We start from the raw sequence: 144,179 nt of genomic DNA, 5'->3' as shown, positions 1-144,179 counted from the left end.
TTGGCACCAAGAAAAGAAAGAAAAGAAAGAAAAGAAAGAAAAGAAAGAAAAGAAAGAAAAGAAAGAAAAGAAAAGAAAAGAAAGAAAGAAAGAAAGAAAGAAAGAAAGAAAGAAAGAAAGAAAATATTAATTGTACCATCCAAGCCTTATGGTGGGGTTAAACCGGTTGCAATAGAGCTTTTTTTAAGGATATTAATAGCTTAGATAATGGTAATCAGGTTATGCGGGGAGAGAAGGAGTGGGCTTGGGTCTCAAGGAATTATTGATGGAAATTTATAAAAATTGTGACTTTTCAAAATCAATCGATCAGTATCGGAAGGAGGGGAGGGGATGGGGTGGTTGTATCTTGATATGATATATTTAACAATTATTAATCTTTCAGACTTTAGCATCTTATAACTATATATTAAGTAAGATATTTTCTGTTAGATTATAATTTTGATAAATGCTATAGTTTTAATAAAGATATTAAAATATAACTTTTGGCACTATAACTTGGTAAAAATATTACCAACTAAAATTTTAAACTCAAATTATACAATTTTGATTTAAAATGAATTTATAATTATTTTAAAAATGATTATAAAAAAATATTTTTGAATGATCTTAATTCGAAATACAATAATCGATAAAAGATTTCATTAGTTACATTTTTTTTAAATTTAAAATTTGAAGTTTATTTAAGAATTTTAAAAATTTTATTTTTATAAATTTATCATCTATGCAGGTTTTAAACCATTGCAAGGCTCGTGAAATTTTGAGAATTAATCAGAGTTGGACAGTACCACGAATACTTGTATCTAAGATACATGATGCAAAATCCGTTTGTATCTTGTATTCAGAATCTTTTTGACATTTCTAATAAGATACTAGTATCTGTATCTATGATCCTTTATTCTGAAGAGAATCTTGTATCTTGTATCTTTTTCATTTTCATTTTATTGACAAAAAGATAAAATTTTAGATATCACAGATGATTATTTTTCTTTTGGTGAAACAAATGTTGCTGAGATCAATAATACAAATAACATTTAGCTGGATGTTTTAAGTTATATTAAAGAAAGTCAAAATACATTATAAATACTTAAATTAAATATCATCCTTCCATTAAGGAAATTATATATATATATATATATAATACTCCAATACCTTTATCATTTCCAATTGAAAGGTTAATTAGTTTTGGAATAATGTTAAGTACTATGCCGAAACGGCAAAGGTCTAATGATAAATTATTTGAAAAATTTGATTATCTAATAAAATAATGAATGTACTTTAAATACTCTTTTGCAAATCAATATTTCTACTCCAATTAAAAATACTAGTCTCCCTTAAGAATAGGCTAATACTATTATTAAAATGCTTGATTATTATAATTAACTCATCATTAAATGCAGGCGCGTACGCAGGAATTTGGTCTGGGGGGGGATAATAAATTTTTTTGAGAAATATTATTGTTTTTTAAAAATATCAAGCATAAATTTATTAGGACTAATAACTATTCCTAATACACAATTTTAAATTAATGTGAATTATAAAAATTATATGTAAAGAATCACTTAAATGGCCCAAAATAGAAATTTGAATTTTTTGAGCCTTTACACAAAAAGTTTCTTAGGAATAATTGCATTTTGTATGTTATACATTTACAATGTAAAATCCAATCTTCGTTGTGATTGAGCTAATTTTTCAATTATCTCACCCTTGCTTGTCGTCAAATGCCTATGAATATTCAAAAATTCCAAACCTTTCAATCTACTTTCACATGTTGTACTTCTTGGTATGTTTTTCAGAGACCTGCAGGCCCGGCTCCTGGGCCGGACAATATTTTAATTTTTTTAAGGCCGGGCCCAAAATTTTTTTAAAAAACACCCGGGCCGGACCTAAATTTTTTTAAAAAAACACCCAAGCCGGGATGTATTTTTTAAAACAGCCTATATTTGAAATCGTTATTATTAGCTATAAAAATCAAAAATAAATATAATTTATTTTTAAAAAATTCAGGCCGGGCCTGAAAATTTTATTTAAAAAAAAGCCGGAAAAAGCCAAGCGGCCTAAAAATTTTTTTAAAAATAGCGTAAAAAATATTTAAAAAAATCCGGGCCGTGCCCTGCAAATGGTATTTCTGCAGGCCTCTGTTATTCTTCTTAAAAAAGAGAGTGTTCTCTCATTAGTTTACTAATGGAAATGTGTTTGAAATAATGCAGAGCATCCATAGCATTTTTTGGGACTATATCAACTATAGTTAATCTTATAAACATAGTTAATCAGCTAGTAAGGCATCATAAGATACTTTAACATCTTCATAATAAAAATCTAACAAATATTTTTTTTTTCTATCATCATCTGAAAAAGGTTGGGAAGGCTTTTGTGGAAGTAATATTTGCAGATGTAAGTGCTGCATGATATATTAAATATCTGCATCTAAGATAAACTCTTCTACTGATCCTATATTAGTGTTTTAACGATGAGCTTGCCTTGCTGTCGAGGGAGACAAATATTAAACACGTATAGCTCTGCTTTTGACTCAACAATAAAATATAAAATATGAAATTCTTCATCAACATTAGCCCTAATTTCCTTGAGTTCTGATAAAATGCTCTCCGCTATTCTCATCTTCTTAATAAAATCATTGTCATGTTTTTGAAAAATACTTAAAATAGTTGTATAATTAAATAATACATTCTAATGAATTTGGAATAAGCATTGAATCCAATAATTTTCTTGCTTCTGAGGAAATATTTCTTTCAGGCCATTGTAATATTTCAGTAATAGCAAATAATTGGCTCTTCTAACTCCTTAATAGCTGTTAGTGCTTGATGGAAGAGGCTCTATCTCGTTGGACAAGGTTGCAATTTCTTTTTCCCTGTTGGACCAGAAGTTTCAGAAATAATTATTATTTGACTAGAAATTTGAAAATGGTAGATAAATATTACGCCACTAAAAATTTGAAAATAATAAGTAAATATTACGCCGGAAAACTTGAAATCGAAATTAATTGATAAAATAACTTATCGTGCCACTGAAACAAGTAACTCTTTCACAAATAACACATATTATGCCTTTAAACTATTGAAATCCTTTACCTCTTTCAAGAAGAATCATTATTTTAAACTCAGGCAGGTAAACAGAATGATTACAGATCCTGAAGATCTGGATTTCTCACCATGGGAATGAAATTTCCTCATCAAATAACTTATCATCATTCTTAGTTTCAACGTCTTCCTTGTACAGCCCAACTCAATTATCTTACAATTCCCCTCATTACGACCAACTTCCTACTACCACGAAGTTAGGGCCTCCCAAATCAATACAACCGCATAGTAACGTGACCCATTCCGCGTCAAACACACAACTTTCTTCCACTGTATTAAGTAAAAACATTGATAGACTGCTCCCCCCCCCCAATCAAAAGTTAAATAGTAAGTAAAAAAAATAAAAAATCACAAGGCTTGCGGACAAGGTAAGATACATAGTGAGTATGTGAAAACGGATCCTATGATATGAGGGGAGATTCTCCTAACAATCAATATCAATATATGGAAGGAAGGGACTTTCCTAGTGATTGGCTTACAGCCATCCTGATCAACTTCCAGAACAAATAATCCCAAATTTCTTGAAGACTGAAGGGGAATTTCATTAAATTCCATAGTGTATTTGTAAATGTTATCTTAAATAGACTAAGGCCGTTGGTGGAAAGATTTTGTTGACTCACTAGTTTCGTCAGGAAGAACCAAAACTCAAGCATGAAGAGTTTGTTCATAGAAGGAACAAAGGTCTAGACATATATTATCGAAATCCGAGGCTTAGGCAATATTTTTCTGGCTAAAATATTAAGTTAGCCTTTTTTAAAAATCAGCTCAAAACGAGTCGTTTAACAAAACTATTTTTTAGTTACATGTAATAATGCGTTAACAAAAAATATATTTTAACTTAATATAAAAGGATATATAAAAAATGTCTATTTTTATTTTTAAAAACTGAAGCAAAAAATAAACAATAATATGTTAGAATCTCAGGGTTCAGGAAAAATATAAATCACTTTTTCCAATATTTTAGTAGTTTCAATTAAATATAATTATCCTGGATTTTCATTGGATTTGTCCATAAACATATTTATCACAGCATTTTAATAATATCCCCAAAATAAGTTTATAATTTAAATTAATTTGATATTTAATAAGAAAATAAGAAAAAATAGTAATTTATATATTATAAAATCTAATTTTTCAAAATTAACCCAAAATTTTACCATTAGTGATATTTGTTCATTGCTCTAAAATAAGAGCGACATAAATTTTCTTTTCATATACAGATTACTGTCACCTGGAACTGACATATACCCCTCGCTTGGGATTATAACTGTGTAGATTTGATTCTTTACGACAAACTCCATCTTGATAGCTGAAAACACAAAGAATTTATAATGTTAATTTCTTATGATTTTGGAAATGGGGAAATTTCTTTTATTAAAAATATTAATTTTGAAACGAAATTCGAAATAAAAAAAACTATAATTTTTTAAAAATAAATATTTAATCCTCACGCTTGGAAAAAATATGCGATCAAGTATTCCATAGGCTCCTTGTTTTTTTTAATGTTAACATTCAAAAATGTGTTATAAAATTAATATAATTTAGGCCTAAATTAGAATTCATTATAAAAATGCGGTTCCTTAATATTAACAATGAATCATTTTAAAACCGTTTTAAATTATAAGTACCAAAACATAATTTTGAAAAAATTATATTTAACCTCCATAATATAATCAATATTCATATAAAGTTGCATTTTATTTAATTTGTATTCTTATAAATTTTATTCGGTTTAAATATGAAAATTAAAGTTAAAATACAATCAATTTAAAAATTATTGTGATTATATAAAAATAATTTAAGATGATATAATTGTTTATAATAGAGAAAAAATTTCTAAAAAATATAATAATGAACATATTAAAAAGACATATCAATATCAATTATTCTGATCGACATTTTTGTGAAATAAAAGTTATTTGTATTCTTAATATTTATTTATCGGGTTGGGCTTCAGGTTGAACACATCTGGCCCTACCCGAGCCGAGAAAGCTTCGGACCGTCTACGCAGATCTCTAACCTTGAATTCATAGTGGCGCGATTGCGATCGCGATTTAACAGCTGATTGATTTTTAAAATCTGTTTATTAGATCAATTTTTATTTATTAATATTAATTTTATCTTTATTTCAAATTTTAATAATAATCTAAGAAATAATGATTTTAATAAAAAATAATTGATCTCATAAACAGATTTTAAAAATCAATCAGCTGTTAAATCGCGATCGCAATCGCGCCACTATGAATTCAAGATAAGCGGGAAGAATTGTATTAGTCAAAGTCTGTGTGACCCGCACGATTCCTGGAGGGTGATGATGGTAAAGACGTCATCGATCCTTGGGACAGCCGTCGAGCCAACCTGGGGCGAACTAGTATCATGATCGGCTTCTAAGGGCAAGTCTTTAGGGGAAAACCGATGATACACGAAACTTCTTCCCTTATGCGATTGGCGTTTAAGGATGTCCAGAAAGAAAGGAAGGGTTGTTTATGAACCACTTCTGGACTCCAGAGTCTTCGGATATCATCGAGACTATGTCTGATATGAACTGAGGCAGCAGAGGCGTCGTTGGGAAATGAAGGCTTACTTATGTGTTGTTGATACTCATCCAGCTGAACGCTTACCAGGAGGCTGGCGCTTCCTTATGGACTTTACGAAAAAAGGCCGGGTTTTTCGAAAGGACCAATCGACCTCATGTTGGTAGGAGGCATCATTTCGGGTCGTAGACTAGTTCCAGTGGATAGTCATAACACCAGGGTATGGTCGCATTCCGTAATTGCATCGCATATGACCATGTCAGCATTCTCATGATGCGCTTGACTGCCTATGTGCTTGAGAACATGCCTGTCCAAAGGTCGTAAGTCATTTTCATAGTTTCTGTAATTTAAAGACTTCTTTGGCCAGGGAGAGTGTAAACACGAACTTCGGATGGCTAGTGACAAATTGGGCACGAGGAGTAAAGGTGCTGCCCGTTTCGACGCTAGAACGATGGTTATCAAAGATGTAGTTTTCAGACTCCGAGTCGGAAGGAGGTTAATCGGCTTATGGCCCTGAAGTTGGACCTATGCTTGCGAAGAGTATGAGAGGTCGAGGCACAAATTTCTTATGGGGAATGAGACACGATAGAAGCGGCGGGTCCAAAATTTTTTATTATATATATTTTTTAAATACTATTATCAAAATATTTTTATAATTTATAAAATAAAACTCTAAAATATTCATAATTTTTCTCATTATATTTTTTTCATATAAAGGTACGTTTATAAAAATTATTTGCAAATTATTATAAATTTTTTAATCATATTTTTATAATAATTTTTAAATAACATTAGAATATTCAAGATTGTATTTATTAAAGTAAAAATAAAAGTCTAACGGCTTTGAATCTTGGATTAGGAGGTTTGCTACAAATTTAAAAGTTATGAAAGAACCCTATTTTGCATTCTATTTACTTTTTTACATTTCTAAAGCTTTTATCGCATTCAAAACATCTTAGACTTTTGGCAACTGAGATTATCTGAGAAAATTCTCCTTTAGAAACAAAGAAATCTATGGCAAAAAAAGGAAATTGGGGGATTAAGATAACCGATTTGTAAAGACATAATCTTATAAATTTATATAATTCCCATATGGGTGGTGTTGATCTGTGCGATAATATAGTCTCAACATATAAAATAAATATATAAAAAAAATTGTGCTGGCTTTTTTAGAATTTTTATTGATGTAAAAATGCTAAATTCGTGTGGTTATGGAATTGAGTTAATCTTATAAAAATCAATTTACACTTCGGCAGGAAATAACTGACATAAGAACTACCCTAGCATATGAAAAAAGGGGTGGAGGTATAGACCCCCCTTATATAATTTATTGGAGCAACTGAATTTTTTTTTATATATTTAACAACGATTACTGATTCAAAAGAGGTCGATATAAATTTAGAAATACATGTAATTTACCAATGCATATTGATTATTTTACAAAATTTCATAAAATATAAAATATTCAATATTGTATATAATAAAATATCAATTTGAAAAAAATCAAGAATTTTTATCGGTTAAACCATCGGCATAACCTATCTTAGTAAAGAAGAAAGAAGTAATTAGAAATGATGAAAAAGTTTGCTGGATATATTGTAGTAATCTATTAAAATCAAATATTAAAATGGCATTCCAATCATCACTTATTTCTATGAATTTAAAATAAATTTTATGGAAATTTATTTGAAAGTGGAATATGAAATAATTATTTATTTTGCATTTAGATAGGTAAAATTTTTCTGAAAAAAAAAATCTTTAATTAAAAAAATAAAAAATTATAAGAGTGAATAAGTTTAAAACAAACAATTTGAAAATAAATGTATTTATTCAAATAATCTAGTTTTTTAAAAAATTTAAATTTTGAGAACCTCACAGAATAAAATAACATATATTTAAATAAAATTGTAAAAATTTATATTTAACAATAACATTTCACTCCATTTTATTTATTTAAATAGAGTAGAATTCTTTGAAAATAAAATTAATTTGGGCAAATGGGTTAAATAAACATCTACAAACGACCTTTTAACTGAAACAAACAAGATATTCAAAATAAAAATTTGATAAATTTTAATAATTTATATTTTGCTTCAATTAACGATTTTAAAAGAAATCTGGCATATTGCCAACTTGTTACTTAAAATAAGATTGATTCAATTAAAATGTTTAATAAATTTTAGGCCCGGTTAATCATAACTCCATTAAATTTATATCACTGGCAAATTAATTAAACTTGGTGAGTTGCTAAAGTTAGTATTTCGAATGTTAAATAATCCCAATACTCCTGTTTTAAGAATCGAAGGATTAGGTAACTCCACAATGTCTTCCAATTGAACTGATAATTTTTTTGTTTTAGCAATAAATATGTCGGTTCTAAATATAATTAAAAACTTTTAGAGATTGAGTGAGGTATAAAATATCAATGTTTTTTAGAAAGTTCATCCAATTCTATTAACACAGTCTAAAGTTATGCACATTCAAATTTGGACAAACAAAATTCGAACTTTCCTACACGTAAAATTATTAAACTTTAAAATTGGAAAAATCATAATATACATCGACAAAATTTTAGTCAAATGTTGTTCTAGCAATCGATTGGCTGTAACTTGTTTTTTTTCTCATTAAAACTGCAACGTAAAGTGGCTACTGTAAATTTCAACGCGAACCATATGATGTGAACAAATCTTTGTGGGAATTTTCGTAGAAGTTATTTGGTACGTACCAGATGGGCAATCTTATTTGAATCGGAGTTAGGTTCTGAATTGCCTAGCTCTTTATGAATTATCCGATGTACTGATGTTTGCAAAAATACCAATTTCTCGAGATTCTTGTAGAATTGTTCTGTGAGTGCCCGATCGGTCTTCTTGGCTCAATACGATTGTTTCAATAGAATCAACATTTTCCATAGTACCAGCTGTGCGTGGTCTATCATCACTGAACTTTTTTTTCCGCTGATATGATTGCATAAATTTTTGCAATTGATCGATTCAAAGCTTAGAGAATAAATAAATAAATAAAGAAAAATGAATTTTATATGTTGAAATCGATTTCGAGCTCAAGTTGTTGGTTATCACTTTGCCCACCGAGGCTCTAATATCTCACTAACACTTTATAGTTATACATATTTTTCATAAAGAAATTGGTCGGATTGGGATGATATTCATGCGAAGAAATGAAATCGATTGAAGATGTCTACTAACAGAAAAATGGTAAGAATCATAACCTAAGATTAATTAAAAATATTGAAGAAAATGATAAAATTGATAATAATCAGAACAAGACTATGCCATGGACATTCAATATTATATGGATTCATTTTCTACTATTTTATATAAAATTGTTTTTAATAAACATATTTGTATATTTGACCATATTTGATTGGTCAAATATCGGTGAATTAATCAAATCTTATTTGACCTGAATACTCAACCCTACAATTTTCTTAGTACAAGCTGTGTGGAGTCTACCACCTATATAAACAATGATTATTAGTTTTTAAAATTGGAGGAGCTTACTTTAAAAAAGATAATCTATAAATTACCAAAATAAAAAGAAATATTTTAAAATTTACTATGCAAAACCGAAATTTGGGAAAAAAAATTAATATTACTATCTAAAGACCCCAAGATAATTTACTTTCAGGTCTTGATCATATCCGATAAAAAAATTACGAGCTTTTAAAATATGGAAGATCTTTTTTTTTTAGAATATAATTATTAGTTGCCTTACTATGACCTTTAGTGGCCATGGAAAATAAAATTCACCCTCTCCTTTTAAAAATCCAATATACCTTAAGTCCTAAGTAAATCTCAAATTAAAACTAGCAGATAAAAATTAACAAAAAAACTAAATAAATCAATGTAAGAATAGTAAAATTGGTAGCCCTAAAATTGTCTAATTTTAGCAACTTCTGACTTAGTTTTGAAATGGCTCGATTTAAGTCAATTTTTAAAAACGGCTACTCAACATTTTACCCAGAATAATATTGCCTAACCATCGATCGAGATTTCGCTAACAGATGTCGAACCTTTGTGCCATCTATAAGCAAAAACTTCGAGATTGCGTAATATTTATCAAGATAAAAATAATGAGCCAGAGTTTTTAAAAATCGGCTCAAATAGAACTGTTTAAACCGTCAACTTGTTTTCCGCATTTCACGGACTTAACAAATTTGAGGGTTATAAAATATTTGATGTTATACAAAGTTGATTCATTGCATCATTTTTCTAGTTTAAAGTTGTTTGTTGAAAATTCGATTCAAAATAGGTAAAATTGGCAAATATTTACCCATAAAATATTTGATTTAATGGTCTAATTAAATTTCCTCATTTCATTTTTTAACAGAAAAACCTTATTTGAAATTACAATTTAAAAAAAAAAATTAAAATATAATATGAATTTTTTGATTTGCATAGTACTTCTATTATTACCTATGGTCTTGTTGGGAGAGAATAAACTTGGTGAATTTTATTAAGCCTTATAAAATATATTTAAATTTGAAAAACAAAAAAAATATCAATTATTAATAAAGGAATCGATGCTATGAAACAGAAACTGAATTCTAATTTTAAAAGCATGGGATGTTCTAGTCAAGAAAATTTTGGTATATTTATATTTTTATGTTTAAATTTTTTCATTCCTTAGCGAAGGGAGATAACCTTAACCCTAACCCTGACTTAAAATTCAATAAATTTACGTAAACAAATTTTTCTACTCGTTATAATAAAAATAATAAAGAATATTGCCCAAAATACATAAATTTTCCGCCCATACTAATATTTTCTTTTTTTTGCAAAATAGAAAAAATATTTATTTATATAAAGAATTTTTTGTTACACACTATATATATAAATTAATGGTTTTACAAAATTCCTTCTATTTGTCCACGTACACTTATTAACTATCAAATAAAATTAAATATGCTTAATCAAACACTTACTATATAAAAATATATTCAGACAATTTTTCCTTCAATTTACCATTTCTAAAAATAATTCCTCTGAAATATTAAACCCTTTAATGAGTTATGAAAAAGAAAATATGTCCATTTTAATTAAAAAATTATATATCTTAAAATAAAAATACATAGGAGGGGGGAGGGGGAGGTTAGATTTATAGAGAGAAATTTTAAAAAAATATATTCTCATTATTATTCCATAAGAGGATTAAATTTTATAAAGATATATATTTTTACTTTTTTCAAAATTTTTCTTTAACTAGCATGTATTTCTTTATTTGCCTAATAATCTATTGAATTAAGTCGGCCTTTGGAAAATTATAAAAATGTTATTAATTGGAAATATTTTTATAAATTGTCAAATTTAAAATTTAATACCATATATATTAAACTGCCTTTAGAGTTAATATTTTGAAAATTTTCTTTAACACTATATTCCCATTCTTCCCTATTAATTTAATTCTGACTACAAAATTGATACTTGTATTTAAAACACAGAGAGAGTAGAATACTGATTATATAAATATTATTTTTTAAGGATTATCTATCTTTTATTCTTTATTTATAGTGTCTTTAGAAGGTAAATTATATAAATAATTTTAAATCTTTAAGAAATAAATTTTATCATATTCTGCTGATATAATAATATTGCAACGCGATAATTATATATCCTATTTTTTTAAAGTTTTGTTAGAATTTTGAAATAAGATTATATCATATACTAACTTTAACTTCAATATAAAAAGACACATGAAATCTAGTAAATGGAAAATAATTATGTGAAAAAAACGCAAAAATTTTCTCGAAAATATATCCCCCAGAAAAAAATTTCCTAGGTTACCCTGTGAAAAAGTTCCCTTTCAATAAATTCTATGAAAGCGGGTAAGATTGTGAAAGAATAATTGTAATTTAGTTAAAATAATACTAAAAAATTGGCTTAAAATACTCTGGATAACTCAAAATATTTAGTTGTTAGTCTTTCCCATAAATTTTCTTTCTGATAGAAGCCAAGTAATATTTATGATAAACCTATTTAAAAGTGAAAATTAATAATAATGTTATAAGAAAAAAAATTAAGAAATAAACAGAAAATATATATGATATAAGAAATTATATAGAAGTATTTATGAAATTGCTGATATACATATTAAACAGACATAATATAAAATAGCATGAGAGAATTATCAAACTCTATTCTGTTAGATAATCAATCTATCTTGCTTAAAATAGCCAGATTTTCTTAATTTAAATGAAAATAGAATAATGATGGGTAAAAAAAAGTGGTACAATGTTTATTTAACTTAGTTAAAAATTGACAAAAAGCATTCTTTATATTTATTTAATCGTGATATTTATTATATTTTGAATGCAACTATAGAAATTTTATTATGAGAAAGTTAATATAACTCATTCAGAAAAATCATTTTAGAAAATATTATGTTAATAAATTAGCTGAGATCATATTTCCGGTTAAATCAATATTGTAAAATTTCAATTATATAAAATTAAAATTCCCTTAATTGAATTCCACTTTACCATCCTGTACGATATATTTTTCATTTGATAATTAAATTTTTATATATTAAGTTTAATTACAAATATTAACACTCGCAGAAATTAGGAGAGGGAGGGTTTATATTATATTATTAAGGAGCTAAGATATTTGCAAAAGGTATATGAAATTTAAATAAGTACTTAATCAATTTATTGAAATAGGACCAAATAGAAATAATTTAATAAAGTTAGATCTGCATTTTAATCTCATAAGTTCTATATTTATACAAAACTATATAATAGCAATGTTGATCGTCACTATTAATTGCTTAAATATTACTCTTGTTTTATATTTAACATAAAAAGTAAAACAATTTTTTTTATTCTTAAAAAAAAAGATGAAGGCAATAGAGTTTATTTGCGTTCTTTCTACTATCTCAACTGTAAAAAGGGTATCAAAAAGTTGGTTTTCCCGATATATGGTAATATTAAATTTTACACTTTTGAGATAATAATTAAGAAAATTGACGAAACTATACAAAAGTTTTATTTAAATCGTTTTTATTATTTTTCTTAAACAAGACAAATATTAAATTCTTTTCTAAGGCATTTTTTTTTTCATTTTAATTGTTTGGGGATGAGAAATAAAATTTGAACAATTTATCTATTTATTTAATAATTTTTTCTGGCAAATATAATTTCTCAAACGTCTTTTTTTTTGCTTTTTACTATAAATTGACAAATAACAAAATTTATACTGTTAATTTTTTATTATTTTATTTATATTATATAACAAATGGGGAATTTTAATTAAAAATATAAATTTTGAAATGAAATTTAAAGTAAAAAAAAACAACTACTTTTCTTCTTTAAATAAAAATTTAATCCCCAGCTTGGAAAAAAATATGCGAGCAAGCATTCCACAGGATTTTTTGTAAAAAAAATTTAACAATTGTAATTACTAAGAATCCTCCATGTTTTTATTTTTTAAATTTTAATATTCAAAAATGTGTCATTAAATTATTATAATTTAGAGTTAAATTTGATTCATTATAAAAAATGCAGGTCCTTAATAATAGCAATAATATTTTCTGAATCAATTGAAAACCGTTTAAAATTTATAAGTACCATCAAAACATAATTTAGAAATTTTAAATCAGAGCTATTACGCTTTACTTAAAATAAAAAATTACAAATAAACATAAAAAACGGTTTGACTTAACTAAATACTTAGTAGTGTTGTTAAAACGCCGCGAGTCGCAACCCCGACCCAAAGCTCGGGTCGTTTTATTCGACTCCGACTCAATGTTTGGGTCGTTTTTTTCGACTTCGACCCGAGTTCAAGCCGAAAAAAACGACTTTGACCCAAAATATGGGTCGTTTTTTTCGACTTCGACCCAAGTCCAAGCCGAAAAAAACGACCTCGACCCAAAATATGGGTCGTTTTTTACGACTCCGACTCAAAATTTGGGTTGTATTTTTCGACTCAAACTTGAAATTTGGGTCGTATTTTTCCACTCAAACTTGAAGTTTGGGTCGTATTTTTCGACTCAAACTTGAAGTTTGGGTCATATTTTTCGACTCCAACTTGAAGTTTGGGTCGTATTTTTCCACTCAAACTTGAAGTTTGGGTCGTATTTTTCGACTCAAACTAGAAGTTTGGGTCGTATTTTTCGACTCCAACTTGAAGTTTAGATCGTATTTTTCAACTCCAACTCAAAGTTTGGGTCGTTTTTCTGACTCAGACTCAAACATCGGGTCGTTTTATTCAATCCGACCCAAAATATGGATCGTTTTTTTTAAAGACGCCTTAAAGTTAGGGTTGCTTTTTTTCACCTAACCAAATATCTAGATCATTTTTTTCGACCAAAAGTCAAATAACATTTAGTAGATATTATATTATAGGCGGGAAAGTTTCTTAAAGCTTCTTTAAATTATAACGCTCTGGATTAACTATTCCATCATAGTTATTTTTTAAAATTTTTAATTAAAGATGTACCATAGAAAAGAGCCATTTGTTATGATGGTTATTTTTGAACTTTTTTAAATGAAATAGATAAAAATATATATTGTAGACATGTTAAATCAAAATTTCAGTGAAGATGTACCATAGATAAGTGACAATTGTCATAATCGCCATTTTTGAACTTTTTTGAGTTTTTTTAAAGCAAATTGCTAAAAATATATATTCTGAACATGTTATTAAAAATTCAGTGAGGGTGTATCATAGATAGGTGACAATTGTCATAATCGTTATTTTTGAACTTTTTTCAATTTTTTTAAAGGAAATAGCTAAAAATATATATTCTAAACATGTTAAATTAAAAATTCAGTGAGGATGTATCATAGATAGGTGACAATTGTCATAATCGCTATTTTTGAACTTTTTCAAATTTTTTTAAAGGAAATAGCTAAAAATATATTCTAAACATGTTAAATTTAAAATTCAGTGAGGATGTATCATAGATAGGTGACAATTGTCATAATCGTTATTTTTGAACTTTTTTCAATTTTTTTAAAGGAAATAGCTAAAAATATATATTCTAAACATGTTAAATTTAAAATTCAGTGAGGATGTATCATAGATAGGTGACAATTGTCATAATTGTTATTTTTGAACTTTTTTTAATTTTTTTAAAGGAAATAGCTAAAAATATATATTCTAAACATGTTAAATTTAAAATTCAGTGAGGATGTATCATAGATAGGTGACAATTGTCATAATCTTTATTTTTGAACTTTTTTCAATTTTTTTAAAGGAATTAGCTAAAAATATATATTCTAAACATGTTAAATTAAAAATTCAGTGAGGATGTATCATAGATAGGTGACAATTGTCATAATCGTTATTTTTGAACTTTTTCCAATTTTTTTAAAGGAAATAGCTAAAAATATATATTCTAAACATGTTAAATTTAAAATTCAGTGAGGATGTATCATAGATAGGTGACAATTGTCATAATCGCTATTTTTGAACTTTTTTCAATTTTTTTAAAGGAAATAGCTAAAAATATATATTCTAAACATGTTAAATTTAAAATTCAGTAAGGATGTATCATAGATAGGTGACAATTGTCATAATCGCTATTTTTGAACTTTTTTCAATTTTTTAAAGCAAATAGCTAAAGAAATATATCCTAAACATGTTAAATTAAAATTTCAGTGAGGATGTATCATAAATAAGGGACAAAAAATGGTTATTATATATACGAGTAGTTAGGTACATAATAATTTTTAAGTGATAAAATGAGATGCTAATATATTTCTTGTAATTTTAATTTATAATAAAATTCTTAAATATGTTATTTTCATAGACTGGGTTAGAAAATCAACTATCACATAAACTCCTATGTTTTATTCATATTATATTTTTAAGTTTGAGGATATTAAAATATTTCCTCTTTGAAGTTACTAGTTAGGATAAAATTTACTTGGCACATCTAACAATGATATTTATACCTTGTTTTTTTTTTCGAGAATAAATTTTATGCGATATCTCATGAAGGAAATTACATATCATTGTACAGAGAATTAACTATGTATATATTATCTGCACCCATATCTTTTATATCAATCTCTATCGATGACATTATAAATTATATTGGAAACTAGATTGTGTAGATTTCTAAATATTAATTTAAAATAAGATGCTAGAATTAATTATAGATTTATCTTAATAATTTGTATATGCATTTATTATTTAAAATCTCTCGTTTTAACCCTATTTAGCAAGAAAAATATTGACTAATCCTGAAAATTGGACAACTTTTATTAATAAAATTTATGTTACTCTAATTTAATTTGGCTACCCTCAAAAATAATAAAAAAAATTTGGAAAGTTAAAAAAAATGATTATTAATCATATCCCTATCCCTAACAATGAAGAAAAAAAAAATCTCAACAAATTTGCCGTCTAGCTGGCACCACGCCAAGTAAAATAAAATATCTTTTTTAATTTTAGAATTTAAATAGTCACTTCACTTCCATATGGAATTTTTAAACTAATAAAACAATAAATTTTTTTTATAAGTATTTGCGATTCCGGATGCATTTTTTTAATATATTTTTAAATATAATTTAGTAATTTAGGCGAGCCATATTTTTCAAAAATGTAGTGTTAAGTCGAGTTTTTTTAAGTCGTACTGTAATTCTGAGCGTTTTCCGTACTTTTGCATGATGGCTAAAGATTTTTTGTCGCAGCAAAGTACATACGTTGAGAGCGAGCGTGTCTTCTCAAGAGGGGTGGACACCGTAACAAAGAAAAGAAATCGCATGGCCTCCGAAACACTTAAACAGTGTTTATGTTTAAATTCATGGGATATCAATATCATGAATAATAAATTTTATATATAATTTTTATATCTATATATATTGTTAAATTAAATTTTTTGTACATTAATAAATATATATAATTTAAATAAAAATATTTAAACTATAAATGTATCAAATATTTAAGATGTTTTGAGCTTAGTATTCTTGTTTCAGGCTGTTGTTTTTTATGAATACTGGAGAATATTAGTGTTTTAATATTATTTGACTTTAAATTGATAACTAAAATAGTTTTTGATATTAAGATATAGAATTTTGAACACTTGAGAAAAATTACACATTAAAATTGATACTGGGATTAACTTTGAACCATGTTATAAAGCGCTTACTTTTTTTCAGGCGTTAATTATTCACTATTTTATTATGAAGAATATTATGAGAGCAATTTTTCTCATAGATTATATAAAGGTATAGATATCTATTATCAATTTCAGGATTAGTCAATATTTTTCTTGCTAAATAGGCTTAAAACGAGAGATTTTAAATAATAAATGCATATACAAATTATTAAGATATATCTATAATTAATTCTAGCATCTTAATCTTTTAAATTAATATTTAGAAATCTACACAATCTAGTTTCCAATATAATTTAAAATGTCATCGATAGAGATTGATAAAAAAGATATGGGTGCAGATAATATATACAAAGTTATTTCTCTGTACAATGATATGTAATTTCCTTCATGAGATATCGCATAAAATTTATTCTCGAAAAAAAAAACAAGTATAAATATCATTGTAAGATGTGCCAAGTAAATTTTATCCTAACTAGTAACTTCAAAGAGGAAATATTTTTATATCCTCAAACTTAAAAATATAATATGAATAAAACATAGATGAGTTTATGTGATAGTTGATTTTCTAACCCAGTCTATGACAATAACATATTTAAGAATTTTATTATAAATTAAAATTACAAGAAATATATTAGCATCTCATTTTATCACTTAAAGATTATTATGTACCTAACTACTCGTATATATAATAACCATTTTTTGTCCCTTATCTGTGATACATCCTCACTGATATTTTAAATTTAACATGTTTAGAATATATATTTTTAGCTATTTCCTTTAAAAAAATTAAAAAAAGTTCAAAAATAACGATTATGACAATTGTCACCTATCTATGATACATCCTCACTGAATTTTAAATTTAACATGTTTAGAATATATATTTTTAGCTATTTCCTTTAAAAAAATTGAAAAAAGTTCAAAAATAACGATTATGACAATTGTCACCTATCTATGATACATCCTCACTGAATTTTAAATTTAACATGTTTAGAATATATATTTTTAGCTATTTCCTTTAAAAAAATTAAAAAAAGTTCAAAAATAACAATTATGACAATTGTCATCTATCTATGATACATCCTCACTGAATTTTAAATTTAACATGTTTAGAATATATATTTTTAGCTATTTCCTTTAAAAAAATTGAAAAAAGTTCAAAAATAACGATTATGACAATTGTCACCTATCTATGATACATCCTCACTGAATTTTTAATTTAACATGTTCAGAATATATATTTTTAGCAATTTGCTTTAAAAAAACTCAAAAAAGTTCAAAAATGGCGATTATGACAATTGTCACTTATCTATGGTACATCACTGAAATTTTGATTTAACATGTCTACAATATATATTTTTATCTATTTCATTTAAAAAAGTTCAAAAATAACCATCATAACAAATGGCTCTTTTCTATGGTACATCTTTACTTAAAAATTTTAAAAAATAACTATGATGGAATAGTTAATCCAGAGCGTTATAATTTAAAGAAGCTTTAAGAAACTTTCCCGCCTATAATATTAATATCTACTAAATGTTATTTGACTTTTGGTCGAAAAAAATGATCTAGATATTTGGTTAGGTGAAAAAAGCAACCCTAACTTTAAGGCGTCTTTAAAAAAAACGATCCATATTTTGGGTCGGATTGAATAAAATGACCCGATGTTTGAGTCTGAGTCAGAAAAATGACCCAAACTTTGAGTTGGAGTCGAAAAATACGATCTAAACTTCAAGTTGGAGTCGAAAAATACGACCCAAACTTCTAGTTTGAGTCGAAAAATACGACCCAAACTTCAAGTTGGAGTCGAAAAATACGACCCTAACTTCAAGTTTGAGTCGAAAAATACGACCGAAACTTCAAGTTTGAGTCGAAAAATACGACCCAAACTTCAAGTTTGAGTCGAAAAATACGACCCAAATTTCAAGTTTGAGTCGAAAAATACAACCCAAATTTTGAGTCGGAGTTGTAAAAAACGACCCATATTTTGGGTCGAGGTCGTTTTTTTCGGCTTGGACTTGGGTCGGAGTCGAAAAAAACGACCCATATTTTGGGTCGAAGTCGTTTTTTTCGGCTTGAACTCGGGTCGAAGTCGTAAAAAACGACCAAAACTTTGAGTTGGAGTCGAAAAAAACGACCCAAAATTTGGGTGAGCTCTGTTCGAGCCGACTCGGCTAAGCCGATTAACAACACTAATACTTAGGTAAACTGCAAATGCTTAGGTAAATTTTTTTTATTTACTCTATTAATTAAGTTGAGATGCATTTTCATATGATATAAACAAGTTACAAAAATTTACTAAATAATAAAGTAATATAAATTAATAGTTATTTTTCATCCATTCTATTAATAGAAGGTTAAAATAGATATATTTAAAATAATTAAAATGTGAAAATATAACTCTAATATTCAATCCCGAAGTTGGCATATCTCAACCTTTGGAAGTGATGGGGAAAAACTTATGAGAAGAAGATCAAAACTTCAATGAGGCCATAAAGTTAGAGCCAATATGAAGAAGTATAAATTAGATAAAAGAGATAGCATGAATAACATAAAATGGAGAGAGATATTGAAGGAGCTTACCATCAGAAAAGGTGAAAGCTAAAAAAAAAGAAATAAAAAATATTAAAATTACTTCTTGAATTGAACTTTAATCCATTTATTTACAGCTGTTTTTAGTATTAGAGCTAATATGAAATTAAGCTCAAAATATATATTAATCAGTTAAAAACCATTTAAAAGTTCAACCTATTTCCAAAATACGCTAACTTAACTCGGAACAAATTTGACAATAAATATTAAGGATTGAAAAATAATTTTTCCTATACCACTTGCACCTAAACTTCAGAGTTTATAACAAGCTCACTCTCAATTGAAACTACTAACAACACATTATCTTGGAAATAAAAATACAACACTCATATGCACTATACATAACTAATTATTCTGATTTCATCTACAACAAAACTCTTTTATACCTACATGCCAGCAAATAACCCAACTCCAATGTTTTTGTCTTAGACTCAAAGTAACAAACTTCTTATGTATTAAAATCTTCTCATCATTAGCATGAAAGGATTCTGCGCAACCTGTCACAAACTTATTAACATAAAAAAGATGACCATTATACAAACATGACCCCCAAGCCCTCCCTTGATGAGGTTTTAATACACTTTGCACAAAATTAATAGAACCCCAAATCAATACCAAAACACATACAAGTAAATAACAAATGACTAGAAGAATTTATCTTTATTAAAAAAATACCAACAATAAAACACATCCCATCTAGTGTTAATTACCAGATCACTGATCATCTTACAAAATTATTTGAAAATATTAACAAAGATTTGTCAAATTTAAATCATTGGAATAATCTCTTCACATTCCCTTTCAAATGTCTCTCAATCCCAAAAGATAACAATCTATTTCACTAACCTAATAAATTCAAAAATTTGGAAAATTCAACACTATTAGAATACGTTAAAAATTCCAATAATTCTATAATGAATGTTTCAGTAACCTGCAACAAAACATCCAAAAAAATAAATGAAGGCGACATATGTGGTGCACAAAAATTAATCTCTTCACAAACAAAACTCGCCCTATCTAACAACGAGACCCTTGACAACCTAAAATTATTTCATCCACGTGCCTCTTATACTGGCTTACCAAACCCACCAACCGTTCAATATCCCCCAATTCATAATCTCAAACCAAGATATTCACGATACTATAAGTGAATTAAATAAATTTTCAGCAGCAGCAGGCCCGGATTAGATCTTTTCTTACTTCCAAACATTTTTAAAATCTCATAATTCCAATAAATTTTTTAACTCACTTACCACCTTCCTTAATAATATAATTACTAAAGATATTCCCACATTAGCTCATCAAATTATATTTGGAGCTAACTTGATTGCTTTGAAAAACAAATCGCAATAGGTTCATTTTTCAAACGCCATATAGCTAAAATTATTGCAAAAAAAAATTCGATACTCATTATCTGCTTGGCAAATACCAATTAGGATGCGGAACTAAAGTAGGCATCTACCGATAAACTCCGTTTTAGGCAAAATCGATTTTAAAAATGCCTTCATTACAATTTATCCTCGGCACTCGAATCCTTTTACGATAATTTCCCACAATACTCGCGCTTCGTAGACATCTGCTATAACAATAGCACTCCCTTCATTTTTAATGGTTGCGTTATATTTTCAGAAGAGGGAATACAACAGGGCTACTACAACGGCCCTATTCTTTTCTGCTTAGCTATACACAATATTATTAAAGATCTTATATTTGATTTTGACCTAGATCTTAACCCTTGGTAACTCGATGATGGCACCCTTTGCGGCAATCCACATCAAATTAGCAAAACCCTTAACCACTTAGAAAGAGAATGCTCTAAAATTATTTTAGAGTTAAACAAAACTAAAACTGAAATATCCTTCCTCAACCCCGAGATTCCATTAGATTTATTTAAAGATTACACTATTATCGAAAAAATGATATCCAACTTATGGGCTCCTTATTACTTAATAATAATATATCCAAAGTAATTATCGATAAAATTTTTTCTGAGATGCAAAACTTGGAAAAGTTCATTAACCATATTCCATCAAACCAGCTCTTTTACTTATTAAAAAAGTGTTTATATCTTCCTAAAATATCGCATCTCTTCCACTAATCCTCCTCATTCACCTCCTCCAAATTTTTCATTCAACACAATATTCGCTTAAGGACCTTTATAGAAAGGATCCTCAACCTTTCATTATCAAACTTGCACCTAGCCCAATTACCCGCTAAACTAGGTGGTATCAACTTGATCCCCTTAGAACTACTTTCCATATCTCTATTAATATCAAATCGCCTAGCTCAATTCTACGATCTCATCATTCATAACTCCCAATGATGATCTTTTAAAAGTAGCAATCGAACGATGGAATCAATTCACCTCAGATGGTTTTGCATTTCAAACCGAAATTTCCAACAAATCTATTATCGAAGCCCTAAAAAAGAAACTACAAAAATAGCCTCAGCCCTACCGATATTAACGACATACAAATTACAATCCAACAATAAATATGGTGGGCATAGCTCGAAGCATTTCCAAGCCAAACCTTAAATAATCTCTTAATCAACGAACAATTGAGAGTTACTTTAGGATTTAAACTTGGATGCTCACTGAATTGTATTGGAAAATAAAGTGATTTATTTAATGTAATAAAATATATTTATTTTTCCATTTTATCTATCATAATAAATTGTAGCTTAAAAGCAAATCAAAATCAATTTATATTTATATTAATGCATTACAGTTCTCCTCACTATAAATTGAAATCATTTGATAATGTAATGGGGGTTTTGAAACTCTTTTTTTAAGACTGTATTTCCAATGTGTTCTGGTCCAAATCCTCAGTCATTGTTATGGGTATTTCCTTTATTGTACATAAGCATCCCTCAGTTGGTCGGTATTTTACAATACCCACAGACTCAACATCACACAATATCGCACCTTTCCGTTGAACCACTGTCCCTTCATGCCATCCCGCAGTCCTTTCGTTTTCTACCCAAACCTTTTGCTTCTCTGCAAATTAACGGGGCTCAACGTAACTATCTTTATAATATTTTTGTTTTCATAATTCGTCTTCGGTCCTTTCCCTCGTAGATAATTTCCATTGATCTAACATCGTCCTGAGCGGCCTTCCATATATCATTTCGGCAAGGGATTTACCGGTAGTGCATTTGGAGTATTTCGGTGAGTAATTAAAGCATTCGCTAAATTTAACTTGTCCGGATTCCCACCTCTCCTACCAGCATAGAAACGCGTCTTTATCGTATGCATATAATGCTCAGCCCAACCATTCGATTTGGGGCTATAAGGGGCCGTTCTAAAATGTTTTATATTGTTTCTAAAAAGATACGTTTTGAATTCAGATCCAGTAAACTGAGTATCGCTATCTGAGACAATGTAACGAGGTAAACCAAATCTAGCGAAATAATTATGCAGATTATTTATTACACTCGTCGAATTTTTATTTTTTTTCTCTTTAGCTTTCACCTTTTCTGGTGGTAAGCTCCTTCAATATCTCTCGCTACTTTATGTTATTCATACTATCTCTTTTAACTAATTTATACTTCTTCATATTGGCTCTAACTTTATGGCCCCATTGAAGTTTTGGCCTTCCTCTTTTACCTTTGCCCATCACTTCCAAACTCTCTTATTTCCTATGTAGTTCATAGGCTCTCTCATTGGGTGCCCATACCATCTAAGTCTGTTCACCATTATCTTAGTCTTAATAGGCAGTACCTTTAAACTTTCTAGTAATCTTGTACTTTGCACCTTATCCTTTCTTGATACCCCAGCAATCATCCTCAGAATTCTCATCTCCATAGTTTGTAGACTTCTCTCGTCTGATTCTTTAATTGGCCAATTTCCGAACTATATAGAATAGTTGGTTGTACTATGGAACTGTAAATTTTTCCCTTCAATCTGTGTGGGATTCTTTTGTCAAAGAGCACTCCAGATAAAGATCTCCACTTTAACAACCCTTGATTAATTTTACTCTTTATTTCTTGCTCTATTGTGCCGTTTGTTTGTATAGTGGAGCCCAAATATTTGCAGCAATTGCTGATATATTCCATTCATTTATATCAATGATCTCTGTTTCATCTTCACCTATCACCATATACTCCGTCTTTTCTCTATTTACTTTTAGTCCATGCTTTTCTAGGATATTTATCCAACTCACTAATCTTTCTTTCATTTCATCCTTGGATTCGGCAAGTGTTACAATATCATCTGCAAATATCATATTCTACGGAACTGTTTGTTTGTGGTATAGACTGTGCTAATGCATCTATTACTGTTATGAAGAGAAGTGGGCTGAGAGCTGACCCTTGATGTACTTTCTCGGCTATTGTAAAGCCTGCTGAAGTGCCAGTTGTGCTACGGACTATTGTTGTATAACCCATATACATATCCTGTATTATTCTTATATATTTTTCGGGAACCTTTTTGTGGCGTAGCGCCCACCAGATAAGTTTTCTTGGGATTTTATCGAAGGCCTTTTGTAGATTGAGAAAGACCATGTTTAGCCTTTTGTTCTTTTCCCTGTATTTTTCACTCATTTGCCTAATTGCGTGGATTGCATCTGTTGATCTAGGCATAAAGCCAAACTGAGTCTCCCCTATTTCGGTTATGTCTCTTAACTTTTTTTAATGATTTTTTCGTAAAGTTTAAGACAGTGTGACATTAGTTTTATGCCCCCGTAATTTTGACAATTGTGTGGATCCCCTTTATTCTTGAAGATAGGAACTAGATAGTTCTGCCTCCATTTTTGAGGAATCTCTTCATTTCCCAGTATTTTAATGTGTATTCCATCATTTCCTAGTGCTTTAAGGCTTTCTTTTGGAATATCATCTGTACCCCTAGCTTTGTTGTTTTTCATATGCTTGAGACATGTGATTATAAGGTTTTGACATGGGGAGTGTTCATCTAGATATAGTATGTGGGGATTAAAGTTGAGAAGCTTCTGAAAATATTCTTTCCATCTATTCATTTTTTCTTTTTCCTTTATTATTAATTTCCCATCTTTATTTTTGATTACTTTCGGAGTTCCGTTTATATCCCTAGAATTCTTTTCTAGCTGTTTAGCTAATCTGTATATAGTTATTTGGAAAGTAAAATTTTTTAATTTTAATTAAATTACAGTGCCTATATAAGGAATAATAAATTTTTTTTTATTTTATTTTGTTCAACAATATTTTTTACTTTGAAAAATGAGTTCTATATTATATAGATAATCCTGAATGTTAAGTGATTTATTTAATGTAATAAAATATATTTATATGTTTTTCTATTTTGTCTATTATAATAATTTGTAGCTTAAAAGCAAATTAACAAAATCAATTTATATTATTAATACATTACACTCACTTACACAACCACATTCTTGCCACTAATGTAACTTACCCGTACATCCCCCCGTAGTTAAGATTGCCATCTCCGTCATAAACCAATCAACAAAATTATCCATAACGCATTTAATAAGGCAAAAATTCCCAACATCCTCGAACCAACTAACCTTTCCTTACAGGATGGCCTCACAACGGTTTAACATGCACCCCCTGGTCCAATGGCAAATCCCTTATTTGGGACGCAACCTGCATCTCTTTCTTTCCTTCCTCAATTAATTCTAACCCTCTAACTACCGGGAAAAATAAAAAAATTAATAAATATTCAAAACTAAATAATTTTATATTTCAGCCAATTGTCATATCAACTAACGGAAATTTTTCCCAGTCTGCATACCTTTTTTTAAAAATTTTATCGCGGAAAATTTTTAATATAACAAACGAAAACCGCGAATTCATATTTCTTAAACAGAAACTTCAACTTGAAATTTTTATACTTGTTTTTTTAGGAACATACTCATTAAATTAAGCTCTACTTAGAGCCTTCTATACTTATATATATATTTATTTTTATTTAGTAATTTTATATATTTTTATATAGTTTGTCATATTTAGCATATTTTTTTTTTTTTAAAAATAGAGAATATAGAAAATATTTTTATCTAAGAATTTGCTTTATATTGGCATTTGTAGATTGCCTAGGCATTTGCATTTTAGTAATTTTTAGGATAATGTTTTCACGTATTTATAATGATATTAATCTTAAACTTATGTGTTTACCCCAGAACGTATCTTATTGCAAGGATTTTTTAAGGATTTCATCTTTATTTGGGCAATCATTCTTGTTTACCAAATATATGCCCATCCTTTCTCTCATAATAAAATTGTTGAGATCCTAATAATTTTTTAAGTGATTTTGAAATTAAGTGATTATAAATAACAAGGTAGAGGGAGTTTACAATTTTATATTATAAGAAATATATAAAAATATCTGTTTATATTTTTACACATTTATTCTGTAGGTAAAAATGGAATCAAATACACTTTAATTCTCAATCCATTTAAAAGATATATCTCGAGAAGTAAACTAAAATATATTTTTATTTCAATATTTAAAAAATTATTAAAAGTCATTATAATTTAACCAAAAATTATAAACCATTTATACTAATTGGTAAAAAAAAATGCCAGAGAATATTAATATTAATCATTTTATGCTGGCTATTCTCAAAATTATTATAAGTTAAAATCTAAGGGCAAAGTGTTCTAATTGGAGTTTGGAATAGAAACCAGAATTGGAAACCCTTTGAATCGGAACAAATAGAGAAACCGAAGGCAGATTCCTAAATTCCCCTTAATATTTATAGAACCTGCTGGTAAGTAGGTATATTTTAAAATTTACATTAACCCGCCTTATAACAAGAGTGTGAATTAGTTAAAATATTGCTTTATTATATGGTGTTTTGAAAAATTTTGCAGAAACAGAGTTTGAAGTTCAAACCATAACTTGAAACCTTTGGAAAGGATACTATTTAAGTTTAAAATTACTTTTAATTTTTTTTATTTTCATCAATATTAAAATTACATAAATTTGTGTAAATAAAAAACTAGAAATAATCATAAAAGTTAAAATAAAAAATATGATTAAAAATAGTAAATGAATATTTAAAAATTGGAGGCATCTAAGAATTTATATTTGAGCCAGTTTTAAGTGATTGAACTGATAGAGATTTCCTGTAAAGTAATTTTTTACTTTATAGAACGAAGATGGATCATATTATATAATTTTTAAAATAAATAAAAAAAAACAAGATATATATTGTTAGAAACAGATAGTTTTATACCGGACAATTTTTTTATGAATCTTTTAAATCTGTTTTCATTCATTTTAATTTATACAATGGTGACTTTATTCATAATTCCTTTTATAATTTAGGATATCATTTATTTTATAATTATATTAATTATATGATATAGATATCATGACTTACTTATTCACTTTGCCAGACTTGGGGAAATATGTAGCTTGGAAGGTTCACCGTCACGAGAAAAAAATATTAGAGAGAAGTAATCGATATTTTTATAGTTATTTATACGTATTTAAAAAAAAAAAATAAAACTGAGAAAAATTACCTTGAAAAATTTAGATTTGTTTTGTTTAAAAGTTTTCTTTTTCTTTTGACAAATAAAATATCATTAAATTTTATTTTAACCCTATGAAAGTTATCTTAATAAAATCTAAAAGATTTTTCCTTTTTAATCCTATGGGTAAATTATTTTAAAGTATAGGTCATTATATTTCAAATAAATTTCTAGTTTATTTAAATTAGGAATAAATGATATTGGTGGTAGGCCATACGTATTTGACATAGTCGGGAGACCTACTGGTATATTATTCCAACTATTATATTCAAAAATTATTAGCATTTGCTATTAAATAATATAACATTGATATATCAAAATCAGCCGAGCAAATTAATGCACAAATGGACATTGAAGAAGTGCTAGGTTTATTTAAAATTTTCATTTATTTATGCATTCATTTATACATTAATGCATTCATTTATACATTCATGCATTCATTTATACATTCATGCATTCATTTATACATTCATGCATTCATTTATACATTCATGCATTCATTTATACATTCATGCATTCATTTATACATTCATGCATTCATTTATACATTCATGCATTCATTTATACATTCATGCATTCATTTATACATTCATGCATTCATTTATACATTCATGCATTCATTTATACATTCATGCATTCATTTATACATTCATGCATTCATTTATACATTCATGCATTCATTTATACATTCATGCATTCATTTATACATTCATGCATTCATTTATACATTCATGCATTCATTTATACATTCATGCATTCATTTATACATTCATGCATTCATTTATACATTCATGCATTCATTTATACATTCATGCATTCATTTATACATTCATGCATTCATTTATACATTCATGCATTCATTTATACATTCATGCATTCATTTATACATTCATGCATTCATTTATACATTCATGCATTCATTTATACATTCATGCATTCATTTATACATTCATGCATTCATTTATACATTCATGCATTCATTTATACATTCATGCATTCATTTATTAATTAATTCATTCCATTTCATTCAATTCAATTCCATTTTTCATTCAATTCCATTTAATCATTCACTCTTTCATTTATTAAATTTTTATTCCTTTTTAATTACAAGGAAATTTTGACGGAGAACAACTAATAGGTAACTTTAAATATATCTACATTATTCATCATGATTTTTATAATTGTTCTATTTATAGAATTCAATGCTATTATGGGTCAGTAAGATTTTTCTTTTAAATATTACTCTTCAAATTATTCCTTCTTTTATAATTTAATGCAATATTACTCTTTAAAGTTATTCCTTCTTTTATAATTTATAATGCAAAATTAATTCTTCATATTTTATTTGGACCTTTTGGGAAAATGAAAATATATTACGTAAAGGTTACAAAAATTTTATATGGGATATTTTGTTGGAAAAATTTAAAACTTAACAATTTAAAACTCATATATTAAGTCGGGGAGAAAATCATGAAAACAAATAAAATGTCTCTACACTTTCAATCTATACTAAAAAATTATATTTATATTATATTATTTTCCTTTTCTATTTTTATACATATAATAATAGATGATTTTGGCGCTAACAATCCTAATCGTATAATTTTATTTGATCTTAAATTGTATTCTCCTCTAATATATGCCATATTTAATTAACTAATCTAATAAATATATTAATTTTTTTCTGATTTTACTATTAGCTCAAGATTTATTAACAAGTATAATTTGTCTCTATTTTTATTAAAAAATATATGCACAGTTGTTAACCATGCAATAAAAAAATATTGAAATCGATATAAATTCTAAACAAGTCTTTCAATGCTCATATAAAGATAATAATTACAAAAATTGATTTTTATAGTTATCTTATAAGTTATTTTAATTTTTAATTTTTACTATTTATTTTTATATTAAACATGTCACATACATAAAATATATATAAAAAACACATATTATTTATGTATGTGCGAAGGTTAAATTAGGAAATTCGGAGCTTGTAACTTTTTAATAGACATAGTTTCACTTTGAACCGCTAAAGTTTACCTATTTTATTTTAAAATATAATTTTATAACATTTGTATTTTGTTTTTTTGAAATATATATCAATTTTAAAATTTTTATAATAAAATACGTTTTTGAGCTACCTCAAAATGAAAATATTAGTTACGATTTTAAAGTATGTTAAACATGTTAAAATATATTTTTAGAAGTTATTAGGCTAGTAAAATTAAAGGTATTCGGTCGGTTATTCCATATTTTATTATTGTAGAGAATGATACAAATTATTTGTCATTATATAATATTTTATATAACTGGTAATATAATATACCAATAAAACATTATATATGCAACAAAATATATCTCATTAGATATATAATAAATAGTTTAATTTTTAATAGTATGACAGATAATCAGGGTATATTAAGATTGAGAAAAAAAAAGTTTTAGATTAAAAAAGGTACGTATTAAAAATGTTTACATATAAAAAAGGTATCTATTGATATTCTGTAAATTCAGATAGACTCAGTATTTTCGTTATATGATTTTGAAAGATGATTCATAATAACCCTAATCTTCCCTATATATAATAATTAAAATACATATTATATATTACTATAGTAAACTTTTTTATTTGTCTAATAAATGATCATTTTCAAAATGACATATCTTCTACAATCAGTTAATATAATATGATGTTCGAATAAGTTAGATAAAGTAAATGTATTACATTTTATGATATTCAAAAAAATAGTAAAATATTCGTTTTGTGCAAAGATAATTTTCTAGGTTCAATAAAATAAAATTACATCCAACTAATTATTTTGTTTTCAGATTCAATCCATGGTTTTGTAGGCAAATTTATTTACAAGGCATAACAGCCGTAAATATTAATGATCTGCCTATATCCCTCACTTTCTGTGAAAATAATAGCATCTGGTGATACACCATAATTTATTCGCCATTTCGTTTTTTGTAGCCAAAAAAATAAAATTTTAAAAGGATCGGGATCATATTTAAAAAAATGTTTCGATCACGATCATTAATATAAGTCATGACCATAAATCCGGAAAAATTAACAAATTTAGAATCGAATCCAGGAACAGCACCGAACAATTTAGAGATTTCAAATATTATTAAGAAAATATAACCTCATTTTGAGGTATTATAATGATAGAATTAACATTTCCCTTGCTTTTTTAAAACCAAAACTCTGAAGAATTTAGAACATGATTTTAAATATTATTTACCAGGTCAATTTATAAGGGATGTAAGTTATATATTATATCTCAAAAGAGGGGCTGTTAATTATTTATTTTTATAATGAATCTAATAGTCGTCTTGTTTAAAATATAAATCTGATATAATTAAATTATTTTTAAATTTGCAGTACTTCATGCAGGTAATAAAGAAAATAATTTTGTTTTTATACTTAATTCATCAAGACAAGAATTCTAACTATTGTTATTACATTATTATTATAATAATATAAAAATAAATATTTTAAGATTCACTTATATCAGAAGGTAAGTCACACATAATTATATTTTTATATCTAAAATAAATATTTTGGAATGAAACAGTTTTAAAACCATATAATTACTAGAATTTCTTAAATAAACTTTAATTATTTTTAATTAAGCCATTCAAAATGCAACGGAAAATAGTGATTTTATAATTATATTTTGTTTTTAATATTAACTTATTTCTTTATATCAATTCCGTTGATGATTATATTTTAATCTCTGGTATTTTAAAAGCAAATATCAATTTAAAACTAGTGTTGTTAGGCTAGATTTGAGCCGATACTTTAAAAAATGCTAACTCAATAATTTAGGCAGAAAAATATTACCTAAGCCTCAAGATTTTGTGTCCACACCTTTGAACAAAATCTTTCGGTTTGCGTAATTTTTCTGGATAAAACATTGAGTTAGCTGTTTTTAAATATCGGCTCAAAACGAGCCGTTTAACTGAATTGTTTTTACTTCTTTAAAAGCAAATATTTGACAAATCAAAAGTATAAAAATTAAAAATGTTAAGAGTTCAATTTTTTGATATATTTTTTTTAAAAATAAATAGCTGAAGACTTAACGGATGATGATATTGTTTATATAAAATGTTATAGATCAGTAAGAAATAAATTTAAAAAAAGGGTAAGTAATTAATTTCACCTGGTCTATTCAAACTATAAATTAAAGAAATTTTTGTTGAATTTAATAAATATTTGGGCTTCTAATTATATAATTTTATGGATTAATTATTGTTAATACTAAATAATATTTTATATTTAGCCTCATCTTCTTTAGGCTAAAAAATATACTTACCTTAGATTTAAAATTTATTTTACTTATCATTTATTGCAATAACTTAATTTTGTCACTAACTATCAGATTTTCCTAATACTCCGAAGGATGTGCTCTCATCAACTATACCCCCACCATCACCTAAAGGTTTATAAAAAATTTTAATGTCAATTTTTTTTAAAAATAATCATAGATATTTAAATGACATCTCATCCACCCAGTTACTCTATTGGCTTTTAGCTGTTTTTTAGGTAAGCTGCTTTATTGGATGATATTATCCTCAGACATTTTATCAAAACTTAAATCCTGTGAAAATTTTTTTTCCATTGAGTTAAAAATAAGAAAAGGAAATTCCCCAATATCATTTTTCAACGAATTTTGTTGTTTCCTGTCCCAAAATTCTCTTCCACATAATTTTCGATTGAAGGAATTTTATATTTTAAATTACATGATAAATTTGATAATGCAGATTTTGAAATGTAAATTTTAATTTCAAAATTATATCAATGATTATAATTTTAAAAGTAATCATAAAATTATTAATAAATTAAAGTAATTTTTATAGTGTATTTATTATTTTAAAATTGAAAGTATCCAAATGGGCGCTACTTAACTATTGTTTAAAAATGAGTGTACTTCTGATCTCTATATTTTTTTAAAAAAAGTATCGTGTCATAGCAAGCTACTTAAAAAAGTCGCGCCGCTACCAAGAAAACTCTGGTTGCGCTCAGATTTATAGAAATGTATCTAAAAGGTTCATCTTTACTACCAAAATTACATTATATTGAGATTAAAGATGATATCCATTCCATTACATTAAGTTGAGAATATAAATGATATTAATCAATTTACAATTAGCTCGAAAGCAATTTATTTTTTATTAAAGTCCTTTAAATTACTTATTGAAAAATGAGAAATAGTCCCTGACTTTTAAATATTATAAAATTAAATGGCTAGATAAAAGTAAAACGTAATATATATGAAGACTGTAAACACTTTATTAGAAGCAAGAAATGGGTAATTAATTTTGAAAATACTTCAAGATAATATAGAGTTGCCTCATTTTGAAATGATTGCTATGGAAATGGTAGATAACTGATCTATGGCAAATTCATTAATAACTTTATTAACAGGAACCTCAGAATATAATTGGGCAAAATTAACAATTTTATTAAATGATAAATACATTGTATTTTATTCTGCACATGAAATAAAGTCAATTAATATAGGTAGTAAATGTGTTAAAAACAAATCTAATTTGTAAAACTACCAAAAAACAGATTTGCCTTATCTAATGTGCCGGTCCTATCCAGAAATTTTTTATTGGGGGTGGGGGATAATATTTTTTTAAGATTAATGCCATATTTGGTAAAGATTCAAAAGTGTAAATGTAATTTTTTTTATATCAAATAATTTTATTTTTTTTGAAAAACATAACAATAAAGTCGACAAGAAAGATGAATTATATTCAAATTTACAAAAATTGGGATGTTCTATTGAAAAAAATATTGGTATATTTATAAATTGATGGTTGTCTTAAAAAAATTTTTTTTTAGTCCACATACCAATTTTAAATAACAAATCAAGTAAAATATTTTATCAAAATGAGTTTTATGAATAATAAAAAGTTTTTTATTTCACACTATATTTTATATAAAAAACCAATAATTATCACTTATTCAAAAACTCTAAACGTATATAGAGGAGATCAGGGTTGTAATGAGCCGTATAAGATAAACCCTAATAAAATAATATAAAAATATTCTATTTTGTTTTATAATTAGGATTATATTAAAAAAATATAATTTTTATTTTTTAACGTGCAATTATTTCTATATTTATTTAAGATTATCTTTTTGAGAACCGATCAGTCATACCGAAGGAAAGTTAATCCTTTGCATGTGGTTGTTGCAGAAACTGAAAATTGTTTGCCCTAAATTATAAGATATTTATGGTGGAAAAAATATTTAATTTAGATTTGTGAAAAATTTTAAAAACTTAATAATACACTTACAAACCATGTTATCCAATTAAATATTTTTTTTAAAGCCGCATATGCATTTCTAGTATGGTTTTTGTCAAAAAGAAATTAGCCCATAGACAAGTCCTGGACTATTTTATCTTAAAATTCTAAATCGCTATACCAAATAAATAAGGATTTTTAATTTAAAAAAAATAAAAGATATTATTTATAAGAAAGTTCAAGATTTTTACCATAACCACAGTATATTCCCATTCTCCATTATTAATCCTTTATAATTTGACTATTAAAAATGATTCATGTATTTAAAATATTATTGGATCGACTTATTCAATAGAAAACACCCTATCACCTACTCATTATTCATCAGGTACAATTTGTTTATAATAATTATGTACTATTAAAAATATATAAAATTATCCCTTTTTTTAATGAAAATAAAATTTCCGATACTATAATAACAATATTGTAACAAGTTTATAGTAGATTCGATATTCGATAATTTTAACATTAAGTGAATATACATATTAGAGATCGGCAAAGCCTGGTTCTTTTGCCCATTAAGAATATTTGCAAAAGTTTCTTGGCCCGGTCCCTTAAGAAATTAAATAATCCTTTTTTTAGTCTATAAAATTTATCCAATTATTCTAGGAATTAACAGATTTATTCCCAAAACAAAAAGGGTATCATTTCAATTGGAACACAGTGTATAAACAAAATTGGAGGAGTTTACTTTAAAAAATGTAATCTATAAATTACTAAAAAAAAAGGCAAATATTTTAAAATTTACTATGTAAAACAGAAATTGGGGGGAAAATTAATATACTATTATATAGATCTCATTTTAAGCTCAGAATAATTTTTCTAAATTTTGAGGAAAATCACTAAACTTGGATTGAGTTTGTTCCCACCCTTAATGATCCCACTGCACCTAATTTTTTTTCTCTAATTCACGAAGGAGATGATAAATTACAAAGATATGTTTAAATGGAGGGAATTAATTAAAAAAAGTATAATTGAATCTATGAGAGCAAGAAGTTATTTGATTACTATTAAAAATTCGCAACTAAAATTATTAACAAAAATAATTTCGGGCTCTATTAAAACAAATTTAAGTAATTTCTAATATAATATGAAATTAATTTCATTTAATCTAATTATATTAAAAATAATTAACAAGAAATAAGCCAATAATATTTATTTTGCAAGTTCTATTTATTTTTTAATCTTGAGAGTACTTTTATAGTAAGCTATGCTCAACAGCATTTTTGAGTTTAATATAATAAAAATGAATAAATGTTTTGTTATTACAATGAATACCTAAGAAGTAATTTATATACCTGCAAATCATATTTGTTTTATAAAATAATAATTTTCAATATTTGAAAATTTGAAATTAGAGAATAAGATACTATAAACTACTCTTAAATACCATAAAGTAAAAAATTTATTTATGAAAAAAAGATGTAGACAAAAAGGTTCACTTACAGCCTTACTACTTTCTCAAATGTGCCAAAGGGATCAAAAAGTTGGTCTTTCCGATAAAAGGTAATAAAACAATTATAAAAAAGATAGTGAAAATATATTATTAAGACTAAGACAATACCAAAGGGTTCTCGCGTAGTTATAAATTAAATGAATATTTTTTTAAATATATTAGATATCCACTAAAACTTTAAAATAAAGAAATTATTTAGAATACGATAAAAAATATGTAAGCAAATGCTCGAAATAACGCTAGATTTATAGCTCCCTATCTTTTGATATTAGGCGCTCTAACGCTCAAATGCTAGAACACACTAATATGGCCATAGCCTAAAATATTAGTGTTTTTAAAAAATAGAAAGCTTATTAATTAAAAGTGATTTTTTGGTGCCGAATAATCATAATAAATTATTTTTTCAAATGAGTTTAGTCATAGGTATTTATTTATCAGATCTATCCCAATAATATATAATTGTCTAAAGTTTTATGATTTATTTAAGAAAGATTAGAAATTTCAATCTCGCATCGTCTGGTGTTCTTTACTCTTAAACTCGTCTTAATATCGATCTTAAGCTCTTTCTCATTTTACACAAATAATTTATTCTAATGTAGAGGGGGCTGTGTTACATTTTTATATTATATATAATATATAAATACTTTTTTTTCACTAATATATATTTATTCTGTAGCAAAAAATGGGATGAACTTCACTTTAATCATCACCCCACTTAAAAGATATGCAAATAGAAGTAAAATATTAAAATCTTTGTTTAAATATTTGAAAATAAACTGTATGCTAATAAATTAAGAAATTTCTCTAAAGTATATTCAAAAATTAACATTTTGACCTAATAAATTATATGACATGGAAATACCACATTTTATGATAATATATAAACCACTAATATTTTTATTTTACATAAAAAATTCGAAATAAAATTGATAAATTTAGACATATTTAAAAAAAAATTCCAAGGCCCCACACGGCTCGGCCAGAATTTTTTAAAATAATATTAGGCCCGACCCCCTAAACCCGATATTTTTTTAAAAAATAGGTCCGGCCCTAGCCAATCCTACTTTCACAGATCTCTAATACAAAGCGGAAATAGGATATTTTAAAATTCTCAGAAAACGGAACTCCTTCTGACTTAACTAATTTGAATATATGTTTTTGGCACATCTGAATATATCTAATTAAACAAATGGTATATATTATATAAATGATGCTCAAATGCTTTTCCAGAGAAATTTGATTTTTCAAACTTAAAAAAATTAAAAAAATAGTAAATAAATGACTTAGATTTGGAAAATAACAATATACTTTGTGAGAGGCATTTTTAAATCTAATTTTTGTTATATATCCTACAAATTTATAGTCTTATTTTTAAATTATATACTAAGTTTAAACTTAAATTATATGTGTTGCATGTGCACTATTATAATTTATATTTAAAATTTAGTTAAATTTATTTTTATATCTCAAGGCAACAAAAAATATATATATTAATATATATTTTTATATCTCAAGGCAACAAAAAAAATATATATTAATATATATTTTCATTTCATTTTTGTACTTGTTTTTTTTTATTTTTAATATAATAACTTGTTTTTTTTTGGCTTTTTAAATAAGATATCGATTTACTATAACAATCATTCTAGATTAAATATTCAAGCCTTATAAATTTCATTTCATTAATATGAAACAAAGGCATAGCCAAGATTTTATTGAGGGAGGGAAGGGGCACTATTAGATTGGGTTTTTCCCCACATAAATTTTACTGGAGGTTTTAGGTTGACTTAGCTTTTGGCTATCTTAGAATTAAATAAAAATAATTCTGGGAAAAACATTCTTTCCGGAAATGGCCTAAGAGAGGAAATTAAATTTTTCTAGTACAATACAAAGCTTATTTATTATTCTTATCTAAATTATATTGCGTTTAGAGTTTTATAAAATCATTTGAAAGAAGAGTTATTATTTGTTTCAAGTTTTTTTTATAAAATGATAGATTAATTACTCTCCCTTATTTATTTTTAATTGACAAAGAGATAGAAGTATAAATAAAATATTTTGGATTTATTAATAATTAAAAAATTACACACACTAAGCTTTGTATAAATAATTCGCTATTCAATTATTCACAAACAAAGAGATAAGCAATGAGAAATTTCGATAATTTTCGCAAAATCAATAACAAATTATATAAAATAGAGAAATTTTTAAATATAATTCCGGTTCTTTTTTGGATATATACTTCTCCTTCTTCTTTGCTCAATAGCGATTTCCAGGTTTACCCAGTTAAGCAGTTTTCCCTCTCCATTTTTAACCGTCCTGAGTATTAATATTTGTAAGATTCATTTTTATCATATCCGCCACTTTCACCTTTATCCACGTCATCTTCGGCCTTCCTCGAGGTCTTGATTCTTCTACTAATCGAAGTACATCTCTGGGTATGTATTTTTTTTTAAAAACTATCATTATTAATATGGCGTTTTAAGTTAGTTAATATTCACATATATTAAATATTAATTAAAGAATAAATAAAATTGTGGAAAATATAGAAAATTGTAGAAACCAATTTTTAAGTTAGGTTTTCGCAGGCGAAAAAAAAATTCTCCAATATGAGCATTTTTTTAAAAAAAATAAAGTTCCGCCAATAAATTTCAAATAACATGTAACAGTAGGAACACTTGAGACATATCGACTCAACTATATATTAAACAAAGATTTCTAAATATGAGTTCGTAGACATAAGACACTTAAAATCAGGCATTTCCACTTATCCACTCAATTTAAGGCAAAGATGATCTAAAATAAAATTCTAATTTCATTACATTCATAATGCATATTTTATTCGTGACATTATTACCTATTAAGATTTAGGATTATAACTAACTGTTCATATATAACTAACTGTTCATATATAACTAACTGTTCATATATAACTAACTGTTCATATATAACTAACTGTTCATATATATTTTTATTTAAATATATTTATTATATGACAAACTAGGTAAAATAAAGACCATGACTTACTTATTCACTTTATCATACTCAAAAAAAGTGGTTTATTGGGAGGTTCACCATCACGGAAACAGAAATATTAAAGAGAAGTAGGTGTAGGTGTTATGAATATTTATTTATTTTTAAAGTATAGCCTCTAAAACTTGATCACCAGGATTTAGTGTTGTTAAGCGGCTCGATTTGAGTCGATTTTTAATACTGTCAATTCATCATTATAGCTAGAAAAATATTGTCTAAGCCTCGAGATTTAGTAAATAGATGCCTAAATTTTTGTGGCATCTATGAGCAAAAATCTTCAGGCGTGTGTAATGTTATTCTGGATAAAATACTGAGTTCGCGGTTTTTAAAAAATCGGCTCAAGTCTAGTCTTCTAACAACATTATAAGTATTACTTATTTATGGTCCTTTTGAAAAATTAAAAACTTTTTGAGAAAAAATTAATTAAAATTTTTTTCAAACAAAACTCTTGGAATTTATAAAAGTTTTTTTAAAAAAATATATACTTTGTTATAAATAATTTATATAAATTAACCTATTTCCTATATTAGAAATAAGACAACTTGCGGATAACTTACTTATAGGTGACATCATTAATAGCGACACTGGTATAAATTCTAATTAATAAAAATAATTAGTAGTATTTACCTATTATTAAAATATATAATATTGATTTATCATAATCAGGTGTGCAATTTGACCCGGAAATAGAGATAGAAGAATCATTAGGTGTTTTCTTTTCTTTCTTTTTTTAAAAATTTTTTTATTTGTTTTTTATTAGCCAATCTAGATGCAGAACAATTAGCAAGTAATGTTTATAAATTTATAGCCTACAACAAAATTTTATCATTATTCTATTTAATAGATTTAAACTCCTATTTGGGTAAATAAAATATTTTTTTAAAATAAAGAATTGTCTCTCCAAATCGATTATCTTTTATAATAGACACAGTTTTTATATCTTTATATTTTATTGGTATCTTCATATACTTTATATTTAAATTATGATCCAATGGCATCATCGTCGAAATCAATTTAATGAGTTTAATATTCTAAAACGCTCTGAATTCCTGTTGACCATTCTTATTATCAAAATCTATCCAATTCTTGCCAGAACTGCTACTCTAAACCGATAAACCTCCGATTAATACCATCATTAGAAGGCATTCAACATGGTGGCTTACTAGAACAAATTTTACATCAATCACTATGTTCATTTTTAAGTGATAGTATCAATCAATCAGGCAATATGCATAATAAATTTAAGATACAAAAAATTCTCAAAAATTCTTATAAGAATTAATACGATCCCCTGAACAGCAATGTTCAAAATAATCATAGAAAGAGTGTCATGGTTCATCGTTCATCTATAGGCCATAATATATATAAATGCATGAGACTCTATCACATTTCTCGGCATACCAATTTTTTCTATTGAAGAATCACTTTTTAATTCCCAACATTCTTTATATCCTATGATCAACAATTATTTTTTATTATCCTGCCATCCTTGATATAATGAGCATGGTGTAAATATATTTATAAAACGAAATATCAATCTTAAGTTAGAAAAATTATCTTGACTGCAGGCTACCCTACTTACTAAAGCGGGTAAAATTTGATCTACACTCACCTTCACTCTCCTTCAGCGCTTTTATATCTTATAAACTCCCGGATACTCTATTCCACGATGCCACTTACCTTTGGATTTTCCCAACATCCACACTGGGATTTATTCTTGATTGCCAACTTCGACGCATTTCTCAAATTGGAAAAATCTTTAGAAAAATTCCCTTTATTTTTTTAACTAACTTTGGAAACGGTTAATAATTTTTTGAAGCTATCCTTCCTGATTACTTACAGATAAGCTTTGCCCCGCCATAGAAATCAGATTTAATGCGATATGTTAATGCCGCCCATGTGTGCACTACATAAAACTTTTATTGACTCAAAAGGTCACCAATATCTGCATCGCAATTGTTGTAGAGACATATTTGTAAGACATACCAAATTACATTAATGCGATATCTCGAGCCTTAAAATCTGCTTTATAGCTACAATGCTAACTTTTGGCACTCCACTCACGTCCCAACCTCATTCAATGATTTAGGGATTGGTTTACATAAAAACTAGATGGATTTTGACAAAGTCCGCTATCAACATAAATCTTTTTTTATAAATATGTTATTTTTATTACTTTCAATATTTACAAATAATTGGTTGGAACATATGTGTAAATATATTTTTTTCATTATATCAATTTCATAATATCTAAATATAATTAAATTTATGGCTCAATACTGAATGCATTTTAATACATTTCTAACTTGCTTACCTTTTATTTAATACCCATACCAAATTTTTATTTATTAAAAACTTCCCCCCTCTTCCAAATAATATTAAACCTATTAAGACCAAGAGTGAATGCTACATTTCAATCAAAATATTTTTCATCTTTTGATTCTCTTATCCATAATTAATGATTTTCTTTACATTTTCGGGATTAAGGAAAAGGGTATTACGTCAATTCGGCGCGGAAAATTCGGCGCAGAGCTGCGACAATTCGGCGCGTATATAATACAAGCTGCAATTTATTATAAATTTATTAGCATAAAAAAAGGATGATTAAATAGAAGTCATTTTGAATGTTAGTCCTATTAATTATTTCTTTATTTTTTTTTACAAAAATCTCAATTTTATTTACTAAATGTGTAATATCAATAAAAAATTTAATAATATCAAAAAAATTAACAACCAATATTTATACCGATTTCTTTGGTCTATTTAAAAGCTTTTCACCGGTTTTATTTCTTAAATAGGTTTTTAACCTTTTAAAGTTGAAGAAGACCTTTCATTAGTGCAGATACTAATTGGTGGCTAAAACAATTAATAAAGTTTTGATATTAGGTAGGAAATCTAAAGTGTAATTACACATGGAAAGGGTCTGCAGAGCATTTTTAGGTCTCAAAGAATACTCTACTCTGTCAAGATTTACGAAAATCAGACATCACAAAGTAATTTAGCATATGAGCCTACTAAATCATCAACGTAAAACTCTGAGATTTTCCTTATATCCTCTTGTGTTTCAAGAGTAATCAACAATTTATACTCAACCGGCAAAAGAAAATCAAAGCTTTTTAAAATAAAATTATGACTAATAAATCTTTCCTTTAATTTAAATAAAAATGTATCAATAAGTAAAAGGAATAAAAATGTTTATTTTATAACAATCCTCAATAGTAGATGCATCAATATTTGATCATTTAGATTGTCTTAGAAATCACTTTCAGTTTAAAAATTTCAATCCCAAACATATTAGGAAACTCCTTTACTTTCTCAAATATTTCATGAAATTTTTAATCCGCATTCTTTCTGATATTTGTTAATATTTCAACAATGTCCTTCGCTCTATTCATAACATCTCTTAAATCCAAATAAATTTTTTGTAGCATTTTGCTAAAATCATATGTATAATTAAATTAAAATAATAAACACTTTGAATTGATATTAAAAATTGTGGCTTAATAATAGTCTGCAAAAGATTCTCAGCATCTGCTGAATCTTTTTCCTTGCTCAATATATAAAATTCCAGTCCTGCAAATACAAAATCATATAGTTCAATAAAGAGTTTCACCGACTCTTGTATTTCAATGAATTTAGTCGGACAAAATCTTTTTAGTTTCTTTTTTTTTGATTTTTTAAATCAATGTCATGATAAGCCACATCCTTGATAATTGGAATGTCAAATTTCTTATATTTAATGATACTGGAAATATATAATTTTATTTTCAATTAGTATATTTATAATTTCAATACCTATAATATAAATAAATAACAAAATTGCGCATTTATTCGTAGAACCGATTTGGGCATATTTTAAAAAACGGTCGATTAAGATCTTAGCCAAAATAATATGTAAGATTAGAGATAGAGATCCAAACCTTTATTTTTCTTTATTTCTTTCATTCTTCTTTGCGCAAAATCTCCAGGGTTACATAATATTGGCTACTAATCATATCAACATACCTTATAATATGGTAAATTGGTCCACCAAAGAAATCGGTATAAATATTGGTTTTTAATTTTTTTTGATATTATTAAATTTTTTTAATATTACACATTTAATAAATAAAATTGAGAAAAAAAATATAAAGAAATAATTAATAGGACTAACATTCAAAATAACTTCTATTTAATCAATTTTTTTTTCAGAGTTGTTAAACGCTACTTTTAAAAGTAGCGCGCTAACGCTATCGCTATTTGTTAAAAAAAAGTAGCACGCTACCGCTATCGCTATTTGTCAAAAAAAGTAGCTCGCTATTAGCTTTTTAAGCTACTTTTTATAAAAATAATTTACAAATAAATCTTTTATTTTTTGCTTATAACGTTATTGTTTAGTAAATATATAAAAATTAACATTTATAAATATTAAAATATAGTTAGTTTTGATTATAAAAAAATTTATGTAATAAAAATAAATATTTATGGTAATTTGTTGTATTTTAATAATAAAATCATTTCAATATTATCATCCCCAATAGAGCGACGATCAGAAAGTATAAGTTTTGTCTTACTAAATAATCTCTCGACACTAGCACTTGAGGGTAAGGTTATATACATATTTTTAATATAAGGTAGATTATCAATAATTTTATTTGCAAGTACATCGTATGTCTGGCATCCTATTATCATTTTGAGGGCTAATGCCACAGATCGTCTTTTTAAAGTCCTAGGGTCTAGCCAATAGCCTGTGATTCCCAAATAAGTTCAAAATTATTTAATCAGATCAATTTATAAATATAAATAAGTTTTTACCTTCTGTTATGTGTCCAAATATCTTCCGTGGTACATATATATGATATCTCTGATAACTCTACTATTAGAGGATCTTTCATCATTTTAAAGTTATCTTCTATTTTATTCATTAGTGTCTGGCGGCATAAAATTGATGTACCAGGGGATAGAGTTTTATCATCATGGTAAATGATGGATTATCAACTAAGGACATTGGCTAAACTGTATAAATTATAAAATCAACAATAACTTTATCAGCTAATTTCTGAGAAATATTGTCATTTGCATTATTAATTAATTTGGTGAATTGAATTAGTCTTTTTGGATTAGAGTCGCTTATACCGAAATTATTTAGATGTTTCTCCATTCTTAAAACTCACGAACAGTCTTATAAAATAAATATTATTAGAATGTAAAAATGACAATTTACCTCTAGGTGTTTCTTGAGTATAGCTACGGGATTGATTTGAGGAAATATTTTTTTTTTACATTTTAAACAAATAAATTTGAAACCAGTTTTGGTTATATATTTATTTTAAAAAAATTTTCAAATCTAGGGAATGGGAAATTTGAATTATAGCTATTAAGAACATTTTCTTCCCTGGTATCTTCCATTTCATTAATAATTGTCTGAATCACTTTCAACGATTTGAATATCCATAGGCGATGACATTTTAAATTATTAACACGTGATTTAGGTTTATAATACAAATGAAAATAATTACAAATTGAGATTATATTTCAATTTCAAAATTAAATAATAAATCATAAAAATTATAATTAATTATGATATAATATTTAAATTTTCATGTTTATACTTACTTTCATTATATTTTTTAAAAGTAGCAAAGTAGCGGCTACTTAGCTACTTTCAAAAAAAGTAGCTCGCTAAAAAATTAAATAATTACAAAAAAAGTAGCCGCTATTAGCTATAGCTACCAAAAAAGTTAGCGCGCTACTTTAACAACTCTGCTATTTTTATACTAATAAATTGAAGATGTATTAGATACATGCCAAATTGTCGCTGCGCCGAATTGACGTGGAACCAAGGAAAAGTTCAGGCTTAAACAACGTAAAAGGAAAAATAAAATTATTTATACCCCATAAAATCAGGAGAAAAATATATGATTAAACATAAAAAAGACTTCTAAACAAAATTCAATCTATACTCAGAAAATATATTTTAATGTATATTTTATATTTCTATTTTCATATTTGTATTAGATGATTTAGCTTTTATAGATACAGGTATAATGTTATTTGATCTTAGATTATATTTTTATTATGACATTTAATTAATTAAAATGTAAAAAAATATCATTTATAATTTTTGATCTTACTATTAACCAGGGATGCGAATACGGCAAAAATATTTTCCGGGTTCAGTTCGGGTTCGGTTTAAGTTAAAAAAATAAATGTTTGGTTCGGGTTTGGCACAGGGAAATATTTTTGAACCCTTAGTTCTGGGTTTAGCTCGGGTTTAAGAATTTTTGAATTGATAAAAAAAATCTATATTAAATCATAATTAAAAAATTAGACATAAATTTAGTATAAAAAATAAATTTTATATTTTATTTAGGCAAAATATAGTTAAAAATACAAAGCATGGGTCATGTATCAATTTTAAAAATTTTATTTAGACGTATTTCTTTAAATTAATCATATCCAATATAACAATTTTTACTTTGACTTGTTTACTTTTATTTTCCTAATTAATAATCTTTGAGAATAAGTTAAGAGTTAAAAACAAATGCCTGAATGAATTTTATTGCTTAAAATTTATTAACACTCCAATAGGAATCTTTAAGAATAAATTTAAAGTAATTTAAAAATGGCGAAAATGAATTAGGTTGTTTAAAATATATTAACACATCACTTAATTGGAAATTTGAAAATATTATAAAATCTCAATTATTTGTATTTACAATTATAAAAATATCTTAATATATGATTTTAAACAATACACTGAACCCGGTTAAACGCAAGTTCAAATGAAATTCTCGGTTTCAGCTCGGGTTCAGATTTTTTTCCAAAATCCCGGATATTCTTTACCGGGTTTGGGTTCGGTTCGTCCCTGCTATTAACAAAACAAATATTGCATTATTAAATTAACTTTATAAAATTATTATTAAATATATTTTTTATAATAAATTTTTAGTATTAATTAAGATAACAAATTTAGTTAAATATAAAAATCTTATTAATGTTTTCCTTTGCCTTTTCGGAAATTGGACCCAACTTAAATAAGTTGAATTTTTTTTTGCAGCCTTTAAATTAGGAAAATTAAACTTATAAACAAACAAAACAATAAAAAAAAATGATAAAATGATTTTTTCAAACTTTTAAGACTAAAATTGATATATTTTGATATTATTCTCTTTCAATTATAATTTTTGTAATAGGGGAAGATTTTATGGATCCAGCTGTATATTTGTTCTTGAATAACATTCTTTGTATTATATATAATTATTTGAAAGTTTTAAATATGACTTCCATTTATATTATTTATTCTGATGATCATAAATAAATAAATATAATTCTAACAAAATACTATTTGGTCCATTATTATTAAGTATTTCTAAAAGTAGCCTCGTGGAAATATTTTTCTCTTTTTTAATGCGTATAAACTCAAAAAACAAGGTAAAATTATTTAATACAAAATATAGATTTCTAACGATATTAGAAATATTATATAGGTGATACATCCTAATATCTATTATCTGAATATGGACTCAATTACGTTGACCTATAAACCAATTTAGACTAGAGTAATGTAAATTTAATAGAAGATGAAACACAACTTATTTTGAACTCGGATTCACATAAGTAGCTTTCCAGCTTTAATGATATTGCCTGAATATGAAGATTATATTAATATATATTAAAATCAATATCCTCAAGGAGTTTTATTAATTTAGAATTTATGAAATCAATAGTATATCATGATAATAGTTCTCCAGAAAAACATGTCAATAATTTAATATTCTATTATAAAATAGTTATATAACAACATTTACCTAGGAAATACAAATATTTTTTTTAGAATATATAGGTTAATAGTCATTAAGTACGTTTCTTTTGTTACGGAATGTTGATTTAATAAATAAACTAAAATTATGAGATATTTTATAAAAAAAAATAAGTCCTTCAATAGATTTTCTTGGTTGCGCAGTCATCTTAAAATATGACAATTAAAATCTCTTTCAAGAGAAAATTCAAATTACAACAAAATTAAATAAAATAGATTATTTTATTGGAAAGAGGTGCTGGTAAAATAATACGAGTAAATTGCACAATGGCGATCCAAAAATACACTCAAAATTTTGTCAATTATTTAAAATAATTATATAGTGAGGAGCACAAATAGCATAAACTGCATCCGAAAAATGGTGAACCCGCATATTATCGTTAATGTTACCATTATAAAATCTTATGCCATTACATGCTATTTTTATTTATTTTATCATGTTTTATTAATATTTTAAGATTTATAAACCCTGAATATAATGGGTTGACTTTAAAAACTTTTATAACTAAATATTGTGATAGGTATTCTACCCAAACGGTGGAAATAAATTATCTTCCATTATGTAGTTTAGCTGCTACGATTTTTACTGCTAAGACAAGGAAATCTCACATCTCAAATCAATCTAGAAAGATAAACTTTCCCCATCTTCAAATTAGTTTTCGAAAAAAACGAAGGAAATATCATAATTACAACATCTCTAAACATCGTCTGAGTGGAAATGCCAGGCATATAATTTGCGGGTTGTTAACGAGTAGTTAAAATGACAATTAAAATTTTAGCCAAAATAATATTATCTAAGCCAGGAGATTTTGTTGACTTATCACAAAATTATTTTGTCTAAAATTATTTTTTAATCGACCAAAATCGGAGTTTTTATAACAACCCTAGATGTGTACTCTTTGTCTTAATAAATGTTCAAAATTTTTTTAGCTGATTTTTTACCACATTAATTTATAAATAAAAAATTTAAAAAAATTAATATTATTTTTTATTGTTCTATTTAATAGATGTTGAATCCTATTTAAGTAAGTAAAACTTTTTTTTTCTAAATTTTGTGCTCTCCAAAGAAGGCTTACAAAAAAACGAATCGAATCGAAAATCGAATAACTTATTATTCATATTCGTATTTGATTAGAATCAAATATGTGCTATTCAAATTCAGGCGAATTGAATAATTTATTATTCATATTTATATAAATAATAAAATCATAATTCCACTTGCTCCAATATTCGATAAATCTTTCTAAAGCTTATAAAAAATTAATTATTTTTTATAAACAGATGTAGATGCTTTAAAATGGCACTTTTAAGGATTCTACTAAAATAAAAAACTACTAATTGTCATTAAGATATCAATTATTACAGAAAATAAACGAAATATAACCCAATGATTTCATAACTTTATCCAAATGGTCAAAAATACTCTATGACAGAAATAATATAATTATGCTACATCCAAATTTGGCAATAACCAGTTTTTAAACCATAAAGTCTTTCTAATAATTTCTTCCTTCAAAGACCTACTGTTCTTCATTATCATATTTGTCTCTACTGAGAATAACCGCTCACATAAAGCCTAAGATACCTGTATGAACAATATATCAGTTGTCATTTTTGATAACACTGGAAAACAATCCCCATGTAATTTCTCCACCATTCTAGCGGACTCCTATTAAGTGATTCTTAATTCATTTAGATATGTTTCAACCTGAGTTGATATTTTGTTTAAAAATTCTATCCATGTTTGACAATAAATAATAAAATATATTTACAATTTAAGCTTCTGAATTTACATAATTATGCGTGTCAATCACATCATAAAATATTAAAGGTCATGCAATAAGTAATTTAGGTAATATTCACAAAAATTAATGGTTAAAATTTTTAAAATAATAATAATAAATTAAACTATATAAATTACAAATTATATATGCAAATAAAATTAATATTAAAATATATCATAATTCAATTAATATTCATGAATATTAAAAACAAATTATTCCAATATAATAACAAAAATTAAATAAAAATATTTTGAGTCGAATATATTAAATCTAAAAACTTTATTCGAATATCGATTATTCATTAGTCATTAATGCCGGATTTTAAGTCTTGAAAATCAAAAAATGATTTACCGGTTATTAAGAAGGGGAAAAATGAATAAATAAATTAAATGATTAAGGTTTAAAAGGTTACTCGTCACTTTATACACTAAAAATTATATTTTAAACTCTTTTTCAATTTTTATACTTATAATAGATGAATTAGATAATCCTTCGGGTATAAATTTATCTTGAATTATATTCTATGTATAATGATATTTATAATGTAAAAATATTATCCAAAATATATGGCCTTAGGTGAAAAGGGTTTTTTTTATATAACAACTTTATAGAGTTTGTAATGATACATTTAAAATATGTTGAAAGCGATATAAATTCATGTTCATAATGTAATAAATATAATAGTTACACTAAAAGAATCTTCGGCTAGATTATTCAGCACTTGTAGCTTATTCTTCTTAGATGGGATTAGAAATTTAATCACGGATAATCTTTCATCCATCTCTAGTCTTATATTATAAAGAGTTTAATTTAACATTTTCCATAAATTCCTTGATTTCTCATAATTAATTTTTTTTTAATTGCCATTAAATAATATATTTCTTTCTTCTCTATATTTAAAATTGATAAACCTCGTCTCAATAGTAACTTGGGTGATTTATGATAAGATGCACTTAATTATTATAATTGTTAATATAATTGCATTGATAATATTTAATAACTTTAATGAAATCATTAATAACTTTAATGAAATCATTAATATATAATTAAATAAATTTCCAAAATTGAAAAAATATATTTATAGGTATTTTGAGAACATTTTTTTAAAAATACATTGAAAATGAAACCGTCTCCTTAAGCAAAGAAACTAATGGCAAGGTAGAGATCGATGTCATAAAAAACACAATCATTATCAAAATAAATAATACAAATCGTTAAAAAAAATAATGTGGCGATTCATTACTTTATCCTTCATTCCTTTTTTAATATTATTTTATCCTTTGTACCCATAGCATCAAATGTTAAATTAATCATATTATTCTTCTTTTCTGGCTCTTAGTCTCCCAAGCTTGTGGTTTCACTTATCATAAGTTTTTTCTGTTCTCATCCACTTTTAATCTCAGCATAGAGCTCTTTTCCTGAGCTCGCCGATATTGTAATTCCTTTTACTATCTGTCTCAAACTATTCATCGCCTCGTTAATTTATGAATTGTTCCTTGTTATTCTCTTCCTCATATTCAAGTAGTTCTAACATGTTCTGTCAAGTTTGAACTTATTCCTCACTTATCGGCACTTCTTTACTCATATCCTGATTGAGTTATCTTGAAAATCTTTATTTGTATTTATTGATATAATATCCATGTGTTGTCTCATAATTATTACTCAACTCTCGGACCATCATTATATTATTATTAATCTTTTTTCTTGCCCCTTTCAACCAGATAAAATCATATAATCTATTCAGTAAAGTTCACACAAAAATAAATTAAGAAATGCTATATTAATTGATTAACCTTTAAAAATAGTATATAATAATTGTAAAGCATTTATCCGCCATACTGATTATATTTATTTCCCCATTTCTATCTTAACTATTTTCTTTTATATCCTTTAAAAACTAACCAATTTTTTAAAATTTAGACATTAGGATCATCAAATAATCTTTCCCACCTGGAACCACATAACATTCTTTTTCCTTTTGTAACATTCCTACTCGTCTTCATTTTTCAATACTTAATATAATTTTAAATTTGATTCAGACAATTATTACTTTAATAATCTTGACCAATATTTCCATATATTATAAACACAATTTTCTATAACAAATTTACATAATTTTAATTTTTTTTACAATTATGAAATTGATATTCATTTAATAGTTTTCTAGTTTAAAATATATCAAATTAATTTTAATATAATATTTTTTATTAATTTACAGTAGCTCAGCAAGGTAAAATAGTCAACCAATTTTTATGATTTATGTTCCTATAAAAATAAATGACTCAAGTTTAACTTAAAAAGAATGAATAATTTGAATCTCGTTTTTATTTATAATACAGGTTATTAATTATTATCTAATACTATTAAATTTAATCTTTCGTTTTTTTAGATTTTCAAATATCGGAAGGTAAGTTACTTTATTCATAACATTACTTAATAGAGTATTAAAACTATATCTACAAGCATTTCATATAACATCATTACATTTTTTTTAAATTAACTATTAATTATTTTTATTTAAGCCATTCAAGATGCAGCTGGAGGAAGTAATTTTATTAATATTTTTCATTTTTAATATTAATTCAGTTCAATTAATATTTATATTAAATTTTTATCGGAAATTTTTCAAAGCTATAATATATAAAAGAGAAAAATATTTTTTATTATTAATTTTAACTCTTTCAACGATTTGAAATTTTTTAAAATTTCTTTTAGTTCAAATCAAAATATAAAAATATTGTGAATTTCTTTTAGCTCAAATCAATAAAAATATTGTGAATTTAAAGTACTATTTCTGAATTTTCTTAAATATAGCTGATGACGTAGACGGTATAATAATGTTTCTATATAAAAAAAATCATAAGTAATAAATTTATAAAGGGGGTAAATAAAACATTTCCATCTAACAGAAATGGAATATTCAATCTGATAAGAATTTAAAACAACCTTTTGTTGATTTCACTAAATAAATACACCTTTAATATCATATATTTCATATATTAATCATTATTCATTATAAACATTATTTTATATTTAGCCGTACCTGATTTAGGTATACAATTATTTTTTCCTTAATGCTGATTATCATTTAATGTGCTTATCAATTTTAATAACAAAACTTTATTACACTATCAGATTTTCCCATTTTATATTGTATTCATAAATTAAATATATTAATCTTTTGATAAATAAAAAACTTCATTTCTTAAATAATAAAAGCAATTACGGGAAAAAAATAAATTTAAAAAAAATTCTGCACGGTCGCCTTAAATGACCTTTTCATGGGCGAGAAATTTTTGCCCATTTTTAATGGGTTGAGCTTGACTGGAATTTGAAATGTTAGCTTTTAAAAATATTCCTGATCTCTTTATAATTTAAATAATAAACACATATACAGTAGAGTAAGATATGTAGATCTAGAGAAGAGGATTAATAAAATGGAGTGAATAAAACGTCATCTTTGTTTAATGATATTATAATAATAAATGTATTTTTTAAATGATATCTTTTCTTTATTATAAACTAAACCCAACTTTGATTCATAAGAAAACAGATTTTCAGTTTTCTATATTTATTCAAGTTTTTTGCAATCTTTTAACAATTTTTTAATATTCATTACATCTCAAAATCTCTTTTTGAATAAATCTTCTCTCCTTAAAATGCATATCTTGCTCTGTATTTATTTACAACATTTGAGTCAAAGATATAAATTAATTATCAATCCTCTATCTCTCGATTAAAATTAAGAAAATTAAATATAAATATTTTAATTTAATTTTATTTTATTAAAATTAAGTGGAAGAAGCAGGTATCAGAATAATAAAATGATTTCAATACAAAATAAGAGTTTCAAATTTATATTATTCAATAAAAGATTTTAAGAAAGTAATTTCATATTCGGAAATTCAAATAAATTATATTTTTTAATCTTTTTATGAAATAATTAGCTGACCAGGGTAAAAAATATCAAATTTATTTTATTGTGGTCCATTTTTTTTCAAAACTTAATAAATTTGAAAATATCAAACCAATCTCATATTCAAAATACTCAAAGAATAGAGTATTTGAATAGTTAATTTGTATTCTATAGAAATTATACTTTTTTAGAAAATTTAATTTGAAATAATAATTTTTTAAACAATATCTGATAGTTGATTCTTCAAGATTATAAGGATCTAAATATAAAATTTATTTTAATTTTTGCATTTTTATAAACTAGAAACTTGTTTTAATTTACTAATACTATTATAATCAGCAATAAATATATAAAGGTGGTTAAATAAATCATTTCCCTCTAACAGAAATGGAATATTCAATCTGATAAGAATTTAAATCAACCTTTTGTTGATTTCACTAAATTAATGCACTAATTATATAATTCATAAATTAATCATTATTCATTATAAACATTATTTTATTTTAAGTCGTACCTGATTTAGGTATATAACTATTTTTTCCTTATAGCTTATAATCAATTAATGTGCTAATCAATTTCAATAACAAAATTTTATTACACTCTGTAAGATTTTCCCACTCTATATTGTATTCTTAAATTAAATATACTAATCTTTTGGGCTGGGTTGGAATGATATCCTTATAATTTAAATAATAAACAGATGTACAAGGAGAAAGATATCTAGATCTAGGGAAGAGCAATACCTTCGATTAATAAAATGGAGTGAATAAAACGTCATATTTGTTTAATGACTATCTATTATAATAATAAATGTATTTTTTTAATCATATCTTTTCTTCATTATAAACTCTGCCCAACTTAGATTCATAGGAAAAAAATTTTTTCAGTTTCCTTTATTTATTCAAGTTTTTTGCAATCTTTTTGACAACTTTTTTATTATTCATCATATATCAAAATCACTTTTTGAATAAATCTTCCCATAAAATGCATATCTTGATCTGTTTCCATTTATAACATTTGAATCAAAGATATGAATTAATTATCAATCATCTATCTCTCAATTAAAATTAGAAATGATATAAATTAAATATAAATATATTAATATATATATTAATTAAATCTTATTAAAACTAATTGGGTTAGAATAATAAAATAATTTCAATACAAAAAGAATAAGAGTTTCAAATATATATTATTCAATTAAAGATTTTAAGAAAGTAATTTCACGGAACCTTAATTAGATTTTGATAATATCGTCTTCTATTTAAAATTCGAAATGCGAATATATTTTATATAATTTTTTTTTGATATTAAATTAAAATATAAAATACATGATAAAATAATTAAAACTTAAATTTATATAATTTATTTTTGAGATATTTTTATTTTAAATTTATTTCATATATTAATTTTGTGATCCGAGTTAGAGAAAAAAATCAAGATTTTATCTACTTCATTATATTTTATTAAAATTAGCAATTTTCATACTTAAAATGAAATTGAAAAAATAAACATATTTGAAGAAGATGAATAGAACTAAGAAGAGAATTCATTTAATTTTGATGTTTATAAGATATTTTCAGTAGAGTATCAATAAAGTCTCCATTTCAAAATATCTTTTAAAATTAACAATAAAGTAGAAGTACAATGAATTATGTTTGTTTAATAAAAACGAATCTCGTACTAATCATCAACATGCCTTTTAATTTTACAAATGTCTTTTATAATCATAGTAATTCATGATTTTTATTCTAAAAAATTGTCAGATTAAAAAGTGTTTTTTTTTAAATCTATTAATAGGATCTAATCGATAAAGTTTGCAACAATATTATGTTAGTTTGTTAATCTTAAAAGCCTATTTCATCTGTCAAAGTTAAAATAATAAGTCTGCCTTAGCCAGGATTAACTAAGTCTTTGTTTAACGTAAATAAATTAGTTCGAATTACGAAAAGATATTTATTATAAGATCGATTTTTAGAAATATTTCTTAAGTATCAGATAAGAAACTAAATTACGCAGAAAAAAATAATAATTTCTTATATATAAAATAAAACGTTCAAAAAAATATAAGAAACATTTAGAACTAGTCACTTAATTACTAAAAAATACTCTTTCTTATTATTATTTATTACAAGTTTTTGTATATGATCATAAATTTTTAAAAAAATTATTGTCCCATACCGGTTCCCCCTAAATATTCCTTAAACTGTGCTTTATTCTAAAAACAGAATTTTTAGTTTTATAAGATGAAATTGGGATAAAATTATTTATTAGAATATTATAACTCCTTGATTTTGACTGTATTTTTAAATGATAACTAATAGGTTTTTTCAATTTATAATATACATTTAACTCAAATGTATTATATCTTTTTTAATCTTTAATTTAATTATAGGTGACTTTTGATTTTGATTGTATTTAAATTTTGACAATTGAATTTTTCTTCAAATAATTTTTTTTTAACTTTTAAATATTTAATAATATTATAGATGATCAAGATAGTAAAATATATTATATTTTTATATATTAAAGATAATATTAGGAAAACCTATACAGAGGGAGGGGGTCAGAATTTCATTTTTACACCGCTACTCAAAATTATTGTGTTATCCCCCCCCCCACCCCAGACATTTTAACTTATAAATAGATTATAATATATAAAAAAAATAATAGGTGAATTTTTTTGGATCTAGAAGCAGATTTTTAGATATGCCACTATTAATCAGATAAATAGTATCGGCGATATTAAATTTAGGCAATAAATATAATTTTTAAATTTGTTAGAATTGGAAAAAACTACAATCCTTTCAACTTTTAAGATTAAATTATAAATTGAGGTATATATATTCTATACATTTATCCGACATACGGATGACTATTATAAAATATTTCCATAAAGATGATTATAAAAGTCGTAGCTTTAGTATGTTTCTTTAAAAATATTTTAATTTATTGTTAACATTCCAAATTCCTTATTTATTTATTTTTCGATTAAGATATTATATAAACATAGTCTAGCAAGAATTTTTTTAACAAGGAAAAAAGAAGTATTAGTTGATTGTTTCTCCCATAAATCTTATTGGAGATCTTTAGGTTCACTTATTGCATGCTTTTGGTGGTATATTTTTTTTAAAATAATTTTGGGTTTTAAGTGATTTTAAATCAGGATATTAAATATTTATCAGTATAAATTCAAACAATTAACCATTAATTTCCTCGTAAAATATGGAAATGATCAAATATGGATACTTAAATATAATCAAATTCAATTCAATTATATTTCTTTCTTTTTTTAAACTTTATTTGGTATAAAATAACACACTTAAATAAAAATCATAAATTATATAGAAAATTGATAGATTTATTTAAATTTTAATTTGTAAGGCATAGTTTTTTTTCAGGGTTCAATTATTATTTTCTTTCATATTTTTAATCAAAGTTTTAAATCTATTTCGGTTGTCTTTTTTTTTACTAAGATGTTTTATTTAGCAGGGTTATTTCTTTAAAATAGATCAGTCCTTTTCCCGGCTTGATGGTAAATTTGAGCTGTGTTTATAAATTTTATCTCATTCCACATATTTTGATCATTAAAGATATAATGAGTTGATTATCACCACTCTATATAAATCCTAGCTGTTTTATTACAATTAAAAAAAAAATTTTTCCTAAATTGTTCAACAACTAAAGTGATTTAGGAGGTCCATCTTAAATTAATTTTAGTAAATTTACAGACCCCAGACCTTTAATTTAGCAGGGCTTTTATTTTTTGTTTGATGTCGATGAATAGATTTTTTGGAATAAATTTTTTAAGATAATTTTTGGAAAAATTATAGTTAGATTTTTTGGAATAAATTTTTTAAAATAATTTTTGAAAAATTATAGCTATAGATAAATAAAAATATTATTATAAATAAATATTTGCTTGAGATAAAAAAAAAATAAAACCAAAATAATATTTAAATATTCCTTCAGATTTTACTTTTTTAAGTTAAATAAATAAAGTGGTAATATATGTCCAATTATTTTAAAGTGTTTTTATTTTTCGAGTAATTTTATTTATTTTTTCACACAGAGCATTTTTTTCTGATATCTAAACAGGAATGATTATAATAAAATCTTTCATTAAAAAAAATATATTGCTATTTTATAGTCGTGGTTAGGTTTTTAGTAGGTGTTTTATTAATATATTATAATTTATAAGTTAAGCTTCGCAATTAATTGTATTTATTTTTCATGATTGAAGTATTATAAAGAATAATTTTATTTGGTTTTATTATTTTGTACATGCCTCGGGATAAGACATGAGCGGATCATTTCCACTAAAACTTTGACTAAGTCGTTATAAATCACGAAATATTTATTAAACACTAAGAAAGTTAATGAATAATTGAATTGAGTATAAAAATATTTTAAAATAAGTGCCCGATTATTTAGAAATAAGGCCCACATCTTTCTTTCACCTATGAGCATAATCTACAGGCTTACTTAATATAAAAATATTGATCGGGGATTAATTGACCATTTAGAAAGTTTCAAAAAAAAATTTGCTAGTGCTCCCTCCTTTTCCCAGATTTTTTAACAAATTTTTATTTTTAAACTTAATTTTAATTATAAAAGAGATTTTAATAATAAAATATTAAAAATATCATGTTATTTATTTTGATCTTCCCTCAAGAAACATAATCCAGATATGTTTCCAATATGAGGATAAATATTATCGAGAAATGCAATAAAAATATTATTTTAAATGATTAGAAAGGAGGTTGAATGTGTCTAGAAGATTTTTAATTGTCTATAGATCCTTCTTTGAGATAAGTAAATTTTTTGGTATATGTCTTATAATTATTTTATCTATTTTTTATTCGGTGACCTTTTGTTTCTATTCAGGAGAATATTTATCCAACATTCATTATAGGGATGAGTATAAATATATTCAATAAATTATATTAGATATTGATATTGCAATTCCATTTCCATAATGTTTTAGAATAGATGATCCATATGATCTTTAAATATGTTAAACATTTTCATTTATTTGTTAACATTCGTAGTCCATCATTTATTTATCACGATTAAAATTTTAAATAAGCATTATTCGCAGTTGTTTTTTAAACTTGTCTCTCAAAAGACCTTCTTCTTTCTCAAAAAAAATAATAAAATTCGGTAAATTTTTTTACCATTGATTTTTGCATCATGAGCCTTTATTTAAGCAAACCTCTCCCCCACCCATGCTAAGCTAGGACGTATAAAGGGGCTAAAGGAGTAGTTCTTCTCTTATATTTTATTATGGTAATATGGTTAGATTTAACTGGGATATAATTAAAAATTAGAAATAATATGACACTTCGATTTTGATTGTATTTCAAATTTCAATTATTGAGTTTTTGTTAATTAATAATATATATTTACTTTAAATTTTAATTATTAAGTTTTTCTTAATTTATAATATATATTTACTTTAAATTTTAATTATTAGTTTTTCTTGATTAATAATATATACAAACAATTTTTTTTAAAACCTTCATATCTTTTATAAAATAATAGGTGACCAAAATAGTAAAATATATTATATTTTTATATATTGAAGAGATCATATTTATAAATTAGAGTATATTCTATATTAGTGAGTTTCGTCCATTGTCATTTTTTTTTATCTTAAGCACTTTTATCAGACATCCAGTGGATGAGCATCATAAAATATTTCCATAAAAATGATAAGATATGATGGTAATAGCATAATTTTATAAAAATCGTGGTGTATTAGCAGGTTTCTTATAAAATATTTTAATGTTATGGTTAAAATTATAAATTCCTTATTTATTTATTTCCCGATTAAGGTATTATATAAACATAGTCTAGCAAAAATATTCCTAAGATATGAAAAGAAATCATAGGTGAAATTTTCTACCAGAAATTATTGGTAATCTCTAGGCTCACTTATTGCGTGCTTTTGGCCGTACATTTAAAAAAATATTCATTTTGATGTTTAGCCGATTTTTAAAATTAAAATTTGGATTAGATATTTGTTTAAATAAAATTCAGTCAATTGATCAATATTTTATTCACAAAACATGAAAACAATCAAATATGGATAATAAATTATGTCAAATACAATTATATTCCTTTCTTATTACAATATTAATTTTATTTGGTTATTAAATAATAATAAACATATATAATTAAGATCTATAAGATTTTTATGGATTTATCTTAAAATATAATTTTGTTGTTTTGGTAGAGTTTTTTTTTTAGATTCAATTATTTTAATTTTAAAATAAATAATTTAAATAGATTTTGGTTTTTTTTAACCAAGATGTATGAATTTAGAAAGGCTATAATAACATTTAGCACATCTTTAAAAATGTGGTGAGCCAAGGTCCCTTCTATTATAATATAAATTTAAAACTATCTTATCCTATATTGTTCATGGGCTAAAATATTATGACTTATTTCTATTGGAGACATATCACAAATAATTTCTTGAACGACGAATGCTTATAAAGCTTTTTTGCATTTGAAAGTGTAGTACAATTTAGAGAAAGCCCATTATAAATTAATTGTAATTAATGTAAATAATTTAAAAGAAATATATAATCCCGGCTTGATAGTTAGCCTTGCAGGGCTTTGATTCAAGTTTGAAGATATCTGATTTTTTGTTTTGGATGTTTGAATGAATAGTTTTTTTAAAAAATTAAAATATTTGAATATAATTTTTTTTAAAATAAATATTTTTATGAAAAATTATAGCCATTACCGGTATAAAAATTATGATATATATTATTTAAATAAATATTTCCTGAGATAGTATATTGTTAAACGACTCAATTTATATCGATTTTTAAATAACGGGCTTAATAAGATTTTAGCCAAAATAATATTATCGAATTTTTAAGATATGGTAAATAGAGATCCAAACCTTTCTTATATGAGCAAAATCTCCAGGCTTACATAATATTATTTTGGTTGAATCTGGCAGTTGGGAACAATCCAAATTGGACTAATTTAACAGCTCTAGCATGGGATAAGAAAAAAATTAATATTTAATATCTTAGAAAACGAGATTTTTAATTGTCAGAAGTGTTATTTTCTAAAGTAATTTTATTTATTTTTTTTAACCACAACATTTTTGTCAGATGTCCAATAGGAGGGATCATAATCAAATTTTTCATTAAAAATAGATATTGCAAAAATTTAATGTTCAATTAAAGGTCGTTGTCAGGTTTTTAGTATAAGCTTTATTTTATTATAATATATTTTAATTTATTGTTAATATTCGAAATTAATTTTTAAACTTTATTCTCTAAAATTATAGATGACGAAAATAGTAATTAAATAAAATATTTAATATATTGTGTAAAGTAATAGGCAGTTGCATATTTAGAGGGATTTCAAAAGATTTGATCCCCCCTTCCTCTCCACTAAATTTTTAACAAATATTTTTCAAAAATATATAAATGAGTTTTCATTAATAAAATATTAAAAATAATGTGTTATTTATTGCTGCCTTCCCCTTCAAAACCCAATCCTAGATACGCTACTAATAATAGAATAAATAGTAACGAGACAATAAAAATGATCTTTAAAATTCTAAGAAAATAGATTTTTAATTGTCTAGAAGATTTTTTAATCGGCTGGTAGATATTTTTCTGCCTATGAGTTAAATTGATGGGTACAATATGTCCTGTGATTTTTTCCCAAATATTTTTATCCAATACAGGAGCATTTTTCTCCAACATCCATTAAAGGAATGAGTATAAATTTAAAAATTTTTCAATAAAATATACTAGATATTGATATTGCAATCGCATAAGTTTTTAGTGTAGATGAAAAGTTCTAATTTATTTGTTAACATTTCAAGTCCATCATTTATTTAGCACGATTCGAATTTTAATTAAGATTCTTAGATGTTATTTTTTTCATAATAAGAAAGTTAAAACTTGAGAAATATTTTGTCCGTTATGATTTTTGAATTATGCGCCTTTATTAAAACAAACCAATAAAAAATCATAAAATAATATTATATAAACTTCAAGAAAGTATTATAAAATAAATTAAACAAAGAGCAATGAATAATGGGATATATATAGTCCTTTTAATCACGTAGTGTTTTTTTTATTAGTTTCCTTTTCTTAGACCCAGAATGGTACATTTGTTTACGTCAAAAGTAAACTATGTTAAAGGATACTATGGGCTAACAAAAAAACTTAAAATTGTCATATATATATATGTTTTATATTTTGATATGAAATTCATGGTGATTCAGAGATTCTGAATTTTAAAAATCTTGATTCAACGATGATGCATTCAAGCATGTATAGAGCATCCACGCGGTAAATTTAAACCATTATGCCTAGAATTTTTGAAGTATTTTTAATTTATATAAACTTTTATATAAATTTTTATCTAAATTTAAAATAATACACAAAGGATTTTTCAAAAAATTGTCTAAATACGGTAGGTATTCTACACATTCTAAAATTCATTTTCGGTCAAATCAAATTTTTTAAATTTAAATAAACGATTTAAAATTGTGTGATTCCATATCAATGAATTCCATATAATACGACATATATAAGTAATCGTTGAGATAAATTGGAAATGTTTATTTGAACCTGTTTTATAATATGTTTGCTGCTCTCAATATCTATCAAAACTTAGATTTACGCTTGAGAACAAGATAATATTTGCACATGGTAAATCAGATAGGATGAAAGATACTTTAATTATTTAGAGATCAGCGTAAAAAAAGGTTATTGGTTTGTAAATCCTTGATCTAAGTTCTTGATGACTTGTCGATAAGGTAGACCTCAGTTATGAATAATTTAGTTACTAAATCATGTTTAGGTTTTAATAGGTCTTAAATAATTGTGATTTCATTTCCGTAATCAATTAAAGGAATTTCTTATCCACATTAGTACTTAACGAATATCATAATTTATAATTGTAATTCTTTTTAACTGGTGAGTGAAAATAATTTCGCCATTTTATACCCGAAAATTTTATTTCACTATTCCTGCAGTTTTTCAATGATGAATTGCACATTAATAAAAGCTAAGGTTATTAAAGCAGTAAAAGTCAAGATACCCATGTAGAAACAAATTAGATTGGTATATATTTTATATTTTAACTATTGAATTTCATCTTAATTTATAATATATATACATATATATATACTCAAATAAATTAATTTTTTATCATTTTTTTATAAAATTATAGCTGATGAATATAGTAAAGAAATTTCTTATTTAATATATAATAGAGGAGAGCAGATAAACTATTGTCTAAAACTTTAGTAATGTTGTTTTATTTTTGGAAATGCTACTTTGCCTTCTCAGCCACCTTCAACTTCTCGTGACATATAATTTTTGAAATGAAAAGAAACAAGGGAATTATTGCGCAAAGGACTTGTGAGTTTAGCGTATTTTATTTCAAAAAATGTTTAGAAATTCAAATTTAAGTGCGTAATAGCATTCCATAATATATAATATATGGGGGAAAATAAATATTTTACATCCAAAAGCATTTTTAAATGATAAAATGTGTTTTGAGAGGTCAAAATAAATATGTTTTTGCAAAATAAAAATTAGTAAATACAATTCTTTTAAAAAAAAATTTTTTAAACTTGAATAAGTCATATTTTATTAGTTTTATAGGAATTTTTATATGCAAATGGTAATATTATGTAGAGAATAAAAATATTAATTATCTTATAAGAGATTTTAAGTTGGGCAGTATCTTGTATCTTTTTTTAAATTTTGGAAAGTATCTTGTATCCAGTATCTAAGATACATATTATTTGAAAGTATTTGTATCTTAACCAACTTTGTATTCAAAAAGATAGAGATACTTTAAAAAAATTTATATTGTAAATAGTATTAAAATTTAAAATGATATTGTTTTAAGATTTAAATGAAAAATTTAATCAAAATTTAGATATTTTAAGATAATTTTTTATATATGACGTTGGTCGTCATATAGCAATTTGCTAACAATTAGAACTACCATATTTGAATCGTTTTATATCTGTCTATTTTAAAATTATGGAAGAAAAAAATAGAATAATATGTTTATCTTCATCTTCAGATGATTCTTCAACCAAAAATTATAACAATAAATTTAAACTGCCGGGGTGGCCTAATGGGTAAGATGTAGGCTTGGAAACACGAGTATGAGCAAGGACGCAGGTTCAATCCTGATAAGAACCATAAAAACTTTCAAGTTTTTCTTCGATGACTGATGTGTAAAGACATATGGTATGATGAATTTCGGAGCTTAGAGATGACACCCCGGTCACCGACATGCCTGGACAGCCTGGTGCTAAGGATACCTGTCCAATAAACAAAATGAAGGACACAAATGAAAATGGTCAAAGCAAAGAAGACAAGACTGGCAAGTTTGAATATTGGGACGCTTAAAGGTAAGACGAGAGAATTGGCATCAAAACAAGAGAAAAGTTGATATAGTGTGCATACAAGAGACGAAATGGAAAGGACAGAAAACTTTGATGATTGGAGATGGGTATAAATTGTACTATAATGGACTTGTTAGCAATAGGAACGGTGTCGGCATCATCCTCAGCCAAGACCTAACCTCTTCAGTAGTAGAAGTCAACAGGATCTCTGATAGACTAATGAAGATAAAACTCTGCATTGGTCAATCAATACTACACATCCTATCAGTATATGCTCCTCAAACGGGTTGCAAGGAAGAAGAGAAAGATGACTTTAGAGCTATCCTTGATGAAGCTGTAATGGAAATCCCTAAGGATGACCTAGTCATAATTGGTGGTGACTTAAATGCGCATGTGGGGAAAGCAAGAGATAGCTACAAAAGGCATCCAGTCATCTAATAACATATGAAAGTGGTACAAGGAAAACACACATAGATTACATGCTAATCTCTCGCAAAAGATTAAAAGATGTAATAGACTGCAAAGTCATCACAGGAGAAGATATCGCCGCGCAACACAAGCTACTAGTCATGGATTTACACATTTCAAATAAATCCACTCAAAATAAGATAAAACTGGAACCGACAGATGCCTTTGCAATCAATGCAAACATTGAAACAATAGATTCCTCACAAGTCAGTGAAAAAATGTGGACAGACCTTTTATCCAGATTAATAGACACTGCCAAATCAACACTAGGCTTGACAAGGGGAGGTAACAAATCATAATAAGAACTATGGTGGTGGAATGAAGAGGTACAAACCACTATACAAAAGCCCTTTATAAAATATGGTACAAATCCAAAAACCCAGATGACAAGACAAGATACAAAAAATCCAAGAGATTAGATACAAAGTCGGTGGCTATGGCCAAATCTATGGCATACAATAACATATATGAAGATCTACATACCAAAGAAGGGCAAAATAAAATATACAGATTAGCCATACAGCGAGAAAATAATACTAGGGATATAAACGGAGCTCCGAAAGTAATCAAAAATAAAGATGGGAAATTGATAATAAAGGAAAAAGAAATAATGAATAGATGGAAAGAATATTTTCAGGAGCTTCTCAACTTTAATCCCCACATACTACATCTAGACGAACACTCCCCATGTCAAAACCTTGTACAACCTATAACAGAACAAGAAATAATCACATGCCTCAAGCATATGAAAAACAACAAAGCTAGGGGTCCAGACGATATTCCAATAGAAAACCTTAAAGCACTAGGAGATGATGGAATACATCTCCTCACAAATCTGTACAATAAAATACTTGGAAATGAAGAGGTTCCCCAAAAATGGAGGCAGAGCTATCTAGTTTCTATCTTCAAAAATAAAGGGGATCCACACAATTGTCAAAATTACAGGGGCATAAAACTAATGTCACACTGTCTAAAACTATACGAAAAAATAATAGAAAAAAGATTAAGAGATATAATCGAAATAGGAGAGACACAGTTTGGCTTTATGCCTGGAAGATCAACAACCTATGCTATCCATGCAATTAGGCAAATGAGTGAAAAATACAGGGAAAAGAACAAAAAGCTACACATGGTCTTTCTCGATCTAGAAAAGGCCTTCGATAATCCCAAGAAAACTTATCTGGTGGGCGCTACGCCACAAAAAAGTTCCCGAAAAATATATAAGAATAATACAGGATATGTATATGGGACATACAACAATGGTCCGTAGCACAACAGGTACTTCAGCAGGCTTCACAATAGCCGAAGGAGTTCATCAAGGGTCGGCTCTTAGCCCACTTCTCTTCATTACAGTAATAGATGTATTAGCACAGTCTATACCTCAAACAGTCCCGTGGAATATGATATTTGCAGATGATATTGTGATACTTGCCGAATCCAAGAATGAAATGAAAGAAAGGTTAGTGAATTGGATAAATATCCTAGAAACGCACGGATTAAAAGTAAATAGAGAAAAGACGGAGTATATGGTGATAGGAGGAGATGAAACGGAGAGTATAACGATTGGCGGATATCCGTAATTGAAAGCTGCAAATATTTGGGCTCCACTATACAAACAAACGGCACAATAGAAAAAGAGATAAAGAATAAGATTAATCAAGGGTGGTTAAAGTGGAGATCTTTATATAGAGTGCTATTTGACAAAAGAATCCCACACAAATTAAAGGGAAAAATCTACAGTTCCATAGTACAACCAACTATTCTATATAGTTCGGAAACATGGCCAACCAAAGAATCAGACGAGAGAAGTCTACAAACTATGGAGATGAGAATGCTGAGGATGATTGCTGGGGTAACAAGAAAGGATAAGGTGCGCAGTACAAGAATACTAAATAGTTTAAAGGTAGTGCCCATTAAGACTAAGTTAATGGTAAACAGACTTAGGTGGTATGGGCACACAATGAGAAGGCCTATGAACTACATAGGAAATAAAGTTGAAAGTTTGGAAGTGATGGGCAAACGTAAAAGAGGATGGCCAAAACTTCAATGGGGCCATAAAGTTAGAGCCAATATAAAAAAGTATAAAATAGATAAAAGAGATTGTATGAATAACATAAAGTGGAGAAAGATGTTGAAGGAGCTTACCACCAGAAAAGGTGAAAGCTAAGGAGAAAAAAAAACTTAGTGGCAAATTTTTTGAAGTACTTCAAGATGATCATAATAAAGAAAATCATCGTGACTTTGGTATTGATAAAAAAGTTATAGCAACTGTTACAGATAACGGCTCTAACTTTAAGAAAGTTTTCAAGGAGTTTGGATATTCTATGGAAGCTGTAGAGAATGACTTTGACATCAATGATGATGAATGTATAGAATTCGAAGTCACTGAAAGTATTATTTAATAAAAGATTTTATTCTAAAATTATTTATTTGTTTATATTTAAGGGTCTAAAAAAGAATCAATATAATTGCCTAAGCACATTCGTTGTCTATGCCATACGATAAGCCTTATTGCCAGAACAGATGCCGAAAAAACTATAAGGATTTTTCTGCCATTTCTAGAATTCATCATCCCACACTAGCCAAATGTACTAAGCTATGGAATGCAATTAATAAGCCTAAAACTGCAGAACTTATCAAAGCAGTTTTAGGAAAACAATTAGTTACACCTTGTTGCACTAGATGGAATAATTTGTATGATAGTCTTCATAGTTTATTAAAATTTAAAGGCGAACTTCCTAAATTATGTCAAAAATTAGAATTTCCTAAATTAAGAGATATTGAAATTCAATATTTAGAAGAATATTGCAATATAATGGCCCCATTGGCTATAGCGATTGACAAAATACAGAGTGAAATCAACTGCTATTATGGAGAATCAGCTCCAATTTTAAATGTCGTTAAAAAAAAATTACAAATTTAATTCAAACCAATCTACAATTTTGCAAATCATTAGCTATTGCCATAGAAAATTATTTAAATAAAAGATTTATAAATATATATGATTTTGATAACAATTTTAAACTGCATTTTTGGCAACTATTTCTCATCCCTATTTTAAAAATCGTTGGATTGATGGTGAAAAAGAAAAAAAATACCTTCAGGATTTGTTATTACATGAAGTTTTAATTGTTTTTAAAAATAATATTGAAATTTCAACAAAATCTTCAATTGATGAAGATGATGATTACTTTTGCCTTAAAAGTACCACATCCAATTCTAATAATTCAATAAATGATATTGAAATAGAGGTCCTAAATTATATGAAAGATGACAGGTGGAGTATAAATATGTTAAATAGTTATAAATATATAAAAGAAATATTTATTAAATATAACACAATATTACCCTCCTCACCCCCCGCTGAAAGATTATTTAGCTTTGCTAATATGGTTAATAGACCAGTCAAAGATTGAACGATAAATCATTTGAAAAATTAATAATATTAAAAAATAATGCTGATATATGATGCTGATTTATTATTATTTACTAATTATATAATTATTAAATGGAATGTCGCATTATCTTTTATAATAAATTTGTTATTTTCTACAATTTATTAAATATTTTTTTATAAATTTATATTATAGATAAGAAAATAAAGCTTTAAACATTTTGATTTTGACTATTTAAAGTTTTTTAAAAAAGTATCTTGTATCTTAGATACTTTTAAAAAAAAATACAAGTATCTTGTATCTTATATCTTATTGAAATTTTTCTAAAGTATCTAGTATCTTGTATCTTAAATACAAAATTTTATAAAGTATCTGTATCTGTATCCGAATACAATTTTCTGAAAATTTACCCAACCCTGTTGTCAATGTATAAATTTCGGTGAGTATTTGGCTATCTCATGATAGTTTGTAAATTCATACGCATAATTATTTTAGGAGTTATAAATTTTGACAAAACTAGCGCCGACTAGCTCTACTCTTCCCTGCAATCCTTTATTTATATATTTTTTTTTAAATAAAACTTCATTTAACCATAGAATTATCATAAAATTAAAAAGTGGGATGCGATTAAATAATAAACGACTACCACATAAATTTAAAAAAATTTAAATATTTCATAACATTTAGTTATATTACCAATCATTTACTTTAAAGGACCTGAATTATTCTGAACAAGAAATTGATTCTTTATAGATGAAGACTATTTCAATACCTAGATATTGATATATTATCTAAATAATTTTTTCGTACAGATTTAGCTGAATTAAAACTATTCCTTTGCTGAGAGAACATATTTATTGATTGGTAAAGCTACTACCTTGCACCACCTATTCCAGTCATGTAATCTTGAATCATTACAATCTTGTAAATTTTTTTAAACCTTTCAACTGCCTTTTAAGGTTCATTAGATTCCATTGCTGTTCATACTTTTAGCGCTATTTTCTAACTGTATAATCTATTTTTAATATAAATGAAATAATAAACTAAAGTTTTTAATCCTTCCATTATAAGTTAATTTTGTAATAACTTTTCGGAGTGTAAAACTAATCTTTTTGACATATCTCAATAATTTTCAAATTTCTTTTTAAAAATATCATTTATACTCAAATAAATTACTTTTTAAAAAAACTTTTAATATATAATTATAGATGTAGACGACGATGAAGATAGTAAAAAAATATCATATATGTTAAGGAGATAAATGACAATAAAAATCAAATGATTAGAAAATATTCCATTCGTCCAGTTTCTTTTTATTTATAATTCCAAGGCTTTTTGAATAGAAATCGAGGGGAGGGATAGGTTTACTAATAATAAAAATGATAAGATATTTTTTAATGTTCTAAGGTCGTGATTATTGTTTTAATAGGGGTTTTGTTAAATATTTTGACTTATTAATAGCATTCTAGATTAATTATTTTTATATTCGATTATTTAAGTTTTATATATAAAAATGATTTTTTGCCCATTTATTAAGATTAATGAAGTTCAAAATTTATATAATTATAAAAAATTTTTAAATTGGAAAGGAAAAAAATAATAAAAATTTTATTTGCCAAAAGAAATTAAATAAATTATTCAAGCAAAAAAACTATTATAATTCACTTACTATTTTGATACTATGTTTCTATATTTCTTTATTTATTAAAATAATTAAATAATGTCTAAGAAATAAAGAGTGCATTTTGAAAGTTTAAATTGTTAAAAATTGAACGCTTTATTAAACTCAAATATATTACTTTTTTTATATAAAATTAAAGCTGATGAATATGGTAAAAAATATACTATATTTGTTTATATGATTGAGACAAGCCCTTTTTTATCGGAATATGAGCGGATTATTTCTGCTTTTTGGCGGAGTTGTTAGGGAGTGGCCTGGAATATTCGTTAAAAATTAAGAATGTAAATTCTAATATAAGCCCCTCTTAAATTTTTTTATATTTAAATCTTCAATGTTTTGGGGAACCCCTGTCTCCAATCCCACTATTAAATTGAGTTAGAAAATTTCAATAAGGACAGCGGTTAAAAGTTCCCAAGCAAAAAATTCAAATTGAAATCCTAAAAGTAAAATACAAGTGTTTCATTGAAACCATCCCTTATCCATCTTAGTTCCTTTAACATACATGGCATAACTTCCCCCTTCCCCTTTTTATATTATACATTATTAAATATAATAAATATCTTACCATTGTTGAATTTTTAATATTTTGTTTACATTTAAAATTTTTATGTTTATTCCCCATTTGTCATTATATTTAAATATATTACAGTTAATGATTTATTTTATTTAAGGTTAATAAAAAGAAAAATATAATAATGATCTTATTTATATAAAAATGTGAAAACCAAAATTCGAATTATTTATAAAAATAAGTAAAATAATGTTAAAAAGAATAAGACTATTGTGAATTTTGAATGTATTTTAAATTAATCATTGAAGTATAAAATAATATATTCAAGTAAATTATTATATTACTTTTTTTAAATATAAAATTATAGACCCTAACGAAGATAGTAAAAAAAAAGTATTTTATATATTCTGAGCAGGGTTGCGATGTCTCCCCCCATCAGCGGGAGGCTCTCGCAATTTTTTAATTTACACGCAGACCTCTCTCTCCCGCAAAACTACCGCAATTGAAAATTTCTCGCAAAAATCTACCACAATTTTTTAATTTCTCCCGCAATTTTTTTTTTTTAGTATTTTAACGTTTTTAATATATAAATAAAAATTTTGAGAGACATTAATTGATTACTTTTATATTTTTAAATAAATTTTAAATATTTATACGAAAAACATGTCTAGTTTGTTAAATTTTTTCTATCCTGTTTTTTTATCCAATAATAATTCAACATAATTTCATTCATATAACTCAGTACAGGGAAGTATATCAACATCTATTGCAATACAAAAATATTCTCAAAAATAATAAATAATACAGATGCAACTACATTTGCGGAAATTGTATACATCTATTATGTAGTCCAGCATTAGAGCTATATCATTACAATGTGGGTCGAATCTTTTTCTCATGATATTTAACGAGTCCAATATAAGTGCAAACCTTACTTGTGGCAGAACAAAAATGAGCAAGGCTATCACAATTGATTTAGTACCTGAATCCTAGAGGTCAATTCTAGACGATTTGAAAGATGGGCATCCATATGAAATTCTAACAGATACATATAATAAGGGAAATATTAAAACATTTCCCTCGATCCTTCGCTATTTCAACAAGAATAAGAACATTTCAATAAAACTGTTAAAATTTTTGCCTCGGATAGTGAAAAATCCAACAATGTAGCTAGCCACATAATGGTAAATATAGCTGATTCAGAGTTAACAATGATTTGCATGTCAGCTTTCTGCGCTGATAATGCCTCTGTAAATTTTGGCAAAAACCAAATTTACCGAATTGAGGCAGCACAATAATGAATTAATACCAATTGGCTGTATATGCCATATACTACATAATTCTTGCAAGAATGCAATGAATATAATATTTGTGGATGTCGAAATAATTGTGATAAAATGTTTTAACGAATTTAGTTCATCAACTAAAAGAGATAATGAATTAAAAGAGTTGGTGAAGTGGTCTGACTTGGAATGGTGTGAGTTGTTGAGATATATACTTATCAGGTGGTTGTCATTAAACCATAGATAGAATTTTAAAATTAACCCTTAAAAAAATACTTCTTAAATAGAGTTTTTAAAAGCTGTCTTAAAATTTTAAAAAATTTTCCGAGTATGAAATGGCAGAAGCATATTTGGGATTCGTTTCACATTTAGGAAATCTACTTCATGTAGTTAATATTTAGTTGCAATCAGAATATTCTTTATTAAAAAAAAGATTCACAAAATCTGCTACAGCTTTGTTCATCTCTACAGTCAGCGTCTAAATGAGCGGGAAGGGTAGGAACAGTTTGTAACCTATTTTTTTTAGGGGGTAGGCGTATTTAATGGGGGTAGGATAAATTTAAAAAGAAATTTTTTTTGGGGGGGTTGGGGGTTTATCTATTGAATTTTGAGATAAAATAGGACAAAATTTATTGCTGTAAAAATTAATACTTTTATTATAGAACTATTATAATACAATTCAGCGACCAAATCTATATATTGCAAACAATCATACATATTGTTTTCCAAATAAACTTTCTGCTATCCTTTTAAATTACATTTAAAAGGTTTAGATATTTCAGCAAGCTCATAAAGTTATAATAATGAATTCATTGGAAATAATGGAGGATTTAATTAAATTTATTATCTAGAAAATAAATCCTTTATATTCATAAAATATCGATAGTTGGTAGTAGAGATGGATTAATTTAAGTTATCCTTTATAAATTCTTTGAAAAGAGTATCATTATAATTAAAAAGATGAAAATAATAATGGAAAAATAGCTCCGCCGAAGTTGGTGAATATTTTTTAGAGGGGTAGGCAAAGATTTTTGAAGGGGGTTTGCATCCAGTGAAAATCCTGTCATGTAGACGCTGTCTATAGTTAAAAATTGATAAAAAATTTTATGGCGCTATTGCTAAAAATATTATATTACAATGTTCAAATAATACTCTAATTAATACATTTTTAAATGAAGCAGATACTTTTATTAAAACAATTTTAGAATATTTACAATCAAAATTTGATTTTAATAACTCTATTTACAAATGTATAAATATTATGACCTTGGAACAGAAACCTTCAATTGATGGTTTTTATAATTTAATAAATATATTAAAAATACCGGAAGACATTGATGTCTTGTTAGAGGAGATTGTAATTCTTTCTATTTTTTATGATTCACCAAAATAAAGTTAGATGGTCTAAAAGCAGAGAAGAAATGGGTAAAAAATTTTCGTAATAACGATAAATCCCCATGCTTGGAAAAAAATGCCAGTATGTCTTCTCCTTACCTCATTCTATGCCTGGAAAAAGGAGAGAAATCGGATTGCTTTAACAACACTAGAATCCGAGCTAATGGTTAAACAAATATATATAAGTTTAAGCAATGGCTTCATAAAATTTATTGTCAATTTTTAACTGTAAAGATGAACACATCTGTAGCATAATTTTGTGAATCTTCAAGATTTTTCTGAATGCAACTATACATTAACAGCATGTAGTAGATTTCCTACATGTGAAATCATTCCTAAATATACCTCTGCCATTCATTAGTGAAAAAAATTTCCAAAATGTTAGGACAGCTTTTATAATCTTTATTTAGAAATATTTTTTTGAAGATTTAAAAAATTTTAAAATTCTATCGATGGCGGGTAGGCACATATCGCAACCAAAATTGTGCTGACTCAATTCTGTAAATATATTCTGTTTTTACCAAATTCACTGAGCCATTATCAGATCAGAAAGCTGACATGCAATTTATTGATAATCTCAATCTGCTATATTTACCATTATATGGTTAGCTATGTCTTTGGATTTTTCACTATTTGAGGGGAAAAAATTTAATAGTTTTATTGAAACGACCTTTATTTTGTTGAAATGACCTTTATTTTGTTGAAATAGCATATTTCCCTTATTAGATGCATCTGTTAGAATTGCATATGTATGCCCATCTTTCAAATCGTCAAGAATTGACCTCCTGGATTTAGGTCCTAAAACATTGATGATAGCCTTGCTCATTTTTGTTCTACAAGTATAGTTTTCATTTATATTAGAGTCGTTAAATATTATGGGAAAAAGATTCTACCAACATTATGATAAGTATCTCTGTGAATGTTGTACTACAAGATAAGTCATTATAATTGCCACAACTGTAGTTGCATCTGTATTATTTCTTATTTTTAGAGTACCTTATTATGTATTTAAACGTGATACGTGATAAATAACCTCCTATCTCTATAATGTTCGGTAGATTTCCAATTGCGGTCGTTTTGCGGGACATTCGCATAAAATATATTTTTAATTGTAAAATTAAAATCGTTTATTTTTATAAAATTTTATTTTGTTTACATTCTTTTATATATAAAAAAGATCGTTGGTTTTTTTTATAAATTAATATATTTTAATAAATTCAAGATGTTATTTTATTTTGAAAAATAGATACCGACTTTGTATTTATATAAACTAATTATAAAAAATAATAGGCGGATAATTAAGTCAATTCAAAATCCCGGCCTAAATTTTTTTTTTAGTATTTTTTATATTTCTACCGCAATTTTCATATTTCTCCCGCATAATACCAAATTTCACCCGCAATTTAAAAATTTTGACCTGACAACCCTGATTCTGAGTAGAATAAGTGTCTGGGACAATATTCAGACATAAAAATTAAATAAAATGTTTATAATTTTTTTTATAAATTCTGCTATTGGGTCATATATATATGACCTACGTAGTTTTCGAAGCATTTTTTCCAGCTTCTGGTATCTTTTTATTCTCACCATGGGCAATTGCCCGATATCCAGAGGAGAGGTGAGTTTAATTAAAACTTTCATTAAAAAATATATAAAATATGTAACTAGGACTTAATATTCCAGTATGCCGTGGTTGGTTTTTAGTAAATATTTTGATTTATTGTTAACATAATTTATTATCTTATTTTTTATGATTGAAATTTAATATTTAAAATAATTTTGTGATGTTTTATGAATTTCTCGAAGTGCCAGTATTTACTCTAAATATGAATTATTTATGTAAGCATCTTGAATAAATCTTTCATCGACTGTGTTTAATATTCATTAAGGACCAGGGTTGATAACAGTCAATTGACAGGTAAATCGACTTAAAGGACAATATTTTGCCAAATAGATATAAAACATATAGTCAAATAGTACCAATAATAAGTTAAAGTTTTATACAAATTTTGCAAAGGCTCTCTACTCCGGCAATTTGTGTCAGTGAAAATCCTTCTATTAACAAAGAGTTTTTAAGAGAATAAAACTTATTAATAACTTACATAGTAATAAAAATTTTTGGAGAAACTTATATTAGGTTAAACTATTCTTTATATTTCATAAATGTTTTAAACGGGTATTTCTTTTCTATTAAATTATAATATATAATTTTTTTTTAAATAAGCACATGTGTTCTATGAATCAATAATCAATGCACCATATAATTTGCATTATTAATCATGATTAGCTAATGATGAGCTTTTTCTATAAAATATTGCAACAACTATAGTAAAAGTGGTCTAAAAGCATCCATATTGATAAAACTGTTTATGATATAGGTCCAAGAGTGGTTTTAATATCTAAGGGGGTGAATAATTTTGGATGAATATTGTTCAATTTTAAAAATACTTCTATCATTGGTTATGTCATTGTTATGAATAGAGGATAAATGTATTGATCCGAGAAAGAAATAAGAGATATATTTATGGTAACAGCATGTCTGATAAATATTATTTTGTCATGACCATTCTTAAACTTTTGGTCCTCAAGTCCAAGACTTGATAAAAAAATAATGAGCACGGTCCAACCAGCGTCTACATGACAGGATTTTTACTGGATGCAAACCCCCTTAGAAAACCTTTACCTACCCCCGCCACCTTCGGCGGCGATATTTCCCCATTATTATTTTCACCTTTTTAATTATAATGATACTCTTTTCAGAGAATTTATAAAGGATAACTTAAATTAATCTATCTCTACTACCAACTATCGATATTTTGTGAATATAGGATTTATTTTTTAGATAATAAATTCAATTAAATCCTCCATTATTTACAATGAATTCATTATTATAACTTTATGAGCTTGCTGAAATATCTAAACCTTTTAAATGTAATTTAAAAGGATAGCAGAAAGTTTTATTTGGAAAACAATGTGTATGATTGTTTGCAATATATAGATCTGGTCGATGAATTGTATTATAATAGTTTTTAATAAAAATTTTTACAGCTATAAATTTTGTCCTATTTTATCTCAAAATTCAATAGATAACCCCCAAAAAAATTTATCCTACCCTTATTAAAGCCGCCTACCCCCTCCAAAAAATATGATACAAACTGTTCCTACCCCTCCCGCTCATGTAGACGCTGGTCCTAACAGATAACCCCAAAAAAGGATTTTATCTTCATCAAAAGTCTGTAATACAGATCAGTAAATCAAATTTCCATTGCCTTATAAACTCATCCCCTCTTATCATTTAATTACTTAATCTACTATATCTTATTTTCAATTTATGATTGTTAGAAATTATCAATAAAAAATGAAATTTTATAATAGAAAAATCAATTTAGAAAATTTTATTTCATAGAAGATGATTACCTAAAATATAAGTTTTTCTAAATACCTAAATAAATATCAATATTATGTGGTAAACTATCAATAAATTTATTAATAAAAACAGGATTATTTCTATCTCTGTTATTATGATCTTTTTCTATCATTCTTGTATCTTTTTCTATCATTCTTGTATCTTTTTCTATCATTCTTGTATCTTTTTCTATCATTCTTGTATCTTTTTTGAATATAAGTAAATAATATCAAATGAATTTAAGAGACTAGGCTGGCTCTTGAATATTTTAAAATTTAATAATTATACTATTTATCATGATATGATTTTATATATAATATAATATTGGTACTCAAATAAATTGCCTTTTTTAAAAAAAACTTTTTATAAAAAATTATAGCTGAAGGCGGAGATGGTAAGATAACTATCATACTTAGTATCTTGTGTAGAGTTCAGGTTCTGGTGGGTTCAGGGATCAGTGTTTAGACAGTAATATAAAAAAATGATTCCTCGAAAAAATGATTTTCACAATAAATATTTTTAAATATTGAAAATAAAGGAATAAACAATGATGTTTATTTAATATGTTTTTTTTATAAATATTTTACAAGTTATTTTATTTAATGCTGTTCAAATTTTTTTTTATTATTTAAAAAAATAAGATAAAATAAAAAACAAAATAAATATGGTTTTCGGGTTTGGACCCCTCCCAGAGCAAAAATTTATTTTTAGATTATACGTTCAAAAGACTTATAAGTGGTGACTTTATCAAATAAATACCAATAATATTTATATTTTTCTGGTTTTGATGTTTGTGGAAGGATATTATATTACTATTGAAATTATTCTGGATAGTATTATTATAAAGTCATTGAGAATAATCTACTAAATTATAAAACAAATTATTGATGCATTTAAAAAATATATTTATTATATATTATCGAAGATATGGTTATGATTTGTAAGATAAACCCGGCCTAAGGCCGGGCAAAAGAGCCAAAGGCCCGTTAAAGGGGTCTGGGGGCGAAGCCCCCAGGCTTTTATATGTATGGACCCCCTCTAAGGAAAATTCCTAGCTACGCCACTGCCCTGAACCCTACATTTAAAAAAGGGGTCGTGGTTCAGGTTCTGGCTTAGAAAATATTAGGGTTCTAAGGATTTTAAGGATCCTGGTTTAGGGTACGAGTTTAAGTTTGCAATCCTGATTTTAACCATTGAATTTTTTTTATAATTTTTTATGTAATTTATTTGAGTATTACAATTTTTTTAAAATTATTATCAAAAATTTATAGGTGAGGGTGGAGATGGTAAATAATAAATATCATATAAAATATATTTTAATCTACCTTTAAGATTTTTATTAATTTTTACTTTTTCTATCCTTTCTTTTGTCAAAATGATAAAATAATATAAAAGAAATTATGACTCATCTGATTTTAAATTTTAATCATTAAATTCATCTTATTGATTATAAGATTTTTAATATAATATAGGCATATACTCTTTTATAAAAATTATTACTGAAAGCAGAAAAAAATATATCATTATATTTTAATAGATTGTGGAGAGTATTAGGATAAAAATGACGAAGATAAAATAGATCAGAAATTAAAATGATATTTGATATGCTAATGAAATTTTTATTCGTACCATCAACCTTTTAATTTTTTCTATTTTTCTTTAATAAAAATAAGTAAATAATACCGAAGAAATTAATGCTCATCTAGATATTAAATATATATTAGATTTTGACCATTGAATTATTTGCTTACATGATTTATAATTATTGGTATTTAAATTAAATATTATTTTGAAATTTTTTTATATTTAAAATTATAGCTCAGGGTGGAGATGGTAAAAAAATATCATATTTAATATATTATGGAGAGTAAATAGGATAAAAATATCGAAACCAAAAATAAAAAACGATTATTAAAATGCACATCTCACATTGCTATTTTATTTTTATCTTGAAAGATGAAAATTGTCAAAACAGCCATTTTATTAATTTTAAAGAAAATTTTTAATTTTTTCTTGATTATTTTGATCTTTCTCTGCCCTTCTTTCTTTTATCGAAATTTGGTTAAAAATAAATATAGAAGAAAATAACACTAATCTCTATTTTAAATGTATTTATTTTTTAACCATTGAATTCTTTTATGATATTAATAACTTTTTCTAAACTTTTTATACAAAACTATAGCTGAAGATGGAAATGGTATAAATATACATATATTGTGGAGAGTAATCGGATAAAAATATCTAAGCGAAAAATAATCATGCGATAATATGATTTATGAAGTGCATATAAAATAAATTTTTAATTCTTTCTCTATTATTTATTTGTCTGTTCTTTTTTTTATCGAAATGTAAAAATATATCGAAGAAATTAACACACATCTGGTTTTTCATTGTATTAAAATTTTAGCCATTGAATTTTTTTAAAATGATTTTAATAATATAAAAATATTTAAATTACTTTTTTAAAACTTTTTACACAAAATTTAACTGAAGGCGGAAATGGTTATACCATATTTCATATATTGGAGTAATAGGATAAAAATATCTAAGCCTAAAATAATCAAATAAAATATAATTTTTGAGATGCAGATAAAAGGAATTTTTAATTCTTATTATTTCTTTCTCTGTCCTTTTTTTTTATATCGAAATAGGTAAAAAGTATCGAGAAATTAACACTCATCTCCATTTTAAATGTATTTAATTCTAACCACGAATTTTATTTCAATGTTTTATGATTAAATAATATATAAATTTTTTAAAACTTTTTATATAAAATTATAGCGGAAGGCGAAAATGGTATATATAAATCATATTTCATATATTGTGGCGAGTAATAGAATAAAAATATCTGACAATAAAAATAATATTTTGAAACACTTATATAATAGAGATTATTTTTGAGATAAAGAAAAATAAATTAGGAATCTTCTCTTTATCATTTTTATCCTTTTCTGCCCTTTCTTTCTTTTATCAAAAATAAATAAATTACATGGGGAAAAAAATTATATTATAAACAGAGAATCGAATCTTTTAATATATAGATTCGGGTCGGCCAAGGTTCCAGGAAGATATAATCATAAAGATTCAGATTAAGGATTAAAATTTATTAAGTTTTAAGTGTTGTTAAAAGGCTCGATTTGAGCTGATATTTAAAAACGGCTTACTCAATATTGTAGCCAGAAAATAATACTTGAGATTTCATTAATAGATGTTCAAACCCTTTACGTAATATTTTTCTGGATAAAATAATGAGTTAGCCATTTTTAAAAAATCGAGCCGTTTAATCTAGTGGAAAATAAATTTTGAATTATATATAAAAATATTAATGTAATATTCATAATTATCCGATATATTAATTAATTTATAATTAATATTAATGTAATTTTTTGAAATTTTTGTTTAAAATTATAGCTGAGGGAGATGGTAAAAATATCATATTTAATCTATTGTGGCGAGTAACAAGATAAAAAAATATCTAATACAAAAAAAAGTTCCCATTCTAAATCGTCAAAAACAAAAATCGCTATAAGCAAGATCCCCAATTTTAGCGATTTAGAACCCTATCCCAAAAAAAATATCAGGCAATAAAAATGATATTTGAATTTGAAATAGATCTTTGTCAATCAGATATTATCTACTTTTGAGTTAAATATACTTTCTTTATTATTTAATCCCAGAGTTCAAAACAAAAAAAAATTTGAGGAAAATTTTTGTTTGATCAAATTTTACCCTAAAAATATCAAAATCTTTTTTTTTAAAAAAAATTCTTTTATAAGTAAATCTTTTGTGATTTTCATGCATAAAAAATCTTTCAGAATTAAATCAAATTCAAAATATATATACATATCAGAGACCTGCAAGCCCGGCCCTAAGCCCGGCCCGGCCCGGCCCTGGCCGGGCCGTATTTTAAATTTTTTAAATATACCCGGGCCGGGCCGGACCTAAAAAATTTTATCCGGGCCGGGCCGGGCCTAAAAAATTTTTTTAAAATATATCCGGGCCGGGCCGTGCCTAAGATTTTTAAACCCGGGCCGGGCCGGGCCTTAATATTTTTTATAAAAAATTTTACATTATGAGTTATTGGTTATAAGATTATATTATATTATATAAGTTATGATTAATATAATATTGGGTGATGGTTAACACTACCTAACACCCACAGATCGATCTAATTATTAATTTCCTGAAAGATACCGGAAAACTCATTTTAAATTACTTAATATATTTTAATATCTAAAATTTCAGTGCTCCCAAATTGTGTTAGAAAACTTAGAAGTTAGACTTAGAACAGTATGTATAATTATTATAAATATATTTTAAATTACTTAATATATGTTATTATCTAGAATTGCAGTGCTTCACTAATCATTATCAAATTTTGTTAGAAAAGTTAGACTTAGAACAGTTGTGTTAGAAGAATAGTTTAGAAGTGGATATATCCCATAAACAGATTTAAGTAATAAAAAATTCTTTTGAATTATTCTCTTTCATATATTAGTTTATAAAATCTATTTCAAATTAGATTGAATCTTTTTGTAAATAATATAAAATTTTAATAACATACTTTTTCTTATAACTATAATATTCAGTTATTCCATTTATTAAATAAACATGTTACAAAAATTAAGTTATTTATAAATAATAAAGTAATATAAATTAATATTATTTTTCATCCATTCTATTAATAGATTATTAAAATCTTTTAATACAGTTATATCTAAAATAATTAAGATGTAAATATATAATTTTATAATATTCAATCCGCAAGTTGTCGTATTATTATTTAAAAATAATTTTTGTATTTTAACTTTAAAAAGAATTTATTAAAACAAATAATGGTTAAAATTGTTTTTAAAATAGTTGTAAATGGTAAAATTTTAATGAAGCCTAAACCAAAACAAATTGACATTTTTTAAAAAAAACTTTAGTCTATCTTGATGTTGATATTTTTTCTAATGATTCATTAGAAAATTTAGCCATCTTGAGTAAATAACTGATAAGATAATCTCATATCATTTTAAAAGAAAAAAATAATTTTACTGGGATTATATACCATAAAAAATGTAATAATGTGAAACATTTTGATAGTATTGCATTAATATTCTTAATATATTATTGTTGCTCTCAATATTTATCATAAATACCATATCAAAATATAAAAACTTTATCCAAAATATAATATTTATCAAAGCTTATGAGGATATTTACATCTAGCATCGAAATACTTCATGATTTACCATTTTTAAGGAAGTAAATAAAAAATGAATTTATTTTGATATAAAATGTCAATTGTTTAATTTAATTATGATGTATTGGATATTCGAATTGTAGTTTTGCAATACCTGTATGATTTTTATGCAATTAAATAGCTTATTATATATTTATTTTATGGCTGATGTACTATCTTATCCTTGATTTTAATTAATGGATAAATAAATTAATAATGCTCAACGTTATATATCATTACAAGTAAAAAAAGTAAATGAATGAAGGTTTTTTTATTGTTTCCTAACCATTTATATAAATATGATTCTAACGAATCACATATTAAATTTGTATAAAGAAATTATAATAATATTTTTAGATATATCAAGATCAAATATTATTAAAAATAGTAATTAAATGTTCACTAGGTACTATTATTCATCATATGATGACATTATAAAATAATATTGTATTCGTACAATTTCCTTAACTGGCAAATATGCTTATTTTATATTTATCTTTTATATGTTACTTTATTTATTCGTTAAGATTTTAGAATGATAAATTAGAATAATTAGATATAATAAACGCCATCTTGTGGATAATAAATAATGGTATTATATATTATTTAGATCTTTTTCAATAAATTCAGACTTTTTATATTACTATTGATTAATTCTAATTATCTCTGAGTTATATATATTGTTGGATAACGAAAATATTTTTTAACACAGTATATTTCAATTTTTTCTACATTAATTTGATTTAAAAATTTTTTTCATAATCATCTGAATCACTATCAGAAATAAGCAAACCAGATATTTCTTCTAAATTGTGAGAATCTTCCTTTAAATAATTATATTCATTATAATTTTTATATTGATTATTCTTATAATAAATATATTGATTATTTCTATAATTAGTTTTAGATTGAATTGTCAATATTATGATTTTTATAATGAATATATGGTTGAACTAAATATGATTTATATTCATAATACCCTGTTATTGTACCCATGAATTCATCATTAGTTAATTTCAACATTTGATCATAATCCAAGAAATCAAAAATATGATAAATATAATTAGGTAAGATGTTAAGAAAATCAACTGTTATTTCATTGTTTAATAATTTTTCAAGGTTTTCTATATATTTATTTATATCCATTAGGATTGGATTAATATTTATGATATAAGTTATAGATAGACTTTATTTGAAATGATATTTTAAATTATAATAACTATTCTTCTTACGTGCATTTGGAATTGTCTTGTGAATCTTCATTAATTTTAATTGAAATCACAATTGTAGAATTTTTAAAATCAATTTAATATTATCTATAACTTCGCCATATGTTTTTATTAGAGTTTATATTTAATTTTAATTTAAGAATTTTGATTTTCCATGTAAAGAAGCATGAAGAATATTTGTCTACTATCAAATGTTTTCCCATTCTCGCCCGGGGCATCATCATGATTATGGCTAGTATTAAATTATTTATTCATTTTATTTAAATAAAACGTATTTATTAGTAAGAAATGTACACTAAAAAAACAAAAAATAATATTATTTCTATAGTTTATATATAAAATATCACTTGTCAGATTTGAATGGCTCCGTATAATATAAAAAATATAAGAAAAAAGGTTACGAGCGAAATATTCAAATATATATTTCTACGAGAAAAATTAAAAGAATAAATCCAAAAAAATATTTCTGTTATCCAACAAATATTAAATATTATTACTATCAGATCCAATTTATTATAATTTATAAGTTTATCTAATAATATTTATTATTACTATTTAATCTACTAATTTTTATGATATATAAATTTTATCATTATTCATTATTATTCCTATTTATAAAAATTATTAATAAAAATTAGTAAATTATTAAATTTATTATTTTATCTAATTTTTCTTCGACTCGAATAATATAGTTTTGATAGATGATAATAGTTAGAAATTATTATTTATTATGCGCTTGTGTTAAAGTAAATTATTAAATTGTAATTATATAATATTTAAAAAAAAATTAAGACTTAGTTACACATTGCTCTTGTCTTATTTTGAATTATAATTAGTTGAATTAACATTAAACTTTCTATAAATAAATATAGGGCGAATAAATTTTTAAAATTCTTAGAAATCATAAAGATGAGATATTCTACAAAATGGGAGGCAGAAAATATTTCACATTACGCTTTTCGTATCGTAAATTATAATTCGTTGAATTAACATTAAACTTTCTATAAATATAATATAGGAAAATAAAGTTTTCTTAGAAACCATAAAGGTGAGACATGTTTTTCAAAATCGGGAGACAGGAAATATTATATTTTATTTTCCCTTATTTTTCAAATAGCTCTCAGAAATTTTTAAATTTTTTAATCAAATATTTCCAAAAAAAAATTAAAATTTTGCTATTATAATTGGTAATTAATAAATTATTTATAAATTAAATAGAAAGTTTTACTGGTAATCTAAAAGTTATATCACTAAATGCTAGAACCTTGAATCATAATTCGCACAATTAAGATTTCTTTCATCCAAGAGGTCGAACTAGCTTGCATAAAATAAACTCATTGGACTGATTCAAATAAACTCTGTAAGAGCTACCATCTATTTAATTCGGGATAGACTAAAAAAAACTGGTGCTGTGCATGTATAATCATTAAGAATAATCTAGCAGGTTATATTTCAAAGTTCGAGGATCTAAATAGCAGGTTATATAGCATTAGATTAATCGTAAATGTATATATGAAAGGAAACTTCTTGAAAGAGAAAGCATTCTTCCTACTTTTAGGGAAGTAAGTAAATAATTTACATAAAAAATTTACTCAGGAGACTTGAATGTCAAAGTGGGACATTTAGAAATAAACTATAATTCCCTAGGTTATAAAGATCTTGGCATAAATTCTGATGCAATGGAAATACAACTTCTAGAACTATGTTATAATCTGGATCTTCGTGTCGTAAATACATTTTTCAAACACCCCGACCTCAGAAAAATATATACTTACTATAGCTGTCTCAAATTGGCTATTTCATTTGTTCTAGGTTTACAATCTGTTGGATAAAAAATTTTAAAGTACTCTATCAAGTTATGTTTAATTCAGGCCACATTATTTGTTTTATGATGATTGATCAAATCTGGTATAAGAGGAAAGAAAGAAATGGAAAGTTAAATAGAAAGCCCACCAAGACTAATTTTAAAGCCCTGGGGGATCAAAATATAAAAGATGAATACGTAAAACAAATAAGAGAAAATTTTCAAAGTCTAAAGAATTCCATTAAAACCCTATCCTCTGACAAATTTGGGGAAATACTCGCTATATTTTCACTGAAGTGGCGACCAATTTTTTGTCGGTCAGAGGTGGATTCCCTGAATCTCAGATGAATCAAGAAATTTGAGCCTTGCGGGGACAGGTCAAATGATTAGAACCAAGTACATTCTCGATGATATTAGCCACAAACTTCACAGGGACAAGAAGAAATATCTTGAGAATCTGGATATGAAAATAAGTAACTGCAGGACTCTTTATTTCTATATATTTAACAGTAAACATTTTAGAAAAGTAAATTAATTTTAAAATGAATTATACATCTGCGAGCTATTATGAATTATGTTAAAAAACATTTCCCGCTGCTACTAAGAGTAAAGTTTGTTAATAATAAAGAAAATATTTTTTATTTTAAGTCATAATGTAATATAAATCTTATATTTTAATATAAAAAAAGATTATAAAATAATTTTTATTTTTTAGATTATGCTTTAACTAGTAAACCTATTTTTATACTTTAAAAAAAGTGATGATAGAAAATTATGATGAATTTAAGTAAAAAACTCATCTCTTAAATGTTTTTTAAATCTTTAATATTATAAAATCACATTTTTTATTAAATATAATGTATTATTTAATATTTTAAATTATTTTTTTTAATCATTACAGGAAAATTTGTAACTTTGTTCATTTTATAAGTATATTTTGATTGGATTATTTATTAAGATTTTTTGAGATGAAGAGGCCTATTTATATCACATGACTTTATTTTTAGTATAATTATTTTAAGGATATGAAATTTTATAATTATATTATATTTGAAAAGTGGACATAGAATCATATAACAATTAAATATAAATAATTATAAACTATTATTTAACATTTTTATTACTAATGAGGGATTTAACACTCAAGATTAGATTCATCGAAAAAAAAGTATTTCACTAAACACTGGATAGATAGGCCTACAAAATATATATAATTAAATCATATTCAAGATAATTATTATTTACAATTAACAAATTTATAGTTATATATAAATCCCCTTTACAAAACCTTAGTATTTTATTTGATATGGCATTACTTCAGCTACATATATCCTAACTTAGAAGCAGGCTTAGAATAGTAAAGGATAAAAAATTAGTTAATCTTTAATATTGTGTTATATCCTATAATTAATAAAAAAAATTAATGTTATTATATTTTAAATTTTTAAAAGAAAAACTATTTTCATTTATTTAACTAAAATAAGTTTAATCATCCAAATGGTATATTAATTGCCACGTTTAAGTGATAAATTTTGATGATATATTGAAAAAAATTGATTTAAATAAAGTTTTTTTATTTATACTTGAACTATAGAACCTTTTTCATTCAAATTCTTAATTTTTTTTCGATTCAGAAAAGTCAAATTTATATATTTTTTTCTTTATTTCTATCAAAGTGTTTAGAGATTTTGGAAGCCGCGTATCCTAAACTCAGTTAAATGAACCTAAGATCAATAAATCTATAATTGGTTTTATGAGGAAATATTGTTCTACCTGAAATAAAACTATAATAAATATAAAATTTTATATCTGATAATGTTAATATCTGTATCAAATTTTTTTATAAATTTTTTGTTTAATAAATAATTTTGCTAGTTGTTGTTTATGTAGTGTTGAATAACTACCCAATTTGGGTCTAAGATTTTAGCAAAAATAATATTATAAAAACTACAGTTTGAGTATTTTATATTATATTTTTTTAAAGAAATTATGTAAATTTATTACAAGATCATTTATAACTGAATTTGAATAGATAAAGAATAAAAATATTTTAAAAACTAGTGAAAAATATATTTGAAAAATAGTAACCAACATAAAATAATTTTATAAAAATAGCCCAACCTAACAGAAATTACTAGCAAAAATTATCTCAACCAGGGATACCTTCTTGGTCTTTATTATTTTTCTATGTCAATATTTTTGGGTTATATATAAAATTTTAAATAAATATATCTTTTCTTCAGTATAGTAATGAATATGTCAGAAAACGCATTCCCCCCCCCCTCCCCCATTATTTTAATTATATTGCTAGTAAAATAACTTTAATGTATAAGTAAAATGCACCAGGTAAATAATTTCATCTTTATAATTATTTATATCTAACTTATTATAATTTTTTTATTGATTATTCCTATAATAATTACCTGGATTATTATGATTATGACAATTACTATTATAACCTTTTTTATAATGAGTTTAGATTAAAAATTGTCAATATTGTGAATTTTATAATGATTAAGTGGTTGAACTAAAGATGATTTATATTCATAATACCCTTTTATTGTGCCCATGAATTCACCATTAGTTAATTTCAACATTTGGTCATAATCCAAGAAATCAAAAATATGAATAATCAGGTAGGTTGTTAAGAAAATCTTTCATTTTTTAATAAATATTCTTCAAGGTTTACTTTGTGTTCATTTATATACGATATGATTTTAATATTTACGTTATAAGTTATTTTATGTTATAGGTTATGACTTAATTTTGGAATGGTATTTTAAATTATAATAACTTTTCTTCTTACATGCATTTGTAATTGTCTTGTAAATCTTCATTGATTAACTATATAGAATTCATAGCTCATTGTCCAACTTCCATGCTGCTTCTTGATCATCACATTGAGTTGCATATCTTATTTTGTTGTGGATTGTTTTTAAAATCATGTTAACATTATCTATAACTTGTCCATATTATTAGTTTATATTTAATTTTAATTTAAGAATTTTGGTTTCCCAGGTAAAGAAGATATGAAGAAATTTTTCCTACTATCAAGCGTTTTTCAGTCCTTTTACCATGATTAAACGTGATGGTTAGGGAATTTTAATTATACCACTTGTGAAAATCTCCGTTGATTACCTTATTTCGAGTCTTTCACCTTTGGCCAGGTCAACATTCATTGAACTTATCAAGGAGCGGCGATATAAATTTTTAGATGTTATTTCGTATAGAAATCTCAAACTTAAATTGGACAACCACGAGCTCAGTTATGCTCTATATAACAGGCTTAACATTCCTTTTTTACCATATAAATGCAGCAAATGTCATACTGATGATTACAATATGGCGCTTCATCCTTTACATTGCAATCATAATCCCGGTCGACAAATTCGGCACTCGAGGTTCGATCTCTTACAATTAGGTCAGCTGGTTTTCCTACCTTATTGGAGCCTTCTGGTCTCTTCTCATATGGTATGCGTCCGATGGAGTTTCACGAATTCCATGGTTACAAGGAAAGTTTCTACATGGGTTATATTTAATTTATTTGTATTTTAAAAAATATGCTAGAATATTATTTTAAAAAAATAATGAATATTTATTATTATGAATGGCTTATGCGCTCAGAATAAAAGTGGCACTCTCAGAATTATTTCCATTAATTGCTAGAAATTAAAGTAGTTAAAGTTCATAATTTTTACTGAATCTCACATGTGTAGTTTTTCTTAAAATCCAAGACGAAATCTTAGTGTTTCATATTTTCTGAGAGATTTTCTTAATCTGAGTTTCTAGGCAATTAAGTTTTATCTGAGCTTGAATAATTTCTTTATTATGAGAGCTTAATTATATATTTTTCTTAACATTTTAGTTTTAATCTCACCTAAATAGGAGAAAATTTATGAATATTCAGATTAACACAACTAGATAAGCATATTTTAACAAATAACGTTTACCACAATTGAAAATATCTAGTAACTTTTAGAACTTGTTCATAATGTAAGTGGTGATTTTAAACGGCCCTGTTTGGGTAGATTATTAAAAACTACTCTTTTAAGATCTGGACATTTTGCTCATAGGTAGCAGAAAGGTTTGAGCCTCATTTTGCCAAATCTCGGGGCTTATATATTTGGTTAAAATTCTAATCGTGCCATTTAATAACACTAAAAATAAGAAATTAAATTTTAATTATTAAAGTATATAAATAATTTTTACCTAAATTATTTGTAGTTTGCTTAGATAGGCATTTCCAGTTTAAATCAGACCCAAACCTTTTGATTTTTCCTCCTAAAGGAGATTGGTTTCAAAAAATTCAGATCTCTTAACCTCTGAGTATCAACTTTAGGATACCCCATGGACTTCTATTAAGAAATCAGTGTTTTTTAACTGAGAAATTTTGTATTAATTGATATTCTATTATTATAGTGATTTAAAATGTAATGCTAAAGATTTTAGTCATTAGCCTTATTAAAATAAATGATTTTAAATTTCATATTTATTAACACTCGAACTTTTATCATATTGTAGAGGATAACAATATTTTATATCTCATAATGCATTGTCCACAAGGTTAGATTAAAATAAACTCAATATCAGATTGAGAATCAGATTTGATATCAAAGTCGGCAGCTGTTATATTCAGAGTTTGAAAAAAATCCGATAAGAAAATCTAGACACTATAACCTGAAAGAGCCGCTTATTTAAAATTTCTATGAAATGCGCCTTTATATGCAAATTATGTTTAATCTGGTATGATTCATTAATAATCAGAGTTTGAACCAAATCCCTAAAATCTTAAAACTCGGTTTAAAAGAAACCACGATCTATATCCTAAATCAGAAAAAGAAAATTTTTTTGGATTTCAAGCTCATATTTTGATCTTGATTCACTCTTTGAAAATAAATTATTATATGTTGATTTCTTCCTTAAGAGCTTGTCTTATTTAAAATATTAAATTTATAAATTATGCAGTAAATTAAACCAGTTATTTTTTAAGATATGATCATGATCCAATAGCAAATAAACAATATAGATATCAAACCATAAAAATCAAGCACAATGATTTATAGAGCAGTTGTTATAGCAATAGATGGCCATAGAGGTTATATAAGAGTCCTTCATTGACATTGGAGAAAAAAAAATTAAATATAGATAATTAAATTGTGTTAACCTGAAAATTAATACAAAAATAATCCGGGCTATGGCATACTTTTAATATAATTTCCCGAAAGTTATGCAAAAAATTTTAACTAGCCTAGCACATCTCTGATATATATCCCAAAAAATTAGTGATTACGAAGAGATATTAAATGTATCTGATGACGATGATTCAATCATCGATGATGGAAGACTTAATTTAACTAAAAAAAAATCATATTTTTCAAAATTAAAATTTTTTATTAATTAATGTATAATTTACATTTATAATTAAAAAAATTTTATATCGTTCAATTGGCATAATTTTAGATTTTAAAAATAATAAATATACCTTTGTCTTATATTATAATAGTATAATTTCCTTTTTTTGAAAAATAAACTTTTGTTTTCATGTTATATGGGATTATTTTTAATATTACATATTTAACAACATTTTATAACAAAATAGCACACGGCTTAGTTCCCGAGTTCATCAGACCACTCTTATTCGGTGCTAAACTAATTGAACTCGAAAAACCTAATAAGGATTACGCCCAACTGCAATTGGAACTGTATTTCGCCGTTTTGTCGCTAAACTAATATCTTCCAAAATTAAGGACAATGCAGTCTTAATTTTAGCACCTCACCAACTTGGAATCGGCATCCAAGGAGGCTGCGAAATAGCCACACACGCTATTCGTATCCATCTCCAAACCAACCCACGAAATCCTTGTTAAAATTGATTTCTAACGCCTTAAACTCTATTCGCCGCTCTCACTTTCTCTCACAAATGTACCACTCATTCCCCACCTTTTCTCAATTCTTCCATTCTTGCTACTCCAAGCCTTCTCATCTCCAATTTAACAATTATTTACTTTCATCATCCGAAGGGATCCAACAAGGCGATCCTTTGGGATTTATACTTTACTGCATTGGAATCAACGAAATGGTCAAAAACATTTCACTGCATACTTGGTACATTGATGACGGAATATTCTGCGGTCCTAACGAGGTTGCTAAGGCACTCACTATCATCATAACACATTCCCATGCTATCGGTCTCTCACTCAACGAACAAAAAACTGAGATATACCCATTTCATTCCATCTCATTCAACCACAACTTCCACACAACCGAACTCTCATCTCAGTCATCTCGGTTCTCCAATCGGTGGCCTGGAATCCATTAATCACTTCTTCACTAACGCATCATCCAGCTTACTTACAAAAACATCTCTAAGTTTCTCATTACATTCCTAAAATTCTCTCTCTTCGATCCACCTCAATTTTCAAATTCCCCGACTCATTAAAATCTTTTGAAATCTCCGTCAAATCTCTTGCCGAAAAGATCCATAATCTCCGCTTTAACCATAATTCATGGCTACAAGCATCACTTCCATGCAAGCTCGGGAGTATCGGCTTACGCTCACCTCTAACTCTTTCCATCAGTGGTTTCATCGCCTCTCGTCTTTCATCCGACTCACACATTAGCCAGTTTTCCAACTTCCCTGACCCCTTATTAGCTGAAGCCCAGAAGTTGTCCCAAATATTCCACGCTTCTCATGTTCACAGAGAGACTGGGATATTTCACTCAACGAAGGCTCCGTCGCTTACCTAAAATCGAGCCTTCACGACGACGATCTTATAGTTTTCCACCAAATGAACCAAGGATCTGGTTATGAGTTTCTGGAAACCATACCCTCCAACAACCTCGATTTGTTGCTCACCGCTGATGAGCTAAGATTTGCTATTAGACTAGGGCTCAATTGTTTTTCCGTACCAATGCAAACATTGCGAAACCAGCGTCGTCAGCAAGGGTAGGCACTGCCTCCATTGTCGCTTTTGTCATGGCCGCTTTTCACGGCACACCAAATGCAATGAAATCCTTTTACGTGCCCTGAAATCAGGAGGAATTCCATCTAGACTAGAAACAACCGGAATTTTTAGAACCGAAGGAAGTCCTGATAGTATGTCCTTGATCCCCTGGTCAAGGGGTCAGCTCCTGGTTTGGGACTTCACCTGCATTGACCCAAATGCACCATCTAACCATAACGTCGATACCCTCGCCCTCGCTGAATCCCGCAAAACCATAAAGTACAGTTACTTAGACCCTTCATACCCATCGCCTGCTCCATTCTCACCACGTTTGATAGCAAAGCTCAACGTTTTTTTAAAGACGGATCCTCGAAAAAACCGATCAGCCTAAGGAATACCTCTTTTTACGCCAAAGACTTGCTACCGCCATCATTCGTAACTATCTAAGCTTCATCTCTTCCATTAATTAACCCTCCATTTTCCAAGCTTCCTTTTTTTTTATCCCCTATCCTTTCCCGTAAATTCTATTTCTACAATTTTTCAACTTTATTTATTTTACCTTTTTAAAAAATTAATTATTTTGTAATACATTTTGACATAATACCATACCATATCAGTAAATATTCAAATATAACCCATGACCGGAAAAAAAATTTTATACTTCCAAAAAAATTAAAAAAATTTTCATGAATTTTAAATTTTTATCATTTTTCTTTTACAAAATATATATTCATATTCTGTTGTAAATTAAACCGCTACTTTTGTTATATAAAAAAAATTATATAATTTAAATTTTTAAATTTTTATTAACCTTAATTCGTTTTTATATGACCTTTGTTTTTAAATTTAGTTTTTTAATAATAAACTCATTTGAAACACAAAAAAATAATGATTAAAAACAAATAATCTTATTAAAATAAAATATAAATTGCTAACTCAAATAACAACTCGATTTCTGATGTTGAATCGTATAAACTTAGATTGTGTTTTTTTTAAAAAAAATTGAATTTTAAATTCCAATATCCCCTCTCCCTTCCATCCCAGACCTAACCCGGCCTACTTATAGAGATTATTTCATCTTATAGAGTTAAAGGATAATTTAATTATATATTTTTTTTAATATTCATCTATATTGAATATATGTGTTATAAAAAAATATTCATATTCTAGACTAGACCTTACAAAATTTCTACCTGCCCACTTAGAGTGATAATTATTATTGCCATCAAACAATTATTTAATACCTTTTATTTGATAACCATGAATTTTTATTTTTTAATTTCCTACCTCCTTCCCCTTAAACAGAGTTTAACCCATTCAGACCAAAAGTGAATACTATTATTTCAGTTAAAAGATATTTCAAATGGCTTTTATTTGATACCAATTGCATATCGCTATATTTTTATGATAAAAATATTCCTGACCCCCCTATTCCCCCCACACCAATTCTAAAACCGCCCACTTAGAGTCATATTTTTTAATTGATATCCATAATGATATTTAGTTGACATCAATATTCCTGACTCCTCCGGAAAACCTAGACCTGTCCACTTTGATTAAAAATCATGATAACAATTTAAAGATAATAATATTATCTTTTATTCGATACCCCTATAGATATTTTGTGTTGACATCTAAGGTATAGACACGCCAATTTAGGGTAATAATTATGACTTTGTATCACAGGTTTGTGCTCAGAGCAGACCTAAGCACCAAATTTGGTCGTAACTTTTACCAATCAAAATGGCTTCATTTAAGCCGATTTTTTAAAAAAAGGCTGACTTAATATTTTAGCCAGAAAAATATTTCCTAAGCCTCGAGGTTTCGCTAAGATGTCCAAACCTTTGTACCATCTATGAACAAAATCTTTAAGCCTGCGTAATATTTTTCTGAATAAAGTATTGAGTTGGCCGTTTTTAAAAATCTGCTCAAATCGAGCCGTTTAACAACAACAGCGACAGCGATGGCGATGAGTTGTTTCTTTATTATTATTTTTTTTTAAATTTACTTTTTTTTAAAAAACAAATTAAAATCTTTTATTTTATTTTATTATTTTATTTTTTTTTAATTTAGTTAAATGATATTAAATCATCTCAATTCATTTTAAAACAAATTAAAAATAAATTAGATATTGTTTTAAATTTATAATTTAAAATAACATAATCTAGGATCATGATTGAAGGTATTCTATTAAGAAGAGGAACATTACTATTTTCCGAAGAAGTGTACGCTGCAACTCTTTTAAATAATTGTAGAAGTACTCTTTGCTCTTATTGTTTGTAAGTATAATTATTCATAAAATGAAACGTTCAAAATATTTGAGATTTTTGTTATTTTTGAGAGGGGTCTTTCACTCTCACATAATTTAACTTATACAAATAATAATTATATATTTATAATTTAAAGCTCAAATTATAAACTTGTATAATTTTTAAAAAAAACTAGTTTTATAATCATATCTGGTCAACCCAGGGGGGGGGGTAATACTTTTAAATAACCCATAAATTTTATTGGAGCGAGGACGAAGAAAATCGAAGTCAAGTTGACAAAGTAATAAGTGTTGTTATCTTTAAAAAAACAAATCGTAATAAGTTTTAAATATTTATCTTAAAAATTGAGAAAAGGGTTTAAATATTATTAAATTTAATTCTTCTATGTATAGTACTTTATTGTGGTGGAAAAATATGGGGCTGACAACTCCTTAGCAATCTATTTATTTTTAATTTTTTTCGATAATCTAAGAATCAATTCTATAACTTAGTAGCAACTCTGGAAGTAATATATATTAAATAATTTTTGCTGATAGTTCTTTTTAGTCTCAGCTATTTTTCCTAGTTTTCCGAAAGTGTGAGCTGAGTTTTAATAGAAATTTTTTTTTCTAGAATATTTTTAAAAAGATCTAGTTTTTTCGGTTAGCTAACGGATAAAATAATATTTTATTGGGAATTTTTATTTGGGAATTTATAGATATTAAATATTTATTCTAACCTATTAGGCCTATATAATCATATTATAAATTTCAAAAGTTAACCCCCCCCCCCCACCATCTTAAGCTAATTCCTAGCTGTGCTGTTGCCATAAATTGCGTATCACTAAGCTATTAAATCATATACCTACCTCCCTTATAATCCTTCGAATTTAATTATAAACTTGTTTAATTAAATATTATATATCTGGAATGGAATATGGAAATTAACGCTGATTCGGGATCCTTTGATATAAAATCCTTTATTGAAGGTAATTTTATATATTTTAAACATCAGATTTGACTGTGAATGAATACCAGAGTGTGCAGATTTGCAACAATTGGTTATTTGATAATTAAAGTGATCATACATAGGAGTCAGCTGTAGCCCCATTGTTGTGGTGTGCCCTTCGACTAATTGTCTTTATGTATTATATATAAATGCGTGCTAACTACAAAATGGCGGTACAGCTTACTCCTATGCATGAACACTTTTAAATGCATATAATGATTGAATCGCCAATCTAATAGTGTGTATATACATCTCGTTTAGTTACCTACCCTACTATTATCTTTGGGACTTATTATATCATTGAATCCCGCTTCGTCCTTTGAGAGAAAAAGTAAAATTTATAATCCTTCTTTTGTTCTGGTAATTCTGATCCGGATTAAAATTTTATGGGTAGTAATAATATTTTTAGAGGGATAGGGGAAACCTATTTAAGATTAACTTTCGTAAAATTTTAATTAAGTAATTTTTTTGTCATATTTATATTTATTATTAAAATTTTATGATTTCCTTTTTTAAAAATCGATTCACCCTACAGATAATATTTAAAAAAATTTAAAAAAAAAATTAGCACAAAGAACAAGCTTTTTTATTGCATGGGCTGTAGATTACATAGATACTGTAACAAGGAATGCCAAGTATATTCTTCTAATTTTTATTAAGATTTAATTTAAAAATATTATGTTTTGAACATAACTCAAAACCTTAGTTCTAAAAGAGAGTTCGGGTAGTTAAAAAAATTCTATAACGGGTTCGGGTTCACAGGTGTACACACAAGGATTATAAAATAAAAATTGGCCCGTGGAATTTTCTATCGGGGTTTTTGAGGCCGGTCCTCCTTAATTATTTTAACCCTTGTTTGTCCCATGATAATTCTTTTCATGAATAAAATAATTTATGTAAATTTGTTCGAATTAAATATAAAAAATAATAAATTCGGGCTGATTTATAAAAATATTTTGAACAATTTGTTCGGGCTGATCCGGAAATATTCTAACTCTATTAGCAAATTTATTTGAAATAACAAAAACACCAGTTTAAAAGATATTTTAACCCTTGTTTGTCCCATGATAATTCTTTTCATGAATAAAATAATTTGATGTAAATTTGTTCGAATTAAATATAAAAAATAATAAATTCGGGCTGATTTATAAAAATATTTTGAACAATTTGTTCGGGCTGATCCGGAAATATTCTAACTCTATTAGCAAATTTATTTGAAATAACAAAAACACCAGTTTAAAAAGATATTTATTTTTTTTATAAAATTATAAGTGTAAACCTAAAAATCATTTTTATACAAATAAAATATAGCCAATGGGCCTATAATAAGTAGACCTATTGACTTACAATAAAATAATTTATATTTTTTTTTCAAAATATTTTTAACTTCCATATAAGTCTGACAATATACACTAAAGTTTTGCGGTATCGGCTCACCCCGTTACCCAACCGGGTAGCGTCTGAAATTTTTTTATAGGGCCGGGGAAAAAAAATAATATATATATATTTGATGAATTCTGGCACTTCATAAAAGTGATAATTTAAAAGTACTGGTTAATGCGCCATAAATGGCTGTTTTTGTTTTTTTTCAAATTAAAGCATTAATATTTGGGTTAAAACAGACAAATTTTTTATATCAATGTGTAGCCCAATTCTTAATCTTTAAAATAAAATTTAAATCAAAGCTCTATTTATAATAGTTTGCTAGATAAAGGTTATGTGAGGTTCTTTTTCTGGCCAGTCAAAACATGGATGTGTTAACTGTTCATTATTTAATCATAAAAATAAGATATCACAATATGAAATACTTGTAAAAGACCTATATTTATATTTCTTCATTTTTTTAGGTATATAAAAAAATCAATAATCATCTCAAATTATCATCATCTATTTAATGATAATATAATAAATTAATATCTTAATTATCTTTTTATTAAACATTCTTAAGTTTGTTTCATTTGAAATTTCACCAAATATTGTTTTGCACGAGTTATTCATTTTAATATGAATCGGTGAATGTAGACAATACACTTGTATCTTATTCAGCCGCCTTTATATGCCTATTAAATAAAACTTGTAAGCTCTAAATTTTTTTGTGTGAATAATGCCAAATACCTACTAAGGATAATATTTATGTAATTTTTTAAAAGAAAAAAAATATGTAACGTGATTTTTCTAGAAGTAGGTACTAAAAACAGTTTTTTAAAAAATATTATTTAACTGGATTGCTCTATTCATTAAACGAACTTAAGCAAGGCAAATATCATAAATATACACATTTTGACCAATTTTGAGAAAAAATCTTTCCAATAGATAAAAAGTTAAAGTGTAATGGCCAGTTAAACATGGCCATTTATGGCACATCTTTCCTATTGTGTTTTTAATTTAATCACTCCACAAGATTATAAATTGTTGTTATTTTGGTTGTCAGCATAATATATTTTGGTTTAGGTTTAAATTAGGGCCAGGCTGGGCAACCCTAGTTAAAAAAAATTAAAACTAAGCTGAGCCGGTTATAAATTTGACCAAATATGAATTATCTAAATTTCTACCGGGCAGGGCTTAACAATTTTGTCATTTGGAGACCTTTGATATATACTTTAATGACAAAAATGCTCGTTCACCACTTATAAAAAATCGTGACCACACATAACTCAAAAATTTCAGATATAAATCAGCTATACTCACTCTTTTAAAGATTGTCATTTATCTTTATATCTAGAAGAATTACCAAGGAATAAGAATAAAGATTTTGCAATTTCACAGGCAATAATAAAACTATTTTATCTTGTTTGATTTGGTTATTTATTCTTCCATATTTAAATAATCTAACACTGCCTACAAAAATTACCTTTCAATTAGATTTGATGATTCAGAAAAAATGTATATCGTCGGTTTAGAATTAGAGTGCTCCATTTGCGCAAATGTTTAAAATGAGAAAATCAACATTAGTTTAAAATAAAATATAGGAAAAAGTTATGATCAGTTGCTAATAACTTTGACAAATATTAATATTTTTTAATCTAGTTTTTATTTATATTTATATTAGGAATAAATAAGTTATTATCCACTTCTAACTCAAAAATTTTGAATGTTTAAAATGAGGAAAATCAACATTAAAGTTTAAAATAAAATATAGAAAAAAGTTATTGATCCATTTTGACAATAACTTTGGCAAAAATTAATAATTTTTAATCAAGTTTTTATTTATATATATATTGGGAATAACTAAGTTATTATCCATCTTCTAACTCAAAAATTTTGAAAATGTCGAGTGGAGCACTCCAATTCTAGACCGACGTTATATTATTATTGTAAAATTTTATGATGGTAGTAAAAATTAGATTTAAAACATTTACATTAAATATGAGAGAATCTACTTATTTGATCAGAAAATTTATTTTTTGTCCTCTTACTTTTGTTCAGGCCCCTAATCTGCTACTACCATAGGCCGAGTTTAATAAAGGCTTAAATAGTTTTTCCGCCATAAATTAACATTGGAAAAGGTTATATCTATTAAGGGCTCTCTTTCAGAAATAGTAAAAGGGTATGAATAGTGACCCCCGTAAAATGGATTTAAATTTATAATCGTTATGAAAATTTATTTATTACTCAATTTACTAAATGAAAGTAATGCCCATATACGTAATTTTAATTATATTTATACTCATTTCATTTCTATTTTATAGGCAAAGGATTGGATTGATCATAAAAATGAATGTAAAATATTTAGAAGAATACCTATGGAAGATCGCGTCCAATTTGATTACCATATTCACCTCATAATTCGCATAATTTTCAAGCTTGAAGTATATATATTTGAATTTAGTTTTTTTTTATCAATGTTCATTTATGTAATGTAATTTTTTTTTAAAAAAAAACTCCCTTAAATTTTAAAACATAAATAAATTTATTCTACTTAAATCTTCCATTCAAAAATAACGATGAAGTATACGTGATTTATTGGTGTAGCAACTTAGTAATGAGTCCAGTGACATGATATTTATTCAATTTCGTGATATTAAAATTGATGGTAAAATTTAGAGGGAGAAAGAGACAGAACTTTTATATGTATAATTTTTTTTTACCGATTCATGAATTTATTTTATCTTGTATCAAATTGATTTCAAGCTCAGAAATAACAATGATTCGTCCTTATAACTGTATAAAAGAAATTTGCATTTAGACCAAGGCATAATGTGGACTATTAAAAATTGCATTTATCACGTACAGTCCAAGTCCTAGTCCAGATGTTGGTAGGGGCTTTTCGATTCTTATTTTTTCCGCTTAATTTTACCTAGATTTCGATTTCTAATGACTTCCAATTAATTTATCAACGAGATTTGGCTTTTGATTGCCTATTATTTTCTCTTGTTTATGTATATTAATAATTTTCTTCAGTTCTTTTACAATAAATGACGTTTTTAAGACACCGCTCCAACCATACCATAGCATGACCTGAATCGGCCTGTAAAGGAATTTGAAAAGATTTTACGGCTTGGCTCGTATTTTACCGTTAGCGCAATATACAAATGTGTTCCAATTGAATTGTCATTATGAAATTAATTCGATAAAATCTTATAGATCGAAAATTATCTAACTTTGGCCATCTCTATTGTGGCTTAGCCAAGCTTTTAGCCTAAAAAATTGAATTAAACCTCTAAGTTGAGTTTCAACTTGAAGATTGATTGGAATATTTTTGGATAAAAACATGGTTATGCTTTTCTACTAATTTCATCCAAATTCTATCAAAAGAGTCCAAAGTTATGCACATTCAAAATTACACAAACAAAATTCATGTTTTTTTAAATTTTATTAAACTTTACAATTCGCCAAAAAACGTGATAATATCAAAATTTACAATTAATTTGGGTCAAATTTTGTACTGGCTATCGTTTGGTTTGTGATTTGTTTTTTTTTCTCACTGAAATTGCAACTTTCACCTTATCATTTTAAAGAAGGACTGCGATAGACTAGTATAAGTTAGGAAACTTCTTCTAAAACCTTTTGACCTCTCTATGTTTTCTCTGTATAAAATTTAAATTAAACTCAAGTCATTTACCGAAAACCTTTTTCTTTTTATTATTATCGTCTGGCTAAATGTAAATATTAATAATAAAAAATTTTTTACATGTTGGATAGTTCGGTTTTTCCAACTTTGAAAGTGCATAACGTTGTGTGATCTATTGATGGAATTTACAAAAAAAACTATAATTTCTTTCTTTCTCAACCTATAGATTTTAATTATTTTTAGAATTGAGATTTATTGCTAAAACAAGAAAGATACCAATTCAATTAGAACATAGTGTAGAGGGATTAGTCAATGGTATAATACAAGACTATGAATATGGGCATTTCGAAATATTTTTTAAAAAAATAATGTGTATTTTCTAATTTTTTTTTAAAATATATTAATTCAAAGCGCGAATCAACTAAGAACCCAGAAAAATTGATATCTTATTGCAATGAAAAAATTAAATTGAACAAATACAAGTTCATGGATTTAAAGGAGCACTTTCTTGAGGAAATGAAGATTTCCGGTTCCAAAATAACTTCTCTTCTTGAATTAATCAAAGATTCATTGCCCAAGGCAATATTGGATAAATATGAGTACACAATGCCCCATATATGGTGCAAGGTAGGTTAAATAAAGTATTATTTTCAAAAAAAATGATTACTACATTCAACCATATTTACGGTATAAATTACTAGAATTAGAAATTGTTATTTATTTATTATTTTTTTTTTACTATTCATAAGCTTAAAATCTTCCAAGAATCTAAAATGTAAAATAATAAAATAGTAAATCTTTAAAATATTAAAAACAATGTCAAAGTTTTCCTGATCCTCTAATAAAGTGCGGACCTTAAAAATAATTTTTTCATTCCAATCATCCCCCCCCCCCCACCAAGTTTTGGGGAATCTTAAAAAAATAACCACAGATATACTAATGATACCAAATGAGGTTATTTAATTCAGGCAAAAAAAACTCCAGAGAAATCTGTCTTCTCCATCTAAATTCCTAATCATCCGCTCTTTTTTTAGGTTTTATTTGATCTTCTCCTCATTTTAAAAAGTTTTTACCCTCCCATCTCGGGTAAAATGGAAAGTGAAAGTAACTCCCTCAAAGTTAAAAATTAATATCAATATAGCAAATAAAAATTATAGAGTTTCCCAAAGAAAACAACCAAATTTATTAAAATTCAATAAGACCCATTTTTAAATATTAAAAGGTGAAATTAAGGGAATATTTTCTGGTCCACTTTATCATACCTAGTTGCACACCCCCACCTGGTTAGGTTCAGGAGAAAAATCCAAAATTTTCCTAGATTCGAACCCAGATCTATGCGACTAGGCAAACTCACTACACCTTTAAACAATTTTTGTTTATATTGTTAATAAACGATGGTGTTTAGATATTTTATACAAAAAATTAGAATCAATACTCCAGTTTTTATTAAAATAAACGATCATTAATTGGGGATTTCAAATTGAGGCATTCACTTTTAACGTTTACTTTTGCGCTTATTATGCAAAAAAATTATAAATTTGCATGATACAATTTTGAAATGCATAATCTGCGATAAAACAGAAAATCTCTTATTATATATAATTTTTAAAATAGACCATAATTCAAATTTTTCACAAAATTGTAAATGAAAACTAAAATCAAATCAATGGCATATATAATACCGATTCATTCATTAAAATGCATTTTTAAGCGTCTTTAAAAGCAAATCAGCTGGACCCGCCATTTTGGTAACCTATGTAGTAATTATTCTCATGTTAAAAACTACTATTAAATTAATCCTTGCTTCCTTATTATCTCGATGATCCGGTAAATCTTTAATAAAGTTTGCATCAGATATAGGAATAAATTAGGCTCTCGTTTAAAATTTTAATAATGATTAGTGTAACCAAGATGCCCTCCCCAGCTGATTTGCATTGATGTACACTTTTAATGAATGAATCGTCAGTCTAGGTATTATATGTGTCATTGAATCAAATGTAAGAAATGTAACATTCTAATATTTGAAAGAGTATTATCAGAGGATGCTATTTATAGGTTCGCGCTAAATTAAATATGGCGAAATTTTAATTTATATTAAAACATGATATTATTACTGGGTCATTTAAAAGGCTAAAAAAATTCTTTAGAGTTATCGAACATCTGTTGGATTTTAGGTGCGAATTTTTTAAGAAAATTATTTCCAGCCTGGGCATTTTTTGAGGGGGATTTTGATTAATTTAACAGGCTGAGTCTATTTTTTTTTTAGATTTCACCTTAAATAATTATATACATCTAATTTAAAAAAAATAATTTTCAAAACGGAAATAGAAAAATTTGAGATACGAATGAATGTTTTTTTTTAAAATGATCCATCATATAATTGAAATTTTTTTTTTTAAATTGGTCTACCCTTCGGTTTCGTTATTTTTAGACCATTTAAAACAGAGGGTATTATATTTAAATGGAGACCATTTTGCGTGTCTGGCATTATCCGACTGCGACCCTAAAGCGTATAATTAATTACAAATAAAAGTATTCATCCGCTGTCATATTATATCTTTTCTATTTAAATTTATAGATTACGACTAATTCATTTTATATCAGGGACGAACACCGGCAAGAAATAGGTGTCGGAATTTTCCTCAAGTATATATTCAAATTTAAAATAAATATTATGAAAGAGGAGAAAGAATTAATTCTCTCGAATTAGTTAAATACAAAAAGGTTGTATGCAAATCAGCTGATGACAATGCCATTTTGATTTATAGTTGAATTTTTATAAAATTGTCAATATAAATTATTTATATTGCGGACAACAAAATGGCGGGTCACCAGCTGATTTGTATATTGGTAAATATTAAAATGAATGAATCGCCATGTCTAAGTGTAACATTATTCAATGTTCGAGGCCTTAGCAGAAGACGATAAAAAATAATTCGAAACTTGGGTGAAAAAAAGCGCCCGTTCTCGCATACCCCATTCCGTTGCGCAACTCATCACATGATTAAAACATTTTCTTTTCGGCGTAATTTAAGAATACACCAATTAGTAAAATATTGTAAAATGAGATGAAATAAAACATTTGTATTTGAAGAAGAAAAATAATTAACAAATATTTTAAATACAAACCTTAAATGGGATTTTATATAAAATATATTTTTTCTGAAAATAATTGTCATTTGAGAGCTAATCAAAAAATCTATCCGCTTAGAGGTAGAGTCCTGAGAGCTAGCCCAAAGACCAATCTGGGGCCTAAATATTTTTTAAAAATAAATTAAAATTTCTGATTCGTCTGCCATTAAATATTGGGGGTTGGGGGAGATGTTATAATTAACCCATCCTTCTTTGACTGGCCGCTGTATCGTGTAAATATAAATATTTAATTCATTAGCCAATTAATATTTAAATGAATGATGGTGACTTACTGGAGACAATACTTTTATTTAATTATTATTTTTAATTAATATATCGTCGGTCTAAAATTAAGTGCTCCACTCGACATTTTCAAAATTTTTGAGTTAGAAGTGGATAATAATTTATTTATTCCTAATATATATAAAAATAAAAACTAGATTAAAAAATATTAATTTTTGCCAAAGTTATAGCTCTGTCTATTTTCATATAACGATGTAATTTTTGCTTCATATGCATGCCCTATCATATTATCTTATTTAATCACGTGTTGTATTTCCCTCCTTTTTTAATTTTTTGCTTTCCATATTGAATCGTATAATTTTCATTATATTTATCTCTATTCCTATTTTAATGTCGAGGTAAATTTTATATTATTACATATTATAAATTAAATATATGAATTATTATGTATTAGTTTGTTAATATAATAAATTTCATTTTTTTTATTTAATCAAGCTGGCAATTTTTGATAATTTTGGATATCTATTTTTATTTAATTTCCACCAGTCTAATGGATTTGTATTATTACAAATTGTGGCTTCATCCACATATTTGCTTATTTCTAAGTTATTATTGTTGTGACTAGGTTTAACCTGATATATTTTATAAAACCCTTAATTTCTAGTTTTAAATAAACATGGAAAAAAAAATCATGAAGCATTACCATAAAAACAGGGCTAAGAACCAACTCTCAAAATTTAACTGAATCAAAATTCTTTTTTTAAACTAGGAATTTATTAGGTGATGTAAATATAAAATTTATTTATTTAATCAAAATAATCTCTCGTATTTTTTGATAATTTTGGATATCTATTTTTATTTAATTTCCACCAGTCAAGGTAAAAATACTAAAAAAGTTATTTCTGATCAAGATAAAGATTTCATCATCGATCACATAAACTCCATTCCAAAGGTCCATTCTCATTACAGGCGAAAAGATTCTTCCAAGGAATACTTTGATGGAAGTCTCAATTTTAAAATACTTTATGATCTATATTCTAAAAAATGTGATGAATTATCGAGAATTCCTGTTAAGGCGCATTATTATACAACAATATTTAAAAATAGTTTTAATATAGGATTTGCTAAACCAGTAAAAGATAGGTGCGATAAATGTGAGCGGTATTTAATTAATAAAGAATATATGAATGAAGAAGAGATTTGTAACTACAATAAGCACCATGATGATTATGTTGAGAAGAGTATTGAAAGAGGTATGGACAGAATCATAGCTAGGTCAAAAAAAATTTTAGTCATATCATTTGACCTTCAAAATGTCATAACCTTACCAAGATCTGAGGTTGGATCTTCTTATTATAAAAGAAAATTATCTGTTTATAATGAAACTGTATATTGCAGTCAAGACAAACGTGGTTATTGTGCTATTTGGCATCAAGGCCAAACCGGAAGAACTGGTAATGACATAGCTTGCAGTGTGATAGCATTAGTAGATGCGATATTAAAAAAAATTTCCAAATATCCCTCATCTAATTCTGTGGGCTGATTCCTGTGTCGCCCAAAATAAAAATTCTTTTATAATTTATGGTTTAAAACATTATTTAGCAAATAACACGACCAGTCAAATCGAAACAATACAAATCAAATATGGTGCTCCAGGCCATTCGATTTTACAAGAGGTATAGCCAAATAGAAAGATGCTTAAGAAAAAATGAGATCCATAGCCCTCTAATTCTTTATAGATTAATAAGAGGTACTAATCGCAAAAACCCATTTGAGTTAATTGAAATGACTTCAAATAATTATTTCGATTACCATTCTGCTTCGAAAAAATTCAAATTTAACCACATACCGTTCACTAAATTAAAATCAATAAAAATTTCAAAAACGGAACCTTTTTATTTGCAATATAAATTATCGTTTAAATCTAATAATATGAATAAAGTGTCTATTTTACAGGATTCAAAAACACGTAGGCCTAATTTTGACAAAGAATTAGTTACAACAAATTTTTCGCATATTAAATTGATCCCGAAAACGAATGGCAAAATAAACGATGAAACTAAAAAAGATATTAGATCAATGTAAGAGTTCATGCCCAGAGTTGATAGAGAATATATGGAAAATATTATTAATTAAATATTAGATTTATTTTATATCCATTTTTATTAATTGTAAGAATAAATTAGAAAATAAATAAAGATATATAGTGTCAATTTATTTATTAAATTTAAAAAAATGTTAATGAAGCATTTATAACATTTAAAAAAAATCATAAAGTGTTATATTTGCTTCACTTGCATTTTGATTTTATCAAATAAATTTTATAGTTAAATTTTTTGATTAAAAATTTTTTAGGCTATAATTAATTGACAATATGATAAATTATCTCTGAAATTTTGAATTAAATTGAGCAATAAGTTTTTCCTATATTTGATTTTAAACTTTAATGTTGATTTTCTCATTTTAAACTTTTGCGCAAGTGGAGCACTCCAATTCTAGACCGACGATATGTTATTTATAAATCTGTTCGAATGAATTATTCATTTAAGTCATTAAAGTTTTCACTTTAAATTTTGTTGCTTTCCCACAAGGAAAGTTTTTTTTTTTATAAAACATTATTTCTACAAATATTCAGTTCTTCAAAGTATAATCATAACTGTGTCCCAAACGGAATTATTATATCTAACGGAAGGACGCAACACTTGGTTTTGATTGAAGATCTTTACTTGCCCAATGCAAATGACCTGGAAAAATATGTAATAGAAATAATAACAATAATATGAATAAATGTGATATTTAAACATGGGCGTAGTTTTGTTAAACGGCTTGATTAGAGCCGATTTTTTTAAAACTGCTAACTTTATCCATTAAATTATATATATAATTTATGAAAAATATTTCCACGACACCGGATGGGCTTTTTTCGGCACACTTTTATCCGGGTTTTGGCCAAATTTATGAGCACAGATTTAGATCTTCTAATTAATTTTAATACAAATGTATTCTCTAATCAAAAGCATATCTAACACTCTTACCTTCGTAACCTATAAAAAGTCCTTAAATGACCACAACATAAAAGTTTCAATCATTTAAATCTTAAACTTTATAAAAACATTTTTATCAATTTGGTCGTCTTTGGATTTTTCATTATTCGGAATTAAAATGAAACTTGATTCAAAAATAAACATTTAAATAATCGATAAATAAGCGCAACTTTGCGTATACTCAAAAATCAGCGCGAAAATGGATGTTAATGAATTTAAACAATTAACGTATTCTATGTTTTGGTTTTATATTTTTTTGTGTGCAATCATTTAATAATGTGAAAGTATCATGAATGTTTTATATGTTATTTATGACACAATTGATCTAAATAAATTCTTAAATATAACTAAATTTAAAATTTTAATATTATTTGAAAACATAAAATTCACCCTTAATTAAATTTTCGGGGATATTTTAATCATCCATGTTCGATTTATAATTAAAGGCTTTGTAATTTAAATGAAACAGATTTACCCGATAGGAAATGTGTGACAAAATCCCTCATATCTATTTTTTAATATAAAAATTTCCAGATTATTTTTTGAATACTTTCCATAGCAAATGATTCTATTTGATAGTATTATTATATATTCATTTTATATATCATCTCTATTAACTATGGCCTAGCCTAACCCTAAATAAACAAGGTTAATGCCTTCTAATAATTTTAGAATAATTGTACCAACCAATACACTAAAAAAATAGGAAATGGTGGGAGATTAAGTAAATTAGATCATCCATACATTTTAATCTAACTTATCTATTTCAAAAAAAAATAATTTTCAATAAGGTGCGTATTTCATACAGGAATCCGTTAGCCACAACCTATGCTAGACAACTTATCTTTAAAAACACTTACAATTTTACCTGTGATTGCTCATTGTGTTGCCCAGATAAGACCCAAAATCAATCATCTAATAGCATGGAGGACGAATTTATAATAGATATAACAGATGGTTATTTCTTTAATTTTTGGCCAATATAATTATTAAAATATCAACACTTTATAATATATTTATTTCATTTTCTTAAAATTTTGTAAATTTGCTAAGATTTTTAAAAGAACTATTAAAGTTTTATAATATTTCTTACAAAAATTTAGAATGTCTACCAAAATATGACTTTCAAGAATCTAATTCTGATCTCGAACAATTACAATCTTATCAAGAACTCTATTTTAATGGATATCTAACTAAGAAGATTCTATCTTTTGGTCAGAAGTCGAATGCTATATCATTTCCGGTTTCAATGAATATAGTTTACAACACCATCTTGCAGAAACAATTAGAGGCTAATATGATAGTTGTGCGACAAAATATTACAAAACCTGACGGAGAGGCAATGATCAACTTCAAAATAACGTATGAAATGTGCAGAGCTTTGGAAAATGGACATATTTTGAAGTTTTTGTTTTGAATCTTTATGAATGTCATATTTCATATACACAAACATGTTAACAAATATTTAATTAAAATCATTAATCAGCACAAATTTTATAGCTAGATTATAACCTGGTTCATCATAGTTTACTGTTCCGTGAATCCATCACTTATTAAAATTATTTGTATCACATTGATAATATTTTCTTAGTAAGTATTATGTAATTTGAAGAATATTCTACTTACAAAAAAGTGTAAATAAAGGTTTTCCCATCTAAAATTCCTATAATTATAAGTTATATTCTAAAATTAAATATTTCTAACAATTTTTTTTTAATATATATTTATTATAATTTAGGAAAAATTATGGTAAATATAGTGTCTATTTAGCTATTCATTGGTATAGGATGGCTGTATTGTCGAAAGTATTAGATTACAATCCCGACCTAATCATTTACAAAAATAAAGTATAAATAATATTATACTTATTATATGTCAATTTACATTTTAAAATTAAAATATTCTTTTGATTTTTTATCTCTAATTTTTTGTAAATTGATAGAATTGACCTCTCTAAGATTAATCAAAAAATTTGACCAATTAGCAACGCCTAAACTCTGTTTTATAGAAGAACAATTTAATAGTGAAATACATTTATAACATTTTTCACGGTTCCTACATTTTGATTTGTGGTCACATACAGATATATTCCATGATAATATTGTGATACTTTCCTCTTATTACGGTTTATATTTCTGGCCCCGAACCGTTATAAATGGGTTTATTACTGTGTATATCTCTATTTAAGAAACATTTTAAAATTTATATATATAGGGTAGCGCTAAAAAATGACTTACGAATGGTTTATCCGATTAATGAAATTTATATATATTCTTTAAAAAAAAAATACATATTCAAACTTATTAACAAGAAATTTACACCATTTGAAAAAAAAATTCTCAAATTTGAAACTTTTTCACCATAAAACTAAAGTTAAATATTTCAGGCATTTGATTGAATAGCAAGCATTATTTTGGAACTTATGGAATTTAGGTCAAATGCAAGTGACGAATTTCATAAACTATATGTTGTCATTGTTGAGACAAATCAAGTTCTATGAATTCAATATTTGTCTACCACGACTCTCAGCAAGTCAAGCCCATCGTTCCGATATTAATATATGGTCTACCGAAAAATGCTATAGAATAAATCTCTTTATCCCCCTCTTGGATACTTTATAACTAAAATAGTTAAAAGGTTCTTGATTCATTACGACTTTTATGGGAAAAAATTTTACTTGATTTAAATCAAGTTTTTTTTTATTTCCACTGAAAACTGTACCTCTCTTAATCGAGGTCTCATCCAAACTCAAATTTTTTGATCAAGAGATACCTCCAACAATAAATATTAATCTATTTTTTAAAAAAAATTTATATATAATTTCGTTTTTACTTTTATCAAAGTGTTTAGAGATTTTGGATGCCGCCTATCCTTTGACTCAATTAAATGAACCTATGATCAATAGATCTATTATTGGTACTATGAGGAAATTTTATTTGCCTGAAATCTATCCCAAATAAAACTATATAAAACTTTATCATATTATTTATTTGTGAAAATGTTTTAAATATTATATTGTAATATGTGATATAACATTTGTATAAATAAGTTAGCTAATTTTTTGTTGTTGTACCTTTATAGCATATTTTAAAAGGAATGTAGTTGATACAAGATAATGTCTGTAGAACATATACATATCCTTCCCTCGACACTTCTACAAAAAATTTTCTAACTCTACCATGTCAGCTTGTTTTTTTGAGTTAAGCTGCCGTGATATTGTGGTGACACGGCGTGTTTAATACATAGATATTTACAAAATTTAAATCTTTTCATTCCTAACTGCTGTTCCTCCGTCCCAATATGTGTTTTTATTATTCCAATATATATCCATCCATTGGATTGGACTAAATTATTAACGATAATCTCACTCGTCTCAATCCACTACTTGCTTCTCATTCAGCCCACTTTATTATATTCATCAATTAGAATATTTCAATATCTACTCTCTCCCCTAGACTTTTACTGGTTATCAAAACCTTTGTTTTTTCTTACACCGGCCTTTTGACCCACTTATAGTATGTCTCATATTTTCTATTTATTTTTTTATCTCATTCATTCTGGCCATTATACATATATTTAAAGGTATTTTTAGATATTAAAATAAATTATTAAAAGCTTTTTTTTTGGCTGCCAAAATTAATTAGGCAGCTCTTTAAAAACTCCAATTTACCTAAACCAATAATAAAGCAAATTATTGAAAGAAGGAAATTTAAATCAAAATTAGCTTGAAAGAAAGTAATTTTACATAAGCAAAAAATGGTAATCAAAATTAGTTTTCTTGAAATACGACTCTGAACTCGACTGGAGTCATAAAATACGACTTTAAATTGAGTGGCTCTATTAGCCGGATGAGTTAGCTTTAAAGCCGGCTCATTTATTTTGAATCGATCTGAGATCACTACTCCACGAGAAATATTAAAAATATTGTGCGACTCTAACTTGAATAGAACACTAATCAAAATCAATGTAAAAGCACCAAAATTTATACGCCTGCTAACCCCGTTTGCACAGTCATAGACGTACTCGTTCTCCCTTTATAATTAAAATCAATATTTTTCAAAACATTTATAAGCGCGGCATCAGTGGCGCAGCTACGGGGGTGGTTTTCGGGTTTGGACCCCTCCCAGAGCAAAAATTTATTTTTAGATTATACGTTCAAAAGACTTATAAGTTGTGACTTTATATCAAAATACCAATAATATTTATATTTTTCTGGTTTTGATATTTGTGGAAGGATATTATATTACTATTGAAATTATTCTGGATAGTATTATTATAAAGATTGAGAATAATCTACTAAATTATAAAACAAATTATTGATGCATTTAAAAAAATATATTTATTATATATTATCGAAGATATGGTTATGATTAGTAAGATAAACCCGGCCGAAGGCCGGCCAAAGAGCCGAAGGCCCGTCAAATGTTGGTCTGGGGGGCAATGTATGGACCCCCTCTAAGGAAAATTCCTAGCTACGCCACAGCGCGACATCAAAGAGTTATTATTTATTAGTTCATTTTTACCAAGTGTTTATTATACTAAATAAAATAAAATATACAACTTATATTTGCTTAATCCAGCTTTCAAGAATGTGATAAGAGCATGTCAACCAGAGACTTCCGCTTAATGTTAAAGATAGAAAAACAAAAATCGAGTTCAGAAAGTTTTGCACATTAAATAAGTTTAATAGTTGAATAAACCCATTAATAGTCAAGATTTTTCTAGTGGATAAAAATGCTCAATTTTTTCAAATTATATTGATTAATGCTCAAATATGATATTCTAAAAAAATCAGCAGAAAAAAATAATTCTAAATAGAAAATCTAGCCTGGTGCATATCTGCACCGTTAACCATTAAGAGGTTAAAAAAGATAAAAATTATGTATAATAAAGATCAAAAAACAATAGAAATTTTATTCTTTTTTTTGTAATTTATAATAAAAACGAAAAAATGTTTATATATTATGAAAATCCTTGAAACATTTAGTATGAAGTGTGATTCGACATGTTTGGCACATATATTTTGAGTGCTTATGGCAATATCTACATCTACGTCTTTTTCCATCTATAATTTTGGATAAATAATTTCCAGATGAATCAGTAGGGTTTTCGCTCTATAATGCAAACTGGCTTGCGTGCCCTGAACTTAAATCTTCAATTTTTATTGGTGTTCAAAGGAAGTAGTAACTTCTCGCCTAAATGCAAGCAATCTCTTCTTCTCTCGATTCATGAATTTCCAAATTTTCCACGAATTTACCAAAGCTACATCGATAAAATTGGTAAATATTGGCCACCGCCCTTTTTTCTCTCTTTTTATTCTATATTAGATATGGGATTATTACACAAATCAACTCCACCCATGTGTTTGTTATAAACAGTGATCATATTTGGTTGAGGAATTTTTATTTTAGAAGATATTTTCTTGGAATACCTCGTCACCACTATTATAATTCCAACGAACTATAAATATTTCGTTTAATTTTTCGAACCTATAATCATAATATCCTCTTTCTTTTTTGATACAGCATTTATAGATTCAACTGGCCAATGCTCCATTCTATTATCCCTCACAGTTCCAATTGTAAAATATCCCATTTGTTTTAAGTATGACAAAAGTTTTGAGGTATAGAAATTATCAAAATACATTTTATGATAATTTGGTTTTGTAAGGCCTAACTTTATAAAATCTATTATGTATATGTTTTTAGTATTGTCTGTCAAATGAATATTATATTTCAAATTTAGTAATTTTAATTGGGCCATTGTATTCCGGAATATTGGAATAGAAATATCACTATTATTAGACAAGCATCTTTTACTGTGGAAATAATGATATCCAGTAAATAATAGAATTCCAATAAATCTCTTAATATCTGGGATGGTTTTACATTATTAGACTTATTTATTTGTTTTGCATAAATATTACTTTGATCTACAATTAGGGAGTATAAGTCTTCGCCGAAAATTAAAAATATCTGATGGATTATTATTATGCAAATTGTCTTCAAGTATTTTATTTTCATTTTCCCCATTGAAAGGGATTGTAGAATATAACGTATCTGTTTTTTCCATTTTAAATGGCGAGAAATTACAGAATAGCTTCTTGTAGCAGATGGTTCTGGAATGTAGTCATCAATTGAATTATAAATCTCCAATTCACCAGCAGTTAAAACTCCGTCATTTGTTAAGTCATTTTAGAAACGATTCATTTAAAAATTTTAATTAAAAATTAAATATTTATTTTATAGAATCTTGATTTTTTAATTAGTCATCTATTATTTTGATAATTTTAATTGAATTGACAAAACAGGTGCATAAGAAAAAAATGTTCAGCAAGGAAGAGGGTACAAATAATTTAAAATTTTTATGAATAAATTTTCGAATATTTATGAATCGAATAATTAGGTCGAGATAAAAAATTATAAAAGAAACATATTATTCGATTCTCAGGGGCAGTGTCTACATGACAGGATTTTCACTGGGTGCAAACCCCCTTCAAAAACCTTTGCCTACCCCCCTAAAAAATTATCTAAAGGATTTATTTTTTAGATAATAATTTCAATTAAATCCTCCATTATTTACAATGAATTTATTATTATAATTTTATGAGCTTGCTGAAATATCTAAACCTTTTAAATGTAATTTAAAAGGATAGCAGAAAGTTTTATTTGGAAAACAATATGTATAATTGTTTGCAATATATAGATTTAATCGATGAATTGTATTATAATAGTTCTATAATAAAAGTATTAATTTTTACAGCAATAAATTTTGTACTATTTCATCTCAAAATTCAATAGATATTCCCCCAAAAAATTTATCCTACCCCCATTAAAGCCGCCTACCCCTACCCCCCTCAAAAAATAGGATGCAAACTGTTCCTCCCGCTCATGTAGACGCTGCTCAGGGGGCTATATTTTCAAAAGACCTTTTTTTGGGTATAAAAATTTTTTTCAACCTCCCCCCCCCCTCTTAGTAATGGTAATAGTTTTAAGTATAATATAAAAAATTATAATTCATTATGTTAAATTTGATTTGTTTGAATTTTTTAAAATAATTTATACTGCTAGATGGTTAACATTTTAATTATTTAAAATTTAAAAATGATTGATAAATATTGATATATCTATAAAAAAAAATATATACACTAGTTTTCATCGAAATAATTTCATAATATACTCGTGAGATCACCTAGACTTTACATTTTAGACCTCATAAATTCGCCATGTTTGAGGGTTTCTTAGGGACATAAAAATAAATTTTTTTCATATTTTTCTTTTCCAGTTTTTGAGGTACAATGTCTAAACTATATAAAAACCTTTTTTATTATTTTTTAAAATAAAAACTAATTTGTTTAAAAATGATATATAGGAGGTGGTGTATATATGCACCGTTAACCAGTAATGGGCGGAATAATTTTCATATAATTAATAGATGAGTAAATGATTTTTCAGAAGGTAGAAAGGCTGGTAGATTCTTATTCTTTGAGTAACTATGTGGTACTAGTAAATATAGTTTTTAAAAATTGCTAGAGCATCTAAGGCAGTGGCGTAGCTACGGGGGTGGTTTTCGGGTTTGGACCCCTCCCAGAGCAAAAATTTATTTTTAGATTATACGTTCAAAAGACTTATAAGTGGTGACTTTATATCAAATAAATATCAATAATATTTAAATTTTTCTGGTTTTGATGTTTGTGGAAGGATATTATATTACTATTGAAATTATTCTGGATAGTATTATTATAAAATCATTGAGAATAATCTACTAAATTATAAAACAAATTATTGATGCATTTAAAAATATATTTATTATATATTATCGAAGATATGGTTATGATTTGTAAGATATACCCGGCCGAAGGCCGGGCAAAAGGGCCGAAGGCCCGTTAAAGGGGGTCTGGGGGCGAAGTCCCCCAGGCTTTTATATGTATGGACCCACTCTAAGGAAAATTCCTAGCTACGCCACTGATCTAAGGATTTCTAGACCAAATAAAATAAGAGTACACATTTTATGTGTCATTTATTTTTACATTTTTTATAAAAAATAGATATATAATTGAACAAAAAAAAATTGTATCCTTTAATATTCATATAATAAAATATACATCATTTACAAAATACATAAATGATAATATACATAAAAATCATGCAATCAGGAATTTAGTGTGAGGAAATATTATGATGCATAAAAACAGTTTTATCATTTGGTTTGGATACGGATCATGTTTATAGTTCATCTTTGATTTCCTAAAAATAAATATTAATATAATATATAATGTGAAAATAGGTTAATTCATTGCTAATGTTTATCAGATGAGCCAATATTATTTTTAGCCGTATCAACTGATAACGATACCAATTATGTTATTATTATGGAGTGTTTCGAAAAGCAGATTAATACATCAATATTATTATTTTTATCTATAATTTATGATAGTAAAACTTTTTACTTTTTTTTAAAGTAAAATAAATAGAAAAAAAGAATTAGCACCTACTTTATTATAGGTTTAAAATTTTTTATAGATTTATATGCTCAATGTCGGCTAATATTTTTTTTTAATTTATGAGGGTTAATTATTTTAGGATTTCGATGGAAAGTTTTAGTATTGACAGATACCAATAAAATATCGATCAGATATCAAGTATTGGTGTATCTCTTATGTCTGGTAATCGATAAAAAAATATATTACGCTATCAGGAGACTCTTTTTTAGTTGTTTCTTGTTCGGCTGTCTTCCTTAGAGTCGCTCTCTTCTTCTTCCTCTTCTTCATCGACGTCAAAGTGTTCCTCGGGCTCGACCTTTAAATAATATTTTTTAGTAATATAAAATAATGATAAAATATAGTAGTTAAAGAAATTATTCTGCATGATGCTTTGAGTGCATATGATTTATGGAATAGAATTGGCACTCTTTCATATGCCATACAAAATAAGTAAGGATGTGGTGACAGGATCTGCTTAAAAATAAGTGGCTAACATAAAACTACAATAGAGCGCACCCAAATAATAATTAATGGATGACAACCGGGTTTAAAGGATAAAAAAAGATGGTTAAAACAAATCTTTCGCAAATAGGAAAACCCGCCTTAAACCCGATAGATATATTTATTTTTTAAAATACCATTGTCGGCACCTATTTCCTAGTTTCGGTATGAATAATAAAATACCACCCCTCAAACTAGGATTGGCAAAATTTTTGATTCTTTTAAACAATTAAATTCAAATACCAGTTGCTACTCAAAGGTAGACATAAAATATCGATCTTTTAATTTTAACATCTAAATTTTGGAAGATATCAATGATAATTCACATATAAAATTTTTAAAAACATAAAATATCATTTTTAAAATTTATTTGTATTATTCTAATTATAATTTTTTATGGTAAATACTAAATAAAGTAAAATAAATTTTAAAAATACTGACGTTTCTGTTATTTTTACTAAATTTATAAGTTTTTATTTTACTAAACTGTAAATGAATTTGAACCTGGTTTTTTAGAATATTAATTCCTCACTACATTGAGATTAGAATTATATAATTACCAATTAATTGTCAAATTGAAATAATGAAATATAAAATAGGTATTTTTTTAATCTAATAAGTAATAATTACTAGCACAATTTGACAGTTTTCATATAAAAAATTTTAATTAGAATATAATCAATGTCTTTGCTTTTCTTTTTGCATGACGGGCAAATTTTAGCTAACATCATAGCCGAGTTTTTAGGTGTGGGTTAAACTTAATTAGGCTTAGCCAAAAAATCGGCTAGAACTAATTAGGCACATTGGCTAAGATGGAGTTTCAAAAAATTGATAATTCAATTTCAAACTTTTATCAGATTGTAAATCAAACTATATTTTATGTCTCCTCCTATTGCATGGCGCACAAGGTTAAATGATAATAAGATTACATTCGGATTGATAATTATTTTAAATTGAGCAGACCCGGGCTAAGATACAAAGCCGGTGGCTGAGTTTGGAACTGAAACTAGGGTTGTAAACCTGAACAAACTTTACGATTTTTTTAAGAAAAATAAGAAAGTGTTTCTAAAATTGAACGAACGTTAAATTCGAACACGTTCGACAAAAAATGAGGAACGCGTTCACATTTAAAGTTCGTCAAAAGTAAAAGAAACGCCGTTATCATTTATTTCAAAAAAAACAAAACTTCAATCACGAATGCATTCAAAATGAATGCGTTCGTTTACAGCACTAGTGCTAAGTCATTTTCAATAATTCTATATAAAGTGTGTTGTGACATTATTTAGCACAAGTTAATACTAAACTTCCCATACATTCGGCTTAACAGCAGGTTAAAAAATGCTCTCTTCTATATACTATAATACAAATGATAAGTCGATTAATTGGCTAGACTATTTGATAAACCCTGATCAATTAGACGCTTATATATCATCTAATAATAAAAGTTATAATTATGAATAATAAATATTAAAATTTAAATAGGCCAATCAATTCCTGATCTTATTACTCAAGTCATAAATAGTGCTTTATTTTTAAACTTAAATAATAGGAATGAATTACTTCATAGCATCGAGAGTAATTATAGAACATGTTCTATATTTAAATATTCTTTTTATAGCGGGCAAATGTTTGAAAATATCTGATAAATCTAATAATTTAAGAATTTTAGTATTAAAAATAATAAGCCATTTACACTGGAATATATCTTATTTATATGAAAGGTATAAGTATAAACTAAATTATTATTATTTATATAAATATAGCTTGCAATTATATCAAATATGGGATTTGCTTGAATATTTTTCCTTGCTAATTGATTATGAAGACTCATCTGAAATATTTATAAATATTGAAGACAATTTGCTTAATTTAACAGACATTCAAAATATACAATTATTTTGTCATATTGTGAAAATAAGAATGTTAGTCTAAACATTTCATTTTTATACAATATTAAATATTTAGAATTCTTGATATTATTTTGAAAGAAAATTTACCCAATAAGCCCAATAAATTATATACATTTTCAATGTAAAATATACTTATTAACTTATAATGTAAATTTTTTTAGACCTGGCCAAATTGATCAAACATTAATAAAGAATTTACATGATGCAATAATCCATAAAGTATTTATATTTTTTAATGTTTGCTTATTCCAACATATTAAACCAGAGGTTATTAATTACTAGTTTTTTTTTAAAATTATCTATTATAACCTTCAATTTTAAACACTTTTAAAGTACAAAACTCAATTAGAAAGCAGAATTGCGTGGCTTGAAATATTTGTCAAATTGTTGAACAACTCTAATGTAAAACTTTATTGTCCCAATGAAAAGTTTTTTACAGTTAAATATACCTTTCAAAACCCTCAAGAAACTTTTCCTCAAAATGATAAAGATAAATTATTCAACATAAGTGCAATCAATCTAATTAACAATAAAACTCTGAATTACCAAGTTTTTTTTTTACTAATCTCCTTCATTTCAATATAAATATTTTTTTATAGATTCATTATGATTTAGCAGTATATTACTTCTCGGTCAATAACATGAATATGGCTAAAGAACATTTCGAACATGTATGGGTGAATAAAGTAAACTTTCAAGTCTTTACATTTAATAACTATGAAAAAAAAATTTTTTTTTGCTTTATTTAACTATTTGTTTTGTTGTCAATTAGTAAGTAAGCACAATATTGTACAGGGTATTTATAATTCAACGGTGATAGCATGACTCTATTATTTGATATTACATAATTTACTATAAACGAGCCTTACACACACTTAATAATATTTATTTATTTTTTTGAATAACTTATTTTCAATGATTTAAAAAAGATAAACTTTAGAATTAATTTTTACCTTTCTATAAATTAAGAACGATGAATTGTTCAATGATTGCTATCTAACGTTTGATCTCAACACTTTATACAATTACTGTCTGGCATGTGGTATAACTACAGAAACTCTAGATTTTCCCGTAGGAGAGATTGATGAACGCAAAGTAGTCGATGATAACCATTCATCACTAGTTACTAAAGGCTCGTATAGTTATGAAGCATTCGATCGAATATATTCTGGCATCCAAAATGCTAGAGTAAGTTTTATTTAGATAATATGAATAAACGAGGCAAATAACTATGAAATTATCTCAAAAGTCGCTTCCCATTTTAAAGTGATCTCATTTTGGTACATCTTAAATGAAGTTAAAATGCTCTTCAGAATAAATTTTTTGAAAAGACTAGAATGTTCAAACAGGATTTTCGATCGTATTTACACAAATTCAAAATCTTTTACAAGTTTCTTTTGTGATTTTAGCAAAAAAGTTGCATAAAAAATTTTGATTTTTAAAATAAACAAATTTTTGATGCTTTAATTGAAAATAAATATATAAGCAATTTTAAATACAAAAATAAAAACATGCCCAAAACATAATTCTAGAAAAAAATTTTAAAGTTTCCGAAAGTTTTGTAACTTTTCGAATTTTTTTTAAATATTTTGGACATGGTCTTAAAAAAAAAGAAAAGAAAGAAGTTATATTATCTTTTATGCTGAATATAGGAAGTTCTAAATGTGCTGAAAAGTAATTTGTCCACAGAAGATGAATTGGATTTGAATAGTTTTCAAATTGTTTACAATGAAATAATCAACAAACAATTATGGTACATAATTTTATTATATAAGATATTTTTTAAATATTAACATTTATTTAATATCTCTTCTAGGTCTTCGGAAGACGTTAAAAAACTAGACATTCTATTTCTTTTAAAGAATATTATTGTCAGGGAGAATTCCGCCTTAATGTACGCTAGCGTCAAAAAGATTTTCGGCGATATGACTAAGGAAATTCTCGAGTATTTTACGGAGGTATTAAATAATTATATATATGCATTTAATAACGATTTAATTTTGTTTAAAAAAAACGAAATATTTATTATAGATTATTCGAGAAATTTACACGCAAAGTCAACAAATCAAGGACATTAATATAACCCGCGCGCGAATCAGAGGCCTTATAATGTAAAATATACTCTCTTTTTTTTCATGAAAAGTAAAGGCATGACATCGCGCTACTTTTTTTAAAATGTAAGAAGCTTATTTAAAGGATATAACATATCATTTTACCTCTTAAATTATCATTTCAACACTTGTAGCCCGCGTTCACAGTTGGGGTGGAAATCTTGGCTAAGTATACAAAAAAATCAAATATATTTTGTACAATTCTCCGCGAAAAAAATCTGATTTGCCCGGGAATATTTTAGCCCGTGTAGAATATTTTGCCCCCGTAAATTTCCGACATTTTTTTTCCCCAATAACTTTTTTGTATATTTTTTAATTCTCGACAAATATTGCAGATAGAAATCCTGAAATCCCTATTTCCCAACCTCATAGGATTTTCCATCCTATGTTTATCATTCTTTTCAAAAAAATTTATTGTGAAAAAATATAGATAAATTAAGAATACTTCCAAAAAGTTTTAAATGCAAATTTGTCTGAAATTCACAAATGTTTATACAACGCATTCCGACATTTGTACATTACCTACCGTGTAAATTTAAGACAATTTTTTTTGCCTATAGACATTTGTCTACTTTTTTTAAAATTTATACAAAAAAAATTAACTTAAGAAATAAATTAAGAATACTTTTTTAAGTTTTATTCGAAATTGTCGGAAATTCATATTGTGGTTGCTCTATACTACATGTCTGAATACATTTCCGGTCAAATCAGGTTTTTCAAAAAAAATTTATGTAGAAACAAGACGTAAATTAAAAATATTTTGACAGTTAAAGGCAAAATTGTCTGAGTTTACGGTGTGGGTAACTCTATAACATGTTAGAATACACTTTCTAATCAAATCACATTTTTCTTTTTTAGGTTTTTAATAAATCAATCTCAGTTGAGAGATTCCTATATATTTTCATATCTCAAAACGTCCTCATATATATATTATAGAATTGATAAATAAAGCTGTTTACAAACAAATAGATTATAAGGGTCAACCATTTTTTAGCTGGGTTCCTAACAGGGAGTCATGATATAATTTGAAAGATTTTTTCCACGTGTTTTTTTTTGTCTGCCTTAAATAGTAAAAAATTTATCTTCTGGAGAAAATGAAGAGACATAGTGAAGTCCTCAAAAAAGGGCTTTTTTAATTTCCAAAAGATTGTATTGGAGCCATCAGGTCTCAGCTCTCTTCTGATGATATATTGGTAGGTTATTAGAATATTTTTGGATGTGCGCCGCTTTTAGGCTTCGACTTATTAAATTTGTAAAAAAAAGGCTTAAAATCATATTAAATGCTTTATATACACCCTATTACCATTATCATTAGATACATACATTTTTGAATATTTTTTAAAGTTATCTAGCCACGATTTTAGTTGATCGGACCTCTAAAAACGTATCCCTTTTATTGGGGCTTTGCGAAATTTTGCGGGCAAACATAATTCCCCGTGAAACCAATCAGGACATAAAGGACCAACTCTCGAATATCGTGAATGCGTTGGAGCTTTCGGCGAAAAAGACGGCTAAAAATACAAGTGTCAGCGATGGCGACACGAAAATTGCCGCTAAATCTCTCAAATCCAAATCTACACATCTTTTAGACGATCCAAAATCTTACTCCGGTTATTAATTACTTTATGAATTTAATAAAAAAAAATCTATAGCCATTTTTTTTAACTCTCTAAAAATTAGGAATTTTTTCTTTCTTTCTTTTTTTCTTTCTTTTTTTCTTTCTTTCATCCTTTCATTCATAGTCAACCTATGGGGTCTGTTTTATTGACCGCGTCCAAAAGAAATATTGATCAAGTTTTATTTCTTTAAAAAAAAAGAGGATGATGATCTCGAAATAACGAATCTCAATATGCGGCTCTTGAAATGCAAAAACCCTTGGACAGTCAAGGATATCCTTCTAACGTTATCCAACGATTACCAAAAAGAACCCACGTTTCTATCACGTTTCGATGTTTGCCTTCAACAAATATATATATATATATATATATTTACGGAAAATACAGTAGTTAATGGTTGGTTGGGCTAGCTTACCACGATTAATTATTTTAGATTAGATTAATTTTAACCAATTGTTAACATAATAAAATTAGATTGTAAATATGATTCCATAAACAATTTATTTTGTATCGTTATCCATAAGCTCGGAATCTTTACTTATAATTCTAAAAACCGAACGTAGTGATATACATCGAGCCTAATTTTAGTTTAAAGACCGAACCCGAAATTTGTATTAAAATAATTTTATCTAGTTTTGTCTAAAACTGGCAGATATTTTTTTTTTGATTTATTTGTTTGCCCAGTCCTGCTCGAATTTATTTAAATATAGAAATTAATGTTCCTTTTTTTGCAGCTAAATATTATCGAGTTTTTGGATCGTTCACAAATATATTAAAAAAAAAATTGATCTATTTGGGCAAAATTTTTAAAATATATCAATTTTATTTCAAAGTTAACCCGGCCCTATTTTGAAAACAAATATCTAGTCCCTTCCTCTTCCGGTTCGATTTAAAAAAATATATTGGGCTCCGCTCTACCCAATTCTGATGAATTTTTTTTTTTAAATTCGGTTAGGGCCTACTTTTGCAGATATCTAATATTAACTCACCCTTGCCCACTGCCATTATTAATGGCGTCACTTTTTTTCGACCTTACTTTGCAGCCCGCTACATTATAATGACATTTAATATAAAGGCTTATTAATATATATTTTTTTAAATTGCCAGGATATGCTACCGCGCCATCTTCTGAATTCGTTGGTGAACCTTCCAACTGGTATAAGGCGAAATTATATCCATTTGATTCTGATCAAAGCGCGGCAATGCCAATCTACCGAAGTAAAATTCTCACAACATTCCGTGATTGTAGGATCTTAAACTAGAGCCCATGAATTCGATATTTTTGGACCAAGCCTGGCCCAAATTTTTAGTTAAAATGAAGGTACTAGCAGGAATTTGCGCCGATTGCTGCCTTCTAGTTTAAATTCCTATAAAACCGGTATAAAAGGAGGTAAGAGGACTTTAAAGGGATTTATATCCCTTAGCTTAATGTGGAGAAAGGGTGAACATGAATTCTAGGAACCTCATTGATAATCATGTGACCATGCTATTTTGCATATTAATTTCTTGAATTTTTTTCCAAAGTTATTATAATCTTTATTTTGACAAACATAAAAATGTATTTTTTTTAAATAAAGAAATATAGATTGGCTCAGAATTTGATCAGGTGTTGCGAAACGGAATTGATAAATTTCCAAGAACAGTATTCCAACTCCTCTCAAAATAGTGCCAATAAAGATCCCCTCTACCAAAATTCTTCCTTGTTACTCAAGTACGTTCGGTGGGAACTCCTATTTTGTCGATTGCGGATAGAGCTACAAAATAGATCCGCGATGGCAAATGATAAGAATTCTTACGGGCTCATAAATGATACCAAAGCGTTTCTGCATAATTTGCAAGCCTTTGAAAATGGTATTTTTATGTTAAGTATCAATCTATTTATATATCGTTCATTTTCCTTAATTTTGTATCTGCGTATATAAAGTAACGAGGTATGACACATGTTTAACCTTTATAAACCCTATTTTTTAACGCTTTTATAGATATGAATATACTTAATTCTGAAATCGTTTGTGCGGCCTTAATCTACTTGCTGAAGAATGAAGAAGACGAATATTTGACCAATTTCTTCCCAAATCCTTCCATATTCTATATGAACGTAAATAATTGTTTTGATTACGTGTTATTAAGCGGAATTTATATAAAAAAAGTTTTGACTTGCTTATGGATAAATATTAATTTTTAATTGTAAGTGAAAATACGCTCAACGTTTAGAATATTTTTTTTCCCATAAAACGTATTTGAGAAAATATGAAGATAACGCTAATAAAGCGATGAAAATATTCAAGGCTGTTATCGAGCGGACGGACTCGGGTCGGATTTATATTGGGCTAGGTTCGCGCTGGGGCTCTTTAATTTATTCGTTATTATTAATATATAAATCTCTCACTCTTTAATTTTCTCGAATCTGTAACAGCTGGCTAGTTGCTTGATCAATTTGAAAAACGAATTCAATAAAATCGATATCGAGAAAAAGATTTTTACCTTGCTCGACCTGTCACCCGCCACCAAAATAGCCCTCTCCAAGTTTTGGGATCTAGGTAAAACCGTATAAAAAATAATTTTTTAAAAAACATATCAAAATCTTTTTGATTACTTTTTGAAAAAATGTCTGGTTGTGGCGGCAACCGAATTCTGAGACCCTAGGGGTCGAAATTTTAACCCAGGCCTAGATTTAATTTAGCTCGGTCCGGGCATTTATACATGAGCCTGATTTAAAAAAAACGTTTTGAGGCCTAACCAGGAATTAAATTTCTATTTTGATCAATTTTCGCGGTATTTTGTAAATTGGGTTGAAATAATAGAAATTACTTTGAGTGCCGCGCAGTGTTGTCAAACGGTTCGATTTGATATCTAAAAGAAACGGCGAACTGAAAATTATTACTCAAGTCTGAAGATTTGGTGTATAGATGGCCACGAAGATTTGACTTCTATTAGTAAAAATCTCTAGGCCTTAAACAATATTTTCTTGTATAAAAATATTTAGTCGGCTGTAGTTTTTTAATTTATTTTTATTTTTTTAGGCCCCGTTCCGAATTTTTTTTTGTTTTGAAAAATTATGCCAATTTTTACATTCGAAAAAAAAATACTATAAATAAAGCGAGGAATTTTATTTCGCCAGGAAAATTTGCCTATCAATTGGAACGTGCGATACAAATTTCGGATTATTTTTTTAAAATTCTTTGCATGTTATTTATTTATTTGTGAATTACGGAAGTGAACACGCTATTCTCGGACCCCTCGGACCTTAACAAAAACGCTCCTTCAAAATTACCTAGCGTGATTAGCGGCGGTCAAAATCCGAACAAAAACAAATGCTCAACCCCTCCGCCCATATTTAGCAATCTTGCCACACATTCCGCCAGCTTGAAATTCCCTTTGGACGATAATTCCCTGCCCGGTAACGGCATACTGGGCCTTGGAGGAAATGGTTAAAATCTTTAAAAAAAATTAAATAAGGTTATATCAATTTATCTCGTCTGCCAAAATAATGAATGGAATGAATGTAAATAAACGAAAAGAAGAAGCGTTAAACAAATATTAAATTAACTTGACATCGAATAATCTTCCATTTTTACCGCTTTTGCATTTGAAACCAAAAAGCTCAAAATCAACCCACGAGCATTTTACCCCTGCCTCCTCCCCCTATATTCCCTCACCCGCCCCACCATCTGAGATACCTGATTCAACATCAGCACAAACAAAACATTCAAAGGATTCCTCTGTTTAACTCTATTTTGAGGATACCTCCGCCAATGTCTAACGCGATCCGATCTACCCCCTTTAATATGGGTTTAAATATCAACTCACATGGTATATCATTTTATTTTTTTTTAATCTCTGCTGCGAGAAAAGAAAAGAAAGATAATAGTCAATTAAATTCTAATCCAAATTTTTAAAAATTTAATGAAGGATTATTATTCTTTTAAGCGGAATAAATAAATTATTATTATTTTTTAAACATATTTATAAAAGTGGTTTATTAAAAAATAATATAAAATTTTACCTCTTCTCTCAACTAATAAATAATATGGTAGATAAAATAAATTATGATATTTAGACTTAAAAGAAAGGAAGAAAGAAAGAAAGGAAGGAAGAAAGTATAATCAGAGATTGTAACAAATTGAAAAGAGTTGTGATTCTACCGTTTTGTTTCCGATTCCTGGAAGTGTTCTAGAAACTTTAAAGTTACAGGTTCAGTTCCTAGGTTTGATCCGATTCCGGGGTCCCAATTTAAAGACCGATATGATGGGTTTATTTCAGCAAAGAAGCAAGAAAAATTGGGGGGGGGGAGACGGTCAATTTTTATTAATTATTTACTAAATTCGCCTAAACTCTAGTTATTTATAAATAGGCATGGACGTCGATTTTAAAGTCGGGTACATAAACAATTACCTCTCCTTGAATGGCGATAAAATTTTAATGGATTTCATCAACCAATTGAACATTATTCAGGTGATTCAAGACTCCATTTATTATCAAAACTTTTTTTTACTAATATAATATAAATTCTGTTTTCGCTAAAATTTTTCGCGTAACATTTTCATGAGCTCTTTTTTTTTTCGAGGAAAAAAAATGTTCAAAATTATGTCAGTTTTTTAAACTAAATTTTATATAAAAGCCAGGCATATAAATTTTACTTCTAAATACTCGATTCAATGACCTTATTCTATGTCCAAAATCTTTTTCTTTTAAAGAATTCGAAGTTTTAAAACTTTCAAAAGTCTTTAAAATTTTTTATTTAATTTTTTTTTAGAATTTATATATTTTGGACATGTTTTTATTTTTATATTTAATAAAAAAGAGAAGCTTATGGCCTCGTTTAATGCGATATGTTAAAGCGGTGAGGTATTTAACGTTACGTTATTTACGAAATCAGGCCAATAGAAAATATTCGATGAAAACGCTTTGATAAAATTCGAAAAACATATGTTGCGCGGCGTATAGTTTAAGAATTATTATCGCTGTGAAGAATCAGCTGTGATTTTGATAGTGGTAAATACCGCACCGCTTGAGCAAAACGCGTTTACTATAAATGCAGCTTATTTCGTTAGCCTTATTTAAAATTATCTACCTTTTCATTTTATATTTACAAGGAACCCGTGTATATGACTTTAATCGGAAGTTGTCTATTGAAGATTTACTCATTAGTCAAGGTATTATGATTTGTTATTTATAAATATTTATTTTTTTAAGGCCGTGTCCTAAATCTAGTTTAAAATATGTTAAAATTTTGGGAAATTTATAAGAAAAATTTATATTTAGAACATATATCCTATTTTCTTCTTTTTTCGTTGAAAGTTACGACGAAAGTTTCCGAATTTAATTTTTGATATTTAGAACACAGCCTAAAAGAAAATTTAAAAATATTATTCATACATTTATTTTATCTTGCAAAAAAAATGTCTTAGGATGAGCTGTGCTTTGATTTTGTATTTCCGTACCTTCAATATTGGCCATCCTTATTACTGTAACATTTTTTTTTTGAATATTAAAATTTGTGGTGAAATTGAATAAGTTTGCTTATCAAATTTATTTGTAATTCTATAATACCATTAAACTTAGTGTTTGTTATACGGCTCGATTCTTGAAAACGGCTAACCCAAAATTCTAGCCAAAATATTATTCAAGCCTGGAGATTTTTCTCATAGATGGTAGAGAGACATCTATTAACAAAATTTCAAGGCTTGCATAATATTATTTTGGGTAAAATTTTCATTTGAATTGGCGAAACCGAGCTTTTTAAACAACTCCATATTTAACTCGTTTGCCCCAAAAAAATCTGTTGTCGTCTGAATTTCGATATTCATATAAGAAAGAAGGAAAGAAAGAAATAATATCTAATTTTAAATTAAATAAAGTCCCATTTTTTAAATATTACTGGAATTCGACCGAATCCAGGAGTATCTCGGTGTCCAACCTATCCGGGCTCGATTGGGAACTTGTTCTCGATTTTTCTTTAGGAGTAAGAAGGGATGTTGGCGTATTGCAATTATTTCGCAGTTAATATTATATTAATGTATCGGATGGTTTAACACTGTTTACCTAACTAGATAACCAACATTTTAATTATTTTAATTTTAGATTTCCTCAGTACAAAATTAACGAGCTGGAAGACATCCTAACCTTTTGCACTAACCAAGCATTAAAGATTTGTTCTAACCCAACATCTTCCAGGGTTCCTTGGTTGTTACTTAGAGCTGATATGGAATATGGTTTATATATATATATTCCATTATTTTCCGCTACTGTGTCAGATTCTCATATTACCTATTTAAGAAGCTTTAGATTATTATGTTTGTTTAAAACGAATGAACTTCAGGATGTAAACTCCTTATCTTCACCCCCTCCACCCTCCCCGATACCTTCCTCCAAAATATACCTATAACTATTAAAGGTGAAATCATTTTACCAATTTTTTTTTTCCTTCCTAAAAAGTTAACAAAAACTGGTTCACAGCCATGGGATATTACAGCCAAGCCCTTTTCGTACAAACCAATCTTGGAGAACCGTCGGAATGTAGGAAGGAATTTAAAATATTTTCTAACGACATGTACATCAGGATGACAAAATGCTGCGTGGAGATGGAATCCAATATCGAAGTTGGTAAATATTTTTTGTTGAAAATCAACCCTCTATTAATATCCACGAGAAGGAACCCATTTTGAATTACCATGTGGAGATGGGGGGGGGGCGTATTCTTAGATTTTTTTTAAAAATAAATAAATGAATATCTGGAATACACCTAATCATGACTTCGTTTAACGAATAACTATTTTACACTTGAATCTTTCGCCCATATCCTAATGTATTTGTAATTATTAATTTTTAAGTCCGATTGGTATATATATACTATATTTACATTTAAAAAAAATCCTAAATATTTACATAAAATTTTAACCAAAGAATAGGCGCTCATAGTTATTCTAAACTTTTGAATATTCCTGTATCATGATCCTGGTACTAGCCCATATTCTTGTTTTTAATGGTATTAGACAGATTAGGTTCGATTTTATTTTTGATTATTAAAAATTCTGACTCGACCTTTTATATTAAATAGTCAGACATCATAACTATTAGTCGCATTCTGTTTTAAAAAAAATACATTTTAACTTTATTTAGTGGTGGCTGTTAATTTTTTAAAGAAGATTTAATATAATCTATTTTTTACATTTCGGTGGGGGAGGCCACGCTGCCCCACCATGAAGTCGGCGCCTATGTTGTATATAATATGATCCTATCCAAAAAAGACATATTACCTCATCTAAGCCATATGGTTTTGTTTTTTTTAAAAAGCACTTTACTTTATAACTCGTGATTCATCACTTAAAAAAACAAATATTGAACTATTTATTCACCGATAATAATCAATCACTTTTTCTTTTAATCGACAGGCTGCCCTTATATGCCAATTAACAAACCCCGTGGATTACGCCAGGGCATTTCAGGTCATTTCGCAAGCCCTGGCCACCACTACGCCCGACACTGGTTCTTACTCTAACATTCATAACACTGAATACAGTCCTTACACAGATCAAGACGTCATGGCCGAGGACCTAATCGCAGGTAACGACAATGGGTTCGACAAAAATACGACAAAACCGCAGAATATTTACAATGGGAAGCAGGACAAATTTTGCTTAGCCTCCGATAGTCTGTATGATATGATGTGGGATATGACGCTGGTGGAGTACGTAGGGTCTATGCTGACCAGCTTCGAAAACCAGTTCAAAATTAAACGCAACAAATTAGTAAAAATTTATCAATCCAAAAAAAAAATATCTTGATTACTTTTTTTATTTGTTCAAAGCACCAATATAAAATTGCGGTTAGAAATTAGGCTTATAATATAACCAAATAATTTTAAATGTTTTCACTTTCAAGGATTATCTTTGAATTTTTTAAAAACAAATCTTATTATACTATATTTATTGAATATATTATTCTATATTGCATATTAGTTGGATATAATATCGGACCCGAATTTCAATATGCACAATGCTCGAAACATACTTAATGTAGCGGTATCATACAAAAAATCAAAATTGTTATCTTTTTTGGTAACAAAATACATTATTAATAATTGACAAATTACGATTATGTATAATAAATTTTTTTTAATAGTGGAAATCGCAAATTCAACGTGTTATTAATTTATTATTCATACCTTTTTTTAGAATATATATTTAAAATTTTGTATATATAAGATTTTAATTAAAATTATAAATTGAGAGTGTAAAAAATAATCATCAGAATGCTCTGGCTATAGTATTAATATAATTATAATATAATATTCCTTCAAGGAAAGAATTTTTTTAGTATCTTTAAATTATCGAAAACGGGGTGCTTGAGCCTATTACCTTCGCTTTATGTCATTCTCATTCTTCAAGTAATTTTGTTAATTTGTAGATTTCCTATCGTATTAATTAATATTATGCATTTTATTTTAATTCAGGATTCTTATTTTCCCCCATAATTACTCTTAAAATACAGGATTATAGTAAATTTGAATTTAGTTGATGACAAATTAAATTCTATAGTCATCCACCCTTAAAAGAAGATTCAAATTCTACATCTTGCACTTTATACTTGGTTTTACGTGAATAAGATTATATAGTATATTTTCCGGCGCTGCTCTATGGTGGTTGTATATTTTCCTCCACTCCTTTTTGAAGGTTGATGTTAAGGAATTACACCAAGTCGAAAAAAATAATAATTTTGCTCTCATCTGGCCAAGAAAAGAAAGGAGAGAGCATCGGTTGGTGAGAAAACTCAACTTATACAGATACGACTTATTGGGACAGAATTTTCTCTACTGCCGAAATTATAACGGCTAGATTTCGCTATTGAGACTTAACAGGAAGGAAATCAATAGTTGGCTTTTAATAAAAAGTTAGGAATTTTGAATTAGCACACACTATTTCCTGAAATTGTATTTTTTTGCCGACTAAAACAGTACTGCTTAATTATCCATTTCAGTCATGGTTTATCATTTTTGAACTATCTGTTAACTAGGTTAAAAGATGCGATATTGGCTAGTAAAACAGGAATTTTCTTTTTTCGAAACTTTAATGTTCTTTGAATAGTATTTGTACTTTTAATGTTTGTGATAAAAAAAACTAATCTAGATTTAAATATTCTATTTTTACGAATCACGAAATTAATATCTAGTTATCATATTTAAATTTTGTTATATAAATTTAAGAGTATTTGGTATTTTTTAATAAGATTATAATTGATAATATTTTTTCAAATAGACAATTTATACAAAATACTGAATGTGAATTCTATATTTGATGGGGGAAAAAAAGTAACAATACAATATTATTACAATTACAGAAATAAACTAATTGGTTACACTTTGAAAGAAAGTCTATAAAAGTAAAAGCGAATATAAATAATATAAAACATCTTTTTTTGGAAGAATTTTCTAATTATAAATACTAAAAAAGAAAATTTTTTTTCCCGCGTCTCGTAAATTGTTAATTTTACAATGATAGTAGAATTTTCTCTTTCACGATAATTTGATTTTGATTAATTTTTTTTTAGAAAACACTGGATTATTTAAAAATGAATTTAAATTTAAAATAACAAGTAGTTAGTAGATTGAATATCAATACGCTCAGAAAAATTAAATAGAATAAAATGACATCGAAGAAAGGGTTCAAAAATGTGTAAAGCATTAAAGCGATAGTCATGCAAACTAAACTAAAAATAATGTTAATTTTAAAGTAATAAATTTCTTTAAACATATTATACGATATATTCTTAAGTTTAAAAATATGGTATAAGCACATCGCCATAATGGAAAATTGAGATGTTAAGAGTAAACTAAAATAGGTATAACTTTGAGTGTACAATTTACAAAATATTTTAACGTGAGAATCAGCATTCGAATTTCTTTGAATGTATTCTCGATACAAAGGGTTTAAGGTTGAATCAGCCAGTAGGCCTACAATATTTATTGCTAGCTAAAAAGAAAAAGAAGGAATAAAATTGTAATCATTGCTTATCAAATTGTATGTATAGATATTTATATAATTTATACCTGCAAACCTATCATACCAAATAAAAAACAGTACATGCTTTTGTAGTTTATTTGATCATTTTTTTGGTCTATTTTGAGACTAGAAAATCTGGTAGATAAGCATTTTATTTTAACCAAGAATGACGATAATATGAAATTAAAAGATAGCATATAAGTTATTTGAGCCATTTCGCATGTTATTTTAGTAATTCTGCCGGTTATAAAAAGTGCCGAAATGATTCCCAATAGAATTCCAAGTAGATTAACGTTCATAAGGATCAATATCTCTGATCTGAAGGCTAGGTTATCATAGCAAATTAGGTATAGTAATAAGAAGATCATAAAAATAAACAAAGCTACGGATCCCAAGATCTTTATAAGATGTGGCCAAAAATAGACATTCCCTATATATCTTACGGGTAATGCTACGCACATGCTTTGATTTTGGTTCGCCCTAAAATACTTTGGGCACGTTAAACACGGTTGTGATATTTTCGTGGTTAATATTTGTTTGAAGACATCACAAGATTTACAGGTCCAGCAACATAGGGAATCAGTCGGTATAGTCAAAGTTCTTATCTTCAGATATTCGCATGGTTGGCTACAGCTTGAACTTGGAATATTGCTGAGCTTAAAAGATTTAGGATTCATTGGCCATTTGTATGTTTCTATTATATTTTGATTGTTTGACATATGTAACCACTGAAATTCGCCAGAGAAATTTATGGTATTCGATTTGGTGTCGTGTATGCCAATTTTTATGGTAGCCAATCGATTGTTTGTCCACTTTTTATAATTTTCTATAATGAAATGGTTGTCAGTCACTATTCTATCTTGAAAATGGATTTGATTTGTAATTCCAGTGAAATTTATATTATCAATAAAGGGAAATATAGCTTTATTAACTAAATTTGATCTTAAGCATTCATTAAAATCATTTACCGAGCATTTATCCTTTAATAACTTTATCAAAGCCCTAAATAGTATTTCGGTAGAGTCTACGATGAGGGCAGTTTGATGAATAAAAATTTCATCATGAAAGTCTTTCAGGATCATGCTGATATTCTTTTGAATATTAATTGAAAATGGGTTTGAGCGATACCTATTTACCTTGATCGCAGTAGTCATGTAATCTCGAAATTTGGTCCAAAATTTAACCAAATGTGAATTTGAATTTATTATTATTATGGTACCTAAGGCTATGTTCGCAACGCCACTCTTCTGAAGAGCATATGATCCCGGCCAATTGTTTAAAGCTATGAATATCAAATTTGTGGCCATACCATTTGTTAGTTGTTTGAATAACTTCATGATCCAAATGTATTGATATCTTTTCACCAAAATAATCACGATTTTACTATGCCTATAGGATAACAAAATTTCTCGTAGTTTAATTTTATATTCATATTTTTCTATCGATAAAGCATCAAGGTTTGTAACAATTTTTACATCATGCTCAATGCAAATATTTACTTTTTCGAACTCGTTCCTTGCTCTTAAGTAAAACCTGTTATAATAAGGATCATTGCTACGGATCACATTGACAGTGTTCCATCTAAAACCTTTCAATATTTTGATTAAAAGTCTAATGAATGACGTTTGACTGGGAGAAATGAGATAAGTATTTTGGTATCTTGTATTTATTTTAGTTTTTAAAGAAAATAAAAAAAAAATAAATTATGATGACATTAAAAAAATCTCTTTAGGTGATGGAAAAATTTGGACAAAATGTCAAAGGCTAATCAATATACGATAAGATATTTCTTTTAGATGGCAAGAAGAAATTATAAGAAAGAAAAAAAATTGATATTACTATTTATATTGTATATGTATACTAGGGATATAAATTTATAGGGAAATTATAAATTGAGGAAACTTTCCCGAGAAACAAGGAAAAAAAAATGAGAAAATTTCCTTAAAAAAAATTAAATTACAGGTCAATATTATTTTAAAAAAATTATAAACTATTAATTATATTATGTAAACAAATAAGATATAATTTCAAGATCTCTCTCTAAAATCGATCAATTTGTCATTTATCTAGTAACATTTAAATCTAGGTATCCAGAAAGTCGGTTTAATAACATCCAATCCTTTATCCCTTTATCAACCTTATTGTCTTTAAAATCAAATCCGTAATATCTTGGGTCAAGTATATAAAAAAATTATTTCCGCTTTTTTTAAAATATATTGTTCGATCTATATCGTTCCGTAAAAGGTCTCCTGATATGAATAAATCCTTGAGGAACGTCAGATCAATTTGATCTGCCCGCTTCCACTACCTCTATTTGTGTAGAAATGACTTTGTTAAAATTGTTTAGTTTGTAAGATCATTTAAAAAAAAACTTCATTATACATGAGATTAAGTTTCTTATCTCTATAAAAATATGGAGTTAACAGGCCATGAATTATCAAAACTATACTTTATAAACGAGTTGGGCTAGGCAACTTTAAGGAACAATTCTATTTTTATCTTTAAGTAGTTGTTTTCTTTGCTTAAATGTGTAAAAAAAAAATTTGAATTTTACGTATTTTAAAATATTCTGAGCGTTTGAAACCAAAATTTAAATTGGCAAATATTTTATTTGCTAGACCCCTTTAAAAGCAAATTAGGTTCATGAGATGTAGACCCAATTCATTCGATAATTGTATATTCGTTTATCACAAGTGTCCGGGCTTTCTTCATTACTCGCATTATCCTTTTATTATGATGTTAATTTTTGTGTTTCATAGCTCAATCAATTACTATAATAAATTCACTAGATATATATATTCTCCTTATGCATATTGGCCCCTGTTTCAGTTAATTTATAGAAAATGGGCCTTGGGATTGATATAATAAAATTTATAATACATTTCACGCCCTTATTTGTACACCCATCATTAATAAGGGTCAAATTTATTATCTTATTTAATCCTTTCATAATCGCTTGTTTAACAAATTTATACTGGGTAAATATCTTGAGAGCTAATAATTGTTTTTTTAAAGAATTGAAATAATTTCTTTCAAATAGACGTTGCATTATGGAAAATATGGACAATTTAATATAAAATGGCTGTTCATAAAATCATTTTTATTAGTTGGATAAAAATTAGAAGAGCAAGTTGGCCTACCCTATCCTATATCTCTTTAACCTTCAATCCTACTATTTATCCTTATAGTTATTTATTAAATTAAATACATTTCAGTCAATAAAAAAAAATTTCCTTCCTATGAACATTACCAGAGTGAGCTATTATTACATAATCGAAAATGAGTATATACATAATAAAACATTAATTATGATATATGAACCAAGAAGAAAAAAAAATATTGTTCTTAAAATATGGTAAAAAATGCTGATTATTTGATCAAAAAACATGAAATAAAAATTGGGGAAACTATAGGGGGGAAATTTCGAAGTTTCTTCCGGTAAATTTCCTCTATGTTACATCCCTAGTAAATACTAAATTATAATTTCTTCGAAAAATTAAAAATTTCTTATTTTGAATATTTGAAAAGATCATTTAATTTAAAAAAAAAATATATAACGATAATAGACACGCCAATCTTGTATAACTGTTATTTCTTACATATTCATGGAGTACATTGTCTTCGAAGACGGAGAAATTAAAGGGAACCCGTAATAAGCTGAAAATGCAGCCACGAGGTACAACTCGTTACTGGTAAATGGACCAATTACACCGATTAATGTTTTGTTCATGTGACGAATCAGTTGCAACATTCTAATCATTTCCAACTTTTTATAAAACATATATAGTAAATCATATGGAATAAGATTATAATATACCTGCGCTCTGATAGGGTTACCGCAGGTAGATGTTGCTAATACCCCGACTTTAATCCTTTTTATATTAGGATTTATCTGCTTATATTTATCATATTGGTCATGATTATCGATTAGACAGTTGTCGAAATTTAATTTCATTCCCAGGCAAGCCTTCCTGAAGGCGTACAACATGCTATAGGATTGAATCGCTAGTTTACCCTCCTCACCTTTATCACAAATAAAAGAATTTGACAATATGGATGGCTTGGATAGTTCGAAGAAGGCCCCAATAATAAAGTCGGCATTTATGAATGACACTAAAGATAGATAAGGAGGCTGTGAGTCATCGTACGACTTATTAAAAAGATTATCAAATATTCTAGTGCCCATGTCTAAATAATATAATCCGCTTTTGTTGATAAGATATTTATTATCGGGGAATAGTTGTGATTTATCGGTGCTCATCAAATCTGAATGATTTTGATCGCTGTTATTATCAAATTTCGGTATAAGCTTATGACTAAATGCAATGTAGCTGAGACAAATAAAGGCATTCCAGCATTTTAGATACATTAGAATACGAGGGGTGATGATGCCAGATTATAAAACGTATTAAATTAATAAAATATTAATATTTATGTTAATTTAATAATTTAAATTTATATATTTGTTAAAATTTTAAATCCGGGGACAATAATGAATTAATTTTGATAAAATATTATTTTATAAATATTAGTTAAATAAATATATAAATGCTTTTAGTCCTAATTACAATTTCTAATCGGAAGATCTAAATTGATCATTCTTATAAAAAAAAATAATATATTAAAATGTTTAATAGCTAAAAATATACTTGCCAAATTAAATGCTTAAATTTCTCGATTCGTTGTAAATAATTTAACAGGTTATATTTTATTTTAGATCTATTCATAGGTCTACAAAAGCCAAATGTTGTATTCATGCCCTCAAAGCCCTTGGACTAAATATTTTTAGCCCAGGCCCAACTCATAGTTAATAAATACATTCGTAACGCCCCGGCCTAACGACTTAAAAATAATAAACTTTTATTTGGATATAAAATTAAGGTTGTTAGTAAATTTTGTTCAAGTATTTATATAGAAAAAAAGGGTAAACAAGTGAAAAAAAATTTAAATTTTCTCAGGTCCATGCCTATGTAGGTCCAATTTGGCTTGGGTTGCATATATTATTATCACCTGGTCCAGATTATACTTTGCTGTCGTTAAGACGATATTATTATCCGCTATTCGACCGATAATTTTTAGGCTAATTTATTTCAAGCAAATATAAAACTCTACACTTCAAAAGGAAAGTCTTCTAAAGATGCAAAATTTGGGGCATAGATGCGTTCATGCCCACCCCCATCCTAATTTTTATTTTTTAAAAAATTAATAATAGAATATATATACTTTATTTTAATTATATATTCACAAAATTATATGATAATTAACATATTATCTTATTAAAACAAATAATAAATATTTATTCATATTAATATAAATCAACACAAAATTTAACAGAAAAAATAATAAATTCCAAATTAAATGATATAAAGGTAAAATATAGTGTAAAATGAAGAATAAGGAACAAAAGTGAGTCTAACGAAGATATGTAGAGAGAAAACTGCCATTGCAACTTTGATAATTCGCTTTAAGGATAGCTATAGCCAGTCTCTGTCCGAGGAAGAAGCTTTCTCGCGGACTGCCAGTATGCGTGCGTATGTGAGATCATAAATCCTTTAAAATACGCGCTAAACTTGAACCACCAGGACCTTTCAGATCGGATGGAAAGCGGCCTGATAGAATAACCCTGATCCCATTGAAAAGGGGTCAATTCCTGATTTGGCTATTCTTGTATAGATCAATTAGCTTGATCCAACCCAAACTCCAAACCTATTTGAGCAAAAAGAACAATCTATTCAAAATATTATTAATTGTACATTATCCATTTTTATATAAGTTTCATTTTTATTGATTTCTTCTTCCATTTAAAAAGTATACGCGAAAGTTATTATAAAAATATAAAAATTGAAAAAATTTTATAGACCTAATAACACCAATTTTTCAAAAGATTACGAACGCGTTAGAATTTCCACATTTTTTTTTTGAAGCGTTTCAAGTTTGATAGCAGTGTTGTTAAACTATTCGATTTACAAACCACCAGAAAATATAGTATGTAATCTAGAGATTTTGTTCATAGATGAAGAGGTTTGGACATCTATCGAAATCTCAAGGTTTGCTTAATATTATTTTGACTAAAATCTTAATTTTGAAATCGGCCAACTTATAGACAAATGTTTAAGATGTGATATGGATGGGTAAAAAAAATTGGTAAGTATTATTTAGGGTAAAATAAACATTTTATGATAAAATATTATATCAATTTAAAGATGCCTCCATAAAGCTAATCAAAATATATTTAAGAACAAGAAACACTCATTTATTTAAATAATTTTTTTTTCAAATAATATTTTTGAAAATATATTAAATATTATTGAACTCTTCAAAAAATCAACAAAATAAAATGCTTTTTAATAGCTTTATCAAAATTAAAATATAAATAATTAATGAGTGTTAATAATTATAATTTTATACCGTTCCGCTTTTATGATAATCCCTCATTTTTAATTATTTTAATTGATCAATCCTTTCTAATTAATTTTCTTCTTCTATATGATTAGAAATTTCTTTAACCTGACAGAACGTTTTTTTTTACAAGGCGCATTTTTTTTTACTAATCAAAAAATGGCACCACAAACTAATAAGTTGTTTTTTTAATTTAAGAAAACTTATTATTCTCTGTAAAAATGCTTGTAAGAAACCGCTTTGAAAAAATATACGTTCTATCTAGAAATGACCTTAGGGCATATTTAATTTTATAAATTTAAAAAAAACACCTATGACTTGGGAAGGAGTTTGTGCCACTACATTGAAATACTGCCTTCCCGTACGCGATCGACGTTAAAAATTTTATATTTTCCAAGTGTAAAAATAGAAGCTCACTTAGTGTAAGATCTACTAAACAATCGCTTAAAACAGTATTATTTCAGGCTAAAAAATTATAGATGATAATCGTACCCAATCCTTCTTATTTTCGTATTGATTTTCCAAAGTATCTTTTTCGTGATACTGAAGTATTAAAGTTGCAGCCGGAGACGTCTTTATATTTTAAAATATACCTCAAAAGTTTAATTTTTTTATATTGATGATATAGTAATTATTTTATATATTACGGAATTCTATTCATTTAATGTATATAATGCCATGCTCGCTACAATACACATAGAATTATTTTATTTGATTAAAGTTATTCAATTTTGGTATTTTAATATAATATTCTTCCATTATTCATATAGCTATCACACTTACTCAATTGATTAATTTCTTAATCCTCACGCACAAACTTCCGCATATCAAACTATTAACTTTAATATTCCTTTCTTTTCTATTATATTTCACTTTTTTAACATATGTTTTTTTTTCCTAAACTTATCTAATTAATCCATATTTGCCAAATTAACACATCTAATATATATAATTCGAATCACTTCTTTTCATATGGGCCCTAATTAATATAAAATTAAAAAACTAAAAAAAATTTTTCACATAAGATTAGATTTTTTTTCAATGATATATTAAAATATCATGAGAGGGAAAAAATTTTTTTTACATAAGATTAGATTTTTTTTCAATGATATATTAAAATATCATGAGAGGGAAAAAATTTTTTTTAAATAAAAATTTAATATAGTACCCTTTAAACGAACCATTTAATTATTTTTGGTAAAATTTGTTTTACTTATATAGCATATTACATATACCAACATATTTAACAATACTATATATATATATTAAATACAATTTTAACATTAAATATTATGCAGAATATCAAAGTTATTTAAATGCAGTACAGGTACTAGTTTTTTTTTACTATTTCTAAGGCCTACTCAAAACATACATCTTTGCCTATATTTTTAACTACGTTTTCCCCATTTATGTCAGTTTTGTAAACAAATTTTAAAATATAGATAAAATTCATATGAAGGTCGGTTGTATAGATCCAATTGGCATTTGTATCATGATCAAACGTGGTAAGGTTTGAACTGATGCAAAAGGATTCTGATATCTCCCTAATTCAATCATTAAAGCGATTGTGGGCCTTAAATCAAACATTATTTCGAACATTGACATCGTACCAGCTATGGTAATGTCGTGGAATACTAACAAATTAATAGGTTTATGACCCGAATCGTAATCCATACTGTTTATTTTGGGGAATATCAAATGTTTTGAGATAGTGGATATTTTACATTCATCCAAATAGAATCAAAATGTTAGGGCGTTTCGCATAAAATTTTGTTTAATATTCCCATTAACGTATTCATCAAAGTCGAATTCGGTACCATCAGAAATCTGACTATTTCGAACACGTGATTGTAACATTTTTTGAGATTTATAAATAACAAATCATCTTCGGTCTTTATATGAAACGTGTCGTATTCTTGCATTAAAAACATATTATACCTTATTTCTCCCAATGGAGTTCATTTTCTCTCCCGCAAAACCGTAAAAAAACAACTAAAGCACTGTATATGAGGAAGAAGATTTATCTTTTGAACTGAATGAATGGCTAAAAATGTTTCATATCTATCTTTAATGAACTTTCCAGATCGAAGGACTTTGGGAAGCGATTCTTAAATAATCAATTGAACTATAAATATTATCCGTCCTTAATATCCAGTAATATTTTAAAACGAGGATATACAAAAAATAGAATCCCAATTTTTAGAAATTTTAGTTTAGCCTAGCCCGAAACCGGTTTAAACGTCTATAGGCAGAGATAAAAAAAATGATGAAAAAGGCAAAAGCTTATACCCTAGAAGGTTCATATATTTAAAAAGCAAGGGTTAAGGGCTGATTTTAAGTTTAAATATTCTATTAGTAAGGCTTTGAGGTTTGAACACATTCTGATCTATATGTAAAGGTTATCATTGTTAATAACATCGTTTTCCGAATCATTTTGACAGTTAGATATAGATATTGTAGCTTGAACCTGGTATTTAATTATATGAATTGTTGGATTATAGGGCATCAATTAAGGGATTCTTTTATTCGAAATAGATTTTTTATGTATCTTTTGCAGTTGTTCAGTTTGATTAATTATTTAATGTTGATATTTAATTCTATCATATCCTTAAGAGTTTTGTTGTACCTAAGTGATTTGTACTTTGTATATTGTCTTCTTTTGTATGTGTAAAGCCATATAATATCATCATGTACCAGATTGGAACTTCCTGATGATGTGGGCTAGAAATTGGATACTGTGTTTTTAAATGTTATATAATTGTCATATGATTGGATGATTTCCATAGAAAAATTTAAGATAATTCTTGGGTAAAAGATACGTTGATGATTCGGATACAGCTATTAATAAATGATTGGAGTCGCCTGTTTTATGTTTTATTTATTTCCAATGTGTCCCCTACATAGAGTAACAGGGATTTATGGTCGAGTTGAAGATGCGTAATCTGGTGATTACCGAAATTTCCCTCGTTTTCCATAGTTTTATATATTTATAGAATGCACCTGTTGCATTTTGTATCCGATAAGAAAGGTATCTTTTTGATGGCTATTAATTACTTTATTTCAAATGAGCGCTTATAAAAACTAAAACAAACTAATGTAGATATAGGCGAAGGCGGGGGGGGGGGGTCCCTTGTGAAATTTGCCTTTTATAAAAAAGCTTTAATCTAATAAAAAATTTACTCTCATAGATCAGACTCCTCTTTGCTCTCAATATGATAACACAACAAATAAGAATTTGAAAGATAAATTAGTAAAAGTTAATAACTTTTTAAAATAACGACTATAATTCAAAATTTTAAGAAAAAAGGAATTTATATATTTTAAAAAAACTAAAATATTTTATAAAAATCGAATAAAAGACTATCAATAAATTTAAGGTAAAATACTACAACTATTAGTTCCCTCCCCCCTCCTTAGGCCTATGAAAATAAGGCATTCTATTTCAAAAACTGTAGTCTAGATTAACAGAAATATGTATGTTAAATAATGGAATTGATTTTTTATATTTAAATTTGTATTGCCATTTTATATAACTTTATTTTGGTATTATTTGAAAATAACCTTATTTAATATGTTGATGAAATACTATTATTTTAGCTTGTAACCTTGCTTTTGTTTAAAATATTTTTGTAATATATTTTGATTTTAATTTTTGTTTAATCAAATTTGTATTTAATATGAAAAATATATATACCTTATTTTTGATAATAGATTTAAGAAGTTTTTTTTAGATAATGTATAAATATAATAAACGCAATTTCTTACTTCTCTCTCGTTAACTTTTTGCACCATATTAACACGGTTCCCCGGATGAGGAACGGAAAACCTTGTTTGGAGAAAAAAAAATCATCAGGTCTTCTTTACCTGGGAAGACAAAATTCTTAAATTTAAATTAGAGATAAATTAATAAAACATATGGTCAAGTAGATAATGTTGATATGATTTTAAAAATAATTCCTCAATTTGATGACCAATAACTAATATGTAACTTAATATGATGACCAATAATTAATATGTAACTTAATATGATGACCAATAACCAATATGTAACTATGTATGACCAATATGTAACTATGTGATGACCAATAACCAAGATGTAACTATGTGATGACCAATAACCAATATGTAACTTTGTGATGACCAATAACCAATATGTAACTATGTGATGACTAATAACCAAAATATGTAACATAATGTATGACCAATATCCAATATGTAACTATGTGATGACCAATAACCAATATGTAACTTAATGTGATGACCAATAACCAATATGTCTATGTGATGACCAATAACCAATATGTAACATAATGTGATGACCAATATCCAATATGTAACTATGTGATGACCAATAACCAATATGTAATTTAATGTGATGACCAATAACCAATATGTCTATGTGATGACCAATAACCAATATGTAATTTAATGTGATGACCAATAACCAATATGTAACTATGTGTTGACCAATAACCAATATGTAACTAAATGTGATGACCAATAACTAATATGTAACTATGTGATGACCAATAACCAATATGTAACTATGTGGACCAATAACCAATATGTAACTCAATGTAATGACCAATAACCAATATGTAACTCAATGGGATGACCAAGAACCAATATTAAAGTTGGACAATAGGCTATGAATCCTATATAGTGAAACCAATGATGATTTACAAAATATTCTATACCCACCAATCTTATATGACGAGCAACGATTACATTGACTTATGCAACAATATGAACAACCAAAACGATAAACCATTTAGACCTCTCACATCCCATAGTGAGAATGTTAAATAATAGAATTGATTTTATTTAAATTTGTATTGACATTTTATATAACTTTAATTGGTATTATTTGAATATAACCTTATTTAATATGTTGATAAAAACTTAAGATTATTTTAGCTTGTAACCTTGCTTTTGTTACGGTGTTTGTTGCGAATAAGTAAAGCAGTCTTATAGTTAAGCCGTAGTCCAATAGTAAATCTTAGCCCATCTACAAATAAGGGATAATCGATATTTTTAGAGTTTCATGGGTTCTTATGGCTTATTGTGCCTTTATAACTTGGTTTGGAAGGCCGCAAAATATTCCATCATTTATATACGAGGTTTGAAGGGGAATGCATTTGGCAAAATCTAATTTCATTGTTGCCTATGCAGAAAAACATAAAAATCCTTGTCAAGAAGTTGTTCAAAAAATAAACTAGTAAAACCAAAATTTAAACCACTAACCTGCTCAAGCCAGTAGCCGGGCAGAAATTGTGGGGAGTGAGGGGGGAGGGTAGTGTACTTAGGATCTTATATTTTGTTTCGAGTTATTTTACTTCCATATGCTATTATGAACAAATTTGAAAGCAATATTTATGGGCCAAAATTTTATATGCTAGCTAAGCCCTCTGTAGCCACACCCGAGACTAGGGGCTGGATTTCATGTATCCACTCCATACAGCGTCTAAATAACAGGATATTTACTGGAAGTGAGCCCCACTACTTAAAAACCTTATTGACCCCCTAAAAATTTCCACCGTCTTATGCAGCGATATTTCTTACTTATAAATTACACATTTTTAATTGTAACACCCTTCTAATACTTTATAATTATAAATACTTTAGTAACAACTATAAAAAAAGGAATTTTAAGAGAGTTATTATTTAGAACACGAATTACATAATTATAGTATATTGTCATGAAAATAGGTTTGCTGATAAAATGTATAATTCTTTTAAATTACATTTAAAAGATAGCATAAAATCATAAAGAAAATAAGTTTTATTTGAAAATAATAACTATGATTGTATGCAAAATATAAATTTGGCCGATGCTTAGCAATATCATTGTATTGTTATAATAGATCTTTAATAAAAGTATTAAATAATTTGTTACAGCGATATATTTTGCCCTATTTTATTTAAAAATTTAATAGACAACCCCTGAATATTATAATATTTTTAAGGCTCTGATCATAGGTGACTCCAAGATTAACAATTTTACATGTCCCACTTTTTATAAAAATTTAGATAACAAAGCAATGTATGTCTGAGTCTGACCTGCATTATCAATAAAATTAGTATTCACAGTTAGAGAGAATTTCAGGCGAAGTATATAAAAATACACATACAACATATTTTGCATTCTATGCCGTGAATTTGTGCTAACTATGAATTACTAAGAATCGATTCATAATTATGACAAATTTACGGTGGAGTATACAAAATAGCGTATTTTGCATTATATGCTATGAATTCCCGCTAACTATGAACGAGAGTGATAAAAACTTTTTTTATATTAAGGTCATTTTAACTTACGCTTATTTTAAAATAATATAATTTACTTTTGTAAAAAATATATGTAAAAACCTTAGAATAAATTGTTCTTTTCTTATTTTAGTATATGTAAATAATTATAAAATAAAATATAAATATATATCCTACGAATTTTAGTAGGATTTAGAATTAAAATTTTTAAAATGTTTTTATAATAAAGAATTTAAAACAAATAAAATATATTAAATTTGTTATATAATCATCTGCCTTCTATAAATTATTAGAGAAGTAACTCGTTTTATTGAACCAAAAATCAGCAATCAACAAATCTATGTTTTATTAATATCATTTTTAATCATATTATTATTTTTGATGAAATAAATTTGATATTGGATTAGAATTTTGTTAGATAAATGTTGCTAAACAAATTTATATAATGAATTAAACTAGCCTCTGACATAAATTTTTTACAAGCCCCCCCCCCCCCATATCCGCCAGAAAAATGTAATTAACGCCTTCGACTTTTACATTTTCATATATGGTTAATAAAAATAGAGATGTGGAATCAAGGGTTTGCGATAATCAAGTAACTGACTATACTAATTAAGTTTATTTGACTGGCAATCACTTCATGAAATATATTAATATGATTGATTTGTATCTATGACATTTATATCATTGATAATATATATATATGACATTTATAACATTGATAATATATAATATAAATCTCACTTATAACATATCCCCACACATATGATCTTACAATTCCTCAATTTTGTAGGTTTCCTGGCTCTTTGTGATTTCCGCGTTTCTAGTTTTCCGTTATCTTCCACATTTTCTAAAATCTCAACTATATCCGACTCTTTATTTTTTATATTTTCCTCTTCTCTCTCTGACTCCATATTTTCTCCATTATCTTTCCCTGGCCCAGACTTCTCCATTTCTTTAGCTACCTCCCTTTTTCGAAGTTGATCCGCATGCTTTCGTACCATTCTATCCTTGCTTTCTACCAAATAAGAATATCTGCCAGTTCTGGATTTTATAATTCCTTCTCTCCAACCTGAATTTATTTCATTATGCACCCATACCGGTTGTGCAATCTCAAATTCTCTCATATGACTATGTTCATCATGCGCTACTTTTTGTCTTATATTCGATCGTTCCATTTCATAACTAACATTAGGACGTAACCAATTCAATCCCGTTTTTAAATTTCGCCCCAATAATAACTTAGCCGGTGAACGTCCAGTTGATTGATGCTCACCCATTCTATATGCTAGCAAAACTTCTCCCATGGCTTCCTCGGGCTCCCTGATGTCTTTCCTAGTTGCAAAATATCGACTCTTGAGGGTTCGTATCGTTCTTTCCGCTAAACCGTTCGTTTTTGGATGGTACGGTGTTATATGTATCAATTTAATATTTTTCTCGAAACAAAATTTTCGAAATTCTCCAGAAATAAATTGAGGTCCATTATCTGATACGATTTTTCTAGGTGTTCCAAACCGTGCGAACCATTTCCTTAAAACCCTGATCATTGTCGTGGACGTGGTCTCTCTCATTAACTCAACCTCAGCGCCCATTTAGTATGTGCATCAACTCCAACTAACCATGAATACGAATCAATAGGCCCCGCGAAATCCAAATGAATTCGTTCCCATGGTATATTAGATATGTTCCACGAATATAAAGGAACCTCCATAATATTCGACCGATTACTTTGACAAGGCATACATTGACGAACATATTGTTCAATATCTTTATCGCAATTCGGCCACCAGCAATACATTCTAAAAATTGATTTCATAGCATTTATTCCTGGATGCCCTCTGTGTATAATCGTTAAAATTGATTTCCTCAAAATGGTTGGAATTACCAACCTCCCATTCCATTCAATAACATCATGATCTACTGACAATTCCTCTCTACGATTATAAAAACAAACTAACTCTGTATTTTTTTTCGCATCGAAATCCACCCATCCATGCTCAATATTTTTAACTACTTTTTTAAACAAGCTATCATTCCTTGTTCCCTTTTGGAGTTCAACTTGACTAATATTTATATCGTGCAAATTTATAGCTCTAATTTTTAACGCGTTTTGATCATTATTTTATTTTATGCCATCTATTGGCAGTCTAGATAATGTATCAGCTACTTTATTATCTTTTCCAGGAACATATTCAATATCAAAATCATATGCGGACATTTTCCAAGCCCAGCGCGTTAATCGACTATTGGATATTTTTGGTAGTTCCCGTTTATCACCAAATAATTTTTCCAAAGGTTTGTGATCTGTTCGTAATAAAAATTTTCGACCAAAAATGAATGTATGAAATTTTTCCATACCAAACAAAAGTGCTCGTGCCTCTTTTTCTATTGGTGCATAATTTTTCTCTGACTCTAGAAGTGTTCTCGAGGCAAATGCGATTGGTCTGCTAATATCTTTTTTCACTAAATGACATAACACAGCTCCAAAACCAGTGTTGGAAGCGTCACATTCCAATATAATTGGCAAGTTTGGCGAATATGGAATTAGCGTTTTATTTGTTGACAAAAGCTGTTTTATTTTATCAAATACCTCTTTTCCTTGTCCGACCAACCCCAGCAAGATTTAATGCTTGTTAATTTATGCAGAGGAGCAGCAATTCCATGTAGATGTGGCAAAAATCTCTCGTGATAATTCACAAGTCCTAAATAAGATCGTAATTGGTGTATATTATTAGGAGTTGGTATCCTTCGAATAGCATCTATTTTTTCTTTCGCTGGATGTATTCCATATTTGTCTATTATGAAACCCAAAAAAGAAACTGACTCATTTAAAAAACGTATTTTGGCCCATTTTGCCTTCATACCCACCTGTTTTAGTTTCATTAGTACTTTTTTTATGTTTTTACGTTATTCAAATGTTCTAAATCATTTTTCCCCGTTATGATAATATCGTCAAGATATACTCCAGTCATTTGGCAGTCTTGTAATAAATTGTCCATATATCTTTGAAATATGGTCGGCGCACTAGAAAGACCGAAAGGCATACATTGATATTGGAAATAACCAATGTGGGTCGATATGGTTAAGTATTCTTTTGAACTTTCTTTTATTGGTAATTGTAAATATGCATCTTTCAAATCTATTACCGTAAATTTCAATCCATCTTTTAATTTGGTTAAAAGATCATCCACCGTTGGTATAATATGATAATCGTACAAAATATATGGGTTTAATGTCACCTTAAAATCCGCACAAATCCTGATTTCTCCATTTGTTTTTCGTATGTTTACCGTTGGAGTGGCCCATGTCAATCGTTTTTGTGTTGGATCAATCGCCTTCAATATTCCTGATTTAACCAATCTATCGA

At 26.6% G+C, this 144,179-nt stretch overlaps 3 protein-coding genes and 2 long non-coding RNA genes across 5 annotated transcripts; 3 read left to right on the top strand and 2 right to left on the bottom strand.

Moving 5' to 3' along the window:
• Nucleotides 1-36,595: 36,595 nt before the first annotated feature.
• Nucleotides 36,596-80,207, bottom strand: LOC135924880 (uncharacterized). Its single transcript, XR_010571432.1, has 2 exons — nt 80,094-80,207; nt 36,596-36,984 (listed from the first exon to the last, which is right to left on the bottom strand). It is a non-coding gene; the product is annotated as an uncharacterized LOC135924880 (long non-coding RNA).
• A 4,767-nt stretch (nt 80,208-84,974) lies between these two features.
• Nucleotides 84,975-106,485, top strand: LOC135924033 (histone-lysine N-methyltransferase SMYD3-like). The gene is made up of 11 exons (XM_065459081.1): nt 84,975-85,422; nt 91,007-91,117; nt 92,664-92,730; nt 95,785-95,904; nt 97,518-97,733; nt 99,685-99,752; nt 103,117-103,237; nt 104,317-104,482; nt 104,629-104,929; nt 105,264-105,372; nt 106,369-106,485. The coding sequence occupies exons 2-11, from the start codon at nt 91,011-91,013 to the stop codon at nt 106,483-106,485; spliced, it is 1,392 nt and encodes a 463-aa protein (XP_065315153.1). The 5' UTR covers nt 84,975-85,422; nt 91,007-91,010.
• Nucleotides 106,486-114,307: 7,822 nt separating this feature from the next.
• On the top strand, nt 114,308-114,879 carry LOC135923090 (uncharacterized). The gene is made up of 4 exons (XR_010571127.1): nt 114,308-114,430; nt 114,474-114,539; nt 114,580-114,637; nt 114,752-114,879. It is a non-coding gene; the product is annotated as an uncharacterized LOC135923090 (long non-coding RNA).
• A 57-nt stretch (nt 114,880-114,936) lies between these two features.
• On the top strand, nt 114,937-126,277 carry LOC135923635 (uncharacterized). The gene is made up of 21 exons (XM_065458492.1): nt 114,937-114,967; nt 115,018-115,104; nt 115,388-115,606; nt 116,071-116,171; nt 116,235-116,376; nt 116,450-116,529; nt 117,874-118,139; nt 118,347-118,480; nt 119,253-119,363; nt 119,723-119,996; nt 120,128-120,243; nt 120,562-120,685; nt 121,363-121,575; nt 121,749-121,958; nt 122,500-122,600; nt 123,242-123,301; nt 123,557-123,615; nt 124,230-124,360; nt 124,584-124,747; nt 125,540-125,896; nt 126,107-126,277. The coding sequence occupies exons 2-21, from the start codon at nt 115,060-115,062 to the stop codon at nt 126,230-126,232; spliced, it is 3,033 nt and encodes a 1,010-aa protein (XP_065314564.1). The 5' UTR covers nt 114,937-114,967; nt 115,018-115,059; the 3' UTR covers nt 126,233-126,277.
• A 6-nt stretch (nt 126,278-126,283) lies between these two features.
• Nucleotides 126,284-129,483, bottom strand: LOC135924032 (G-protein coupled receptor family C group 6 member A-like). The gene is made up of 3 exons (XM_065459080.1): nt 128,194-129,483; nt 127,993-128,116; nt 126,284-126,312 (listed from the first exon to the last, which is right to left on the bottom strand). The coding sequence occupies exons 1-3, from the start codon at nt 129,481-129,483 to the stop codon at nt 126,284-126,286; spliced, it is 1,443 nt and encodes a 480-aa protein (XP_065315152.1).
• Nucleotides 129,484-144,179: the final 14,696 nt, after the last annotated feature.

The sequence above is a fragment of the Gordionus sp. m RMFG-2023 genome, chromosome 2 (genome assembly GCF_954871325.1).
Source record: "Gordionus sp. m RMFG-2023 chromosome 2, tfGorSpeb1-WG-v2, whole genome shotgun sequence".
In the NCBI taxonomy this organism is placed as follows: domain Eukaryota; kingdom Metazoa; phylum Nematomorpha; class Gordioida; order Chordodea; family Parachordodidae; genus Gordionus; species Gordionus sp. m RMFG-2023.
The sequence above is the reverse complement of the archived record's forward strand: the minus strand, read 5'-3'. Positions and strand labels throughout refer to the sequence as shown.

Coding starts and splice junctions, on each gene's coding strand:
- LOC135924033 (XM_065459081.1), top strand. CDS start 91,011: ATGATTGAAGGTATTCTATTAAGAAGAGGAACATTACTATTTTCCGAA. Junction 91,118..92,663: donor ACTCTTTGCTCTTATTGTTT/GTAAGTATAATT, acceptor AAAAAAAATTAG/CACAAAGAACAAGCTTTTTT. Junction 104,483..104,628: donor TATAATAGATATAACAGATG/GTTATTTCTTTA, acceptor ACAAAAATTTAG/AATGTCTACCAAAATATGAC.
- LOC135923635 (XM_065458492.1), top strand. CDS start 115,060: ATGAATATGGCTAAAGAACATTTCGAACATGTATGGGTGAATAAA. Junction 119,997..120,127: donor TTTGCAAGCCTTTGAAAATG/GTATTTTTATGT, acceptor ACGCTTTTATAG/ATATGAATATACTTAATTCT. Junction 120,686..121,362: donor CTCCAAGTTTTGGGATCTAG/GTAAAACCGTAT, acceptor GAATTACGGAAG/TGAACACGCTATTCTCGGAC.
- LOC135924032 (XM_065459080.1), bottom strand. CDS start 129,483: ATGAAGTTATTCAAACAACTAACAAATGGTATGGCCACAAATTTGATA. Junction 128,117..128,193: donor TTGGTATGATAGGTTTGCAG/GTATAAATTATA, acceptor TTTTCTTTTTAG/CTAGCAATAAATATTGTAGG. Junction 126,313..127,992: donor TTGTAAATTGTACACTCAAA/GTTATACCTATT, acceptor TTCTAAAAAAAG/GTATGAATAATAAATTAATA.